A 144,179-nucleotide genomic window follows, 5' to 3' on the forward strand; every position below is an offset into this window, starting at 1 on the left:
ATTCTACTGCAATTTCTTTTTAATCTCGCATATTCCCCTACAGGTATTGACTTAATTGTGTGTTTAGGGTGGCTGCTCGTAGCAGGTAGGACCGTGTTCCCACTAACAGGTTTTTTATGCATTTTACTAATAATAGCAAGTCCCTGCTTACCCACCAATTCCAAATCCAAAAAAGATATCTGTTCACTATCGCACCTGCATGTGAATTGCAGGTTAAACATGTTGTCATTCATGTACCCAACAAAGTTCGGTATGGCAGATACATCTCCCCCCATATAATGAGCAGGTCATCGATGTATCTGCCATACCAAACTATATCACCCGAGTGAGGATTATTTTCAGAATATATAAACCTGCTTTCCCAAAATGCCATGGTAAGATTGGCTAAAGATGGGGAGTATCTCGCTCCCATAGGGACGCCCGTTTTTTGCAAAAATATGTCATTGTCAAAAGAAAAGACATTGTGGGCCAACAAAAAGAAAACCACTTGATACAAAAAATTCTTTAAATCTCCCGAATAATTACTATACTTTTCCACATGAAATTCCAACGTCTTCATGGCCAGTTCATGTGGAATACACGTGTATAAAGAGATGACATCACAGCAGAGCCATATATAATGACCTTGCCATATTTTTTTGGAAAAGGTTTTTAAAATTTCCCTTGAATCTTTAATGTATCCTGGAAGCCTCCGTACCAATGGCTGTAACAATTTATCGACCCATTCACACAGGTGCTCGTTCATAGATCCCATACCGGAGACTATAGGTCTCATAGGTGGAATGCCGCTACCTTTATGCACTTTAGGGAGCCCATACATAATGGGTAAAATTGGATGTGGTGTTATTAGGTAGTCAGCTTGTTTCTTGCTTATAACCCCCAAATTAAGACCCTCTTGAATGATTACATCAATGTCATTGTCAAAAGATTTAATGAAACTTCTCGTTATTTTCTCATACGTCTCGGTGTCTGATAATAGTTCACACATCTTCTGTCTATAATCCTCTGCATTAAGCACAACAATGGATCCTCCTTTGTCACTTTTTTTAATTATTATTTCATCATTCTTTTTTAAAGTTTGTAAGGCATCTCTCAGCTTCCTTCATAAATTATTTTTATTTTTATTTCTCCCTCTTTGTTTTTCTTTAAGATCTTTTAAGTCATTCTCAATAATTTCTTGAAATTTATCCATACTGTCGGTTCTACTTTGTATGGGATAGAAATATGGATTTTTAGTTGTAAACTGTTCTGCTTGTTGAATAACATCTCTTTCATCTTGACCGGACAATTCCTGCAAACAAATAAGCGCCAACTGTTCGTTATAATCCATATTTTCATATTCATTTAAAGTTGATTTATACTCTTTGTTCTCTTGATTACAATCATCTTTCCAAAAATGTTTTTTTATGGTTAGATTGCGAATAAATTTATTTATGTCCAATATAGTATCAAACAAATTAAATTCAACATCCGGCAAAAAATTCAAACCTAATGAGGGAACTTTTATTTCATCTTTTGTGAGTTCATATGCAGACAGGTTAATCACGTTTAATGTTTTAGTTTCTTTTTGTATCGAGTCGTCATCCCAGTATAATTTCTTGTGTTTTCTTCCTCCCCGCCTTTGGCGTTTTTTGAATGTCTGAAATTTATCTTCTTAGTATTATTTGAGTAGTTCAGAGATGTATCCGGTGCACTAAGAGTGACATCTGAAGAGGTGTCTGGGTCTGACGAAGTAAATCCCACCTGTGATTTGCGAGTGTTTCCTTTGTGAGACTGGCTCTGTTTCAATATAGATCTGGGAGTTTTGTGTATATTTTCCCACTGCCCCCATTCATACACTGTGTTTGTGGAGTAGTCTTTAAGGTCTTTTTCAAATTTACGTTTTTTTCTATTCATAATGTCTTCCTCCAACACAGCCACATTTTCCTTTATTTTAGCCAGGGAAGTTTCAAAATGTGATAAACTCTTATATTCATCCAATAGAACATTAGTTTCTTCTATATTCTTTCGTATCTCTGACAATTTATTCTCTTCATATTTTACTAAGAGTTTCATGAGATTTATAGAACAATTTGTTAATATAGAATTCCACTCTTTCGTGAATTCTTCAGTATATGCGTTGGTAGACAACTTTTTTATCCTCAGATCTCTAGGTATCATGTCCTTTGCTATGTAATTTTTCAGCGTAGTATAATTCCACCAAACTCTTGTTTCTAGTTTGGTTAATTTATCTAACTCCACTATATTATTTGTAAAGTCTATGGGGTCCACAGTGTCTCCCATAGTGCTTCCAAAGACATGGGCAGCTTTTTCCGATCTATTTCTTAAATTCATTGTGGCCATCATAGGAAAAAATGAAAAAAATCCACTGTCTATATCCACATATTCCTTATTCTCAACAGGACAAGAGAATATACGGAAGAACACGGCTAGTCAGATGCACAATATAAAGTAAATAAATAAGTAAGAGGCGATGCCTCAGCCAGCTCACCGTATAGTAAAAATGTGTGATAAATGCCCAATGAAATCAAATGGGGGCAGATTCGGTAATCATCACCAGGTGGGTGAATTAACCATGTAAGAATACAAGTAAGACCATATATATAAAGACTCACAGATGAAGGGGAGTCCAAGCTGTGAAAAAGATCATACTAGATCGAAACGCGTTGCTTTTTCTTCTGTATCCACTGTAACTATATCCACTTTGTACAAGGACTTTGCATTTTAAATGGAAAAATAAAGAATTGGAAATTTTAAAGGAGCTGGAGCTACAAACCTTTTTTCACATATTGGATTGAAGACACGTCGGGTCAGGACGGGTTCCGTGCACCTGTGAAGCGAAATGGTGAGCTGGCTGAGGCATCGCCTCTTACTTATTTATTTACCCCATATAATACTCCATACAAAATGAGCCATATATATTGCTCCATACAGAATTGGCCCCATTTAATGATCTATATCGAATGGGCCCCATATAATACTCCATGCATAAAAAAAAAATCAAATACTCACCTCTCCTTGCTGGCCACAGATCAAGACCCCCCTGCTCAGAGCAGAGGGCACTGTAGTGACATAATCGCACCCTCTGCCCCGACACGTCACAGAGTCAGAAAACACGGAAGACACTGGAGCTGCAAAGGAACAGGGAGAGGTAAATATTGCAAGTTTCAGGGCCCTGAGCAAGAGGGGGACCCACTTGCAGGCGCTGGCACCGAGTTCCCTGATCTCACAGGTTCCATAGCGCCCAGTGTCCCGAAGGCGTGTGGGCCGCACCCCACTTGCTCAAGGCCCCGTCACTTGCCCGAGTGACACTCTGTTTTAAGGCCTTAAGAATTAAAAGTTTGCAAATTGCATAATTTTCAAAAAATTTTGCCAAAATTCCAATATTTTCACAAATAAACGCATATATCGAATAAACGTCATATTGAAGAAATTTTACCACTATTATGAAGTACGATATGTTACGAAAAAATAGTCTCAAAATCAGTGGGATCTGTTGAAGCGTTCCCGAGTTATTACCTCTGACACTGGTCAGATTTAAAAAATATGGCCTGGCCATTAAGATCAAAATTGGTCCGGTCACTAAGGAGTTAAGTAATCAAAAATTTAGGCAACAAACACTTTAAAAAAAAAACAAAACAAACAAACCTGAAGATTTCAATACTTTTTTTTTTAGGGCTGCTCTTATTGAAAACTTCAGTCACATTGAAACCTCATTTTTTATTGCAGCTGTATCAATTGATGCCAATGAAAAAACAGTAGAGAAAGGTTATAGAAAATAAACAAATATGTGGTAAATTTAAGAATTTTTTTACTGTAAATTTGTTACAAACTTCAAACATTTTGCAGGAGATATGCAGTGTATATTATGAAAATCCATACCATAATGTGAAAACATGCAGCAGAAAAAGCCCAAAAATCAAATGTATTGTTCCGTACTTTGCTGCAGATTTTCCGTGCAGTGTCTGCTCTGAAATTCTACATCATATCGTCTACATCTGATGGTGTCTTAATTATTCATTCATGTTGAATATTTGTCTGCTGCACATTTTCTACAGTTTAGGGTGACATGTGATTCAAACAGGTTCTGGGGCTGAAGGACCGGGTGACATGATGTAGACTTCATCTCTTGTGAATTACACTAAGAGTAGAAAAAAGGAAAGTTGCTCATTCCACATTCAGGACATATGTTTTCCAGAACGCTCTGCAATGCTGTCAGTGTTCCAGCTGTCTAAGTGAATTTAGGGGAATATTGTAAATTCCTAATATAATGAAAAAGAAAGACACCATCTATTATTCTACTGGTTGAATAGTTCCAGAACATTCCCCAAATCCGACTCGATAACCTTCTCCTTGGCAGAAACCTGTGGTAGAGAAACAGGATGGTCGTGAGACTATTAATCCTGAGCAGTGAGGAACCGTAGGTCAACAAAAGTGAGCTTTACATAAGTAGTCGGTGATAAGAATTTTTCATTGCAGTAAAATTGTGATAATCCAGGTTCCCTGGACTGCCGGGATGAGGAATTATCAGATATTTTTAATAATTGGACACCTGTGCACTTTTTATGTTTAGTTTTACAAAACTCACCAGCTAGGCTGGATTCACACAACCGTCCGTGCTTAGACCACAATGCACAGATCGACTGCTGGTCTCCTGCCTGAACTAGACATCCCCATAGGCATGTCTCGTAAGCGACTATTGTGTAAGGCTACTTTCACACTAGCGTCGGGCCGAGGTTCCCGACGCTAGCGTTGTCTCCGCCGCACAACGGGGGCAACGGATGCATTTTTCCAGCGCATCCGCTGCCCCATTGTGAGGTGCGGGGAAGTGCGGGGAGGTGGGGGCGGAGTTCCGGCCGCGCATGCGCGGTCGGAAAAAGCGGACCGTCGTGAGCAAAAAACGTTACATGTAGCGTTTTTCAGTCCCGACGGTCCGCCACAACACGGCGCAACCGTCACACGACGGTTGCGACGTGTGTCAATCCGTCGCAATACGTCGCTTAATGTTAGTCTATGGGGAAAAAACGCATCCTGCAAGCACTTTTGCAGGATGCGTTTTTTCGGCAAAACGACGCATTGTGGCGGATTGCAGTTAACGCTAGTGTGAAAGTAGCCTAAGAGTCTGGAGACCCCCAGATGGCCTGTGCATCAGGATCTGTACTATTTTTTTATTGTGGGCCTAAAAACTAACAGGCAAGTAGATGCCACTTACCTGCCTGTTGTGCCCAGCGCTGATTTCTGCAGGCAAAGAGCGGACACAGGCCGCTCCTGCCAGAGATTCTGTGACTTCCACTGACTTGACATCAACAAAACAGCGGCCTCTTTCATGCTCTGAACTGTTGACAGAGCGTGACTACTGATATTATGCTCATTGACATTCAGCTCCCTGCTGCCTAACTGCGGGGAGCCAGCTGTCAATCAGTATGATGTTGAGGAAAAGCTGCTCTGTTGGAGGTTGATCACCTGATTTGCAGGCGGGAGCGGTCAACGACCGCACTGTGCTGGCGTCGGGTAGAACAAGAATGTAGTTATAAACTATCTGCCTGTTTTTTTTTAGTTTTGTTTTTACTATAGGCCTAAAAACTAAGTTTTGGATAAACCCTTTAAATTCTGTTCACGTCTCTTTTTCAGGCACTCTTGGAAGTATTCATCAGTATATATTTGTTACATAGGCTCAGGGGCGCAACTATAATAGATGCATGGACTGTAGCTTATGGGCCCAAAAGGTCTCAGTCTCCATATGAAAAGACTACTACTGTTTAGGACTTGTGATAGTTGGGAGCCCTGTTGGAGATTTTGCACTGGGGACAGAAGTTTCAAGTTACTCCACGGCATTGGTCCCTTTGCACTCCATGCAGTATACATTTATACAATAGGAGCCCATCTCTGAGATGGTGTAAGTCAGAGCTCTGGACTGGGAGAATATCTGGTGAATACCTCTAATGTGCCTGAAAAACAATATATGAGTGGAAGTCATATGCAATATCAGACAGTACCTCTTATAACTACAGTGTCTCCATCTCTCAAGAATGTTCGAGTGTGACCATTTCCAAGATCAATCGGTTTGGAGCCTCTCCAGGAAAGTTCCAACATAGATCCAAAACTTTCAGGATCCTGATAGAAAAAAATTAAAAAACATTATGAAGAGAGAACGTATGTGATGGACTGGTGAGTAGTGTTGGTTGTCCATTATAGGAATTGACAGAGGTTTGGTTTTTTTTAGAAGGGTCCCCTGACAATAATCTCTTGTGATCCAATTCATCATTGTATCGCCACCATTTTTTGGGGAGTGAATAACTTTTTTGATTTGCGACAAATTTATCAAGTGACTTGCACCTTTTTTTTTATTTCGTGGCTTAGTTAGTTTTCTGATTTTTACAGCAATGTGGCTTTTTTTCCAGATATTTTAGACACAATTCATGAAATTCGACTTTTTAAAATGTCACAAAATTTGGTGCAACTCTACTCTACTCCAGTCGCAATCTGGAATGATTTTATGTACATCAGTTACTTACCCTCTCCCACCCACCCCCACACACTCCAATACATGATGAATTGGTCCCTTGGTGCCCAACTACTGGAGCCCCCTGTGATCAATTGTAACCTATGTCATCCATTGGCAGGCCACCAAAGGGAAAATAAAACATTACACAAGTTACTGAAACAAACAGGTTGTTTAATTCATGGACAGGTTGGCGCCTCCAAAATGAGGGGCCACTTTCTTTGTAGCCACTCTCCACCTTGATTGATAGATAAGAACCTTGAACCCTACTAACATTCCTTATACATAAGTTTTCTAAACCAGGCAACCCCTTCAAGTAAAATTTTTTTTGTATTTTTGCGTTACTAAGTATCCTAGTTTCTCGATGTATGGGTGGGATATTTCTAAACTGTCTTTGTATTATGACTAGTGTTCAGTAGAGCAGTATTTATGGCGATGAAGCTGACCGTTTCAGCAAGTTTTGCTCATGTTATTAGCAGTGAATTTGTCATTTAACAATTAATATCTGTGCAGAGTAATTATATGGGCTCTAGATAAGAGTCCAGACTTACCGGTCCACTTATAGTTCCAGAGGCCAAAAGATCTCCAGGACGAACATTGCAGCCTGTCACGGTGTGATGAGCCAACTGCTGCTTCATCGTCCAGTACATGTACTGAAAAACAGGGAGTCCACCATGAGAAGAGACAGAAGAGACTGATAGTGGACAAGGGATTCAGGCATTGTCCCAGGTTTTACCCTCTGTTATAAGAAAAAAAACACTATTCCTAATGGGAGTTATTATATAGGTAATCCAGCCATAACATTGAATTGCTACTAAATAAAAATCCCTACTATTTTCATCCACATTCCCTAGTATGAAATGTACAGTCCTGCTCATCGTTACTGGCACCTATGAAGTTTAAGTACATAATGTGGAATATCTCCTGAAAAAAATGAATCAAGTGAAACAGTTTTTTTGTATGGAGAACTCATGTTAAATGCAAAAGTGCAAATGGTAAATAATAAATTTAAAACAAAAACCAATGGAAGGGAAAAATAGAAAAACCTAAAGCTTGATGGGACATGGTTATTGGCACCCTTTAGGTTAAGTTAGTATGGAAACACATTTTGACTCGCCTGTGGTAAATCACAATTGAGAATCAACTGTGATTAATTGTTGGTGCTCATGTGACATGAATTAGCCAATGAATGATGACTTCAGTATTTTAAAAAGCCACATGGTAGGCTATGTTCCTTTGTCGCAATGGCGAAGACAAAGGAGCTGTCTGAGGACATCAGAACTACTATTATTAGCAAACACAAGACTTCAAAAGGGTATAAGGCCATCTCCACAGACCTAGGTATCCCAGTTTCAACAGTGCACAATGTTCCTAAGAAGTTTGCCAAGTATGGAATCATCAAAAACCTCCTTGGTCAAGGTGGAAAGAGAAAAATTTACAAGATATGTCTTCGAAGGCTGGTGCGAATGGTGGAAAGACACCATGTCAAATATCCAAAGATGTGAAGGCCAACCTGGAACAGTCTTGGGTCATGGATTTAACAAGTACCATATGCCGCACACTAAACCAAGCAGAGCTTTATGGGCCAAGGAAGAAATCATTGCTGAAGAAAAGACATAAAAAGCATAGACTGATTTTTGCCAAAGTGTACCTTGAGAAACCAAAATTCTTCTGGGAAAATGTTCTGTGGACACATGAAACAAAAATATAGCTTTTGGCAATGCAAAGCAACAGTTTGTTTACAGACTGTGCAATGAAGCTTATAAGGAAAAGTACACCCTACCAACAGTTAAGCATGTTGGAGGATTAATAATGCTGTGGGGTTGCTTTGCTGCATCTGGTACTGGAGGTCTTGACTGTATCACAGGAATCATGAAATCAGAGAATTAACAAGGGATTTAAGAGTGAAATGTACTACCCAGTGTGAGAAAACTTGGTTTGACTCAAAGATCATGGGTCCTCCAGCAAGGTAATGACCCAAAGAACACAACCAAAAGTACAGAGAGATGGTTGAATACGAAAAATTGGACTTTTTTAAAATGGCCAACAATGAGTCCTGACCTCAATCCCATTGAAAATCTTTGGAATGAGCTGAAATCTGCCATTGAGAAAAAGAATCCTGCAAACATTCAAGAGCTTAAACAAACTGCAAAGGAAGACTGGGAGAAAATAGCAAGCTGAGAAATGCCAGAAGCTTATCGATGGCTACAAGAAATGTTTAGAGGCCGTCATCAATACCAAAGGGTGTGCAACCAAGTATTAATTAGGGGTGCCTCTATTGCTGCACATGCTGTTTATTCGGTTTCTTCTTTGAAATTGCAACATGTAAGTTGAAAAACAATGTTTTATTGTTGTATTACTTTGGACCACTAATTAAAAAATCCAGAGGATATCACTTTGGTACATTTACATTTATTTCTGCAGATATTGTACAGTCTATGAAAAAAATGAAGAAGTGCCAATAATGGTGAGCAGCACTGTAATATGTCAATATAGTTACAGGTGTACATCCAACTCTTCTACACAACACAATACCACAATATAAGTGATTCAAGTCTCCGTCTATGCAATCGTCAGAATTATAAAGCACGTACGTGGAGGTGTGCAAATGGAAGTTGATGTAGTATTAATCTATACTATCAGACATACACCTCTTAAGGGAAGAAAAAAGAATCAATGGTAGAAAATAGTTTGCTAAAGAGGATTATTATTATTTCCTAAAGAGCTCAATAGTGGGCTTTATTATTATTTTGCACACAAAGAAGATCACTATTACTCTGTGGGGCACAAAACATGACACTTTTACTGTGTTGTCCACAATGTAAGACAATGTTCAATATTATTTTGGGGGTACTTAGGTTTTTAGGTTCAGAGTCTGTTTTGCACAATATTTTGTGGGTAATCAGAACATTATAAGTACATGCAGTAAGAGAGGCCACTAGGACCGCAACATCTACAGAATTCACCTGAACTTGTGCAGATTGAGAATAGGTAAGGAAGGTGCCAGAAATGTGAGAATTTAAATCTGTCTCTGTTGCAAACTCTGCAGAAGTGTTGTGGCTGGAGGAAGTAGTCATGGTGGTCCGAGCCCGATCGAAAAAGTGTGAAAAGTGAACAAATAATAGAGAGAATGTCAGGTGTCACTATATATAACTACTGTCATCTCTGACATGACCTGTAGAACTGCTATCTACCACTACATGGTCACTGCATGGTGGTAATATTGGTCCTCAGTGTTTTTTATCACTAGCAGAATTGTTAGCTGCGGAGATGCGCACAATATCCCTATCCCTGACCAGCCTCCCTCCAATTTCTGTGGCCCATTCTAAAAATTCTAATGGTGGCCCTGGCCACATATTTGGAGAAGATATTTTAATTCAATATCATGGATATGGTGAAGACGTAATTTAATATTTATATACTGTATTTAGACCCTACAAACACGAGATTAACATGGGCCAAAACCACAGATATCAGTGTGTTCAAATGACATTAGTGTAATGTTCTTCCTGCACAGATAATGTCAAAGATGATAAGGATCCAGCATTTCTGATTTATTTTCTCAAAGAGAGATAAGCTGCCAGGAGAGATGTCTGGCAGGTGATCTGTCACAGAGAACACAGGAATGCTCGGCAGAATGAGCGCTCCAGTGTGTACGAGTTGGGTGAGATATTTGCTGGCCAAACCATTGAAGGTGAAGGTGCTGTGGTCAGATCATGTATACGGTGAAGGTGCTGTGGTCAGATCATGTATACGGTGAAGGTGCTGTGATCAGATCATGTATACGGTGAAGGTGCTGTGGTCAGATCATGTATACGGTGAAGGTGCTGTGATCAGATCATGTATACGGTGAAGGTGATGTACTCAGATCATGTATACGGTGAAGGTGCTGAGGTCAGATCATGTATACGGTGAAGGTGCTGTGATCAGATCATGTATACGGTGAAGGTGCTGTGGTCAGATCATGTATACGGTGAAGGTGCTGTGATCAGATCATGTATACGGTGAAGGTGATGTACTCAGATCATGTATACGGTGAAGGTGATGTACTCAGATCATGTATACGGTGAAGGTGCTGTGGTCAGATCATGTATACGGTGAAGGTGCTGTGATCAGATCATGTATACGGTGAAGGTGCTGTGGTCAGATCATGTATACGGTGAAGGTGCTGTGATCAGATCATGTATACGGTGAAGGTGATGTACTCAGATCATGTATACGGTGAAGGTGCTGAGGTCAGATCATGTATACGGTGAATGTGCTGTGATCAGATCATGTATACGGTGAAGGTGCTGTGGTCAGATCATGTATACGGTGAAGGTGCTGTGATCAGATCATGTATACGGTGAAGGTGATGTACTCAGATCATGTATACGGTGAAGGTGCTGAGGTCAGATCATGTATACGGTGAAGGTGCTGTGATCAGATCATGTATACGGTGAAGGTGCTGTGGTCAGATCATGTATACGGTGAAGGTGCTGTGGTCAGATCATGTATACGGTGAAGGTGCTGAGGTCAGATCATGTATACGGTGAAGGTGCTGTGATCAGATCATGTATACGGTGAAGGTGCTGTGGTCAGATCATGTATACAGTGAAGGTGCTGTGGTCAGATCATGTATACGGTGAAGGTGCTGAGGTCAGATCACGTATACGGTGAAGGTGCTGTGATCAGATCACGTATACGGTGAAGGTGCTGTGGTCAGATCATGTATACGGTGAAGGTGCTGTGGTCAGATCATGTATACGGTGAAGGTGCTGTGGTCAGATCATGTATACGGTGAAGGTGCTGAGGTCAGATCATGTATACGGTGAAGGTGCTGTGATCAGATCATGTATACGGTGAAGGTGCTGTGGTCAGATCATGTATACGGTGAAGGTGCTGTGGTCAGATCATGTATACGGTGAAGGTGCTGAGGTCAGATCATGTATACGGTGAAGGTGCTGTGATCAGATCACGTATACGGTGAGGGTGCTGTGGTCAGATCATGTATACGGTGAAGGTGCTGAGGTCAGATCATGTATACGGTGAAGGTGCTGTGGTCAGATCATGTATACGGTGAAGGTGCTGAGGTCAGATCATGTATACGGTGAAGGTGCTGTGGTCAGATCATGTATACGGTGAAGGTGCTGTGATCAGATCATGTATACGGTGAAAATACTGTGATTAGATCATGTATATGTGACACCCCAGGGTCCTGGTCATCACAGTGACATTACTTTCCTTACAGGGAGAGTGATGTTACGCTTGGAGACAAGGCGAGATAACTCTCACCAGATAAACACAAACATGCAACATGTTCACACTCCAGTCCACAAGGGGGAGCTTTTGATCCTATTCCTAGGTGACTCCCCTATATATATTGGAGGGAAAGTGAGTGAGATAGTGCCGGAGAGCAGAGTGGAGCAGTCTGAGGCAGGAAGAATGTATGAGGAGCCGTGCAGCCACGAGAAAGTGCTGCAGCTCCTGGACAGAGATAATACCGAAAGCAGAACAGATTGCAGCGAGCGTGTGGGAGAGCGAAGCACAGGAGAGTGATATCAGGGGAGACCAGCTGCGAATGGGCTGCCTCCCCCTAAGGCGCAGATAACGGTAGCCGGAACACCGAGGTTGTAAAGGACTCTATGGCTGCCGTCACACTAGCAGTATTTGGTCAGTATTTTACATCAGTATTTGTAAGCCAAAACCAGGAGTGGGTGATAAATGCACAAGTGGTGCCTATGTTTCTGTTATAATTTTCCTCTAATTGTTCCACTCCTGGTTTTGGCTTACAAATACTGATGTAAAATACTGACCAAATACTGCTAGTGTGATGGCAGCCTAAGACTTACAGCAGAGACCGGCAGGACAGCTGAACTGCAAGTTACCTGTCCGCCTCAATACCCAGGAGACACAGTGACACATAGAGCCCGGGTCATGATAGAGACCCTGTAAAAAGGCTCATGTCACCTGTCAATAGAGACCCTGTAAAAAGGCTCATGTCACCTGTCATACGGGTTTGTGTCCTATCCTATATGGGGGACAGAGAGAAGAACTGTGAGGACCTTATCAGAAGCCATAGGCAGTAAGAGACTACAACACCACCGCGCTAGAGGAAGGCTTTTAACTCCACCTGGATACGGGGACTCCCAACTTGCCTCCAAGCCAGCCGGATTCTGCCTGCCCTGTGATCTGGTACCCTGGACTGTGGCTGCCTGAAGTCTTCAGTAAACCAGGTAAAGAGACTGCAAACCTGTGTCCTTGTTCTTTACTGCGCTATTCACCATCTTCCATCTACACCGGGAGCCCTGGGGATATACTTCATCTGTGGGAAGTTATACCATCTAGCTGCCATAACATCACCCCAGAGGACCCCTTAAAGCAGCTTCGGTCCCCACTGACCGAATACCACAGGTGGCGTCACGAACATAAACTTTACTCAATTTTTACATGGGTGCCCAGGGCCATGGACCGTGCCGCCACTGTGACATCCCCTGTGAACAACGGACCCGGTACAGAGTACCCCACGGCCCAGGCGGGCGACTCATATACGGTGAAGGTATTGTGATCAGATCATATATACGGTGAAGGTGATGTACTCAGATCATGTATACGGTGAAGGTGCTGTGGTCAGATCATATATACGGTGAAGGTGCTGTGATCAGATCATGTATACGGTGAAGGTGCTGTGATCAGATCATATATACGGTGAAGGTGCTGTGATCAGATCATGTATACGGTGAAGGTGCTGTGATCAGATCATATATACGGTGAAGGTGCTGTGATCAGATCATATATACGGTGAAGGTGATGTACTCAGATCATGTATACGGTGAAGGTGCTGTGGTCAGATCATATATACGGTGAAGGTGCTGTGGTCAGATCATATATACGGTGAAGGTGATGTACTCAGATCATGTATACGGTGAAGGTGCTGTGATCAGATCATGTATACGGTGAAGGTGCTGTGATCAGATCATGTATACGGTGAAGGTGCTGTGATCAGATCATATATACGGTGAAGGTGCTGTGATCAGATCATATATACGGTGAAGGTGCTGTGATCAGATCATGTATACGGTGAAGGTGCTGTGATCAGATCATGTATACGGTGAAGGTGCTGTGGTCAGATCATATATACGGTGAAGGTGCTGTGATCAGATCATATATACGGTGAAGGTGATGTACTCAGATCATGTATACGGTGAAGGTGCTGTGGTCAGATCATATATACGGTGAAGATACTGTAATTAGATCATGTATACGGTGAAGGTGCTGTGGTCAGATCTTGTATACGGTGAAGGTGCTGTGATCAGATCATGTATACGGTGAAGGTGCTGTGATCAGATCATGTATACAGTGAAGGTGCTGTGATCAGATCATGTATACGGTGAACAGGGCCGGCGGCAGCACCCGGCCTACCAGGGCAAGTGCCGGGGCCCTGAAGAGACAGGGGGGCCCACTCACACAGTCATAGAGCCATCTGGCTGCTTTAACCCTTTCTACCCTTTCAATTTGCGCTGGCACAAGCATCTTCTCACTGTCAGTGCAGGGCCAGGCACACATAGGGGTTAATTAAGGACACAGCCAGCGTGACATTGTGGGCGGAGAGTTCTCCTGCTCTGAATCTCCTGACTGTGTGCACTCCTGAACTTATCGGAGGAGATGGAGCTCCTACCAGCACCTGAGTGAGTGCCATGCTATATCGCTGTATGTTCTGACAGTCTGGGACTGGGTGACCTGGGGCGGCCATGGGCTGGGCGGCTGCAGCTGATATATATATATATATATATACTACAGCAGCCGCCCAGCCCAGGCCCCCAGCACAGCCTGTATAGATACAGTGTATATAATATATATACAGGACAGGTGCTGGGGGCCTGGGCTGGGTGGCTGTTGAAGTATATACACTGCACAGTACCACTCCCCTGTATATATACACCGCACAGTACCTCTCCTCCTGTATATATACACTGCACAGTACCACTCCTGTATATATACACTGCACAGTACCTCTCCCCTCTATATATACACTGTACAGTACCGCTCCTCCTGTATATATACACTGCACAGTACCGCTCCTCCTGTATATATACACTGCACAGTACCTCTCCTCCTGTATATATACACTGCACAGTACCTCTCCTCCTGTATATATACACTGCACAGTACCACTCCTGTATATATACACTGCACAGTACCGCTCCTCCTGTATATATACACTGCACAGTACCTCTCCTCCTGTATATATACACTGCACAGTACCTCTCCTCCTGTATATATACACTGCACAGTACCACTCCTGTATATATACACTGCACAGTACCTCTCCTCCTGTATATATACACTGCACAGTACCTCTCCTCCTGTATATATACACTGCACAGTACCGCTCCTCCTGTATATATACACTGCACAGTACCTCTCCTCCTGTATATATACACTGCACAGTACCTCTCCTCCTGTATATATACACTGCACAGTACCACTCCTGTATATATACACTGCACAGTACCTCTCCCCTCTATATATACACTGTACAGTACCGCTCCTCCTGTATATATACACTGCACAGTACCGCTCCTCCTGTATATATACACTGCACAGTACCACTCCTGTATATATACACTGCACAGTACCTCTCCCCTCTATATATACACTGTACAGTACCGCTCCTCCTGTATATATACAGTGCACAGTACCACTCCTCCTGTCCTGTATATATACACTGCACAGTACCGCTCCTCCTGTATATATACACTGCACAGTACCACTCCTCCTGTCCTGTATATATACACTGTACAGTACCACTCCTCCTGTATATATACACTGCACAGTACCACTCCTCCTGTCCTATATATATACACTGCACAGTACCGCTCCTCCTGTATATATACACTGCACAGTACCACTCCTCCTGTATATATACACGGCACAGTACCACTCCTCCTGTCCTATATATATACACTGCACAGTACCTCTCCCCTCTATATATACACTGTACAGTACCGCTCCTCCTGTATATATACACTGCACAGTACCGCTCCTCCTGCCCTGTATATATACACTGCAGAATTTACAATAGCTATCACTCATGTAAGAAGTGAAATCTGGCATTGTACTATACCTATATTTATCTGCTGTATCTGGGCATCATGAATCGTGGTATGTGTTAAAGGGGGGGCCCACTGAGACTCTTTCGCCCGGGGCCCTCAAAAACCTGGAGCCGGCCCTGACGGTGAAGGTGATGTACTCAGATCATGTATACAGTGAAGGTACGGTGATTACACAGTATCAGCAGCAGTGGAAAATGCAACCGTAATGTAGCATAATATAAGCTACAACCACATGAATGACTTACTTTGAAATTAGATCTACACAGAGTGGCCGGCTCCTTCATTCCATCACCTGCAGAAAATATTGTCAATGTTTTATTAATAAATACGGTACATTTATAACACCAAAGTAAACAGAATGCAAACAATGGTGTCAATTATAATAGACAACTTTTTGCCTCCTCTTGTAAATGTATAAGATTATACAAAAAAAAAAAAAAAAGTCTATTTTTCCCAAAACAGTGCCACATTTACAATAAGACTAGTATTGCAGGTGATTTATATCCATTCATTTGCAATAGCAGACACCTTATAGACAAGCGTAGTGCCATTTCTGGAAACTCCTTTTAGGTCATGTTCACATTGAGCAATTTTCTGAGTATTTTTTCCTAAACAAAGGAAATCAGCCGAATTTCTATAGGAAAGAAACTATTTAGCTAGTTACTCTGTGAGTCAATATCTGACTTGTAACATGGCTAGAGATACTACAAGTCAGACATCCATCCGCAGATAGCTGTGTCGGGGGGCTTGCAGGATATGGCTTACTGAATGAGACTCCCTTGACCCAACTCAAGTGTAAATATTATTATATTTATCCACTATTTGGCTAAAATAAAAATGTGTTCTGTTCTTGAATTAAATTCCATTATTTAAAATTCTATCCAGGGAGAATAACAGAGAATGTCCCTCCCCAACCTATGTCTGCAAAACACAATCTACCCAAAGGGGTACATGCAAAGTGACACTCAAAACAACCCAATATATTAAGGAATTAATAATCCAGTGCGTACATATAATCCCTTTAAAACTTCACTTTGAATTAATTAATATAAAAACCCAGACCCAGTATAAAAGAGTTTGGTTAGATACCATAGATAAAGAAAAAGATATATTACCAATTTAAATGCCTACCAAGATCCTAAATAAACCTACTGCTCACATCTGCCTTGCTGTGGAGATTGGCACCCTAAGAAACGATTTTTTGGCGCCCCCACTCAACGCAGGCTATCCGTCTCTCCCCTACAATGTCCCTCTAGATACAGATGGGAAAACAATATAGCTAAGAGTAGTGGTGAAAACAATAGATATCCGACATAAATAAATAAATCAACACTTAGGCCTTGAAAGGTACCTCCAGATAATATAACAATACCAACACACTACTTATAATGCACATATGATACGCATATAATGGCAGCCAATAATCCAGTCCACAGCTGGCCATTCTTATTCCCGACCCACATTGGACAGGAGATCAATTATAAGGCAAATTCCATTCCAGATGAAACAAATGCCGAAGAAAAACCTTTTGGTAGATATCAAAAATAACTTAGCGTGTGTTGGTATCACCCCGATGCGTTTCCCCGTTCTCACGGTTCATCAGGAGGGAATAGTATGGATGTTCATGATGCCGGATGTCATGTAGATGTAAGCCAAAAATTTGTTTCTTAGGCTACTTTCACACTAGCGTTAACTGCATTCCGTCACAATGCGTCGTTTTGCCGAAAAAACGCATCCTGCAAAAGTGTTTGCAGGATGCGTTTTTTCACCATTGATTTACATTAAGCGACGCTTTGTGATGGATTGCCACACGTCGCACCCGTCGTGCGACAGATGCGTCGTGCAGTGGCGGACCGTCGGGAGCAAAAAACGCTACATGTAACGTTTTTTGCTCACGACGGTCCGCTTTTTCCGACCGTGCATGCGCGGCCGGAACTCCGCCCCCACCTCCCCGCACCTCACAATGGGGCAGCGGATGCGCTGGAAAAATGCATCTGCTGCCCCTGTTGTGTGGCGGAGACAACGCTAGCGTCGGGAACGTCGGCCCGACGCACAGCGACGGGCCGAGCCCGACGTTAGTGTGAAAGTAGCCTTAGGGTGCCAATCTCCACAGCAAGGCAGATGTGAGCAGTAGGTTTATTTAGGATCTTGGTAGGCATTTAAATTGGTGATATATCTTTTTCTTTATCTATGGTACATGCAAAGTGGCAGACATTATTACCACTGCAGTATTGTAGTGAATGATCTGTTATAAAATGCATTTTTAGGATAGGATGAGGTTTCCATATACACTCACCGGCCACTTTATTAGGTACACCATGCTAGTAACGGGTTGGACCCCCTTTTGCCTTCAGAACTGCCTCAATTCTTCGTGGCATAGATTCAACAAGGTGCTGGAAGCATTCCTCAGAGATTTTGGTCCATATTGACATGATGGCATCACACAGTTGCCGCAGATTTGTCGGCTGCACATCCCAAAGATGCTCCATACAAGGCAGGATGGATCCATGCTTTCATGTTGTTTACGCCAAATTCTGACCCTACCATCCGAATGTCGCAGCAGAAATCGAGACTCATCAGACCAAGCAACGTTTTTCCAATCTTCTACTGTCCAATTTCGATGAGCTTGTACAAATTGTAGCCTCAGTTTCCTGTTCTTAGCTGAAAGGAGTGGTACCCGGTGTGGTCTTCTGCTGCTGTAGCCCATCTGCCTCAAAGTTCGACGCACTGTGCGTTCAGAGATGCTCTTAGGCCTACCTTGGTTGTAACGGGTGGCGATTTGAGTCACTGTTGCCTTTCTATCAGCTCAAACCAGTCTGCCCATTCTCCTCTGACCTCTGGCATCAACAAGGCATTTCCGCCCACAGAACTGCCGCTCACTGGATTTTTTTTCTTTTTCGGACCATTCTCTGTAAACCCTAGAGATGGTTGTGCGTGAAAATCCCAGTAGATCAGCAGTTTCTGAAATACTCAGACCAGCCCTTCTGGCACCAACAACCATGCCACGTTCAAAGGCACTCAAATCACCTTTCTTCCCCATACTGATGCTCGGTTTGAACTGCAGGAGATTGTCTTGACCATGTCTACATGCCTAAATGCACTGAGTTGCCGCCATGTGATTGGCTGATTAGAAATTAAGTGTTAACAAGAAGTTGGACAGGTGTACCTAATAAAGTGGCCGGTGAGTGTATATTAACTGTCTACTGGGATTGTGCAAATTTGTATTAAAAATTCCAGTCAAATTCAAGGGGTTAAAAGCCTAAAACAGACGAGTCTTCTCTGTGATGGGATCTTCACTGGAGGGCATTACTGAAGCCTTCCTCAAAATGCCAAATCAACCGTGATAATTATTGGTTTCTGAAAACTTCAGAATGACCCATTTGTGATTGCTTTAACCTGGTTATTGATCCAGTCTATATAGATAGATAATAGGGTTAAGGTGCTTAGCAATACGTTCTATGGGAATAAAAATAATACCTGGACTGAATCATAATCTGGCCCAATAAGACCTATCATTCATGCTTACTTCTCTCTTACTACTGTTGCCATGCTCTGTAATAAGATCACTAGCACATATACGGGGAGTAAATCTTTCATGAGATGCACATATGAGGATTGACTCTAAATATATAGAGTCTTAGGTACTTGTCTCTTCATATATTGGAAGGGAGAGAATAATACATGTAAATGTAAACGTCCCAGAATAAACCCAGTAAATCCTTCTCTCAACACCCACATGGATCAATAGTGCAAAATCATTAGTAAAATGCAATTTACCTTGAAGGCAGACAGACAAGTTAATATTGAATGTGTAATTACTCTTATCCTGGAGGTATGGCAGTGGTGCTGGATCCTGCAGGCAGATGATACGACAAAAATCAATGGATGGTGAGCAATGGGAAGCGTATGAGATCTTGACTTATGGATGACTTGGAGACCATACTAGAAATTATCTTGTTTAAATAATTCATTACACATATTTCTATTACTTGAACAGAGCTGTAAATCATCCACAGTTACCCACCTGCACTGGGTTAGGTAGCACAAAAGGCATGAGGGCTTCCATAGGTACCACCCATGGAGATATAGTGGTTGCAAAGTTCTTGCTCAAGAAAGGACCAAGAGGAACATATTCCCATTTCTGGATGTCTCTGGCTAGTTATGGGAGGAGGGACAAAAAACAATTGTTATTCAGTGCAATAACTTGCAATTCAGACAAGGAAATTTTGTTAACACTTGAGGAATGAAAAATTCTATCTATACCATCCCATATATATATATATGTCAAAGGATTATAAACCAGTGATCTCCAGTGCAAACAAACAAGTGTTGAGTGGGAACCACTCATATAACTAGCAAGAGCCAACCACCAGAGACTAGGATCAATTACCAAAGGAATAGTGACACGGATATAGTTTATTAAAATTACTTTATTTGAGCTGGTAATAACATATTTCATGTGCACATGTTGGGAAAAATATAAAAACAATATAAGGTGACATAAATACACAATTAATCACCAATATATAAAAGCCTAGATAGGCAAATGGTGCACCCCAGGGGTGCGCATTGTTTGGAGGTTGGTGACGCTACATAAAGGTACAGGTACTCCCATATATATTTTTGGACTATTTCTTGCACTCAGCACTTTTGTTCCATTTTTGCTTTTTGCACATTGCACTCAGCACTGGTGCACTTGCTTTTAAACCCACACATTGCCTTGTAGGGTTTTCACATTTTTATATTTTTAATTCTCACATTATGGTTTTATAAACTTTTTTCACTTGTGAGACACTATTATAGTCCTATAGGGAGCCCTGAGATTAACCCTTCCTGATGTGGTGCACCATTTGCCTATCTAGGCTTTTATATATTGGTGATTAATTGTGTATTTATGTCACCTTATATTGTTTTTATATTTTTCCCAACATGTGCACATGAAATATGTTATTACCAGCTCAAATAAAGTAATTTTAATAAACTATATCCGTGTCACTATTCCTTTGGTAATTGATCCTAGTCTCTGGTGGTTGGCTCTTGCTAACTTGCAATTCAGGTCAGATTTAGAAACATACCTCCTCAACATTGAATTTACAAGACAAAAATGTAGTTGCGTTATGGTAATCACAGGATCGATAGAAATGATAGTGACTCAAATGATGAAAGTGGAAACAACGTTTTCAAAACATCTCAATTTATTCAGTATCAAGTATGAGCGCCACGTGCATAAATTTCCACACTTACACCATTTGGCTGCTATCAATGAGGTTATTAATGGTTGTCTGAGTAATGTTCTGCCATACTGAATGCACTTGGGCAAATAATATCTGCTGTCTTTGTAACGCCCAACCAATGATGTCCCAGATGTGCTTGATGGGAGACAAGTTTGGAGAAACTGCAGCCCATGGTAGGTCACACAGCCTGCTCACAACAGCACAAGCAACATGCGGCCCAGCGTTGTCATATTGAAAAACAGTCCTTGGGACACACTGAAGAAATGGCTGTGGTTGCATGATTGAACCACTGTGTACTAAAAGTGAAATTTTATGTCACATACAAAACCTAAGGCATCAAATAGTTGTCTAAAGAAACCATCAAAGGGCATTTACACGACGTTCGGCTATGAGCCAGATGACCAGTTACATTGACCTCACGCCACTGCTGTCAAAATCTATCATGGAAAAGAGCAAGACAGCAATGGAGGCCAGAATGGAGGTCTGTCCTATTCATTGACGAGTCACCTTTTTGTCTTGGATGCATTGATAGCTGGCGATTAGTCTGGCGACCACAACGGCGTCACCTTGAAGAGGCCTTTATAAGGAAACATCATACCTGTCTTACTCCTGGGTAGTCAGACCCCACTAGTCTTCATTCCAGGTACGATAACAGCTCAGCGTTACATTGATATGGTGGTAGAATCAGTGTCGCAGGAACGGTTTTTCAACACAACTCCAGGCTGCATGTTGCTCATGCTACTGTGAGCAGCCGGTGTTGCCTAAACATCCTACCATGGCCTGCAGCATCTTCAGACTTGTCTCTCATCAAGCACATCTGACTAGGATTGGGAAGTCATTGATTGGCAATTCGAAAGAGAGCTGCCAGCAGCGGATCATGATGATTTGTGGACCCAAGGGCATTCAGCATGGTAGAAAATTTTTCAGACAACCATTAATAACCACATTGATAACATGTCAAGGCAAAGCGTGTAAGTGAGAATTCTGGGCATGGTGCTCGTACACAATACTTAATAAACTGATAAAAAAAATTGAAACAAAAATTTCAATACTTATCATTTTCACATCATTAACATGTCTATCTGTTCTGTGATTTCCATTATTCCATGACTTTTCCTTCTTGGTGCCCACAATTACCTTTTCTCTGGCCACGGCGCAGAATCCCGGACTGTAGTGGTTGGGTCAACAGCTGCGTTTTGATGGCTGCCAGGCCTTTAATTTCTTCTGGCTCTGCAAGTGCACGCATATAGCGTTGACTAGTGAACACTGTGGCGCGTGCAGTGTGCGAACTTTGTGGGCAGACTTATCTCGTGTTACGCTCCTGGCCCACAAAAGAAGACAGCAGTGGAAGCCCCAGCGTCTCCTGTGCTGTCTGTACTGCAGCCCCAGGTTGAGCAATTCATACTTTATTGATGTACAGCAAATATGCAGAAAAACCAGGTGGTAATGGGAGGTGAGCGACATACAGGAGCATGTAAAATTTTGACCACCTCTGATCAAAATTACTGTTATTGTGAACCCCTTCACACAGCAGCCCATTTTCCTTTTTTTCGTTTCCGTTTTTTTCCTCCATCTTAATTTTTCTGTCCAAAGAGACATATGAGGGCTTGATTTTTTGCGGGACGTATTTGTTGTACTTTTGAATGACACCATTCATTTTACCACAGTGTACTCGAAAACGGAAAAAAAAACTCCCAAGTGCGGTGAAATTGTGAAAAAAAACCAAAACACAATTCTGACATTGTTTTTGGGAATTGTTTTTACTGCGTACAGTTCGTGGTGAAAATGACCATGCAGTAGGATTCTCCTCATCAACACAATTACAGCGATACCAAATATGTCCTTTATTATTTTAGTGGTGAACAAAAAAATTTGAAGTTTGCAGAAAACTAATTGGGGGAGTTGGGTCGCCTTTTTCCGAGACCCGAAACATTTTCTTTTTAGTCTGATAGAGTTGTGTGATGGCATATTTTTTGTGAGGTGAGACAAAGTTATTAGTACCATTTTGGAATAGATGTGGCTTTTTTTTTTTTTTTTATCACCGCTATTGTTAGCAACAGGTGCTGGCTGTAATGCATAGCCATTGCTTGCCGGGTATGGGGTGGGTTCATCCGCTTCCGACTGGTGCCATATATTATTGAGACCATGAGTAAGACTGATTGTCGAAACTAGTAGGTCCTGTTAACAGTATTTTATACTACGTTTTGGGAGTTTTTTTATACTTGAATAAACGGCAAGTTTTACTTTTTAACTCTATTTCCGCTGGATCGTTTCTCCCTTCATTTTTGACATGTGCAGCTGCTCTGACTGTGTGGCCTCTGACAACTCCACTTCTACTGCACTCAACTATTTGGTGAGCTGAACTACCATTTTTTTTCCTTCTGCAAAGTTAAAAGATGACATATTTCATTTGTATTTTAGGCAGAAAAAAATAAATATATATATATATATATATATATATATATATATATATATATATATATATATATATATATATATACACACACAACACCGTTAAAGAGTTTAGGATCACCCAGACAATTTTGTGCTTTCCATGAAAACTCATACTTTTATTAATCAAATGAATTAGGCTGGTTTCAGACTTGCACTCCTGTGCGCTGTGGATGGCAGCGTACTTCCTCCTTGCTTATTTCATGAAGCTCTGCCCTGGCTCCGCGTACTGCTGCCGGCATCCTGCGTTTCCCTGCGCACCCATCTTTAACATTGGGTACGCAGGGACATGCGTTGTATGCGGATGTGTCCACATGCAGCAATTTGAGGTGTGTGGCGCCGGCACAGAGATCCACGGAGGAAGCAAGGAGGAAGTACTCTGCCATCCGCAGCGCACAGGCGCGCAAGTCTGAAACCAGCCTTACCAAATGAATTGAAAATCTAGTCCAGACATTGACAAGGTTCGAAAAAAAAGATTTTTATTTGAAATAATAATTTTCTCCTTCAAACTTTGCTTTCGTCCAAGAATGCTCCCATTGCAGCAATTACAGCATTGCAGACCTTTGGCGTTCTAGCAGTTAATTTGCTGAGGTAATCTGGAGAAATTTCACCCCATGCTTCCAGAAGCCCCTCCCACAAGTTGGTTTGGCTTGATGGGCACTTTTTGCGTACCATAAGGTCAAGCTGCTCCCACAACAGCTCAATGGGGTTGAGATCTGGTGACAGCGCTGGCCGCTCCATTACAGATAGAATACCAGCTGCCTGCTTCTTCCCTAAATAGTTCTTGCATAATTTGGAGGTGTGCTTTGGGTTATTGTCCTGTTGTAGGATGTAATTGGCTCCAATCAAGCGCTATCCACAGGGTATGGCATGGCGTTGCAAAATGGAGTGATAGCCTTCCTTATTCAAAATCCCTTTTACCTTGTACAAATCTCCCAATTTACCAGCACCAAAGCAACCCCAGACCATCACATTACCTCCACCATGCTTGACAGATGGCGTCAGGCACTCTTCCAGCATCTTTTCAGTTGTTCTGCATCTCACAAATGTTTTTCTGTGTGATCCAAACACATCAAACTTAGATTCGTCTGTGCATAACACTTTTTTCCAATCTTCCTCTGTCCAATGTCTGTGTTCTTTTGCCCATATTAATCTTTTCCTTTTATTAGCCAGTCTCAGATATGGCTTTTTCATTGCCACTCTGCCCTGAAGGCCAGCATCCTGGAGTCGCCTCTTTACTGTAGATGTTGACACTGGCATTTTGCATGTATTATTTAATGAAGCTGCCAGTTGAGGACCTGTGAGGCGTCGATTTCATAAACTACAGATTCTAATGTTCTTGTCTTGTTGTTCAGTTGTGCAGCGGGGCCTCCCAATTCTCTTTCTACTCTGGTTAGAGCCTGTTTGTGCTCTCCTCTGAAGGGAGTAGTACACACCGTTGTAAGAAATCTTCAGTTTCTTGGCAATTTCTCACATGGAATAGCCTTCATTTCTAAGAACAAGAATAGACTGTCAAGTTTCACATGAAAGTTCTTTTTTTTCTGGCCATTTTGAGAATCTGAAGCATTACATTTGTTGGTACCATTAAACTCTCAACTACAGTAGCTCAAAGAAAGGTCAGGTTTATAGCTTCTCAAATCAGCCAAACTGTTTTCAGCTGTGCTAACATACTTGCACAAGGGTTTTCAAGGGTATTCTAACCTTCCATTAGCTTTCTTACATAGATAGCAAACACAAAATACCATAAGAACATGGGAGTGATGGTTGTTGGAAATGGGCCTCTATACACCTATGAAGATATTGCATCACAAACCAGACTTTTGCAGCTAGAATGGTCATTTACCACATTAACAATGTATAGGAGTGTATTTCTGAATCATTTAATGTTAGCTTTATTGGAAAAAAAACTGAGAAATTTTCTTTTATTTTTAAAGAAAAGCAAAGTGACCCTAAACTTTTGAACGATAGTGCATATATATATAAAAAATTTCAAAAAGCAAAATGGACAGATGCAAAAGTTTGGGCACTTTTGGAGACTTGTGTGCCCAGACCAAGGTTTCAGATCCTATTTATCCTGTTAATGTTAGGGCTTGTCACTATTATCTGTAGGAAAGGCCAGGTCATGCAAGTTTCCCAGCTTTATAAAAATCCAGCCTCCTCTAACCTTGTGCCAAAAAACAGCAGCCATGGGCTCTTCTAAGCATTTGTCTAGCACTCCATGGGTTTCCACCATTTTTATTTTTAAAGAAGAAAAAGACTATAAGAAGATAGCAAAGCGTTATCAAGTTGCCCTTTCTTCGGTTCGAAATGGAATTAAGACATTAACCATAATAGTGGAGGTCAAAATAAAGTCTGGAAGACCAAGCAAAATTTCAGTGAAAGCTGCTCGAAAGATTGCTTTAGAGGCAAATCAAAACCCCGTTTGACTGCAAAAGACCTTCAGAAAGATTTATCAGACTCTGGAGTTGTAGTACATTGTTCTGCTGTTCAGAGACACCTGCACAAATGTGGCCTTCATGGTAGAGTCATCAGAAGAAAACCTCTCCTGCATCCACACTAAAAAATTCAGCGTCAGAAGTATGCAAAAGAACATCTAAACAAGCCTGATGCATTTTGGAAACAAGTACTGTGGATAGATGACGTTAAAATAGAACTTTTTGGACACAATGATCAAGGTATGTGTGGAGGAAAAATGGCACATAGTTTCAGGAAAAGAACATCTCGCCAACCATTAAGAATGGGGTGGATCAATCATGCTTTGGGGTGTGTTGCAGCCAATGACACAAGAACATTTCACAGGTAGAGGGAAGAATGGATTCAATTACATTTCAGCAAATTCTTGATGCAAAGATAACACCATCTGTAAAAAAGCTGAAGTTAAGAGGATGGCTTCGACAAATGGATAATGATCAGAAACACACATCAAAATCCACAATAGACTACCTCAAATGGAGCAAGCTGAAGGTTTTACAATGGACTTCACAGTCCACTGATCAGAACATCATTAAAAATCTGTGTCTAGATCTCAAAATAGCAAGACGACCCAAAAATCTCACAGAACTGGAAACATTTTCGAAGGAAGAATGGAGGAAAACCCCTCAAACAAGAATTGAAAGACTCTTTGCTGACTACAAAAAGTGTTGTGACAAGCTGTGATATTCTTAAATGGGGTGCTTTTAAGTATTATCCGTACAGGGTGCACAAACTTCTGCTTTGGTCCATTTTACTTTTTGAGATTTTTAAAATGTAAAAAATTACTATATGTATATATTTTTTACTTAAAATACAAAGGAAATGTGTCATCTTTAATTTTACCTGTTTTAGAGATTATTTCTTCTTCAACTTGCTTAACGGTTCACAATAACAGTAATTTTGACCATAGGTACCCGAACTTCTACATGCAACTGTAGACATAAAATGTTTCGACCCTTTTTGGGTCTTTGTCACAATAGTTTCTTCAGAGGACAAGGTTATGCAGCGCTCTCGCGCCTGTATCAGTGGTATCTGGCCAGCTCACTTTCCAACACCACCTATGGTTTTTCTGTATGTTTGCTGTACATCAATAAAGTAATTTGCTTTCTTCACTCTCAAGAGTATGTGGTAAATTAATCACCCTATGATTCTGGGGTTTACACACTGTTCCACCAGCATCTCAAAACGCTTTGACCGAGTGAACACCAAGCTTGCTTCCGTATACTGCAGCTCCAGAATCTCCTATGGATGTGTATACTGAAGTTCTATGTGTCCTGTGATGTCTATATCGCAGCTCCATGTCTCCTGTGATGATTATACTGCACCGACATGTCTCCCGTGATGTCTATACTGTAGCCCCAGTGTGTCCTGTGACATATATAAGGCAGCCTCAGCATCTCCCATGACCTCTATACCACAGCCCCATGTCTCCTGTAATGTATATACAGTCGTCTTGGCATCTTCTAATTTATGTATACGGCAGCCTTTGTGTCTCATATGTGATGTATATACAGCAGTCTCAATGTCTACTACGTTATGTATACTGCAGATCTCCCACTGCAGAGTTCTGTAAATGTAACGTGAGCAGTGATGAATTTCCCACTGTGAGGAGACCTGCAGTGTAATGTACATCTATGTTCAGTAAGTTACTGCTGCAAGTTCAAAAAGAGTCGCCACGCTCCAGAAGGATGCAAATCTGGAAAATCATTTATGAGTTTCAACATCATCCATACCACCTAACATCACGACCAGCCATCCCATTAGGGGTCAGTTAATTAAATGTTTGACCCGAATGATCGTATAAAAATCCATATGACCCTTGGCTGAAAAAAATAAATAAAAAATTCCCCCACTCCTGCTTTTTATTGAACAGGATTTGCTAAAAATGGCCTGTTGGTCTCATGTCATTCCCACAAATTAAAGGGAACCTGTCAGTTTTGGCCAATAAGAGATACACCAAATCACCTTTCAAGGCTGATATATAGCATTCTATAATGCTGTATATCTGCCCCCAAGCCAACCTGTAAGAGAAGAAAAATAACTTTTTATACTCACCTGTGGGGCGTTCTGGTCTGATGGGCATCGCTGGTCTTGGTCCAGCGCCTCCCATCTTCTTACGATCCCTGTCCTCCTGTTTACTTCATGTGGATGATGCATCCCTTTGTCATCCACACAGTCTCCTCGGCACAGCGCTCCTGCGCAGGCGTACTTCTCTTCCTTGTCGAGGGCAGGGCAAAGTACTGCAGTGTGCATGCGCCGGGGCTCTTTGACCTTTCCTGGCAACTGCGCTCTGCAGTACTTTTCTCTGCCCTCAACAGGGAAGAGAAGTGCGCCTGCGCAGGAGCACAGTGCCAAGGAGACGTGTCACCCACATGAAGCAAGCAGGAGGGCGGTATCACAAGCAGATGAGAGGTGCCGGACCAAGACTGGCGACACCCATTGGACCTGACTGCCCCGCAGGTGAGTATAATAAAAGATATTTTTCTTCTCTTCCAGGTCAGGTTGGGGGCAGATACTGTATACAGCATTATAGAATGCTGTATATCAGCTCTGAAAGGTGATGGTCGTATCTCTTGTCGGCCAAACCTGGTGACAGGTTCCCTTTAAGTGACAGCAATGCTAGGAGAGCGCTGTACCACTTTCACACCTGATTATTCCAAACCATGTAGCCTCTGAAAGGTAACAGGAGATGAAGGTGCACGGCGATTTCCTGTTGCCACAGCTCCTAAGATCTACAGTACTTGAGGACCTGTTAGTTCTCCCGACATGTCTCTTTTAGTAAATACATTAATTTTTAAAGAAATAACAATTCTTTAGTATCTTTTCTTGTACCTCATTATCGTACAGTTCATCTGTAATTCCTCAAAGAACTTTTGAACAAATTGTCAATGGGTGACCTACACAATCTGGCATTGTCCAATCAGTGTTGCCAGTGTCAGAGTGGGTGGAGAATCAGTAAGGCTTGCCTCACAGGACTGTATTTTCTTGCAACTGAGAGAATCGGGTTGATTACGCTAAACACACTTTGATCATGCCCAGATCAGAGGGATCGCAGTGTGATCCAATTTTCTTCCCAGATGTGGAGAAGATGGGAAAAACATTTTCTCCATGTTCTCCATTGTGTCAGACTGTGAGAATCGCAATGTTTTCCATGGACCCATAAACTTGGATAGCCAAGTACGATACGATTTAAGGATGCAAATCACGCATGCTGCACCCAACTGTCAATATAGTCACAGATTTCTAAAAGGAATAATAGAAAACACTAGCGGTGACGTCAGTGAGGTGAACTGAGTTAATTGACTATGAACTCCACTCACCTTATTCATGTCACCGCGAGAAACTGATGCTGCACTATCACACACAGCTCAATGTCTCTGCTGGATGCCAGGCTAACCGTTTGCATCATGTCAATGTTCAGCATGGCATCTAGATGTAGCAGAGCTAGACTCATTGCAGGACAAATTAATTTTCTTCTCGTCGGACAGGTGAGGAATATAATGGTTCATTATTTTTAATTTTTCAATAATAAATGGGTAAAAGGGAGTGTTTATTTCAAGTAAAAGGACTTTATTCAGGCGGCTGTGTTGTTTTTTTTTTTTTTTACAATTTGACTATGGGGTTATTAATGGGGGCGTCTTATAGATCCCTCTCCATTACTAACCCCTGGGCTTGATGTCAACTGCCAATACAAAGGTGATATCAACCCCAATGCTATTACCCCACTTGCCACTGCACCAGTGTAAGTGGGAAGAATGGAGGCTAAGCTCCAGAATTGGTGCATCTTATGGATGTGCCATTTCTGGGGTGGCTGAGAGCTGATGTTTTAAGTCTGGGAGAGGGACAATATCCATGGCCCCTTCCTAGCCTATTAATATCAGTCCACAACTCTCTGCCTTGCCTTTGCTGGTTATAAATTAGAGGTTGGCCCTACAATTTTTTGGAGGTCCCTCATTTTAATAACCAGTAAAGGCTAAGTATACAGCTGTGAACTGATATTAAATAGCTTGGGAAGCTCCATGAGTATTACCCCCTCCCTAGGCTATACACATCAGCCCCCAGCTGTCTGCTCCCCCTCTGTTGGTTATTAAAATTAAAATTTGGGAGGACCACACACACCATGTTTTTCTTTAAGCTATTTATTTCTGACTTAAATACATGTACAGTAAGCTCTCTCACATATTTCTACCTATGTATTGAAGAATATTTTGTTAGAAAACTATCTTTAAATGACAGAGAATTGCCCTAGGTAAAAGCTAATGTTAACATCGCATTGCATACGGATTCCATATGCAAGTCATGCAAATGTTATACAGATGGAAGGTGAGAATAATCGCATTGTATTCGCATGACACACGTCCAACTTTTCAGGAACATCGGACCGATTTTATTAACGCTGTTGGGTATGAGCCCTTAATGTGAAAAACAGATCATTGCCTAAATGATGCAAATAAAAGCAGTGAGGCCTCATTCATTTTTATGAGATCCTTCTAATTCTAAATCTGGCTTTTAGAGCAAAAGCAAAATTCTGCTTGATGGGCTCTTTCCTCCATTCAATAAACTGACACAAACTCTGTTTCCAGAATGTTAAGATGCCATATAAGAACGCAGCCTAAGCAAATCACTACATTATTGCTTTTAATTACAGAGTATAGATTCTATTAACAGCAATATACTATAAAACATCTCATAATGCATTTTTCTAATATAATAAAAGTACCTCTTACGTTCAGCTTTAAAGATCAATAATTACAATGTTAGTGAAGTTGCACTGCGTTCTCCTCCCATCTGTACTTATTTGACACATTTAGCATTATACAGAGATCTCATAGCGCCACCTATTGGTTGTAAAGAAGTTAAGCCCATAATCAGGAAATATTTCCTTCATGTTTAGCAAAAAAAAACCTATTAAAATATAGATATATCGTCTGAATTACAGGAATAATCTCTGTATGAATGCTTCATGTTAAAAACCAATGCTCCGTACTGATACAATCTACATTTACGCCCAGTTACGTTCACACCCCTTGCGACCATAATCGTTATACCCCTGCCAGTAGTGTCACCAATCTAAGTTCCCTGCCCCTGAACTTCTACTTACTACCAGCTGCCGTCTTCATCCGTTATTGCCCCCACACCAGTCATCTTCTGCAAGTTGTGATCTACCGGATTGGTCCACTATTTGCTGGACGAGTTACAGGTCACTTCTCAATGTAAGTCCAGAATGAAGCCAGAAAGAGACTCTCTTTGACTTCCACTGAGAGATTGTGATCGTTACCTCTGACTTCCAGACAGTCAGAAGTTGCGGTCACAAGATGGAGGCGCCGGACCAGAGCGACGCCAAGAAGCGCTGAAGACGGCGGCTTGTAAGTATAAGATTAGGATCATGGAACTTAGGCTGGAGTCACACTTGGCGTAAGACAATACGCCACGTATTATACGTCCGTACTACGGCCGTAATACGGAGAAATGTTCCCAAAATATTGATCCGTAGTCAGGGTGTGTCAGCGTATTTTGCGCATGGCATCCTCCGTATGTAATCCGTATGGCATCCGTACTGTGAGATTTTCGCGCAGGCTTGCAAAACCGACATCTAATGGATTTATGTGCTCAAATGTTCATTAAAACATATATACAGTATATATATATATATATATATATGTCATTGAGACACATATATATATATTCTGTATTTAGATTTCATTCAGCGCGATATCTGTGAAAAGTCGGTAATTCAATTGCCGGCTTTTCATTTCTCCTGCACAAACCCGACAGGATATGAGACATGGTTTACTTACAGTAAACCATCTCATATCCCCTTTTTTTTTGCATATTCCACACTACTAATGTTAGTAGTGTGTATGTGCAAAATTTCAGCGCTGTAGCTGCTAAAATAAAGGGTTAAATGGCGGAAAAAATTGGCGTGGGCTCCCGCGCAATTTTCTCCGCCAGAGTGGTAAAGCCAGTGACTGAGGGCAGATATTAATAGCCTAGAGAGGGTCCATGGTTATTGGCCCCCCCCCCGTGGCTAAAAACATCTGCCCCCAGCCACCCCAGAAAAGGCACATCTGGAAGATGCTCCTATTCTGGCACTTGGCCACTCTCTTCCCACTCCCTGTAGCGGTGGGCTATGGGGTAATGAAGGGTTAATGCCACCTTGCTATTGTAAGGTGACATTAAGCCAGATTAATAATGGAGAGGCGTCAATGATGACACCTATCCATTATTAATCCAATTGTTGGAAAGGGTTAAAACACACACACACACACGATTTAAAAGTAGTTTAATGAAATAAACACAGCGGTTGTTGTAATAATTTATTGTTCTCTCAATCCATCAGGAACACCCTCGCTTGGAAAAATAATAAACGCACAAGATACATACCTTCTGGTGAACCGTCTCGTCCCACGAAGTAATCCATCTGAAGGGGTTAACTAATATTACAGGCAGGAGCCCTGCTAAATGCAGCTGTGCTCCGTGCCTGTAATCCCCGGCGAATGAATGAAATGTAGGTCATTGACCTACATTTCCTTCAGTCGCGGTGATGCGCCCCCTGGTGGATGTCCTCATATGACCTGGAGCGTGGGAAAAAGTTCCCAGGCTGCAGTTCATGAGAACATCCACCAGAGGGCGCCTCACCGCGACTCAATGTAAGTACAGATCCTGCTTTCCTTTCAGCACCCGGGGATTACAGGCACGAGCGCCAATTTTTTCCGCCATTTAACCCTTTATTTCAGCAGCTACAGCGCTGAAATTTTGCACATACACACTACTAACATTAGTAGTGTGGAATATGCAAAAAAAGGGGATATGAGATGGTTTACTGTATGTAAACCATGTCTCATATCCTGTCGGGTTTGTGCAGGAGAAATGAAAAGCCGGCAATTGAATTACCGACTTTTCACTAACAGCGCTGCGTATTTCTCGCAAGTCACACTGCAGGTCCGTGTGGAATCCGTATTTTTCTCGCCCCCATAGACTTTCATTGGCGTATTATTTGCGCAATACGCTGACAAACGCAGCATGCTGCGATTTTGTACGGCCGTATAATACTGAACCGTAATATACGGCTAATAGGAGCAGCCCCATTGAGAAGCATTGTGCCGTATGTAATGCGAGTTTTACATACGTAGTTTTTGCGCTCTTACGTACGTAAAACACGCATGTGTGACCCCGGCCTAACAGTAGTGGCACCACTATAGCACTGAAATAAAAACAATGCTGGAGCAGTGCTTTAACCTTGCCATGTCTGTCTATGATTTATTGCAACATTGCATAAATGCAGACAAATACAATGTTACTAGCCTTAGAAGTTGCCTTATTCCGTGATCATCAATATATGGACCCCCATATGTAGCCACTAAAAACAGACGTTGACAATGGAGAGCTCAGAACCCACAAGTGGTAAACACTAATGAATGTTCGGATGTTCCCATCATTTTTTTTTTAACTTATTGTCTATCTGATTAGAAGTTTCTGTAATTAACATGACTCCTGAAAGTCTTACCACTCCAATCATTCATCAGTACCATGCCAAAAATGTGCTCATCAGCTTTCTGAATGGGAATCGGTTTTCCTAAATCGTTTCCAGGGCCTACAAAGAAAGCCTGTGAAAAAGGACAGGAAAGTTGCTCCGGATTAATAGATTATTTCACAATTACAGACTGTACTTGTTTTCTGGAGCTGGGAACTGATTTTCAGACTGGGGTTTGTTTCTGTGTGAAATTTAAAAGGTTAAAACAAGGCCTCTACATAGATTCTACAATATACAGATCTGACAGATCAGCGCATTAGATGGACACAGCTTTTTAATACTCCCCATGTAATGCAAGATTTCTCATTAGGCTCCCCATGTAATGCAAGATTTCTCATTAGGCTCCCCATGTAATGCATGATTTCTCATTAGGCTCCCCATGTAATGCATGATTTCTCATTAGGCTCCCCATGTAATGCATGATTTCTCATTAGGCTCCCCATGTAATGCATGATTTCTCATTGGGCTCCCCATGTAATGCAAGATTTCTCATTAGGCTCGTCATGTAATGCAAGATTTCTCATTAGGCTCGTCATGTAATGCATGATTTCTCATTAGGCTCCATATGTAATGCATGATTTCTCATTAGGCTCCCCATGTAATGCAAGATTTCTCATTAGGCTCCACATGTAATGCATGATTTCTCATTAGGCTCCACATGTAATGCATGATTTCTCATTAGGCTCCTCATGTAATGCATGATTTCTCATTAGGCTCCCCATGTAATGCAAGATTTCTCATTAGGCTCCCCATGTAATGCATGATTTCTCATTAGGCTCCCCATGTAATGCATGATTTCTCATTAGGCTCCCCATGTAATGCATGATTTCTCATTAGGCTCCCCATGTAATGCAAGATTTCTCATTAGGCTCGTCATGTAATGCAAGATTTCTCATTAGGCTCCACATGTAATGCATGATTTCTCATTAGGCTCCCCATGTAATGCATGATTTCTCATTAGGCTCCCCATGTAATGCAAGATTTCTCATTAGGCTCCCCATGTAATGCATGATTTCTCATTAGGCTCCTCATGTAATGCATGATTTCTCATTAGGCTCCCCATGTAATGCAAGATTTCTCATTAGGCTCCCCATGTAATGCAAGATTTCTCATTAGGCTCCACATGTAATGCATGATTTCTCATTAGGCTCCACATGTAATGCATGATTTCTCATTAGGCTCCTCATGTAATGCATGATTTCTCATTAGGCTCCCCATGTAATGCAAGATTTCTCATTAGGCTCCCCATGTAATGCATGATTTCTCATTAGGCTCCCCATGTAATGCATGATTTCTCATTAGGCTCCCCATGTAATGCAAGATTTCTCATTAGGCTCCCCATGTAATGCAAGATTTCTCATTAGGCTCGTCATGTAATGCAAGATTTCTCATTAGGCTCCACATGTAATGCATGATTTCTCATTAGGCTCCTCATGTAATGTAAGCCCCCCCGCTCAGACAGCAGAAATATAGCGGGGGTCCCATGTCCACATAGGCCTGGCACTTGTTTCTATACTATGGGTATTAGGGGTCAAATTGAGGTCAGGGTTTTTTGCCGTTATCTATGTAAAAGCAGCCAGATTTGGGTTCTGACTGGCTTTTTGCCCGTGATTGATTGGTTGTCAATCAGTTGCCAGGCAGATTTAGTTATGTATTCATGTAAAAGCAGCCAGATCTGGTTCTGACTGGCTTTTTTGCCCGCCTAAAATTTTGATGATTCATTGGTTGTCAATCAGTTGCTGGGCAGATTTGGTTATTATATATACTGGTGCACCGGCGTTGGATACTCAGTTCGCCGGCGCTTGAAGAAAAGAAGAGACCTTACCAAGCCATGGAGAAGCTCGTTCAGGAACTTCTATCAAGAGCCAGCGGGGAGGACGGGGAAGATTGGCTGAGGAGCTGCCTAGCTTTAAAACCTCCATTTGCAGCCTCCGAAGCCGTCGCTCCTCCTCCGGTTCCGGATCCTGTGGTGCCAGCGGTGGGACAAGAAGTGGGAGCTCCGGCTGCTGTGAACCCTCCATCGAGGCCTAGAAGACAGAAGGCGACTTCTCCCCCTGCTCCGTCTCCTGCAGTGTCCAGGACCGGTATGTCGGAAGCAGCCAGGAAGTCGCGTCAGCGGTGCGCGTCAAGGTCTCGCAGCCCGTCGCGAGATTTCGGGAGCCATCAGCTGGGTGAGCCATCCACGTCATCAGGAGCGGCCGGAAGAGCCAAAAGGGGCACTGGCCGTAAAAGCGCTGCAGTGCCCCTCTCTTCTGGCGACCGGTCGGCTCCTGCAGCTGCTGCACGGAACTCGAGGGCTGCTCCGCTCCCCCTGTCATCTGATGAAGAGGATGATCGTGACCCAGGACCTGCCAGGCAGCTGCGCTCGCCCCAGTCTGCGGGCTGGAGCGCAGGCTGTGAAGGAGGAAGGCGACCGGACGATCGACCTGCGAGGGGTGAGACATTTATTACCACTTTATCTGCCCCTCAGAATCAGTTAAAAGACCTAATTAAATCCATAGTAGCCGAAGCGTTAAGCGAGGCTAGTATCTCATCTAGGGCAACAGCTTCCCCTGCTTCTTTATGCTGTGAAGCTCCTGCCCTGGGCACGCCTCCTTTGAATCCTTTCAAGGAGGCTTTAACTTGTGAACTTTCCCCATTAGGATTCCATTTAAGCCCTTCAGTTAAGGAGCTCATTTGGAATCATCAATTTGTTGATTTGTTTTCATTATTACCAAGTAGGGATCACCCCCCTAAATCAGAAAGGAAAGATGACAAATCTGACCATGATGACCCTAAGCGTAGTATTAGGTCCTTTAATAACTGGGTCCAGGCGTTTGCCATCTATGCTTCTGTCTTGGGAGAGAAATCACCTAACCTTTGTAGTAGTCTCTTCCAACACGTTGACATCATCTTAGAAGCCTATAGAAATTTTGGTGGCTCCGCATGGCTCAGTTATGATGAGGCATTTCGTCATAAGCTGTCAGTCCATCCCGAAGTAAAATGGGGCTCTAAAGATATTGGTTTGTGGATCAATCTCATGCTTCCTATGAGGAATGCTGTTTCTAGGCAGACTCCTGTTTCTGGCAGCAAGAAAGGTGTGTGTTTTGCTTACAATGATTCTTCATGTAAGTGGAATAATAACTGCCGTTTTCGACACGAATGTTCTTTCTGTGGGAATTCCCACCCTATGTCCAAATGCTTTACGAAGCAGGCTGCCCAGCAATCCTCTAAGGAATCAATTTCAAAGGGCTCTATCGCCAGTGAATCTGGAAAAAATGGTCCATTGGCTAAGCAAATACCCAGACAGGGAGATTAGTAGTTTATTATACAACGGTTTTTCTCTAGGTTTTCGTGTTCCCCAATTCAAAGGTTCTGGTTGCGTTTTAGTTAAAAATCTCCCCTCCATTGCCGAATTCCCTGATGTCGCTAGGGAAAAAATTTTAGCTGAAATTGAATTAGGCAGAGTCGCCGGCCCCTTTTTGTCCCCCCCATATTCAAATTTTCGCTTATCCCCACTGGGTATTGTCCCCAAGAAGGAGCCGGGTTCTTTCCGGATGATTCACCATTTGTCTTATCCAGTTGGCCAATCATTGAATGACGAGGTAGACAAAACAATGTGTTCTGTGACATACTCCTCCTTTGATGGCGCTCTGGATATGCTTAGAAAGTTCGGTCCTAATGCCCTTTTATCCAAATCTGACATTAAATCTGCATTCAGACTTCTCCCAGTCCATCCAGAGGGGTTTAATTCATTGGGTTTTCATTTTGATAACTGCTTTTTTTTTTACAAATGCCTTCCTATGGGTTTTTCCTTATCCTGTTTTTATTTTGAGAATTTTTCCTGTTTTTTACATTGGGTTTTGGAGTCTAGCGGTTGTGAAGCAGGTATTTTGCATTATTTAGATGACTTCCTTTTTATTGGCCCATTCCAATCTTCGTCTTGTAAAGATACTCTTTCTAGGTTTCTTGATTTGTGCGCATTTTTTGGAGTCCCAGTTGCCCACGAAAAAACTGTAGGCCCTTCTTGTCGCATTGAATTTTTGGGCATTTTGATCGATTCAACAAAAATGGAAACCGTCTTGCCCCAGGATAAAATTGATAAACGTCGTAGTTCTCTTGAAAACTTGCTAGCAAAAGACAAAATCACTCTTAAGGAGCTTCAATCCCTGCTTGGGCTATTGAATTTTTCTTTAAGGGTCATTCCAATGGGTAGGGTTTTTTCCAGGTCACTTTACGAAGCCACTAAAGGGCACTCTTCCCCCAAATCGCATGTCAGATTGTGTTCTGAAATGAAAGAGGACGCCAGGATCTGGCTAACATTTTTAGCGGATTTTAATGGCAGATCAATAATCCAATCCCCTTTTGTGTCTTCGGATTCTATCCCCCTTGTTTTTTCTGCAGACGCCTCTTTAGGAGTGGCCTGCTTGTTTCAATCTCACTGGGTATCCCTGAATTGGCCTGACAATTGGGTTGCTGGACAGTTAAACAAGAACCCTTTTATTACTGAGCTTTTTTCAATCCTTCTGTGTATTTGCTTATGGGGCCATGGTTTACAGAATTCCAGGGTTTTATTACATTCCAGGAATCAGGCAGTTATTTTTTCAATCAATACCCCATCATCCAAAAATACGACTGCAGCAAAAATTCTGAGAAAATTGGTGTTGGAATGTTTGAACTGCAATATTTGGTTAAAAGCAGTCTCGGGAGGTGGTAAGTTGAGTCATTTAACTGATCTTATATTGCATCGTCAGTGGTTTGATTTTTATCTACAGGTCCCATTGGCAGACAAAGAGGCGTACGATTCTCCCCTTTCAATTCAGGACATGATTACGATATAATTCCTTATTTTATTCGGAATTCTTTGTCAGACAGATCATGGGCTGATTACTCGGCCGCGTGGAAAAAATGGGTTGATTTTTCTGTCCTTTTCGGTTTTGACGCCTCTGCTCCTGACCCGGATTCAGCTTTGAAATTCGCTGAGTCTCTTGTCAAGCGGGGCTTATCTTACTCCGCAGTAGCAAAATGCTTTGCGGGAGTCTCTTTCTTTTTAAAAATGCATGGCGGTACTGCGTTAACGGAATTTTTCTCAGTGAAGCAATTTTTGAAAGGCCTGAAAAGGGAAAGGTTCTTTCCAGATTCAAGGTGTCCTATTTCTATTTCTTTGTTAATTGACATTTGTTCTGCCCTTGTGCACGTTTGTAAGAATTTTGAGGAAGCGCTTTTGTTTAATTCTATATTTTCTATCTCCTTCTTTGGGGCACTGAGGATTGGTGAAATAGTGTCAGCCAAGAAATCTGTTTCATCCGGGCTCATGCTTTCGGATGTCAGGATTTTTGAATCGTTTCTTCTCGTGCTTATAAGGAAGTCTAAAACGGATCAGCTGGGGAGAGGATCTGAGCTGGGATTGAATTCGTTCCCAGAATCTAAAATTTGTCCTGTGGCTACTCTGTCTAAATGGCTTCCGTTTAGGCCTTCAACTGAAGGCTCCCTATTTATTCATAGAGATTCTTCCCCGGTGACGGTTTTCCAATTTACTTTTATTTTAAAGAAGTGTTTGACATTTTTGGGTAAAAGTCATCTCAGGATTACTTCCCATTCTTTCAGAATAGGTGCGGCTACAGAAGCCTCAAAGGCTGGCCTATCTGATGATAAAATCAAAAGAATAGGAAGATGGGAATCGAAAAGATTCAAAATTTATGTTCGGCCTGATTTATACCCCAATTAATTTTAATTTTTCTTATACCCCGCAGTTATTTGGATCGTTGGGCATTCATTTGTCTTCTGGGCCCAGAAGAGGGCCAGCCTTCGATCATATTCTGAGAATCTATCGTTCCATTCATCTAAAGTTCAAGTTTTTTGGCACGGCATTCGCGGCTTAAACTGGCTTTCTTTGGTCTCTGAGGTAAAGAGCTGTCTGGAGAGGTTCCCTTACCCTGATTTAATTATAGTTCATCTCGCTGGGAATGATTTAGGAAGGATCAACACTTTGAATTTATTGGCCGTTATGCGGTCTGATCTTACTTATTTAAGACAGATTTTTCCGTTCTCTGGTGTTGTTTTTTCGGAAATCATTCCCAGGCGTGTTTGGCATTGTAATCAACTTTCATTTTTGGATAAGATCTGGAAGAGGGTTAATTTCTCTATGAAGAAGTTCTTACCTCTTATTTCTGGGTTTTCTTTTAGACATACAGACTTAGAAGGTTTCTTGCCGGGAATGTTCAGAAATGATTTGGTTCATTTGTCCGATATCGGACTTGATATATTTAATCTTAATATGGGCAATATAATCGAAAAATGGCTGTGTGGTTTGGGGGGGGCCTCGGCTCTTTGATCCTTGGCCTTTTGGGGTAAAAAATCACCCAACCTTGGGTGGATTTGGTTTATGGAAGTTGATGGAAATTTGGATTTATAAACTTATGGATATTATTTATTGTTTATTTAGTTAATTTTTATGGAATTTGTAACTCAAAATAAAACCTCACGGCCATTTATTCCAAATTTTAAAAAGTGTCTTGTGATTATTATATTATAGTTATAGGCCTTATGGGGACATGTAAGCCCCCCCGCTCAGACAGCAGAAATATAGCGGGGGTCCCATGTCCACATAGGCCTGGCACTTGTTTCTATACTATGGGTATTAGGGGTCAAATTGAGGTCAGGGTTTTTTGCCGTTATCTATGTAAAAGCAGCCAGATTTGGGTTCTGACTGGCTTTTTGCCCGTGATTGATTGGTTGTCAATCAGTTGCCGGGCAGATTTAGTTATGTATTCATGTAAAAGCAGCCAGATCTGGTTCTGACTGGCTTTTTTGCCCGCCTAAAATTTTGATGATTCATTGGTTGTCAATCAGTTGCTGGGCAGATTTGGTTATTATATATACTGGTGCACCGGCGTTGGATTGTTATGACCCCAATGGCGAGGGTCTCAGAGGAACGTGGAAGTCTGCAGAATACAAAAATCCAGCTCATAGGGCAGTGGTAGCTGGGTTGACCATATATCTACTCCTAACGCCAACACTAGAAGTAGCCGGGGATCATTCCTACGTTGATTCTAGATGACACGCTCCAGCCGGAGAATCTAGCTACCCCTAGTAGAGGAAAACAAAAGACCTTTCTTGCCTCCAGAGAAGGGGACCCCAAAGCTGGATAGAAGCCCCCCACAAATAATAACGGTGAGGTAAGAGGAAATGACAAACACAGAAATGAACCAGGTTTAGCACAGAGAGGCCCGCTTACTGATAGCAGAATAAAGAAAGGTAACTTATATGGTCAACAAAAACCCTATCAAAATCCACACTGGAAATTCAAGAACCCCCGAACCGTCTAACGGTCCGGGGGGAGAACACCAGCCCCCTAGAGCTTCCAGAAAAGGTCAGGATATATATTTGGAACAAGCTGGACAAAAATACAAAACCAAAACAAAATAGCAAAAAGCGGACTTAGCTGATATAACTGGAACCAGGATAAGTAGACAAGAGCACAGCAGACTAGCTCTGATAACTACGTTGCCAGGCATTGAACTGAAGGTCCAGGGAGCTTAAATAGCAACACCCTTAACTAACGACCCAGGTGCGGATAAAAGGAATGACAGAAAAACCAGAGTCAAAAAACTAGTAACCACTAGAGGGAGCAAAAAGTAAATTCACAACAGTACCCCCCCCTTAGTGAGGGGTCACCGAACCCTCACCACGACCACCAGGGCGATCAGGATGAGCGGCATGAAAGGCACGAACTAAATCGGCCGCATGAACATCAGAGGCGACCACCCAGGAATTATCCTCCTGACCATAGCCCTTCCACTTGACCAGGTACTGAAGCCTCCGCCTGGAGAGGCGAGAATCCAAGATCTTCTCCACCACGTACTCCAACTCGCCCTCAACCAACACCGGAGCAGGAGGCTCAGCAGAAGGAACTATAGGCACAATGTACCGCCGCAACAAGGACCTATGAAATACATTGTGAATAGCAAACGACACAGGAAGATCCAGACGAAAAGATACAGGATTAAGGATTTCCAATATCTTGTAAGGCCCAATAAAACGAGGTTTAAATTTGGGAGAGGAGACCTTCATAGGAACAAAGCGGGAAGAAAGCCATACCAAATCCCCAACGCGTAGTCGGGGACCCACACCGCGGCGGCGGTTGGCAAAGCGCTGAGCCCTCTCCTGTGACAACTTCAAGTTGTCCACCACATGATTCCAGATCCGCTGCAACCTATCCACCACAGAATCCACCCCAGGACAGTCAGAAGGCTCCACATGACCTGAAGAAAAGCGAGGATGGAAACCAGAGTTGCAGAAAAAAGGCGAAACCAAGGTGGCGGAACTAGCCCGATTATTAAGGGCAAACTCAGCCAACGGCAAGAATGTCACCCAATCGTCCTGATCAGCAGAGACAAAACACCTCAAATAAGCCTCCAAAGTCTGATTGGTTCGCTCCGTCTGTCCATTAGTCTGAGGATGGAAAGCAGACGAAAACGACAAATCAATGCCCATCCTACTACAAAAGGATCGCCAGAATCTGGAAACGAACTGGGATCCTCTGTCTGACACAATATTCTCAGGGATGCCGTGCAAACGAACCACGTTCTGGAAAAACACAGGAACCAGATCGGAAGAGGAAGGCAGCTTAGGCAAAGGAACCAAATGGACCATCTTTGAGAAGCGATCACATATCACCCAGATAACGGACATGCCCTGGGATAGCGGAAGATCAGAAATGAAATCCATGGAGATATGTGTCCAAGGTCTCTTCGGGACAGGCAAGGGCAAGAGCAAACCGCTGGCACGAGAACAGCAAGGCTTAGCTCGAGCACAAGTCCCACAGGACTGCACAAATGACCGCACATCCCTTGACAAGGAAGGCCACCAAAAGGACCTGGCCACCAGATCTCTGGTGCCAAAAATTCCCGGGTGACCTGCCAACACCGAGGAATGAACCTCGGAAATGACTCTGCTGGTCCACTTATCCGGGACAAACAGTCTGTCAGGTGGACAAGACTCAGGCCTATCAGCCTGAAATCTCTGCAACACACGTCGCAGATCCGGAGAAATAGCTGACAAGATAACTCCATCTTTAAGAATACCAACAGGATCAGCGACTCCAGGAGCATCAGGCACAAAGCTCCTAGAAAGAGCATCGGCCTTCACATTCTTTGAACCTGGTAAATACGAGACAACAAAATCAAAGCGGGAGAAAAACAATGACCAGCGGGCCTGTCTCGGATTAAGGCGTTTAGCAGACTCGAGATACATCAGATTTTTGTGATCAGTCAAGACCACCACACGATGCTTAGCACCCTCGAGCCAATGACGCCACTCCTCAAATGCCCATTTCATGGCCAACAACTCCCGATTGCCCACATCATAATTTCGCTCGGCAGGCGAAAACTTCCTAGAGAAAAAGGCACAAGGTTTCATAACAGAGCAACCAGGGCCTCTCTGCGACAAAACGGCCCCTGCTCCAATCTCTGAAGCATCCACCTCAACCTGAAAGGGAAGTGAGACATCGGGCTGGCACAAAACAGGCGCCGAAGTAAACCGGCGTTTCAACTCCTGGAAAGCCTCCACGGCAGCAGGAGCCCAGTTAGCTACATCGGAGCCCTTCTTGGTCATATCCGTCAAAGGTTTCACAATGCTAGAAAAATTAGCAATAAAACGACGGTAGAAGTTAGCGAAACCCAAGAACTTCTGTAGACTCTTAACTGACGAGGGCTGAGTCCAATCAAGAATAGCTCGGACCTTGACTGGGTCCATCTCCACAGCAGAAGGGGAAAAAATGAACCCCAAAAAGGGAACCTTCTGTACACCAAAGAGACACTTTGAGCCCTTGACAAACAAAGAATTTTCACGCAAAATTTTAAAGACCAACCTGACCTGCTCCACATGCGAATCCCAATTATCAGAAAAAACCAAAATATCATCCAGATAAACAATCAAAAATTTATCCAGATACTTCCGGAAAATGTCATGCATAAAGGACTGAAAAACTGAAGGCGCATTGGAGAGCCCAAAAGGCATCACCAAGTACTCAAAATGACCTTCGGGCGTATTGAATGCGGTTTTCCATTCATCACCTTGCTTAATGCGCACAAGGTTGTACGCACCACGAAGGTCTATCTTGGTGAACCACTTGGCACCTTTAATCCGGGCAAACAAGTCAGACAACAGCGGTAAAGGATACTGAAATTTGACAGTGATCTTATTTAAAAGCCGATAATCAATACAAGGTCTCAAAGATCCGTCCTTTTTTGCCACAAAAAAGAATCCCGCACCAAGAGGGGAAGAAGACGGACGAATATGTCCTTTCTCTAGAGACTCCTTGATATATGAACGCATAGCGGTATGTTCAGGTACCGACAGATTAAACAGTCTTCCCTTAGGAAATTTACTGCCTGGGATCAAATCTATAGCACAGTCACAGTCCCTATGAGGAGGCAGTGCACTGGACTCAGACTCACTGAAGACATCCTGATAATCAGACAAATACTCCAGAACTTCCGAAGGCGTAGAAGAAGCAATAGACACAGGCAGGGAATCCCCATGAATACCACGACAGCCCCAACTTGAGACTGACATAGCCTTCCAGTCCAGGACTGGATTATGGGTCTGTAACCATGGCAGCCCTAAAACAACCAAATCATGCATTTTATGTAAAACCAGGAAACGTATCACCTCGCGGTGTTCAGGAGTCATGCACATGGTAACCTGTGTCCAATACTGCGGTTTATTTGCTGCCAATGGCGTAGCATCAATACCCCTAAGAGGAATAGGATTTTCTAATGGTTCAAGAGTAAAACCACAGTGCTTAGCAAATGACAGATCCATAAGACTCAGGGCAGCACCTGAATCTACAAACGCCATGACAGGAAAAGACGACAGTGAGCAAATCAAAGTTACAGACAGAATAAATTTAGGTTGCAAATTACCAACGGTGACAGGACTAACAACCTTAGCTATACGTTTAGAGCATGCTGAGATAATATGTGTAGAATCACCACAGTAGTAGCACAAGCCATTCCGGCGTCTATGAATTTTCCGCTCATTTCTAGTCAGGATTCTATCACATTGCATTAAATCAGGTGTCTGTTCAGACAACACCATGAGGGAATTTGCGGTTTTGCGCTCCCGCAACCGCCGGTCAATTTGAATAGCCAGTGCCATAGTATCATTCAGACCTGTGGGAATGGGAAAACCCACCATAACATTCTTAATGGCTTCAGAAAGGCCATTTCTAAAATTAGCGGCCAGTGCACACTCGTTCCAATGTGTCAGCACGGACCATTTCCGAAATTTTTGGCAGTACACTTCAGCCTCGTCCTGCCCCTGAGACATAGCCAGCAAGGCCTTTTCTGCCTGAATCTCAAGATTGGGTTCCTCATAAAGTAAACCGAGCGCCAGAAAAAACGCATTAATATCAGCCAATGCCGGATCTCCTGGCGCCAGCGAAAAAGCCCAATCCTGAGGGTCGCCCCGTAAGAACGAAATAACAATTTTTACTTGCTGAGCAGAGTCTCCAGATGAACAGGGTCTCAGGGACAAAAACAATTTACAATTATTCACAAAATTCCTAAACTTAAACCTGTCTCCGGAAAACAGTTCAGGAATCGGTATTTTAGGTTCTGACCTAGGATTACTGATAACATAGTCTTGTATGCCCTGCACACGAGTAGCCAGCTGGTCCACACTTGTAATCAAGGTCTGGACATTCATGTCTGCAGCAAGCATAGCCACTCTGAGGTAAAGGGGAAGAAGAAAAAAAAAAAAAAAACTCAGAATCTTCTTTCTTATAATCCCTCTTCTGCAATGCATTAAACATTTAATACTGGCCTGGCAAACTGTTATGACCCCAATGGCGAGGGTCTCAGAGGAACGTGGAAGTCTGCAGAATACAAAAATCCAGCTCATAGGGCAGTGGTAGCTGGGTTGACCATATATCTACTCCTAACGCCAACACTAGAAGTAGCCGGGGATCATTCCTACGTTGATTCTAGATGACACGCTCCAGCCGGAGAATCTAGCTACCCCTAGTAGAGGAAAACAAAAGACCTTTCTTGCCTCCAGAGAAGGGGACCCCAAAGCTGGATAGAAGCCCCCCACAAATAATAACGGTGAGGTAAGAGGAAATGACAAACACAGAAATGAACCAGGTTTAGCACAGAGAGGCCCGCTTACTGATAGCAGAATAAAGAAAGGTAACTTATATGGTCAACAAAAACCCTATCAAAATCCACACTGGAAATTCAAGAACCCCCGAACCGTCTAACGGTCCGGGGGGAGAACACCAGCCCCCTAGAGCTTCCAGAAAAGGTCAGGATATATATTTGGAACAAGCTGGACAAAAATACAAAACCAAAACAAAATAGCAAAAAGCAAAAAGCGGACTTAGCTGATATAACTGGAACCAGGATAAGTAGACAAGAGCACAGCAGACTAGCTCTGATAACTACGTTGCCAGGCATTGAACTGAAGGTCCAGGGAGCTTAAATAGCAACACCCTTAACTAACGACCCAGGTGCGGATAAAAGGAATGACAGAAAAACCAGAGTCAAAAAACTAGTAACCACTAGAGGGAGCAAAAAGTAAATTCACAACATGGATACTCAGTTCGCCGGCGCTTGAAGAAAAGAAGAGCCCGCCCTCCCTCCCTTTATGTTGTCATTTCCTCCTGTCGTTTGGTTTTATTTGTGGGTAAAAAATCACCCAACCTTGGGTGGATTTGGTTTATGGAAGTTGATGGAAATTTGGATTTATAAACTTATGGATATTATTTATTGGTTATTTAGTTAATTTTTATGGAATTTGTAACTCAAAATAAAACCTCACGGCCATTTATTCCAAATTTTAAAAAGTGTCTTGTGATTATTATATTATAGTTATAGGCCTTATGGGGACATGCATGATTTCTCATTAGGCTCCCCATGTAATGCAAGATTTCTCATTAGGCTCCCCATGTAATGCATGATTTCTCATTAGGCTCCCCATGTAATGCATGATTTCTCATTAGGCTCCCCATGTAATGCATGATTTCTCATTAGGCTCCCCATGTAATGCAAGATTTCTCATTAGGCTCGTCATGTAATGCATGATATCTCATTAGGCTCCCCATGTAATGCAGGATTTCTCATTAGGCTCGTCATGTAATGCATGATTTCTCATTAGGCTCCTCATGTAATGCATGATTTCTCATTAGGCTCCTCATGTAATGCACGATTTCTCATTAGGCTCGTCATGTAATGCATGATTTCTCATTAGGCTCGTCATGTAATGCAAGATTTCTCATTAGGCTCCCCATGTAATGCAAGATTTCTCATTAGGCTCGTCATGTAATGCATGATTTCTCATTAGGCTCCCCATGTAATGCATGATTTCTCATTAGGCTCCTCATGTAATGCACGATTTCTCATTAGGCTCGTCATGTAATGCACGATTTCTCATTAGGCTCGTCATGTAATGCATGATTTCTCATTAGGCTCGTCATGTAATGCATGATTTCTCATTAGGCTCCTCATGTAATGCACGATTTCTCATTAGGCTCGTCATGTAATGCAAGATTTCTCATTAGGCTCGTCATGTAATGCATGATTTCTCATTAGGCTCCCCATGTAATGCATGATTTCTCATTAGGCTCGTCATGTAATGCATGATTTCTCATTAGGCTCGTCATGTAATGCATGATTTCTCATTAGGCTCCCCATGTAATGCATGATTTCTCATTAGGCTCCCCATGTAATGCATGATTTCTCATTAGGCTCCCCATGTAATGCATGATTTCTCATTAGGCTCGTCATGTAATGCATGATTTCTCATTAGGCTCCCCATGTAATGCAAGATTTCTCATTAGGCTCCCCATGTAATGCACGATTTCTCATTAGGCTCCCCATGTAATGCATGATTTCTCATTAGGCTCGTCATGTAATGCATGATTTCTCATTAGGCTCCCCATGTAATGCATGATTTCTCATTAGGCTCGTCATGTAATGCATGATTTCTCATTAGGCTCCCCATGTAATGCATGATTTCTCATTAGGCTCCCCATGTAATGCATGATTTCTCATTAGGCTCGTCATGTAATGCATGATTTCTCATTAGGCTCCTCATGTAATGCATGATTTCTCACTAGGCTTTTTTCAAGTTGATATTGTGTATGACATGGTTTATCAGACAGTGATAATCTCACAGAAAACATAAATGACGGCATAAGGCATATCAGGGGCGGACATAGCATTGGTGCAGCTTCACTAGGGGCCCACAATCAAAAAGGAGTTTCTTACTATCAATTAGAGTGCACATAAAAAGAACCTGTTGGCAGGATTTAGCACTATGAAGTAAAGGTATGCCCATAACGGCGCTATTACACTGATTAAATTGATACCTTTGTTGAAAGAATCCAATCAGTGGTTCTTTTTTAATCATGGTTTTAAAGATTTATTCTGATGGCTTCTTCATCTTCTGCTCTGGCCCCTTGCCTGCCTCCTGTGTTTCAATAGGTCGCAGAGTATTCAGTGACCTGCTTACGTTTTTAAATTTCATGCGGCCGGCGCCATAATTGGGTTGGCGGTGCGCGCGCAGTGTGAGATTCCACATTTGGTCTTCTGGCCTCTAATAAAAAGGCGCTCAGATCTAAGCAGAGATCTCAATCTGCGCATGCACAGACTTCTGCCCCATTTTGTTGAAAACCCAAAGACCAGATGTGGAACCTCACACTGCGCAAGTTCTGCCCAGTCAATGATGGCAGTGCGAAATTTCAAAATGGAGGCAGGTACTGAATAATCAGCGACCTGTAGAAATAGAGGAGACGGGCGAGGAGCTGGAGCAAAAGAAGTCCCAACCCACCTGAAAAAGTCATAAGAAGAAAACTTAAAACCATGATTAAAAAAAGAACCACGCATCAGATTCTTTCAACAAAGGCGTCGATTTAACCCCTTAACGACCAGAGGTATTTTTGGTTTTGTATTTTTATTTTTTGCTACCCTTCTTCCCAGAGCCATAAATTTTTTATTTTTTGGTCAAAATGGCCAAGTGAGGGCTTGTTTTTTGCAGGACAAGTTGTTCTTTTGAATGACACCATTGGTTTTACCATGTCATGTACTAGAAAAAAAGAAAGAAAAATTCCAAGTGCAGTGAAATTGCAAAAAAAAAAAAAAAAAAGTTCAATCCCACACTTGTTTTTTGTTTGGCTTTTTTACTAAGTTCAGATAATGCTAAAACTAACCTGCCATTATGATTCTCCAGGTCATTATGAGTTCATAGACACCAAACATGTCTTAGGTTTTTTTTTTATCTAAGTGGTAAAAAAAAAATCCAAGCTATGTTAAAAAAACATTTGCGCCATTTTCCAATAACCGTAGCGTGTCCATTTTTCGTTATCTCGGGTTGGGTGAGGGCTTATTTTTTGCGTGCTGAGCTCCCATTTTTAATGATACCATGCAGTTATGATCTGTTGGTCACCCGTTATTGCATTTTAATGCAATGTCACGGCAACCAAAAAAAGTAATTCTGTCGTTTTGACTTTTTTCTCACTGCGCCGTTTAGCAATCTTTTTTTTTTATTGATAGATCGGGCGATTCTGAATGCGGAGATACCAAATGTGTATTTTTGATTTTTTTTATTGTTTTATTTTGAATGGGGCGAAAGGGGGGTGATTTGTACTTTTATTTATTTTTTTTATTATTTTACTTTTGGCATGCTTCAATAGTCTTCATGGGAGACTAAAAGCTGCCATAACTCAATCGGCTCTGCTACATATAGGCGATGATCAGATAGCCTACATGTAGCTGAATTGCTCAATTGCAATGAGCGCTGACCACTGAGCGGCAGTGACAACCATAGAGGTCTCCAGGAGACCTCTGATTGTCATGCCAATGAACCGGTGACCCGCGCCGGTGGGTAGATTTCCAGCTCGATGGACGGAAGCGCTTGTTAAAAGCCGCTGTCAGCGTTTGACAGTGGTATTTAAAGGATTAATAGCCGAGGGTGAAACGTGATTCCACTAGCAGCTGTTCCGGGCACATGTTAGCTGTTCAAAACAGTTGACATGTGCCAGGAAAGACGTGGGCTCCCCGCCGGAGCCTACATCAAAGAGAGGAAGTCCTATGTCGGCATACTAATATGCCCGATGTCGGAAAGGGGTTGATCAGTGTAATAGTGCCAATATAGCAATACTTTATAGTGATAAATCCTGCTGACAGGTTCTCTTTAAGGGCATGAGCGAATAAACTTCAGAGCTCACAATTACTAATGGACTAGGAGAAAGAAAAAAAATAGGTTTATTAAGATAAGAGGGGCTCACATACTGTTCTTTCACAGAGGTTTCTAATGTCTGTCTGCCCGTGACATACATACAGTATTGCTTGAAATATGAAGAAAGCAGCTCACCATTTCTAGCTCAATGTCCAAAAGTTTGCTGGCATCAAAAATTGGTGGTTTGTCTAGAGAAATAATTGAAAAAGAGTAGTTTTATTTATTTTTTACGTCACTGGACCCCGTATCAAGTCGGTTAGATTCCCTTGCTTAAGGAGGATCTTTCACCAAATTTTTCATGTTGAAATGGATACAGGATGTAATAGTTGCTGGAAAGTTACGCAGTTACGTAGGTTGAAAAAACTACCTAGGTCCATCAAGTTCAACCTTTTGCCACTAAGTTAACTAAAACCTACAATGTTATATGTATCAAGGAAATCGTCCAGCTCTTTTTTGAAAGCTGTTATAGAGTCTGCCATTATTATCTCTTGTGGTCGGCATTCCACAGTCTAACTGTAAAGAACCCTTTCCTGTTTATCTGCTGGAATCACCTTTCTTCCACCCGTAATAAGTGATCCCTAGTAGTGATGAGTGACTATACTTGTTGCTCGGGTTTTCCCTGAGCATGGCACGCTCCGGTGGTCTCCGAGTGTTTGTGACAAAAGTAATCCAAGGCCATTGGTCTGGTGCCTGAGAACCACCTCCTATCTCCCAGCAATCTCTGTTGATTGTCTAGCTTGGCGCAACTTCATTGTTGAAGTTTGACATGTGATGTCGAGGTAAGCCTGTTTAACCAAAAAAAAACAAAAAAACGCATTGGATTCCGGGAGCTAGGAGGCGATTTTTTAGGGCTCTTGTCTGATCACCACAGACTACTGACCTGGCCAATGGAATTAGTCCAGCAATTCAATTCGCACCAATTTTTATTGGTCAATTTTTCTAGTGGGATGGATGCTCTTTATAGCCATGCTTGCTACTAGGAAGGAGACACAAGAAGACCAGAAGGCTGCATCTATTAATGTTAGAGAGATTGTATGGTCTATAATGAAAAGTCTGCAGTCACTCTGAGTGACTGCAGACTTGTGAATCCTCCCAGCACATATGAGTCGCCCGCCAGGGCCGTGGGGTACCCAGTACCGGGTCTGGTGATCACAGGGGGATGTCACTGTGGTGACCTGGTCCGTTGCCCTGGGCGCCCATGTAAAAGGGGAATTGATATTATGTTCGTGATGCCACCTGTGGTATTCTGTCAGTGGGGACCGTCGCTGCTTTAAGGGGTCCTCTGGGGTGATGTTATGGCAGCTAGATGGTATACCTTCCCACAGGTGAAGTATATCCCCAGGGCTTCCCAGTATGTAGATGGTAGTATGGTGAGAGGTGCAGTGAAGAACGAGGAGACAGTTTTGCAGTCTCTTTACCTGGTTTACTGAAGACTTCAGGTACCCACAGTCCAGGGTACCAGATCACAGAATAGGCAGAGTCCGGCCAGCTTGGAGGCAAGTTGGGAGTCCGCTTCTGCAGGTGGAGTTAAAAGCCTTCCTCTAGCGCAGTGGTGTTGTAGTCCCTTACTGCCTATGGCTTCTAGTAAGGTCCTCACAGTTCTTCTCTCTGTCCCCCATATAGGATAGGACACAAACACGTATGATAGGTGACTCGAGCCTTTTTACAGGGTCTCTATCACGACCCGGGCTCTATGTGTCACTGTGCCTCCTGGGTATTGAGGCGGACAGGTAACTTGCAGTTCAGCTGTCCTGCCGGTCTCTACTGTAAGTCTTAGAGTCCCTTACAACCTCGGTGTTCCAGCTACCAGTTATCTGTGCTTCAGAGGGAGATCGCTCATTCTCAGCTGTCCTCCCCTGATGTCACTCTCCTGTGATTCGCTCCCTACACGCTCGCTACAATCTGTTCTGCTCTCAGTATTATCTCTGTCCAGGAGCTGCAGCACTTTCTCGTGGCTGTACGACCCCTCTCCTTCCTTCCCCTCTGTCTCTCTGACAGGAACTGCCTCACTTTCCCTCCAAACCACAATTTATATAGGGGAGTCACCTAGGAATAAGATCAAAAGCTCCCCCTTGTGGCCTTGGGTGTGAACATGTTGCATGTTTGTGTTTACCTAGTGAAAGTTATTCAGCCTTCCCTACAAGCGTAACATCACTCTCCCCGTGAGGAAAGCAATGTCACTGTGACGAACATTCACAAGCTTGGAACACAGAGTGACTTTAGACTTTTCCTTTTAGACCAGACAAACCCTTTAAGTGACAGAAGATCTGTATTTTACATAATGTGTAAGAATTTTTAAACTCATTTTTTGCACACACTATCTACCCACCTCATAGATAGTGTAAAATAAAAACGCTCTCCAAAATGGCAGGTGTTCTTTCATGCTTTCGTAATAAAAGGAAACACAAAAGAGACCTAGCATTTTTTAAGATCTTCTTGGTTCAAAAGTCACACAACAAAAGATATACTATTAGATTGCAAAAAATGCTGCAAACTTATTCCAAGTTGACTTTACTATTACACTAACCTATGACATATTAGCCAGAGAAAATAGAGTAATTGATTCACATTTAATCTATTATGTATTCTGACCTTTATAGAAAATAAGGGTGAAATGCTTCTTGACTTTTTGCCTTTATTATGTTAAGTTTTGAATGACAGTATGCATAATTTTAGCTAGGAAATGTCATCAGTTCTGAAGTCCAGCCATTTTGGGGGGTAAAAAAACAAACAAACAATGAGGCCACATGTTTCTTTAAAGCCTACTTCAAAATCTAAATTAATTCTTTTTCAATTTTGAGATTTTTTTGGTTAACTTTTAAATTTGCATTGTAGTGGTGACTTACCATTATGGTAATGTGTAGGTAAATAATAAGAGATATATTTTTGGAAAGAAAGGATTTGAAAAAGATAGGGAAAAACGTAACCTCCTAACACTTCCCTTTGTTTCAATAAAAAAAACCTGAGCAATTAAAAAAAAAAAATTGTGCGTGTTAAAAAAAAAAAAAAACAAACAGATATACTTGCCTTAAATGCATCAGTTTGCGTATGTTTCACAACATAGAGTTTTTTTGCTTATAATATCAAATTGTGAGGTTGTCAGAAATTTTTAAAAGATGGTATAAAGAGGGCCTAAGAAAGGTCTCGTAATAGTAAAAAAGAATACATTATGGCCTCCAGGTTGGGGTGTGTGAACCTGGTGGCAAGTTCTCATTTTTCAATGCAGCGCAACCATAGGGGAAATAAGGCATTACACAGCGCTTATGCAAATCAATGGGTGGTCCGTATAATGTAGGACAGGAGAGGTCCTACAGAGGCAGAGAGGGGCTCTCTTTTTTTCCCTACAGATGAGGATCCTAAAGAGAGGACACCCCATAAACCAGGCATGCACACTAAACTTTATCTCAGCTTAGCTAAAGAAAAAAGGGTTTATAAAATTACTCCTGCTCATAATTAGGATGGCCTCTATAAAAATACTAATGTATACCATTTCTGGGATAATAATATTTAGCCAACAGATTGCCTTGTCACTGGCACGTAAGGAATGGAAAAAAAGAAAGCAAGAAATAAAAAACAGCGGCCGTCCTCCAGCCCCATAGCAGCGAGGACTTAGTTGCCTTTGCAATGGCAATACATCATGATTGACCTACCATCACTTGGTCTTGTTTGTCCTTTTGGTCTTTTAATAGGAGAACCAGAAACAACAACAGAAGATGCTCGTCCATGATACCCAACTGGAAGATGCAACCTATGGAAACGGAATAAAGAGCAATATTGGTGGAAGGCTACATGCCGATCTGATAACCACCAGTCAGATGAGGAGAAATAGACTTTCCATTTAGTTTTTTTTTTTCTGCTAGAAAAGAGAAGACAGTTCTGTAGAGAACATTAGAAATAGAATTATAAAAAACATTTTGGTGAAGTTGGGGCTTGGTGATCTGGGTAATCATTCCACGCACTAGGCAATAGAGAGATCTACTGTGTTTGTGTCATCCAGAGCCTAAATACAAGATGTACTGACAGCAGGTTAGATTTGAGAATTGTTCACAGTGACTCAATATGATGAACATGATCATTTTATTCTCCTCCGTGATCATCATCAATGCTTCCCTCTCAGCTCAAATTCACCTCCAAGGTTCTCTGGTCTACCTGCCAGGTCCTGATCAAGACTTCATTATCATTCTCCTAGCCACCTCATATATAGCGTACATACAGACACACACACTAACATATAGTGTAGATACTGTCATGATATGTACTTTTTTTCCCTGTCCTGTATTTTGTATAATATGTCATGATGTGGTGCGACTTCTCTTTGGTTGTATTTACTGTACACTTTGCAATGTCATGGGATGTATGTAACTTAAGGCCCCGTCTCACACAGCGACGCTGCAGCGATACAGACAACGATGCTGATCGCTGCAGCGTCGCTGTGTGGTCGCTGTGTGGTCGCTGGGGAGCTGTCACACAGACAGCTCTCTCCAGCGACCAACGATCAGGGGAACGACTTCGGCATCGTTGAAACTGTCTTCAACGATGCCGAAGTCCCCCTGCAGCACCCGGGTAACCAGGGTAAACATCGGGGTACTAAGCGCAGGGCCGCGCTTAGTAACCCGATGTTTACCCTGGTTACCAGCGTAAATGTAAAAAAAAACAAACAGTACATACTCACTTTTGTCTAATTTTATCATGTGTTATGCATTTTTAGAATAATATTCTGAATAAATTTATTGATTTTTAGTAGCTCTTCTCTCACTTCTTTTTTTCTCGTGGCACCCACCACTGGAAAATGTGTTTATGTGTTAACTGGTTCATGCAGCTTTACATGAACACCCGAGCCTTACACTATGGCTGGTCCAAATAACTAAAGCAATTGTTACCATCCACCTCTCGTGTCTCCCCTTTTCCCCATAGGATGTAAGTTTGCGAGCAGGGCCCTCATTCCTCCTGGTATCTGTTTTCAACTGTGATTTCTGTTATGCTGTAATGTCTATTGTCTGTACAAGTCCCCTCTATAAGTTGTAAAGCGCTGCGGAATATGTTGGCGCTATATAAATAAAAATTATTATTATTATTATAAGGAATAGCCATTCTTCCTCACAGCAGGTGGCTAGTCAAATGCACAGACTAGATAGACTAAGCGGAGCAGACCAGTCTAGAATCTTCTGGTGGACCCAACCATTGAATAGAAGGTGTGACCCCTACCCCCTTCATGGGCTGATCCCAGGAGCTCAGACAATCCATTCTTATTTTTGAGATCAGATGTGAGTTGACCCTTGAAGGAGAAGGAGTAGGGATTCTTAGCCGAGGCAAGACCCCAAGTTTTATGATCCGGTGACCTTGGAGCTGCATGAGAGACTTTCTCAGGAGTAGGTGGTACCTGTACTGACCGCAAACCCTAAACTAACACCGCAACTAGAAGTAGCCGTGGGATGTACCTAACACGTCCTAGACACCTCGACACAGCCGGAGGACTAAATACCCCTATAGATGGAAATGGGAATTCTATCTTGCCTCAGAGCAGAACCCCAAAGGATAGGCAGCCCCCCACAAATATTGACTGTGAGTATAAGAGGAAAGACACACGCAGGCAGAAAAACAGGATTTAGCAAAAGAGGCACTTCTAGCTAAATAGAAAAGGATAGGACAGACAGACTTCTAAGTGGTCAGTATTAAAATCCTAAAAATATCCACAGCAGATAATACAAATATTCTACATCTAACTAAAGACATAAAAAGTATATCTGCATCTCCTGAGAATCCAGCATGACTGAAAAATCCAAACAAAGTCTAAGCTGGACAAAAACACAATGAATTGCACTGAATTGCAAAGCACACAGCATGTGTGCACAGAGACAAAAAAAACAGACACTTATCTTAGCTGAATTGGCAGCAGGGCATGAGGAACCAGAGAGAGATGCAATCCCTCCAAGAACAATGGACAACTGGCAAGGACTCATGGATCCTGCACACCTAAATACCTAATAGAGCTGCAATCAGCAGAAACACCTGCCCAGGATTACAACCCCAAGACAACTGCACTACCACCAACAACCACCGGAGGGAGCCCAAGAGCAGAATTCACAACAGTACCGCCCCCCTTGAAGAGGGGTCACCGAACCCTCACCAGAGCCCCCAGGCCGATCAGGACGAGCCAGATGAAAGGCACAGACCAAATCAGCAGCATGGACATCAGAGGCAAAAACCCAAGAATTATCCTCCTGGCCATAACCCTTCCATTTGACAAGGTACTGAAGCCTCCGCCTCGAAAAGCGAGAATCCAAAATCTTCTCAACCACATACTCCAACTCCCCATCAACCAACACAGGAGCAGGAGGATCAACAGAGGGAACAACGGGCACCACGTATTTCCGCAATAAAGATCTATGGAAAACATTATGGATGGCAAAAGAGGCCGGAAGGGCCAAACGAAAAGACACCGGATTGATAATCTCAGAAATCCTATAAGGACCAATAAACCGAGGCTTAAACTTAGGGGAAGAAACCTTCATAGGAACATGACGGGAAGACAACCAGACCAAATCCCCAACCCGAAGCCGGGAACCAACACACCGACGACGGTTAGCAAAACGCTGAGCCTCCTCCTGAGACAACACCAAATTGTCCACCACACGAGCCCAAATCTGCTGCAACCTGTCAACCACAGAATCCACACCAGGACAATCAGAAGGTTCAACTTGCCCCAAAGAAAAACGAGGATGAAAACCAAAATTACAAAAGGGCGAAACCAAGGTAGCCGAACTAGCCCGATTATTAAGGGCAAACTCGGCCAATGGCAAGAAAGCCACCCAATCATCCTGATCAGCAGACACAAAGCATCTCAAATAAGTTTCCAAAGTCTGATTAGTTCGCTCGGTCTGGCCATTTGTCTGAGGATGAAATGCGGAAGAAAAAGACAAATCAATGCCCAGCCTAGCACAAAAGGCCCGCCAAAACCTAGAAACAAACTGGGAACCTCTGTCGGTCACAATATTCTCCGGAATACCATGCAAACGAACCACATGCTGAAAAAACAACGGAACCAAATCAGAAAAGGAAGGCAATTTAGGCAAAGGCACCAAATGAACCATCTTAGAAAACTGGTCACAAACCACCCAGATAACCGACATCCTCTGGGAAACTGGAAGATCTGAAATAAAATCCATAGAAATATGCGTCCAGGACCTCTCAGGGACCGGCATAGGCAAAAGCAACCCATTAGCACGGGAACAACAAGGCTTGGCCCGCGCACAAGTCCCACAGGACTGCACAAAAGAACGCACATCACGCGACAAAGAAGGCCACCAAAAGGACCTACCAACCAAATCTCTGGTACCAAAAATACCAGGATGGCCAGCCAACAGAGAACAATGAACCTCAGAAATCACTCTACTAGTCCATCTATCAGGAACAAACAGTTTCCCCACTGGACAGCGGTCAGGTTTGTCAGCCTGAAATTCCTGCAGAACCCGTCGCAAATCAGGGGAAATGGCAGAAAGGACCACCCCTTCCTTCAGAATGCCGACCGGCTCAAATACCTCAGGAGAATCAGGCAAAAAACTCCTAGAGAGGGCATCAGCCTTAACATTCTTAGAACCCGGAAGATACGAGACCACGAAATCAAAATGGGAGAAAAACAGGGACCATCGAGCCTGTCTAGGATTCAGCCGTTTGGCAGATTCGAGGTAAATCAGATTTTTATGATCGGTCAAGACCACAATACGGTGCTTGGCTCCCTCAAGCCAATGTCGCCATTCCTCAAACGCCCACTTCATAGCCAACAACTCCCGATTGCCGACATCATAATTGCGTTCAGCAGGCGAAAACTTACGGGAAAAGAAGGCACACGGCTTCATCAAGGAACCATCAGAATTCCTCTGAGACAAAACGGCCCCTGCCCCAATCTCAGAAGCGTCAACCTCAACCTGAAACGGAAGAGAAACATCTGGCTGACGCAACACCGGGGCAGAAGTAAATCGGCGTTTAAGCTCCTGAAAGGCAGAGACAGCCACAGGGGACCAATTCGTTACATCAGCGCCTTTCTTCGTCAAATCGGTCAGGGGTTTAACCACACTGGAGAAGTTAGCAATGAAACGGCGATAAAAATTAGCAAAGCCCAAAAATTTCTGAAGGCTCTTCACGGATGTGGGCTGAATCCAATCATGAATGGCCTGAACATTAACCGGATCCATCTCTATAGATGAGGGAGAAAAAATGAAGCCCAAAAAAGAAACCTTCTGCACTCCAAAGAGACACTTAGACCCCTTCACAAACAAAGCATTATCACGAAGGATCTGAAATACCATCCTGACCTGTTTCACATGAGACTCCCAATCATCGGAAAAAATTAAGATGTCATCCAAATATACAATCATGAATTTATCAAGATAATTCCGGAAGATATCATGCATGAAGGACTGAAAAACAGATGGAGCATTAGAGAGCCCGAATGGCATCACAAGGTATTCAAAATGGCCTTCGGGCGTATTAAACGCAGTTTTCCATTCGTCACCCTGCTTAATACGAACAAGATTATATGCCCCCCGAAGGTCAATTTTAGTAAACCAACTAGCCCCCTTAATCCTGGCAAACAAATCGGAAAGCAAAGGTAAAGGGTATTGAAACTTGACCGTGATCTTATTCAAGAGGCGATAATCAATACAGGGTCTCAAGGAGCCATCCTTCTTAGCAACAAAAAAAATCCTGCTCCCAACGGTGAAGATGGCCGAATATGCCCTTTCTCCAAAGACTCCTTAACATAACTCCGCATAGCGGTATGTTCTGGCACAGACAGGTTGAAAAGTCAGCCCTTAGGAAACTTACAGCCTGGAATCAAGTCAATAGCACAATCACAGTCCCTATGCGGTGGAAGGGAACTGGACTTGGGCTCATCGAATACATCCTGAAAATCAGACAAAAACTCTGGACCTTCAGAAGAGGAGGAAGAGGAGATTGACATCACAGGAACGTCATTATGAACCCCCTGACAACCCCAACTAGTCACAGACATAGACTTCCAATCCAACACAGGATTATGTATCTGCAACCATGGAAAACCCAGCACAATAGCATCATGCAAATTATGCAACACCAGAAAACGACAATCTTCCTGATGGGCTGGCGCCATGCACATGGTCACCTGTGTCCAAAACTGGGGTTTATTTTTAGCCAAAGGTGTAGCATCAATGCCCCTTAAAGGAATAGGGTTCTGCAAAGACTGCAAGGGGAAACCACAACGCCTGGCAAATTCAAAGTCCATTAAGTTCAAAGCGGCGCCTGAATCCACAAACGCCATGACAGAAAATGACGACAATGAGCAGATCAAGGTCACAGATAACAGAAATTTAGGTTGTACAGTTCCGATGGTAACTGAACTAGCGATTCTCTTTGTACGCTTTGGGCAGACTGAAATGACATGAGAAGCATCGCCACAATAAAAACACAACCTATTCTGACGTCTGAATCCTTGTTTTTCTGTTCTAGACAGAATCCTATCACACTGCATAGGCTCAGCCATCTGCTCTGAGGACAACGCCACAGCGCGCACAGTTCTGCGCTCCCGCAAGCGCCGATCAATCTGAATGGCAAGAGACATAGAATCACTCAGACCAACAGGCGTGGGAAACCCCACCATAACATCTTTAACAGATTCAGAAAGACCCTTTCTGAAAATTGCCGCCAAAGCATCCTCATTCCATTTAGTCAGAACAGACCATTTTCTAAATTTCTGACAATACAATTCTGCCACTTCTTGACCCTGAGACAGGGCCAACAAGGTCTTCTCCGCTTGATCCACAGAATTTGGTTCATCATATAATAATCCTAGAGCCTGAAAAAAGGCATCTACATTAAACAAGGCCGGATTCCCAAATTCCAGGGAAAATGCCCAATCCTGAGGGTCGCCACGCAGCAGGGAGATGACAATTTTAACCTGCTGAATGGGATCACCAGAGGAACGAGGCTTCAGAGCAAAAAACAGTTTACAATTGTTTTTAAAACTCAAAAATTTGGACCTGTCCCCAAAAAAGACCTTGGAATCGCATGAGAGACTTTCTAAGCGGTCAGTATTAAAATCCTAAAAATATCCACAGCAGATAATACATATTCTACATCTAACTAAAGACATGGAAAGTATATCTGCATCTCCTGAGAATCCAGCATGACTGAAAAATCCAAACAAAGTCTAAGCTGGACAAAAACACAATGAATTGCACTGAATTGCAAAGCACATAGCATGTGTGCACAAAGACAAAAAAACCAGACACTTATCTTAGCTGAATTGGCAGCAAGGCATGAGGAACCAGAGAGAGATGCAATCCCTCCAAGAACAATGGACAACTGGCAAGGACTCATGGATCCTGCACACCTAAATACCTAATAGAGCTGCAATCAGCAGAAACACCTGCCCAGGATTACAACCCCAAGACAACTGCACTACCACCAACAACCACCGGAGGGAGCCCAAGAGCAGAATTCACAACACCCACGTCCATCTGTGACTGCGGAAGCGAACGGGGCGAGACTTGAGCTGAGGACATATCTCGTCGTTCATGGGATTGTTTTGGGATCCCTTGGACTCGTGTGGACTATTGCTTTGTTAGCTGGCACAAGGATTATCGGGAGGTGCCCCGAACCTGTTCCGTTGGACTAATTGTTGACTCTGTAGACCTACCTGCATGTGTTGTTCCAGCGTTCTTGATAATAAATCTGTTGAATCATCCCTTGGCCTGTTGTCCCTTCTTGCTCTGCCATACACCCCGTCACAGATACAAACACACACTCACATATAGCGTAGATACAGACACACCAACTCATGTATAATGTAGATACATACACACTTCCATATAGCGCAGATACAGACACATACTCACTCACATATAGTGTACATACAGACACACTCACTCATGTATAGTGTAGATACCGACACACACACTCAGTGTAGATACAGATACACACTCACTCATGTATAGTGTAGATACAGACATAATCACTCATGTACAGTGTACATACAGACATACTCACTCATGTACAGTGTAGATAGATACAGACACACACTAACTCTTGTATAGTGTAGATACAGACACACACTCAGTGTAGATACACACTCACATATAGTATACATACAGACACACTCACTCATGAATAGTGTACATACAGATGCACACTCACATCTAGTGTACATGCAAACACACTCACTCATGTATATGTGGCACCCCAGGAGTTCAGGTACCACAGTGGTATTGCCTTCCTCTCGCGCTTTTAGGCAAGGGTGATGCCATGCCTGGAAACGAGGAGGATCCCTTTGACAGGTAACCTGTACATGCAACATTTTCTTACTCCAGGCCATAAGGGGGAGCTCTAAACCCGGTTTCACACCAGAAGCCCTAGGGACCCAGCTTCACCTGTGGGAAGCCATACCATCCCTGCTGCCATAACACCACCCCAGATGGCCCCCTTAAGCAGTATCAGTCACCCCTGACCGAGTACTACAAGTGGCGTCACGAACATTTCCTATTTTTACAAACTTTATTCAAATCCATTTAAAGACCGTCCCTTTTATTTGGCACCCAGGGCCACGGACCGTGTCACTGCCGCCGTGACACATCCCTTTAAGTACTGGACCCGGTACAGAGTACCCACGGCCCTGGCGGGCGTTCCATATAGTGTACATACAGACACACACTCACTGACATGTAGTGTAGATACAGACACACACTCTCACATATAGCGTAGATACAGACACACTCAATGTACATACACACTCATATATACATGTTGTACACAGTCATAATCTCTCATACTGTATGTCTAATGTTTAAAGTCTAATCTACGCTCTATTGTGAATAAAATATGGTTATAAGAAATTTGGAAGTCATTGCCTTCTTTACATTTTACACGGAGTCCCAGTTTGGTATTCGGGTCGTAGTAAGGAAAAAAAAAAATATAAGAGTACAAAAAAAACGCACCCTAAAGAGCTGCACCAATCACATAGCCTTATGGCTGATGAATATACCCTTGAAGGACTAATGGATTCTGATTTATGCCTTGTCACTTCCAGTCCAGTATATATCCGTATGGTACTGGCTCGGAGACTTTCACCACACATTGATTCTCAGTCCATAATAAAACAATGGACTATACACACAGGGTTAACGTCTACTCACCAGTTTGGCATCAGAGCATTTTCCTTCCCTCTGAACATAATCCCCACATTTGTAGCATGATCCCTGGAGGAATAGAAGTCAGTGTAATCCCCTGTAAGGCAAACACCAAACCTGTGTTACCGCTGCTCTTCAGTCATTTCTGTCTCTGGGGTAGAACAGTGAAGAAGTAGTAAACTGCAGACAAATCAGTTCCCTGAAACTGTAAGCTGAATTATTTAACCAAGTGAATATTCCTGATAAATATGGTTACTAGGTAAAAGGAATAATGGCAGAAAATAAGAATATTTTATCCTGTCTGTAGAGGGGTGGCACTGGACGTGTGCGGGGCTTGCCCCCATATATGTGGTCGCCATTCCTGTGCTACTTGATGATGGTTCTCCTGGTGATCTGTCAGGACAAGGATTTGTTGGCCGGGTGGTCTTTCACCTCGATGCTCTGTGCTTGTCAGTGGACATTGCACTGCAGCATCTATAGGTGGGCCTGGGGTGTGCCCAAACTTTAAAGCTTGGCTCTTCTCCTCAGTGTGTGCTCGCAGGGAGACCTGTTGTAAGGCTCCACAGAGATCTGGGACTAGTGGACCACCAAGGCGTAGAGTGAAGCCTGAGGGAGTGTAGACGAGTTATCACCATGTGAGGTCCCAAAGAGTGAAATGGGACCTGGAAGCCCAAAGAGGTGTCATCATAGATACAAGGCCCTGATTCGTCATTTGCATTTTTTTTTTAAGTCACCCTTCTTTTTTTTGTCTTATTGTATTCGTTTATATTCTTTGTGCCAAATTCTTCAATATGACGCATGTGGTTTTACGAATTTTTGTGCAAAAATCAGAAGTGCTCTTTTATATGACTTTGTAGCGGGAAAAGTCGATTGTTCTGCTAAAATGTCACAAAGTTTGCACACAGAGTACTCCAGGGTGGAACTTGAGTACATTTAGTGCCAAAATTTTGCGACTCTAAAAACTGAAACCCAAAATCCTGCTCTCAATGATGAACATGAAAAAGAACAAAACCAGAGAACACATAAATATCTTTGTAAAAAAGGCGCAAATTAAAAACAGTCAGAAAACACCAAAAACTAGACAAAAAAAAAAAAGCACAAATGTAATAAAATCAGGTCCAGAGAGTTGTAGATGCGGGTGAGATACAAATGCATATGTGCTGAGTGTTCCCGGAGCATTGCAGGTCTTCTATGAACTGCATCTCAAACAGACTATATGTATGAATAATGATGTAGATGGTGATCCTAAGAAGATCTCAATGATCACAATGAATATGACATGCATCGCAAGGCACATGTCCTGGGAAGCAACTATAGTGCGTGCAAGGGTTGCGGTAGCAGTGGGCCCTGGAACTTGGGGGTCCCAAAGATCTTTATGGCCCATACAATACTATTAAAGAACTATGAGAGTTGGTTTTTTTTTTATTGCAATAAGCTTCGTTACACCAATGGACATGCTGTCAATCAGAAAGTAGAGCAGCCTCAAAGTTTTATATATCTCAGCTTAGAAGATACATACCAATATTTGCTGGCAGATGAAGCTTTGCCAATGACTGCGGAACAAATGCTCTGCAAAAAAGTGCACAGAGATTAGTTTGGCGATTCCGCACACATAGGGATGCATTGATCAGCTTACTTCCCGCATGGGGCTATGCCCACCATGCACAAAGTAATTTGTTTCGGAGTTGGTTCAACTCCTTCCTCGGGTATAATGATATGAAGGAGGAAATCTACTTGAGGAAGGAATTGAACCAAGTCCAAAATACATTGCATTTATCAAAAGTGCAGCAAGCAGCCTAGTAAGTGATACATCCCTGGAATCAGGATCTCTGCCCATACATCATGCTGATCTCAGGTGGGGTAGCAAAATCCTTGCGACACATTCCTTTTAAGACACTGATTTACACCTATTGTATTATGAAAGTAGATATCTGACACATTGTGAAAATTTAGAAAAAACTCTGAAAGCTGATGGGAACAAAAACCTTTGCAATCCAGATGCCAGTAAACATTTTGCTGAGTTTATGTGGGGCTGGTGCTGGAAATTTGAGAAGTCATATATGTCTCTGGAGATGGAGAAAAAGTCATCATGTTGGTCCGGTGCATGATGAAAAAGACGGGAAAAAGTGGACGACCCCAATCAGAAAGGACGTCAGCTGTAATCACAATCTACAACTGTACTGTCATCTCTAAAAAAATGTTCTGGTTTTGGATTTCTTCACTCACCGGCTGCAGGTTTTTGATGGTGTATATAACTGTCCTTTACTCAACCTTCTCGGGTTCAGAGTCTCCACCGCTGCCCCCAATGTCTGTGATTGTCCCCATCTCTGTCCTGTAGATGACGCTGCAGCCAATAACGGAGCTCTGTGGCTCTATTATAGCTGATGGAGCCGCTGAACTCACTGCACTGATTGTCTGCAGTGCTGTTGATGTGATGTCAACGCTGCAGACAATAACAGACATTGGGAGCAGCGGTGGAAACAGGGTGATTAAATCACAATATGTTTTATAAAACAAACTGGAGCTAGGGAACTGGGGTTTTCTGAAACTGGAAAACAGCTTTATTATGTTCTGCAGGACTGGTATCTACCACTATATGGTCACCATATGGCAGTCTTGGTCTTTGTATAGTGACTTGGTTTTCTGCTGCTGAGGTTCATCTTTACCCACAATGATTAGGATGCGCCACCGTAATTCTAAGGCTACGTGCACACGTTGCGGAAAGTCCTGCGGATTTTTCCGGACTGATTTTGGTAAATCCGCAGGTAAACCGCACTGCAGATTACCTGCGGAATTACCGCGATTTGTTTGCAGATTCCACCTGCGGTTTTACATCTGTGGATTCCTATTATGGAGCAGGTGTAAACCGCTGTGGAATCCACACAAAGAATGGACATGCTGCGGAATAAACAATGCAGCGTTAGCGCACTTTTGTTTGTGCACTGCGGATTTTGTTTTCCATAGGTTTACATGGTATTGTAAACTCATGGAAAACCGCTGCGGATCCGCAGCAAAATCCGCAACGTGTGCACATACCCTTAACATGGTTAACTTAGGAGCTCTCTTAGATGTGTGATTAAAAAAAAAAAACTACTACTTTGCATACAAAAACAAAACTAGTCTCATACAGCTGAATCTTTACATAATAAAAAAAAAAATGAAAGAAATGCGACTATGAAAAAAAAAAAGGAAAAAAGCGTCACAAAAGCCAAAATGAGCCACTTTCTGAAAGAGATAAACTGTTTTAAATAATAATAATTAATAATATTGAATGAAAAGTCCTTGACGATGTGAAATTTACTGCAATATGTAGTATAACACTATATAGAGAGCTGGTGGAGAGACACTCCTGTTTCTGTATACCGAGCCTGCAGGTTTCACTTTGGGACATACTGAGCGGTGATCTATGGTTGAACAAAGGACATGCAGTAAATAAATGGCCTAAATCTTCTAAGGGCTTGATCCCACATGGTATTTTTGACACGTTTTTCAGCATTTTTTCCTTGCAGAATTGAACCATCAAAACATTTTTTTTCCATAAGTGAAACCGCACGCAAAAATGAGCAAATTTTCTCATTCTGTCAATTTGGGTTTTGGTGCAGACAAGACCAGTACAAACATGCTTCGTGTGAATATACCCTTAAAATGTGTTCACACTGAGTTTTGGAGCAAAAACTCCACATTTTTGAGAAGTTTTGAGATTTGGAGTAGGATTTTGGACAGATTCCGCTCCAAAAACTCAGCAAAAAGACTCGGTGTGAACACAACCTTAGTCTAAGTTCTGACAATAAGTATTTTCCACTGCGTATGTGGCGCATTTTGGAAATCCACAACATGTCAATTTTTCTGATGATAAGTATGCCTTTTATTTGTGGATTTTCCCCAAAGATTGGAATGAGATGAGGAAAATCTGGAGGTATAAAAAAAAAAAATGTCTGCAGCGGAATGACAGGAAAAAAAAAACATATGTAATCCTCACACGATGATTGTATAAATAAAAAAAATTTTAAAACGGAAAAATACTATGAAGTATCAAAAACAAAATGACATACTAAAAAGACACCGCAGCCAGAAAAAAACGCCTGTAAAAAACACACACTGAAAAGCGCAATGAAAAAAATGCAACTTTAGCTAATTGGTTGGGGGAAATGTCAAAAACGCCGCATAGTCTTAGGGTATGTTCATACTTTTTTTTTTAAAGGAGCATTTTGAAGAAGATGTAAAATCCACATCAAAAACAGCAGCTTCAAATACTCACTGAATGGGAATTTTGGAGCCGTTTACACTTCAAAAATGATCATAAAATGTTCACATGGAGCATTGTAGAGGCAAAAAAATCCATCATCAAGTTTTTCAAAGGAAATTCACTTCAGAAAACGCGGCGCTATTTTGTTTTGCTATTTTTTTTTTGCCTAAAGCAGTTTTTGGAGCATTGACAGTATTTTGACTCGTCAGGGTCAAGTTTGGGAAGGATTCCTCAGGGAATTTACCCCATAGAAGTAGTGACATGTCATTTTTTTTTAATTTACTGTGGCAAGATTTTCAAAAGAAGGAGGAAAGAAACGCACTCAGAAAACCTGTCGTATGAGCAGCAAAGTGCTCCATTTCAAAAGACTGTGAACTTACCTTTAGGACTCGTGCATATGGTCCAGCTGTCATTTGTATGGTGGTACCCAGGGTCCTGAGGGCTTTGTACAGAGGAACGGCAGGTACAATGTGCCATTCTAGGTTATCGAGAGGTAGGGGGCATAGCTTTACAGAGAAAGGCTTGATTATAAAGCACTTGAAAAAGCCATAAATATTTTCTGCCAGATTTCATATGAAAAAAACCTCTAGACTTACAGTTGTGCTCAAAAGTTTACATACCCTGGCAGAATCCTTGCTTTCTTGGCCTTTTTTCAGAGAATATGAGTTATAGTTATAACACCAAAACTTTTTCTCCACTCATGGTTAGTGGTTGGGTGAAGCCATTTATTGTCAAACTACTGTGTTTTCTCTTTTTAAATCATAATGACAACCCAAAACATCCAAATGGCCCTGATCAAAAGTTTACAAATCCCATTTTTTAATATCGTGTATTGCCCCCTCTAACATCAATGACAGCTTGAAGTCTTTTGTGGTAGTTGTGGATGAGGTTCTTTATTTTATCAGATGGTATAACTGCCCGCTTTTCTTGGCAAAAAGCCTCCAGTTCCTGTAAATTCCTGGGCTGTCTAGCATGAACTGCACGCTTGAGATCTCCCCAGAGTGGCTCAATGATATTGAGGTCAGGAGACTGAGATGGCCACTCCAGAACCTTCAGTTTGTTCTGCTGCAGCCAATGACAGGTCGACTTGGCCTTGTGTTTTGGATCATTGTCATGTTGGAACGTCCAAGTAAGTCCCATGCGCAGCTTCCCGGTTGATGATTGCAAATTTGCCTCCAGTATTTGCAGATAACGAGCTGCATTCATCTTTCCTTCAACTGTGACCAAGTTTCCTGTGCCTTTGTAGCTCACACATCCCAAAACATCAGCGATCCACCTCCATTCTTTACAGTAGGAATGGTGTTCCTTTCATCATAGGCCTTGTTGACCTCTCTCCAAATGTAACGTTTATGGTTGTGGCCAAAAAGTTACATTTTGGTCTCATCACTTAAAATTACCTTGCTCCAGAAGTTTTGAGGCTTGTCTCTGTGCTGTTTTGCGTATTGTAGGTGAGATACTTTGTGGCATTTGCAAAGTAATGGCTTTCTTCTAGCAACTCGAACGTGCAGTCCATTTTTCTTCAAGTGCCTCCTTATTGTGCATCTTGAAACAGCCACACCGCTAGTTTTCAGAGTCCAGTATTTCAGCTGATGTTATTTGTGAGTTTTTCTTTGCATCCCGAACAATTTTCCTGGCAGTTGTGGGCGATATTTTTGTTGGTCTACCTGACTGTGGTTTTGTTTTTACAGAGCCTCTGATTTTCCATTTGTTAATCACAGTTTGACCGCTGCTGACTGGCATTATCAATTCCTTGGATATCTTTTTGTAGCTCTTTCCTCTTATACAGTTCAACTACCTTTTCCCATAGATCCGTTGACAATTCATTTGCTTTCTCCATGATTCACAATCAAGAAATGTCAGTGGCTGGATGAAAGATGCAAGAGTCTGTCTGGATCCCAGAAACTCACTCAGCTTTTATGCACACACTGATTACAAGCAAACAGGTCACAGGTGAGGATGTTACCTTTAGTAGCCATTCAAACCCATTTGTGTCAACTTCTGTGCATGTTATCAGGCCGAAATCACCAGGGTATGTAAACTTTTGATCAGGGTCATTTGGATTTTTGGGTTGTAATTATGATTTAAAAAGAGAAAACACAGTAGTTTAACAATAAATGGCTTCACTCAACCACCAATCATGAGTGGAGAAAAAGTTTTGGTGTTCTAACTCATTCTCTGAAAAAAGGCCAAGAAAGCAAAAATTCTGCCGGGGTATGTAAACATTTGAGTACATGTGTATATGGGGGCATATTATGGCTCTATATAGCTTCTAAAGGGTCATTATACACATGTGTGCATGAAGCCTTACAGTTATTTGGGAACCATGGGGCACCAGACAGTTAAATTAACAAAACTCTGTCACATCGGTAAAGCAATTTACAATGGCAGATTAAAACTATGACTGCTAGAAGCCATATTGGCAGCAGCCCGGCTGAGAGATGGAAGGCAGAGCTGTCACAGATATAATTGAGGTAAGTGACCCTGAACATTGGGTAAACCGCGCTCTCGGTGATTGATAGAAGAGTCATACGGATGCAGAGCACAAGCACACAGAATAGGCACGGCTCCACTCACCTGGCACGCAGCTCCTTGCTGTCTCTGAGTGTCGGCTCCGTTGCTGATAGAAGCTGGTGAATGGTTTGTCGGGCCTCTCTCCATGCATTGCGCCCAAGGGCCATGAAACTATTGAGGGTTGCCTACGATAAGACATCGGACATTTAGGATATATTATATTAATACTGCTGCTGTGTTCATATCACTTAGAATTACTAATCCCCAATTACCCATCTTATAGAATTATTACCAAGAATAGGATATATAAGCCCATTTCAATATGAATCAAAATAAACTAAAATCTTGAGGCTACCCAAGATATAATTATTATTATTATTATTTATATAAACACAATTATTACCACCAAGTGAACAATAAACGGTATGTACCCCACATTTATATCAAATTTTAATTCAATCTTTATTAAATCAATAAACAGACATATACAACAACAGAAAATCCCATAAAAAACAGAACAGGGCAGTGTGGTTACAAATTGATAGGCCACATAAATAATCTATACATTACACAGTAATAATATGATCAATCATAACACATGATTATAAGGTAGAAGCCAAATTTATAAACCGTCCTCCATACAATGCAGTAAAAAACACGATTCGTGGCATATGAATGGTGCCTCTGTGGTAGATACTGTTCATTGTACTTGTGATACTTTTCTTATAAGCAGGTGACCACTTACCTGTTAAGTCCTGGCCATGATTTCACACAATGTCCTGTATAGCCAAATTATTATCACATCTGCCGGTTACGATTAATGGTACATTGTAGGCCTGCATTAGTGACCATAATATCATCAGAGGGACAGTTTTCTCTGTTTTAGCAGCAAGAAATAAGATTTAGCTATGCGGTAGCCGTTTACTGTACTGCAGCTATCTATTGTACTATAGCCGTGTACTGTACTGTAGCCATGTACTGTAGCATAGCCATGTACTGTATCCATCTATTGTACTGTAGTCATGCATTATACTGTAGTCATGCATTGTAGCCAAGTAATATAGCTTAGCCATGTACTGTAGCCTAGCCAAGTACTGTAGCATACCTATGCATTTTAGTGTAGCCATGTACTGTAGTCATCTATTGTACAATAGCCATGTACTGTACTATAGACATTTATGGTACTGTAGCTATGTACTGTATTATAGCCATGTACTATAGTGTAGCCATGTACTGTGGCCTTGGCCTAGTTACTACAATATGTGTTTCCACACCATGTATTTGTGCTTCCCCATTCTCTCATAGCATCAAGAGACAAATCAATTTACACATATTTGTACTGAAATCAACATTCAAGTCTAGATCCTGAGAAATAATATCTATGGTAATATTTGCATCACTATAAAAATGGATGACTAGATAGTTAACATATAATGTATCAGATGGATAGCAAATTATATAAAGTATACAAACAATACGGCCGGGGTCATAATTGCGAGTTCAATGCGAGATACTCGCGCATCAAGTCCCGGCACTGCGGCCGGCACCCGGGACCGGAGCGTTCAGCAGCATAGAAATACATGCAGCCACACACTTTGGTCCTGAGTGCCGGCGGCAGTGCCGGGACTTGATGTGCGAGTATCTCGCATTGAACTGGCAAGTGTGACCCCGGCCTACTAGAAAGATGGATGGATGGATAGCTTATACATACAATACCTCAAAAAATACATTTTGATGTCCCGACAAGAAAGGGCCATTAAAGAGGTGCTTGATGACACTCAGATCCAGGATTTGGTCCCCAATAGCCACTCCTATCCTATGTCTCGGCTGCCAAGAAAAAGAAAAGGTGTGATTAATTCTCTCTTTAGATTAGTGTCTATTACCTTGACCATTATTTGAAAAAGGTTATTCCCATCTTAATAAATGGGTACTGACAGCTAGAGCTTGTAATTTCCCAATTTCCTGCTTACTAAAATTTTCAGACGTTCATGAAATATTACTTTTCTTTTCAGCTTGTTGCCTTGGAGACCGACCACCACTGCTGAACAGCAGAATATGTGCAGCGCTCAAAGCTCTTTTCTATTGAGCTTGTAGACTGCTTTGAAGCTTTCCAGGATGGCTGGAGCTCGCTGTTACCTACCAGCCAGATTCTACGCTGTGCTCACAATCTAGACAAGAGCTAGTCTGTCTCCTAGGCAATGAGTTAAAAAAAAAAGACGGAAAGGAAAGTGTTAATATCTATAGAACGAAGTAAATGTTTATAAGTAGCAATTGGCAAAAGTGCTATCATAATCCATCTATGAAGATGGGAAGAACCCCTTAAACAATACTAAAATAATTCACAAATATATGAAGCTTTACGGGAGACTTTCTGCGAGATTTGTTGTGGAACGGACACCAACCTCACACAATGGACCCCATGGACTTATATGGGGTCTGTCAGCGTTTTATTTAGGGTCTGTTATTTTGATAGTAGGAACACTGCTGTATTCTAAACTATTCCTCCCATCAATTTTGCAAACTGAACCCTTCAAGCAAATGTTAAGAAAGTCCCCTGTGCAAGCTCCATCGCCGATTAATTTCTATGGCGGTGACGGACATAGCCCTGCTGTATAAAAGAATGGAGCAGTGGTCAAACCATTGCTTAAAGATGACCTGTCACCATAAATATGCAATTACTTTTCAAAATCCTACATTCCCCTGTTTCTGGTATTTTTTATTCCTCTCCCTTCCTGAAATATGGCCCTTTCTTTCCTATGTGTAAATCCAGCATTGATAGGCAAGTGGGTGTGGCCGTCTTCTTGATGATCATTCCCAGTTGACTATCAAGACTAGATCTACATACAGGAACAGAGACACGAAGGAACAAAAGGAAAAGAAACGCCAGATCAAGGAGGAGAACATTGTAATTGTCACCAGGCTAAAAAAAGGAAATATTTATGGCCTCTTTACGTCACTTCAGAGACTTGGGGACCCATGGATTGGTGAGGGTCCAAAATATAGTAGTCCTGAAGAGGCGATCAATGTATTTCTTGGAAATAGCCTCTGAATTGCCAGTTTATGACCGGTGTGGATTTTACAGCATTATATCCACTGTGGGAGGCTGGGTCCACACATATCCACGGCTTCAGGTTCACTTCTTTCTAGTCTGATGCAACACAAAGGATCTGACCTGATGGCATCAGATGCTTTTTTTTCATTAGTTTTACCATCAGGCTGTTTCTTCATCAAGCACAATATTACATGATCAGCCACCACAGCGTTGTCTGCACCCCTGGCAAAAAAGCGGACGTGCTGGAAAGGTGGGAAAAATCCAGTTGTAAACAATGGAATCTGTTCCTCCATCAATTTCCATTCCGAGTTTTGTTAAATGCCTGATGGAAATGACAATAATGTGGCGACCATATGTGAATCCAGCCGAAGAGTGAAATGCAAGTCACTGAGTTGCTTTATAGCAAGTTATCCATTTCTCTTGTGGACTGTATCCCACCACTAATCATAATGTAATATACTGTGTGTGTGTGATCAACACACATTAGATTCATTCACGTGTTGCAAATGTGCCATATATTCGGTGTTGTTGACCAGCACATTGCATGTAATCTGCAGATAAATGCCTTCAGATGATATTATAGGTATTAGAGTGCGCTCTAGTGGTCATAAATTGAAAAAGGAACAATTATAAAACAAGCAAATTTCTACGTTGCTTACTGCTAATAAAACATAAAATAAATCGTGATAAGAAAAAGACATTTTCTTTTATTGTGAGGTTGATTTACATAGATTTCTTGTATCAATGAAATATCCAAAACGACAATAAAAAGTTTTTTTTATCTCTTTACAAAACTACTGTAAGTAAAACCTAATTTAAAGAAGCACTCATTACAGGGTCGTCAACTGTTCGAAAATCCCAGGACAGTCCGTAAAAATATGGCACTTTTCAGACCTCTTTGTAAAAAATATTTAAGGCGTCCGTGAGATTTGTAAAGCTAGAAAACTTATACAGATAATTTTGACTGTAATTATCATCATTTTAGAGTTAATGCAGCTTATGTCTCCATATCAGAATTATAGGCTGTAGACTAGGGATGAGCGGGCACTAAAATGCTCTGATGCTCTTTACTCAAAGCGAGCAACTCCTAATAGTCGCATTCTCCTTTCGAGTAACAAGTATAATGGGAGTCAATGGGAAATCTGAACAATTTTTCAGCAAGCCTTAGGCCGGGGTCACACTAGGCGTATGAAAATATGGTCCATCTTTTACGGCCGTAATACACAGTAATTCTCCCAAAACACTGTTCCGTATTCAATGCAAGGATGCGACTTTTACACACAAATTTATCCGTGTGTCATCCGAATGGCATCCGTATGGCTTCCGTACATCGATTTTGTCTCGCAGGCTTGCAAAATGGACATATCATGGATCCATCGGCTCAAATATTCTTAAAAACATATATACAGTCTATATAGCATGGGAAAATATTCTGAAAAGTTCCCACACTCAAGTTCATATGAGTTCATCCAGCAGAGGGCGCATCACCGCGACTCGAGGTAATTACAGTACATTCCCCTGCATTCCATTCATTCACCAAGGTTTACAGCCAGGAGCACAGCTGCATTAGCAGAGCTCTTGGGTGTAAAATGATTCACATTTTTCTGGGGTGGCTGGGGCAGATGTTTTTAGCCGGGGGGGGGGGGGGGGGCGCAATAACCATGGTCCCTCTCTAGGCTATTAATATCTGCCCTCAGTCACTGGCTTTCCCACTCTGGCGGAGAAAATTGCGTGGGAGCCCACGCCAATTTTTTCTGGGATTTAACCCTTTAATTTAATAGCTTGAGCCCCAAAATTTTGCACAAAGACACTTCTTACATTAGTAAAGAGGAATATGTAATAAAAGAAGGGATATGAGATGGTTTGCTGTATGTAAATCATGTCTCATATCCTGTCAGGTTTGTGAAGGAGACAGGAAAAGCCGGCAATTGAATTACCGGCTTTTCTGCTATCTAGCGCTGAATTAAATAAATATATATATATATATATATATATATATATATATATATATATATATATATATATATATATATATATATATATATATATATATATATATACACATATACACACACACATTCTATGTGTACACATTTATTCTACCTATTCTTTTCTGTCAGTGTGATTTTACTGTACACTGCACTGAATTACCGGCTTTTCTATAGAATACCGATGCGGATTTCTCGCAAGTCACACGCATGGTCCGTGTGTAATCCATAATTTTCTCGCCACCATAGACTTTCATTGGCGTATTTTTTGGGCAATACGCTGACAAACGCAGCATGCTGCGATTTTCTACGCCTGTAACATACTGTATATTACCGTGTGTGCATAACATACAGCAGATAGGAGCTGCCCCATAGAGAATCATTGGGCCGTGTGCAATGCGTATTTTCTGGACGTATTTTCTGCGCTCATACGTCCGTAAAACTCGCTAGTCTGACACCGGCCTTAGAAGGAGGTCTGTGGGTCAGTGGAATTGAAGAAAAAAGAAGTTCTGAATGGAAGGACAACATGGGGAAGACCCCTGTAAGCATCTGACTCCCAGCTTGCTGCTCAGAACAATGGTATCCCACTTTTACTACTCCATTTTAAAGGAGGGACAATAAAACATTCAAAATCGAAGAGAAATTGGAATTTACAGGAAAAACAATGTTAAGAAACATTCTTTCCTGTATAATAAATTGTATATAAGACAACAAGTAAAAAGGATTTAAAAAATAATAATTTAAGTAAGCCAAAACTGAATTTAATTAAAAAAAAAAAAATAAAATATATATATATATATATATATATATGTATATATATATATATATATATATATATATATATATATATATATATATATATAGAAATTTCAGTGTAAAATTTGAAGGAAGCAAGGGCTGCCAAAAATTAGATGGAAGAGGGACTCAGATACACCCTGTATTAGACATAATAGAGGGCCTCATACACAATCTGTTCAAATTGTCATGCAGTGGTACTCCTAGACACATAAAGGCTCTGCACAGAGTACAAGGCCAAAAAAATTAATTATGAGGAGGGTCATCCATGCACACTTGAAGGCACCAAATAGAGTGCCTCAGTCAAATATTGTGAACAAAGTGTGGTTGTGTACTTCTACACTCAAAGGCAGGAAACAAAATTATAAGGACGGTCATCCATACACCCTTGAAGGCAACAACTGAAGGGTCTCATTCAAATATTGAACATTAAAAACACTATGTGCTGCTGCCATCTGGTGGTGTGGAAAAATGGGGGCTAATCCAGGCTTTGTTCATTTTTATCAGACTGAGCCTACCCGTGCTGAGCAGTATCTCCCTGCCTTATGTCTTCCTCTATCTCCACCTGGTCCGCATGTATAGATTCATGTTTAATTGTGAGCAGTGACTGTTTAAGCACAGAAGCGGGATTGTTGTGCTGATTATGGCATCATCACCACTCACCATATTTGTGCAGTCCTCAAAGTCTTGGAGAACTGCACAAATGTCAGACAGCCGTGCCCACTCTTCAATCATTATGTGCTGAGGCTGACCAAAATACTGACAGGCGTGTTGGAGATAGAATTTGACAACCGGCCTCTGCTGCTCACAAAGCCTTGCCAGCATGTGCAGTGTGGAGTTCAAGCACATGTTAACATCACACATCAGTCGGTGAACTGGCATTTGCACGAGTTGCTACGCAGTGATCCCCAAACTTTCTGACCTTGAGAGTCAAATCCACTTCTGACAGAGGATCGAGAGCCACATTCACCTCTGACAGAGGGTCGCGAGCCACATCCAGCTCCCACTCTCCCTCAGATTAGTGGCAACCAAAGCCCTTATTATGGGTATAATGTCAGCCAAAGCTTTTCCACAGAAGCAGTATACCATCATCCAAGGGTTCCCACAATCTCCACCTTCAGTATTATCCCATCAAGCACTCCCACCACACTGTCATATCCAGCTTTAAGCACCTCTTCTGACCGGTAGTATCATCCTGCCTCCAGCACACCATCCTCAAATTATCTCTAAACCACTAAGACCAGTATATGTGCATCCAGATCTGCTCTTCTGTGCCAAACTACTCACAAAATTCACCATTTTGAGATGTGCTCTTCATAGCTCTTTCCTAGACCTGGAGCTAATGCACCAAGCTAGCAGACAGCGCAAGCTACAGGATACAGCATTGCCAGAGCGGTGGAAGCTGTAGCCAACTTGCACTAATGGGCGCTGACGCAACATACCTGGAACAGAAGCTCTGGCAAATCTAGGTATGCATTCAGAAACCACTTAACTACAAAGTTGAGCACATGTGCCAAGCATGATGATTTGTGTATGAGCTTACCAAGCTTCACAGCCGCCACCACGTTATGCTCATCACACACGACCATGCCTGGCTGGAGGTCCAGCGGCAAAAGCCACAAGTATGTTATTCCTTTTAATAACTCTGCTGCGGTGTGCGGTTTGTTTCCCAGGCAAATTAGCTTCAGCAGAGCCTGTTGACGCTTTGCTGAGGTAGTGCTGCAGAGCTTCCAGCTTCTGACTGACGTAAACGATGTGCTTAAATATAAAATATCAGAGATGGCGGATGAGGAGGAGCAGGAGGGGGTGCAGGAATTGATGTATGAGGTGGAGGAAACCCTGGTAGAAGTAGGGCCAATAATCCTCAGTGTCAGGAGCACGTTCCGTGCTAGGCTGGGACTTTGCTCCAGTCTCCACAATGTTCACCCAGTGTGTCGTCAGGGAAATGTAGCACCTCTGGCCACAAGAACTTGTCATTCGGTAAGTGTACAATCCCAGTAAGTGCGTTGGTAAGGGCACGGTGTTGTGAATTTGGATTCTGGGCTCCCCCGGTGGCCGCTTGTGGAATTGGACTTGTCATCCTCTTTCCTGTTTCACCTGATTCCATCAGTAGTGGGTGTCGCTATTTAAGCTCATTTCTCTGGTGGTTTCTTGCCGGTCATCAATGTTATCTGATGCCTCTCAGTGCTTGTTCCTGCTTCTAGACTACTACTAGATAAGTTGGACTTTTGTCCATGTTTTGTTTTGCCTATTTGTTCCAGTTCACAGCTGAAGTTTTGTTACTGTGTCTGGAAAGCTCTCGTTGATCAGGGATTGCTACTCTGGCGTTATGAGTTAATGCCAGAGTTTAAGGTAATCTCTGGATGGTGTTTTGTTAGTGTTTTTCTGCTGACCATGAAAGTATACTATCTGTCTTCTGCTATCTAGTAAGCGGACCTCAAATTTGCTAAGACTATTTTCCTGCTGCGTTTGTTGTTTCATCTGAACTCACCGTCATTATATGTGGGGGGCTACTGTCTTCTTTGGAATATTTCTCTAGAGGTGAGCCAGGTCTTATATTTCCCTCTGCTAGCTATTTAGGTCTTAGGCCAGAGCTGGGCATCTAGCGATAAATAGGAAATGCTACCTGGCTATTTCTAGTTGCGCGGCAGGCTTAGTTCATGGTCAGTATAGTTCCATCTTCCGAGAGCTTGTCCCTCTATAGGCTTGCTATGATCTCTGCCTGCAGAGATCATGACAGTTTGACCGGACTTTCCTGGTAATTCTGAACCCACAGGTATCCTTAGGGAGGGAGTAATTTTGTCGGCCGTTTCTCCTGATCTGCGGCGGTCCTTGCAAGAGTTTCAGGCGGATAGACCGGATCGTTGTCCGCCTGATAGACTGTTTGTTCCGGATGATTGGACCAGCAGAGTCATCTCTGAGGTACATTCTTCTGCATTGGCAGGTCATCCCGGAATTTTTGGTACCAGGGATTTGGTGGCAAGATCCTTCTGGTGGCCTTCTCTGTCACAAGATGTGCGAGTCTTTGTGCAGTCATGTGACGTTTGTGCTCGGGCCAAGTCTTGTAGTTCTCGGGCTAGCGGACTGCTGTTGCCCTTGCCTATTCCTAAGAGGCCTTGGACACACATCTCGATGGATTTTATTTCAGATCTGCCTGTTTCCCAGAAGATGTCTGTCATCTGGGTGGTCTGTGACCGTTTCTCTAAAATGGTCCATTTGGTTCCTCTGCCCAAGTTGCCTTCTTCTTCTGAGTTGGTTCCTCTGTTTTTTCAGAATGTTGTCCGATTGCACGGTATTCCTGAGAATATTGTTTCTGACAGAGGTACCCAATTTGTGTCTAGATTTTGGCGGGCATTCTGTGCTAGGATGGGCATAGATTTGTCTTTTTCGTCTGCTTTTCACCCTCAGACTAATGGCCAGACCGAGCGGACTAATCAGACCCTTGAGACATATCTGAGGTGTTTTGTCTCTGCTGACCAGGATGATTGGGTTGCTTTTTTGCCATTGGCAGAGTTCGCCCTCAATAATCGGGCCAGTTCTTCCACCTTGGTGTCCCCGTTTTTCTGTAATTCGGGGTTTCACCCTCGATTTTCCTCCGGTCAGGTGGAATCCTCGGATTGTCCTGGAGTGGATGCGGTGGTAGAGAGATTGCATCACATTTGGGGGCAGGTTATGGACAATTTGAAGTTGTCCCAGGAGAAGACTCAGCGTTTTGCCAACCGTCATCGTCGTGTTGGTTCTCGGCTTTGTGTTGGAGATTTAGTGTGGTTGTCTTCTCGTTTTGTCCCTATGAGGGTCTCTTCTCCTAAGTTTAAACCTCGGTTCATCGGCCCTTATAGAATATTGGAGATTCTTAATCCTGTTTCTTTCCGTTTGGACCTCCCTGCGTCCTTTTCCATTCATAACGTTTTTCATCGGTCGTTATTGCGCAGGTATGAGGTACCTGTTGTACCTTCAGTTGAGCCTCCTGCTCCGGTGTTGGTTGAGGGTGAGTTGGAGTACGTTGTGGAGAAAATTTTGGACTCTCGTGTTTCCAGACGGAAACTCCAGTATCTGGTCAACTGGAAGGGTTACGGCCAGGAGGATAATTCTTGGGTCAATGCATCTGATGTTCATGCTTCTGATCTTGTTCGTGCCTTCCATAGGGCTCATCCTGGTCGCCCTGGTGGATCTGGTGAGGGTTCGGTGCCCCCTCCTTGAGGGGGGGGTACTGTTGTGAATTTGGATTCTGGGCTCCCCCGGTGGCCGCTTGTGGAATTGGACTTGTCATCCTCTTTCCTGTTTCACCTGATTCCATCAGTAGTGGGTGTCGCTATTTAAGCTCATTTCTCTGGTGGTTTCTTGCCGGTCATCAATGTTATCTGATGCCTCTCAGTGCTTGTTCCTGCTTCTAGACTACTACTAGATAAGTTGGACTTTTGTCCATGTTTTGTTTTGCCTATTTGTTCCAGTTCACAGCTGAAGTTTTGTTACTGTGTCTGGAAAGCTCTCGTTGATCAGGGATTGCTACTCTGGCGTTATGAGTTAATGCCAGAGTTTAAGGTAATCTCTGGATGGTGTTTTGTTAGTGTTTTTCTGCTGACCATGAAAGTATACTATCTGTCTTCTGCTATCTAGTAAGCGGACCTCAAATTTGCTAAGACTATTTTCCTGCTGCGTTTGTTGTTTCATCTGAACTCACCGTCATTATATGTGGGGGGCTACTGTCTTCTTTGGAATATTTCTCTAGAGGTGAGCCAGGTCTTATATTTCCCTCTGCTAGCTATTTAGGTCTTAGGCCAGAGCTGGGCATCTAGCGATAAATAGGAAATGCTACCTGGCTATTTCTAGTTGCGCGGCAGGCTTAGTTCATGGTCAGTATAGTTCCATCTTCCGAGAGCTTGTCCCTCTATAGGCTTGCTATGATCTCTGCCTGCAGAGATCATGACAGCACGGGTGATGTTCCTGAACACAAGCTGGTACAAGGCAGGGATGCCACACCAGGAGAAAAAGTGGTGGCTGGGGACACAAAGGGACGAATGCAGTCTGGAAATGTGCCCATTTAGGCCTGTGGGTGGGTGCTTGGCTGGAAACTTTCTCTTTTGTTCTAAGGCCTGGGGTAGGGACAGCTGAACGCTGTGTTGGGACAATGATTTGGAAGTGCCTGATAATGGTGCGTCAGAATGTGCAAAGACAGGGTGCAGGGTGGGAGGCATCTGTGCCAGTGTCATGGAGAGTGGATTGGGAAGCACCTAACACAGGGGAAGAGGCAGTGGTGTCAACCAATGGCACCAATCGTGGACCCAGGTGTTCGGCCTATCAATTCAGGTGCTTAGATGACATGTGCCTAATCATTCTGGTGGTGGTTAGATTCTTAGTGGTCAGGCCCCTGCTGATCTTTGCATGGCTGCTAAACGCTCACCCTCAGCGCTGTTGGCCTCACTCAACATGCCAGATTCCCAGGTTGGGTCGGTGACTTCATCATCCACCACCCCATCTTTCACTGCTGCACCCTGCTCCTCCTGACTTAATAACTAACTTAATCCTTAGACAAAATATGCAATTCCCCACTGTCATCTTCTTCTGGCCAAGGCTCTAAGTTTTGTGCATCACTAAACAGTATGTTCTCCTGTCCCTCTTGGACCATGCAAGATGAGAGGTCACAAACAAAAAAATTATGTTGTAAAGAGCTCCTCGGAGTGTCCTAGTGTGGCATCACAAGTGTCCTTGGACTCACTATGGTGGGAGGAAGGCATATAATGTTGAGGATTAAGTGATCCACACTGTTGACTGGTGATTCTGGACCATGTGGAAGACTGGGTGGTGCTGCCGAGTTTGCTAGAAGCATTATCTGGTGTGACTTCAGAAGTGGTGTACTGTGCTTCTCTGGAAAGTGGGACAGGAACCTCTGTGTCGTGGATGGGCGTTTCTTGTGCTCCAGCAACAGTCATAGTCACATCTGCCCCACGTCCTTCGCGTCTAAGTGCACCATCATCAGCACTTTAACGTTCCTTACCATACCCATTTTCTAATTGCTAGATCTCTTGAAACCAAGTTTATTTTTAATTTAAAAAAAATAAAATGGGTCACCTGCAGCAGTCAAATAAGTGTTTTCTAAATTTAATACCACCATTTTGTAACACAAAGAAAATAAAAGTGTATGGATGACAAATTCAATTTAGAAAAAAATTTTAACGCTTTTTTGAAGTGTTATACGCCACTGAAATTTAACAGAAAGCACGTAATACTCCATCAATGACAAAATAATCAATTTTTTCACCACCACCCCCCCCAAAAAAAAGTGGTCACGTGCAGCAGCTACATATTTAGCAACGGACTGCAATGCCCTAAGCTCTGTATTCTGCCACTCTCCCGGCTCCTGCAACTGTCCCTATGCCTAAATTCAGAATGTATTGAATACAAACAGCAAAGCACAAGAGTAGCTCTTAGGGCTCATACTCACCTGCGAGAAACTCGGATGTGTCTCGCACGTCAATACCCAGCGCTGCTGCCGGCACTCAGAAGCAGAGCGTGTGGCCGCACGCTCCCATCTGAGTGCCGGGTATTGACGTGCGAGACTCATCCGAGTTTCTCGTAGGTGAGCATGATGGTTCAGCATCAGCACCAGTATCAGCACTAGGACTCTGATTCCCTATACTGTGCACGCACAGGCCTGAATAACAGCTTTTTCCCTCAAATCAGAACTGTGCCTGAGCTATGAAATGGCGTCAGTGAGCCAAGAGTGGTGGCAGCAGCTTTTTTTTTTTTTTTTTATAACCTCTGATGAGGTCATGCTGCCACCCAATCACAATAATGCCACTACCAAGATGGCTACAGCATTACAGTGACTGTGAGGCAATCCCTGCATGCTTATTGGCTGCGTAAAAGGCACCAAACATGCGGGGTGGGGATTCGAGCTTCAAATCCAAGCACCGCCCAATGTTCGACAAGTACCGAGCATATCCGTGCATCCAGATACTCGAGTGATAGAGTGTCACCGACAACGATTGCTCATCCCTACTGTAGACATGGATCACTTATAATCAGTTACATAGGTTGTAAAAAGAGCCAGGTCCATAAAGTTCAACTCTTCTCCACCAATTATACATTTTTTTGTCACTAAATTATCTAAAATCCACAATGTTGTGCACTGAGGAAATCATCCAGCCCTTTTTAAAAGCTGTTATAGTGTTTGCCATTACTACCTCTTGTGGTCGGGCATTCCACAGTCTGACTGCTCTAACCGTAAAGAACCCTTTCCTGTTTAGATGCCGGAATAGTCTTTCTTCCACCCGTAATGAGTGCCCCCTGGTCCTTAGTAAGGAATATTATTTAGTATATATTAATGCTATTTTAATTGAAGCTGGCCAAACAAATAGGACCAAGATGGACTCAAATGTGGCCGATTAGTTGTCCCTCAGATCATTCATGAGACCCATTAGGCTTTTTTTCCACATGCATTTTTTTCTGCAGCCAAAACCTGCTCTTTTTCTGTGAAAAAAAAAGTTGTGTTGTAAATGCAGGTCTTGCTGCAATTTTGCTGCTTTCTTTGGCAAGTTTTTGATGCGTATTACATGTGTGATTGATCTACAGCAGAGGGCCGCCAACAGGTCAAGTTTTCAGGATTTCCTTGTATTGCACAGGTGATAATTTAATCACCTGCACAGAATGATTCCAGCACCTTGTGGAATGCTAAGGAAATCCTGAAAACATGACCTGTTGGTTGCCCTCGAGGAATGCAGTTTGACACCTCTGATCCACAGTACACGCTTTATAAAGTCAGTTTTATTCACAAAAATTGCTGTAAAAAAGCTGAAAGAATTGACATGCTACAGATTAGCGTTTTGAACCTACCCAGCGTCGATACTTACCGCCCTGCTGTCGGGAGGAAATTAACTTTATTCCACCCAACAGCGTTCAGACACGGGGGCAGCGGCGAAGTTTCAGTCACTGCTCTGTGTATAGTGAGCGGCACTGACAGCCAGCACAGCATTAGGGCTGGGGAATTACCCCCGTGACTGAATGCCACAGTGTCGGGGAAACAAAGCTTATTTCCTCCCAACAGCGGGGCTGTAAGTGCGGGCGCCGAGCAGGTTCAGAATGCTGTTGACCTGCAGATTAACCCCATGCCTGCAGGATAGTACCGTTTTTGTTTTTTTTCACGTGACAGGTTCCTTTGAAAAAAAAAAAAAAAAAAAAAAAAACAACCACACACAGCACAGTGGGCTTTGTCCTAAGTGGAAAATAACCTGACAAATTCTGGCAATTGTGCCAAACACTGATATTTTCAGCCAACACCAGCTGAAAAACACAACCTGACAGACCACATCTGTCTTCATGTAAGAGTTCCACACAACGGTCGCCTTATTGATCATAATTGTCCATTTCAGCTGACAACATCTTACATGTGCAAGTTTAATGACAAAGTGCTCCCTGCAGCAACCTACCCGCGTCCAGTCAGCAGTGTATGACCTGCCATTCAGGCATACTATAACCTATATTCAAAATGCTGCACTTCACAGCGCCAGTAAAACAGTAAAATAAGTGAGATTTCTGAACTCTCATGCACATGCTGCTTAATTTTTCCTTGTGGATTTTAACAATAAAAGTACTTTTTCCCAAAATCTGCAGCATGTTAATTCTTTCAGCGTTTTTCATCCATTCAATTGAAAGTAAAAACACAGCCGAAAAGCACGTAAAATGGCAGCGGTTTTCCTGCGAACACCTTGGCTTTTGTTGCAGAAAATTCTGCTGAAAATACTCAAAGTAAGCACATAGCCCAACAGGCACTATGGCCAGTCTAAGGCCGCGTTCACACGTTGAGTATTTTACCTCAGTATTTATAAGCCAAAACCAGGAGAGGAACAATGAGAGGAAAAGTATAATAGAAACACGTCACCACTTCTGTATTTATCACCCACTCCTGGTTTGGGCTTACACATACTGAGGTAAAATACTGACCAAATACTGAGCGTGGCCTTTGGTAATGTCACTCCCGGAAGGCTAGCTTTTGCCATCATTGGTTCTCTTGGGTTAGGCTGGGTTCACATTACGTTATAGGTGTCCGTTAGACGGACTACGTTACACCACGGTGTAACGTAGTCCATTAACGCAGCCATTAAGTCCTATGTCGGGCGTGCGCTAGCGATGTGCCGTCATTGAGTGATGGACCCTGGGACGCGGGCTGCAGCGTTTCCGGGTCCGTCACTGCTAGTGCGATGACATATCGGCACTTGCATTAACAGCAGCCCGTTAACACATGTGTTGAACGGGCTGCTGTTAATGCAATGTGAACCTAGCCTTAATGAAGTCGCATAACAAGAAGAACAATTTCCTGAAGAACTGTACTAATCCAAACACATTCTCCAGTTTCATGTATGATAGCGGGGAACTTCTGAAAGTCTGAAAATAGTTATAGAGAATAAACCTCATCATTGTACAACAACAGTACCAACCTCATCTTCTGTAGAGAAAATCCCATACGGCAAATTCTGGATAGGAAAATCGGAGTCTGGGTCTACAGGGATGAAGGACATTGTGAGCAGAGACAGGAGAATGGCCCCAGATTGTGTGTGATCCTCAGCTCCAGATGTGTCAGGAGAGGGAGGCTCAGGACTTGTATACTTCCTCCTCCTCACTAACCAATCCTGCATAGAGGAACTACTACACCCTCTGGGATGTCACTAATGAAAACCAGGGTCAGGATGACTCAGCCCATTCCTGAGAGCAAAGTTCAAAGACTTTTCCCAAATTTGACAGCAGCTTTCTCTCCATTGCAGTCTGGTCAGATGCAAGGCACAGACATCACCCTGGGCACAGTTATATCCACGTTCAATGAAAGCTCAAAGCTGAGGATTTACATGTAACGAAGGACAGAAATGGCATTATATCAGATCCAAAATCTGTTCTCAAAAAAAGGTTTCTGTTTCTGGCTTAAAAGTAGGTTTTATACGTGATGATCAGATTTTACAATCATATTAGATCACACTGTAATATCACAAGTTATCACTAATAAGTATAAGAGGAATCGGTCACTGGAACCATGCCAACCTCCTATCCTACAGTGTGAAGTTCATTGAAGGGGTATTTTCAAGTCTGGAAAGTATTCCTTATCCATGGGATAGAGAAAAGCTTCCTGATCTCTGGGAGTCCAACTGCCGGGACCCCAACTGCCGGGACCCCCACCAATCCTGAGAACCAGGGCTCGTTCTTGTGTGAATGGAGCTGTGGTCAATCAGGATCACTGCTGTTCCATTCATTCTAAGCCAGGTTCACATTGCGTTAAAGCAGCCCGTTCAACGCATAGCGTTGACGGGTTACATTAACGCTATAGCCTACACGCCATCGCATTATGCTATACCGCTAGCACAGATGATTCATCTGTGCTAGCGGTGACGGAGCCACAGAAGCTGCAGCCCGCGTCCGAGGCTCCGTCACTGAATGACGGCACATTGCTAGCGCATGCCGAGTATGGCATGCGTTGGCGATGCGACCGATAATAGGGGTTAATGGCAGCATTAAGACTGCATTAACGCAATGTGAACCCAGCCTTAGGCTATGTGCAGATTGGCCGCTACGGATTCACAGCAGTTTTCCATGAGTTTACAGTACCATGTAAATCTATGAAAAACAAAAACCGCAGTGCACATGCTGCGGAAAAACCGCACGGAAACGCTGCGTTGTTTATTCCGCAGCATGTCAATTCTTTGTGCGGATTCCGCACAAAAAACGCGGTAATTCCGCAGTGCGGATTTACCAAAATCAGTGCGGAAAAATCTGCACACCATTCCGCAACAAGTGCACATACCCTTAGGGCGGTTTCACACATCCTGATATTTCCTGTACCAGGAAAAAAAGTCCAGGAGATGACAGTGTCCGTGTGTGTAATACTTGCGGCACGAGTGGCATCCGTGTGCCCCATCACTACCACATGGATGGGCGCCAGGGAAGAAGTGGTACAGTTAGCACTGTTCCCTGGCGCCAGGTGCTGAAGACGGCTCTCATCATTCTCCCCTGCTCTGCCAGCGATCAGCGTGAGAATGATGAGAGTTGTATTCAAGTGAGAACAATGACAACAGGCAGCGGCTGATGGGACTATTATTCCCATCAGCTTACACCTGCTGCCACTAATAAGTGACAGCAGGAGTGGCTGAAGGAGGTATTCATCACCCGCCGCCTGCACTATAAATTAATTAAAATGCCGAGGTGGGTTCCCCTGTATTTTCTTTGAGGCTATGTGCACACGTTGCAGATTTTGCTGTGGATTCGCAGCAGTTTTCCATGAGTTTACAGTACCATGTAAACCTATGGAAAACAAAATCCGCAGTGCACATGCTGCGGGAAAAAACGTGCAGAAATGCTGCATTGTTTATTCCACAGCATGTCAATTCTTTGTGCGGATTCCGCAGCGGTTTACACCTGCTCCATAATAGGAATCCGCACAAAAAACGCGGTAATTCTGCAGTAAATCCGCAGTGTGGATATCCTAAAATCCGCACATCTTTCCGTAACGTGTGCACATACCCTAACCAGCCAGGCAAAACTCACAGCTGTCACTGTAATTCGTGGCAGCAGGTGTAGGCTGATGGAAGTAATAGTCTCATATGTCGCCACCTGCGGTCATTATTCTTACTTGAATACAGCTTTCATCATTCTCCCCTGCTCGCGCAGATTGCCGGCAGAGCAGGGGAGAATGATGAGAGCCATATTCAGCCCCCAGCGCCAGAGAACAGCGCTTACTGTAACGCTTCTTCACTGGGGCCGGTGTGTGTCATATGGATGACATCCCAGTGTGTCATCGGAGTGCACGTGTGCGGGACGTTTTGTGGCCAGTGCCGAAGGTAAAAAAAAACTGACATGTCAGTGTGTTTTGCCCACGGACACACGGTCTGTGGTAACACACTGACATGTGCTGACCCATTCATTTGGGTTTGTGTCAGTGTCTCTGGTATGTGTGAAAACTGTCACCACACGTACCAGAGACATGGATGTGTCAAAGAGGCCTTACTGGGAGTCCTGAAGGCCAGTCAAGAGCATCATTCGGCCCTCTCCAGCAGTCTCATTAACACTGAATGGTAGTTCACACGGTAGAGGTCAGACCCCCAGGAATCGGCAAGTTATCCAGTATCCCGTGAATGGGAGATAGCTTCCAAACCTGAGCATAGTCTTTTAAATACCCCTCAGCGCTTGTGGGATTGTTCCTCGCCTCCTTCCAATATTCATCAATTACGTAATGTCCCCTAAAAGTTGCAAACATCTATTATTATATATATGTATGTATACACACACGTACTCAGACCAGCATTACAATGCTGTGGCAAATCGGTGACTTTGGCACCACAGGTCGTGCAGCCACAGATCGCACTGTGCAGCTGCTACATCACCGAATAATGCACATGAATGGGGTTGCATATGACCCCTTTAGCTACTGTGACAAGCAAGTCGTAAAAAATCAAACTGATTTTCAACTTTTAACAACTTGCTTGTTGTGGTCAAATTAAGGGTCGCAAAGACCCCTAGAATGATTCCTTTCACCTGCATTATGCAGCGATATAGCAGCTGAACATTGATGATTGGTGCCAAGACCTCCGCCTTAGGGCTGTCCCACACGTCCAGATAATTCCGGTACCGGAATAAATCGGTACCGGAGTTATCCGTGTCCGTGTGCCTGGGAACTCACGGAGGCCATACGTGCGGCACACGTGTGCCGCCCGTATGGCGAGTGGGTACCACACGGAGCGTGTGGTACCCACTCTGCATGGTGCTGAAGCTGCGATTCATATCTTCCCTGCAGCAGCGTTTGCTGCAGAGAAAATATGAAGAATAGTGTTAAAAATAAAGATCCATGTGTCCGCCGCCCCCCCCACCCCCTGTGCGCCCCCCCGCTGGTCAGAAAATACTTACCCGCCTCCCTCGCTGCTTCCTGGTCTGGCCGCGGCTTCTCCTGCATGCGGTCACGTGGGGCCGATCGTTTACAGTCATGAATATGTGGCTCCACCTCCCATAGGGGCGGAGCCGACTATTCATGATTGTAAATGATAGGCCCCACGTGACCGCATACAGTAGGAGGCGCAGGGCAGAGAGGAAGGAGTGACAGCCAACGTGGGAGCGGGTGAGTATTTTCTGACCAGCGGGGGGGGGCGCACAGGGGGTGGGGGGGGCGGCGGACACCTAAATCTTTATTTTTAACACTATTCTTCATATTTTCTCTACAGCAAACGCTGCTGCAGGGAAGATATGAATACCGGCTTCAGCACCATGTGGGGGGGACAGCGCTTACTGTAGCGCTGTCTCCTGCACGCACACGGACCCCAGACGGAGAATGTCCGTGTGCGGTCCGTGTTTTACACGGACCCATTGACTCTATTGGGTCCGTGTAAAACGTGCGCTCCCACGAACACTGACATGTCTCCGTGTTTGGCACACGGAGACACGGTCCGCAAAAAATCAATGACATCTGAACAGATGCATTGATTTTTATGGGTCTACGTGTGTCAGTGTCTCCGGTACGTGAGGAAACTGTCACCTCAGGTACCGGAGCCACTGACGTGTGAAACCGGCCTTAAAGGGTTATTGCCATCTCAGACATTTATGGTAAGTCCACAAGATTTGGCTGGGGCATCAGAGAAGTAAAAAGATCATGCTCGCTGCCAGTCAGTGCCGGGGTCCTGGGCTCAAATCCCCCCAAGGACATCTGCAAGGAGTTTGTATGTTCTCCCCGTGTTTGTGTGGGTTTCCTCCGGGTTCTCCAGTTTCCACATTCCAAAAACATACTGATAGGGAATCTAGACTGTGAGCCCTGATGGAGACAGTGATGATAAGGGCTGTAAAGCACAGTAAATGGAATTAATGGTGCTATATAAGTAAAATAAATAAATCTGCGCCCTGCTATGGTCTTATAGGGAGGGGCACGGATGTGCAAATAAGAGATCCACCTTCAAATGGGACCACTGTATTGCTACAGCGATCACTGGCATCTAAGTGGTAAACAGCAGCAGCCATTGCTTTCTTCAGTCGCTTGCTAGCATTAGGTGCTTGTGACCGCTCCGACATTTGTTTTATTACATACAGTAGTTGAAAGAAGATGTATGTGGCTTTCTTTTCCTTCTGCATAAACGTTTGCCTTGAAACCAGCTTCAACTAACGTCCAAGTTCTTACATTTAGACCCTTTTTTTGGGGGGCTTTTGCCACACCTAAAACGTCAATACAAATTAATATGAAGGGGCCACAATTCATCCAATCCAGAGAGTAAAGAGGCCACAGCGCTGGTGGAGTACTGCATCCTCCCCAAAATGTATCTGGGACTTTCCTGTAGAGGCCACCTGAAACCGGTACATGTGTCCCAACGTCACAACACTGCCGCAGCCCCATTCTTTCTCAAGACTATGGTGGTCCCTGAGCCCAGTGGATGGACCCCCTCCAACAGTATGTATGTATGTATGTATGTATGTAGATATACATATATATATTTTCTTTCATTTCCGTGATCACATTGATGGACTTTTTTCTTTTTTTAAAGTAGACATCCAAAATCACATTAAAAGACAGGAGGTAAGACCTTAAAGGGGTTTGCCCCACAAAAAAAAGTTGATTTTAATCAATAGATCTTAGAATAATAATAATTTCCACAATTGGATGTGTATAAATAAAATGTCCCTGTGCTGAGATAACCTTATAAATATGTCCCTACTGAGTAATGTCTGTGTCTGACTGTACAGGAACATGGTCTGATCATATCACATCTCCTGGGTAGGAGTGAGGGTGGGGAGTATACAGACATTACAGCACGTGAGCACAAATGCTTTTTTTACTTTGAAGTAAAACATTGATTAAAAACAGGAAAGGAAATGTTTTACCTCAATAAAAGAATCAGCTAAGGCTACTTTCACACTAGCGTCGGGAACAACCCGTCGCTGTGCGTCGGGCCGCCGTTCCCAACGCTAGCGTGGTCTCCGCCGCACAACGGGGGCAGCGGATGCATTTTTCCCACGCATCCGCTGCCCCATTGTGAGGTGTGGGGAAGTGCGGGGAGGTGGGGGCAGAGTTCCGGCCGCGCATGCGCGGTCGGAAAAAGCGGTCTGTCGGGAGCAAAAAAACGTTACATGTAACGTTTTTTTCTCCCGACGGTCCGCTACCACACGCCCAAGCGTCGCAAAACGGACGCGACGTTTTGCAATGCGTCGCTAATGTTAGTCTATGACGAAAAAACGTATCCAGCAAGAACTTTTGCTGGATGCGTATTTTCGGCAAAACGACGCATTTGCGACGTATTGCAGTTAACGCTAGTGTGAAACTAGCCTAAGACACAATGCTGTCCTGTCTGTAGACTCCTTTTCTCACCCCTGTCCCAGGAGTTTTGCTGTGATCAGACCATGTTCATGCACGGACAGTACATTTATAACATTATCTCAGCACAGGTTTTCTTCACCCTACATCTGGCCGATATGCACGTTCTTACAGTATATTTAAAGGGTTAGTTCAGTTCCGCTCACTTTCTAATGAGTTGAGCAGGGCAGATGACATCATGTCTACGGCTACCGACCAGGACATAGAATCCCAGAATGTTATAGTTGGAAGGGACCTCCAGGGTCATAGTGTCCAACCCCCTGCTTAATGCAGGATTCAATACACCACCCGAGACCAATATCGGTCCGGCCTGTGGTTAAAGGCTTCCATTGAACAGAGGCTGATCATGATCAGCAGATCTTCTGTCCGTAGATGTGACATCTGTGGAAAAGCAGAAGTGAGTGGAGCAAGGCGGCCTTCTAACAGTATAGCAGACTACAGAAGACTGTGCATTGATTTATAATAGGTCACTGCAAAAAAAAAAAAAAAAAAAAAAAAATGTTTTTTGGAAGAAGTTCCTACTGAGGGCATTGACTGTGGCCATTGCTGGATGTATATATCTCAGTGGTCACAGAAACTGTGTGCACTCAAGACTAATAAGGGTACCGTCACACAGTGCCATTTTCATCGCTACGACGGCACGATTCGTGACGTTGCAGCGTCGTATGATTATCTCTCCAGCGTCGTAGACTGATGTCACACGTTGCAATACACGGCGCTGGAGCGATAATTTCATGACGTATTTGCGATGTAGAAGCCGTTGGTTACTGTGCGCACATCGTATACAACCTGTGTCACACGATGCAATCATGCCGCCACAGTGGGACACTAGACGACGAAAGAAAGTTTCAAACGATCTGCTACGACGTACGATTCTCAGCGGGGATCCGGATCGCAGTAGCGTGTCAGACACAACAATATCGTAACGATATCGCTAGAATGTCACGAATCGTGCCGTCGTAGCGATGAAAATGGCACTGTGTGACGGTACCCTAAGGCATAAGCAGAAAAGCCAACAAACATACATTTACATAATAAGATGTAGTAAAAGTTAAAAACTGAAGGCTTATTTCCCCCCCCTCAGTCTACTATCCTGTACGCAGCAGGGACTGCGGTGTGCGTGCGCTAACACAAGACACAAGCTTTTATATTTTATTTAAATCAAACGGACATGAACATAAAACCTTTGGTGAGAGGCCGGTATGTGGCTGGCGCTCTCACGTTTGATTATATCTACTATAAAAATGAAACAAAAAGATTTTAAATTTATAATGTTTAACGGCCAGAAGCAAACGGAAGGCCTTTGAAATAATCGCTCGGTCTGGTGGCACCAGCCCCTCTCCATCCACCACCAGTGCCGCCTCCTACAGATATACCATTCTCGGAAGCCCCTTCTAAAGGCTGGGCTTTGACCAAACACATGCAGAACCCACTGGGGAGAGGAGGTAAAGAAAAAAAAAAAGTTTCCAACACTAAAATGGATACACGTTTTCTTCTAGAATTAAAGATTTTCTTTCTTAAATCACCCACTCAATCACACAATATGATGCAGAAGAAATAAAAATGCTCCTCTGTTGGAAAAAAAAACAAATAACAAACAAACGAACAAACTAACAAATGAACAAATGAAAAAAAAAAGGTCAGAGCTCAAGCACACGATTCAACGCGTCCAATAAAATGTTGATCCGTTTAGTTCTGGGAGAAATTCAACAGGATAAAGAGTCAGGAGTCTGATCATGGAGATGTAACGAGAAGCCACATCCACAGAGTACTTTTCACTCCATCACATCCTCTCTCTCATTAACAGTTGTGCACAGTAGGGAAAAACCTGGAGACAGTTTAGACAGTTTTTAAAGTTTTTTTTTTTTTCTGTGTGTGGTTTTATCCTTGGTTCAATTGTAAGGATTCAGGAAAAAGCTGTAATAAGAAAACGGGGGGGAAAAAAAAAGTAGTAATGATGATACAGAAGGAACTGGATCCCTGGATGTAGAGTCAAGATGATATAGGTGGGTTGTCATATCCCACAACAGTCCACACCACAATGCTGGTGACATCCAGGACACAGGGTGAAGATCGCACTCAAATTTTCTGGATCTTCTCCCCGACCACAACAGGGTTTTCTTTCCTGATCTTTTCAGCTGCGTCAGCTTTATAGTCATAGGAGCAACTGTGCACGTCAGAGTAACGATGTGTCCCACAGAATATATTTCCACATCGACAATCAAAGCCTGAAAAACAAGAATCACATATGACATTGAGATATACATTTATTTCTTCCCAGGAAAATAAAACAATATGGCAACCATCATCTTGTGAAAAACAATGAAGGGCCTAGATACATCATGTATGCTGTACGTTATATCTATATACTGTTCACTGAAGAGTAGTGATGAGCACAAGTGCTGGTTACCGAGGGTATGGACCGAGTAGTGGGGGTGCTCGAGTGACATGTCCTGAGTCCCCGCAGCGGCTAGGGTATTGCCTGTATTTGAACTACCAAACAGAAAACCCTTACCCCTTAAAACCATCAATCTTTATTAATATTCATGTATAATACCAAAAAGTCCAAAAAACTAGATAAAACACATCCTATAAGGACTACATATACTAGGGATCAGGGATCCAACCATAGGAAAGACGTCTTGTGCAGACGGTATTTCAATGATACCAAAACCAACATAAGTGTAGAAAAACTAAAAAAAAATCCACAAAATAACCAGAAAAACTCATCAAAAATGAAAAAATATTTGAAAAAAAGAAAAATATTGTTGGATATAGTATACCTCTGCTGGCCCTAATAGGCCCTGAAGTCTGAGGTCCTTCCTACCAGCGGAGGTTGGCACCCTAAATATGCGATGAGGCGCCCCTGCTCCTCGACGGCTGTCCCTTATATCCCTAGGTAGTCCCTACCAAACTAATGATCACAGACAAGACATACCCACAAATGGATCAGATTAGATCCATAATACATACATAAAGCACTATTGTGTATATGCTAACCTCTAGCTGTCACTAATCCTATCAGATTATAGGCTTTAATGCCACTATAGTGATGCTATGTAATGTAACAGGGCTCAAACAAGCCGAAATAAACCCAGGCTGTCCTATATGGATTAACCAAGGAGGTTATTGCAACAGCTTAAATATACATTTGTATCCCTGATCCCTGGTATATGTAGTCCTTATAGGATGTGTTTTATCTAGTTTTTTGGACTTTTTGGTATTATACATGAATATTAATAAAGATTGATGGTTTTAAGGGGTAAGGGTTTTCTGTTTGGTAGTTCTGTTATTTACTCCCCTATAGTTTATTGTTAGGACAGTTGTACTATTGCCTGTATTTGACAGGTAATCCCCTCATGTTCTGTGAACATCTTACACGAGCACCCATGATACTCTGTGCATACCCCAGCACCCTCGAGTAACCAGCACTTGCGGTTATCAGTACTGTGGTGTCATCGACAATGTTCTCCTACACATATAGCCTAGGATAACAGGCCTCCTTCACAGAGTCAGGTATGTCCTAGTAAGGCGCTATCAATGTCTGTCCTATGTGCAATCACGCGGTTGTTTTCACCATGAGTAAAATTGTAAAAACAAGCAACTTTGCAATGTATCTCTTTATATTCTTAAGAATGGTGAGGATTTTATTTAATAGCTTACTGCTCATTGTCCAAGTTACCAGCCCCTTCTGCAGTCTATAACCAGTCTCCTAGGAAAGGAGCGCAGCACTTACAAACTCGGCTATACAACCTGCAAGAGCTGCTCTGACACTGTCAGGATCCAACCACCATCAGTCAACCTGTGCCCATCCGATGCTACAGAGGCAAAGCAGTCTCCGCTTGGTGCAAGGCAGACTGCACACTATGAACCAGCGCTGAGACCAGAATAGTGGTCCAAACTGTCAATTTTCTGGAGCACACCACCCCACTATTGTGGGAGTGAAAGGAAAAGGCAGAAACGCTCTCTTCCACCCTGAAATTGCTGCTTGCCGTTGAAGTTGTAGAATAAAACACGATACCGATTGTAACATAACGTGAGTGTAGGGATCCCAGTTACCACCCTAGCCATCATAGTATACACCAGAGGTGTCAGACTGCATTCCTCGAGGGCCGCCAACAGGTCATGTTTTCAGGATTTCCTTAGCATTCCACAAGGTGCTGGAATCATTCTGTGCAGGTGATTAAATTATCACCTGTGCAATACAAGGAAATCCTGAAAACATGACCTGTTGGCGGCCCTCGAGGAATGCAGTTTGACACCTCTGGTATACACTATGGCTCTCCCAAGCACTATTTTCCTTCAGGTTTATTGCAGGACATTAACCTTCTTTATAAGCAATTTCTACTCAACCACAATAATGGGACTACTGGACTATGTTCACATGGAGGTTTTTGAAGCCAATCTGCTGCAAACACACTTGGAAAAGCCTTCCTATTCATTACTGTGGGAAATCCATTATTCTGTTCACATGAGGAGTTTTTATAAAGGGTTTTTTTTTTTCTATCTTGTGGAAAAATGTGTGTGAATTAAGTGAATCCGCCACAACTTGACAACAATGGCAAATTAAAAGGCTGCAAAAAAAAAAAAAGCTTCCAAGACATCTGATGAAAAAGCTTCAGGAAAAGAAAAACTGCCCAAAAAATGAGCATTCACTGAAGGGGTTTCCACTTGAAAAAATTGTGGCTTTTGAATGTCTAGAAAGAAGTCAATGTGAACATAGGTTAGGAAACCAAGGAGTGGGGGTAACAATTAATAGGCCAGGTATGTGAATATTACAGCTTTTTTTTTTTTTTTTTTTAATAGGACTGGATATCTGTACCCCGTCCAATTATACTGTTAATGTAACTGAATAACGATGTAATCTGCGTGAAGTCTTGAGGATTTTCACAGCAATTGATAATACAATGTGAACATTCACACCTCTGACAAAGCATCAGCTTTCAACTCTACCATTTCGGGCCATACAGAAAATTATGGAAGTCACATACAGACCTGTAAGTCCAACTTTTTTGCGGCACATGTGGCAACGGTTTGTCTTCTTGACTTTGGCCTTTTGCGGAGATCTTTCTTGTTCTTCAGAAGAATTCTGTCCGCTATCTGAAGCCGCAGCTACAGAAAATACAAAATTGTAATTACGCAAATTGTCTCCCAACATACCTATGCCCTGTACAAGGATAAAATCCCACCAAAGCAAATGATCACTTACCATCATCACTGTCTAACGTCTGTTCTGTTTCATTATGTTTTCTCTTCCCCTTTCTTGAGCCTTCTCGCCACACACTGCGCTGAACTCCCCCCTTTTCTATGCTGGAATAACTGAAACCCTTCTCTGAGAGTCTGCAATCTGGAATATCCAATAGCAACACCTTCCATAGCTAGTTTTAAGTAAGTCGCCCAGTTTTCTAGCAAATACTACACCCAGTTTTCATAGAGTTCACACTTCTGAAAGCCATCTCGTATCCACGAGGGATACTGTTCCCTATGCTCGAGGTCATTTATCCAAGTGTCATAAGACCTCTGCCCTCTCTCCTATGGTTGGAGGCGCCCACTGCTCCTGTGCTTGGGTTACACATCACCACTGAACACATCATATACATATCAGAATTACTGTATGTGCATTATCAGTCAGACATTGCAGGTTTAGCTGGAACAAGTCATGGCCGAAAGTGTTGCAACCTTGAAATTGTTCCAAAAAAATAAGTATTTCTCCCAAAAAATTACAGCAATTATACATGTTTGGTTAGACACATACTCCAATACACACAATGGAAATAAATCCACACGAAAAAGGAGTAAAAAGTCAAAATGGACATCATTTCACACTTAAACCCAAAATGGACAGGACAAAATTGTTGACACCTTTCCGAAATTATGCATAAACAACTTTGTATCAACTATGTGATGCGTCCTCAAACTCACTTGTGGCAAGTAACAGGTGTGCGCAATATGAAAATCACACCTGAAATCAGATAAAAAGGGGAGAAGCTGACTCAAGCTTTGCATTGTGTGTGTGTCTGCCACGCTAAGCGCGGAGGAAAAAAAAAAAGAGGAGAAGAGAACTGTTTGAGGACCGGAGAACCAAATTGTTGATATTTCTCAACAATTTTCAAGGTTACTACTCCATCTCCAGAGATCTTGATGTTCCTTGTCCACAATACACAACATAAATCAAGACGTTTACAACCCATGGCACTGTATCTAATCTCCCTCAACGTGCAGGCTCAAGGTGCATCAGTGTCAGCGCAAACTATCCATTGACATTTGAATGAAATTAAACGCTATGGCAGGAGACCCTGCAGTACCGCACTGCTGACAGATATAAAAAAACGAGACTGCAGTAGGCCAAAATATGTGAATAAACCAAAATCCTTCTTGGAAAGCATGCTGTGGACAGATGAGACCAAGATAAAACATTATACCATTTACTGAAAATGGAATGAGGCCTACAAAGAAAATAACCCAGTACCTACATTAAACATGGTGGAAGTACAAAGATGCTTTGGGAATGTTTTGCTGCCTCTGTCACTGGGTGCCTTGACTGTGAGCAAAGCATCATGCAAGCTAAAGATTACCAGAAAATTTGGGGCCGCAATGTAGTGCCCAGTGTCAGAAAGCTGGGTTTGTGTTCTACGTCATGGGTATTCCAGCAGAACAATGACATCAAACATACTTCAAGAAGCCATCAGAAATGGATGGGAACAAAGCACTGGAGAGTTTTTAAGTGGCCAGGAATGAGTCCGCTTCTAAATCCCACTGATCATCTGTGGAGAGATCTTAAAATTTCTGTTAGGAGAAGACGCACTTTGAATATGAGACACCTGGAGCAGTTTGTAAAAGAAGAGTGGCCCAAAATTCCAGATAAGAGGTGCAAGAAGCTTGTTGATGGTTATAGGAAGAGACTGGTTGCAGTTATTTATTACAAATGGTGTGCAACCAAATATTAATTTGAGGGTGCCAACAATTTGTCCAGCCCATTTTTGGAGTTTTGTGTGAAATTTTGCCCAGTTTGCATTTTTCTCTGATTTTTTTGTGTTGTTCCAACACACACACACAAAGGAAATAAGCATGTGTATAACAAAACAAGTGTAATTGCAAAAAATTTTCAGGGAAAACTACTTCATTTTTCTGGAACAATTTCAAGGGTGCCAACACTTCTGGCCATAACTTTGGCCAAGACAGCAATTTGGGGCAATGTTAACTCATTTCTCATCAAAGCACTTTCCTTACACAATCTAATAGGCTGCCTGCCAGTATGAGGCCAGGTTCACATGAGCGCATAAAGAAATAGTCATAATTTCATCCACAAAACATAGATGACCTACGTTGCTCCCTGGCATCGCGCTCCAGCGTTGGCGCACTTATCTTTCCTGTTGAGGGCAGAGCAAAGTACTGCAGTGCGCAGGCTCCGGGCCTCTCTGACCTTTCCCAGCGCCTGCGCACTGCAGTACTTTACTCTGCGCTCAACAGGGCAGATAAGTACGCCTGCGCAGGAGCGATAAAGAAACAAGAGGGCGGCATCGCAAGAAGATGGGAGGCGCCGGACCTGCGACACCCATCGGACCGGACCGTCCCCCGGGTGAGTATAATATAACTTAATTTTTCTTATCTTGTAGGTCAGATCGGGGGCTTATCTATAACATTATGGAATACAGTAGATAAGCCCTGAAAGGCAGTGGCCACATCTTATATCGGTTCCCTTTAAAGATAGATTTATGTAAATCTGCGTGTACCCCAAAAAAGGGACCAATGAAATCTAGTCTTGTCGCACAAAGAACAAGCCCTCATATGGCGCTGCTGACAGAAAAATATTTGTTTTTTGTATCACATAAGTAAAAAATTAAATTATTTTTCTTTAAACAAAGTATTTCTAGGGAATCTGTCACCATTTTGAGGTTTTGGAGTTAATAATACGGGCTGGCAGGTGAAATTAGTCATACCTGTAGGCCTCCTGGATGTGGCCTTGTTAAGTAAAAATCATCCATGAGACCTTGCATCTTCCAGGCTATGGGGTGTGCTCTGCCAGGAAGATAAGCCTGCCTCCGGGTCTTCATTATACAGGTTTTCTCCTTCCCTACATGTCACATGCATGGCTGGAAAACCGGCCCCTGCGCATTCTGCCTGCTGTCACTCCTCCGCTCTGTTGAGCCCTTCTGTAGGCAATATCTTCAATTTTGATGTTCGCAGGCACCGGACAGTCGCTGAAAGTTCCGATCCCAGTGATCTCTGGCGACCAGTAGGTGAATTTCCCACGGTGTAGAGGAGCGACGGCAGGCAGAATGCGCAGGCGTGGGATTTCCGGCCACACATGACATGAAAGGGCAGAGCACACACCGTAGTGTGAAGAGCGAAGGTATAAAACATGATTTTTACTTAACAAGGCCAAATCCAGGAGGCATACAGCTATGACTAATATCACCAGTATACAATCTGTACACCCATATTAACACCAAAACCTCAAAGGCCGGAGTCACACTACAGCAAGATACGGCCGAGTCTCGCAGGTTAAAAACAAGCTCTGGCACCGGTACTCTGGAGCGGAGCGTGCGGCTCCATGTATTGTAGTGCGGCCGCACGCTCCGCTCCAGAGTGCCGATGCCAGAGCTTGGTTTTAGCCTGCGGGACTCTGCCGTATCTCGGTGTGTGTAAACCCGGCCAAAAGGGTGACATATTCAGTTTAATAAAAATTAAAAACTTATGGCTGATGGAATGCAACAATGAAAAAAACAAAGGAAAAAAATACAAGTTTGTGGAAAGAGACTATTGTAGGGGCAGAGGCCCCATGGTCAGCGATGTGTCACTGACAGGGAAGATTGCTGTTATTTTGATAAAAATCACTTTGATCTGCTGATGATCTAACCGTTCTCTGAATGCAGAGCTCTGTATAACCCCATCCACACCACTAATTGTTAGCGTTTGTGTCCACTGCATAGGCAGAAAGCTGCCAATCAGTGGTAGGGGCGGAGTTATACAGAACTCATGAAAATGGAGGACGAAATGGCAGCAAGTTTACTAGTCCTATAGTGATAATCTTTTGCTGATAAAACAGTGATTTTACAAAAATTATAGAAATCATCCTAGTAAGTGACATATCACTGGAATTAGATTATTGGTCCTAAAATTATGCTGCCCTCAGACTAGATGGCAAAAACCTGGTGACAGATTCCCTTTCAGGCAAAATTAGGTCTGGGGAATGGGGATTGAGAGTTTAAACAAGTAGTTGTTGAACATCATGTACTGACATATACAAGAACCCCAGCACATGTGTAAATGGATACAGGACTGACCTTGTGCCTCTGTCAGTTCTGCAGTTCGGTCATCTGAGCTTTCATCTTGCAAAGAAGAGGCCGTCTCCGGTTGTGGAAGAGAACTGGCAGACAAAGAAAAGCACATTAAGAATAAAGGACCGGAAAAAACACCTGCCCAACTGGCCATCTACAGAAATCAGAGATACCATATATCAAAAGATCTGTACTATAAAGCCATCAATGGAGGCATCAAATTCAGCCTGACCAGCGTGCACGGATCTGTCTGGTCTCCAGTTCTGCCCTATCACTACAGTAGAGGACAGAGGCAAATCTGTGGCTATATCCTATTACAAGTGCCTAATGAATCACAGGATATTTCCCAGAGCTCCACATCTACCCATCTATCCTACACAGCAATCACATAGCGTAGCAGTGGAGACCTCACAAAGTATCGACACAAGGTCCGTAAAGGGGTTGTCTCGCCTCAAGAATGGAGACTTTGTAAACTCCAGATTTACTGCTTGTTGGCGTGATTACTACAACACCACCACTGCAGACTATCAGAGGCAGCCGTCACCTAGGCAAAGGAGTGCTGGGTCAGGCCAGCTTCAGTGTCATTTTCCTCCTCTTGATGGTCTGAACTGTCAACCTAAAAGAGAACCTCCCCCCATCCCCCTTCCCCTTGGTAACAAGGGGAGCCACGAAGGAGGAGAGTGATGAAAAGGAGAACTTCCCTTTAAAGAATGTATCAAGGACTTTAGACCTTTTTTAACACTATGGACCTAAAAACTAACAGGCAGGAGGTTGCTAACTACCTGCCTGTTGTACCCTGCACCGACAAATAAGTCACTGACCGCTCCTGCTAGCGATTCACCTTCACAATGTCAATAGAGCAGCAGCAATTCCTCTTCCAGTCTGATCTCTCAACATCATGCAGATTTCCAGCCAGCTCCCCACAGTTAGGTAGTTGGCAGCCAGCTGTCAGTCAGCTGTCAGTCAGCATGACATCGGCAGTCATGCCCCATCAACAGAGCGGAGAAGCCGCTGACCTGTCGATGTGACGTCTGCGGAAGCTGACCCACCAATCGGCAGGATGTGTAACGTCCTACAAAGTACACAAATAACTCCACCCTAAAGAGCTCCATACATGCATATCTATCTTTAAGAGCAGAAGTACATAATATATATATATATATATATATATATATATATATATATATATATATATATATATATATATATATATATATATATATATATATATAGTGTATACACTGCAAAAATAAAGGGAACACTAAAATCCCACACCCTAGATATCACTGAATGAAATATTTCAGTTGGAAATCTTTATTCATTAGATAGTGGAATGTGTTGAGAACAATAGAACCTAAAAATAATCAACGTAAATCACAACTAATATCCCATGAAGGTCTGGAGTTGGAATGAGGCTCATTTTCCACTTTGATTTTGAAGTTACAGGCGGATCCAACTTCAGTGGAAATGCCTCAAGACAAGGAACTGATGCTCAGTAGTGTGTGGCCTCCACGTGCCAGTATGATTACCTGACAACGGCTGGGCATGCTCCTGATGAGGCGGCGAATGGTCTCCTGAGGGACCTCCTCCGAGACCTGGACTAAAGCATCCGCCAACTCCTGGACAGTCTGTGGGGCAACGTGACGTTGGTGGATGGAGCGAGACATGATGTCCCAGATGTGTTCAATCGGATTCAGGTCTGGGGAACGGGCGGGCCAGTCCATCGCTTCAATGCCTTCATCTTGCAGGAACTGCTGACACACTCCAGCCACATGAGGTCTGCACCAGCATATGGTCTCACAAGGGGTCTGAGGATCTCATCTTGGTACCTAATGGCAGTCAGGCTACATCTGATGAGCACATGGAGGGCTGTGCGGCCCTCCAAAGAAATGCCACGACACACCATTACTGACTCACTGCCAAACCGGTCATGCTGAAGGATGCTGCAAGCAGCAGATCGCTCTCCACGGCGTCTCCAGACTGTCACGTTTGTCACATGTGCTCAGTGTGAACCTGCTGTCATCTGTGAAGAGCACAGGTCACTAGTGGCGAATTTGCCATTCCTGATGTTCTGTGGCAAATGCCAAGCATCCTGCACGGTGTTGGGCTGTGAGCACAACCCATCTGTGGATGTCGAGCACTCAGACCATCCTCATGGAGTCGATTTCTAACCGTTTGTGCAGACACATGCACATTTGTGGCCTGCTGGAGGTCATTTTGCAGGGCTCTGGCAGTGCTCCTCCTGTTCCTCCTTGCACAAAGGCAGAGGTAGCAGTCCTGCTGCTGGGTTGTTGCCCTCCTACGGCCCCCGCCATGTCTCCTGGTGTACTGGCCTGTCTCCTGGTAGCGCCTCCGTCCTCTGGACACTATGCTGACAGACACAGCAAACCTCCTTGCCACAGCTCGCATTGATGGGCCATCCTGGATGAGCTGCACTACCTGAGCCACTTGTGTGGGTTGTAGAATCTGTCTCATGCTACGAGTTTGAAAGCACAACCAACATTCAAAAGTGACCAAAACATCAGCCAGAAAGCATTGGTACTGAGATGTGGTCTGTGGTCCCCACCTGCAGAACCACTCCTTTATTGAGGATGTCTTGATAATTGCCTATAATTTCCATCTGTTGTCTATTCCATTTGCACAACAGCATGTGAAATTGATTGTCAAACAGTGCTGCTTCCTAAGTGGACAGTTTGATTTACGGTACCGTCACACTAAGCGACTTTGCAGCGAGAACGACAACGATCCGTGACGTTGCAGCGTCCTGGATAGCGATATCGTTGTGTTTGACACGCAGCAGCGATCTGGATCCCGCTGTGATATCGCTGGTCGTTGCTGAAAGTTCAGAACTTTATTTGGTCGTCAGATTGGCGTGTATCGTCGTGTTTGACAGCAAAAGCAACGATGCCAGCATGTTAAACATGGAGCTAACGACCTGTGAGAACGATAAGTGCGTCACCGTTACGTCACAGGATCGCTCCTGCGTCGTTGTGGAGCTGCTGTGTTTGACATCTCTACAGCGACCTAAACAGCGACGCTGCAGCGATCAGATCGTTGTCGTTCTCGCTGCAAAGTCGCTTAGTGTGACGGTACCTTTACTTGGAGTTATATTCTGTTGTTTAAGTGCTCCCAATTATTTTTTTGAGCAGTGTGTATATATATTATTTCTGAAGACACTATATGAACGCAAAGCTTTACCTTTTAACAATATTCAGCCGAAATGAAAATCAGCTCATTAACTTTGCAGGCTCTTCTGCTGCTTTTGCACTTGTATTGATGAAGTTACTTCATGTAGCGTTCACTATCCACATACAAAGTTAGCTTTTTTTTTAGATCTGAAGTAATCTCACTATATTGTTCCGTTGTCAGACTTAAAGCGCACCCATCGCTTTATTTTGTTGTATAAATAAATTATTTGGGAAAAAAACCTTATATGAGGAAAGTGGCATCTTTCTCACCTTCCAGCAGTCTGCAGTTTGTCTTTCCCTGCCTTCAGGCTCTCTGCAAATGTTCAGAAACCTCCTCAGTCACCAAAAAAATCCATCTAAAGTAATAGAGTAAATAGAAGACTGGGAGAAGGGGACGCAGCTGCAGAACCTCTTCCACTGTGTGTGGGGAACTGCAAGCTTTGGCTCAGAGAAAACACCATGGCTGTAACATTGCACTGGGAAGGGCTCGTAGAGGTGCAATGCAGACAAGACAATATGCATTTACAAGAACCAGCAGACAGAAGGAAATATGCAGATTATATACAACATTTCTGACTGCACTAATCAAAACACACATCTACCGCTGCCTAAGGAAGAGGTGAGGATTATAATATAACGATAGGTGCGCTTTAATTCATGGGTGTAGATGCCATCCTTTCTATTGTTCTCTTGCAGTGCTCTTCTCTTTCGATGCCACCACCTGCACCAGTTAATCACCACCTTTACATACAGCCTCTTGTGAGCAGGAGGAAACCCAGGGGAGTGCAGTCCCCTCACCAAAGTACAGGAATTTCACCAACATAGTATGTGGGGGATAGGACCATGTGCTTAACTTTGACCTGGTCACAAGGTAGAATCATACATTTCTTGTAAATTCTCATACCTGTCTTGTGTCTGCGGATCCACAGATTCTGTAGGTTCTTCCGCCTTTGAATTGACTACATGCTGTGAAGTGGAAGCCTCCACCCCACTTCCGACTGATACCACTGAATACAAAACAAACAAAAACAGATCTATATCATGGATAGTCTCATACTATACAGGCAGACATACAAGGAGGTCAGACATTGCTACCTGGAGGACTAGTTCTCCCATTGCTGCTGCTGCTGTTCTGTCTCTGTAGATATTCTTTGTAGCAGACGGAGCAAAGTCCATTGGTTCGTGGATTACCGTAGAAGCCACAACCATTAGAACAAAGTAGAGGAGCCTGGTTATGGTTGGTCTCTTGCGCCATGTTCATCCACCATACAGCTGAAAGCAAAGAGAACAGAAGCCACTATTAGTCCATTAGACTTTGCATATAAGCGAATATACCAGTGGAGCAGGATATGAGTGGCATGCGGGGGGCTCGTGCATATACTGAAACTCCCATTAGTTTATATTCATTTCATTTAAAATGGGTGTTCAGTGGGATAAAATTATCACTATATTTGCAGGTAAATTGTGAAAATCAGGAGGTAAAAAGACTTTAAATCATATCTGTCTCACTGAGTGGCCACAGGGAGAAAATGAGCTTATGTTCTCCCTGCAGCCGCTCACTCCCAGTCACTGGGGCAGTGCAGGGAGCTGTAGCTGTCAATCGTCACACAGTGAGCACTGTGATCACTTCCCAGAAAATGATTGTGTGCAGAGCGGGCTGTAAATGGATGTGACAGGAGTCATCATGGAGCATTCAGTGTGTACGGACTGCTACAGCTGCCTGAATACAAGTCCATTTCTCCCTCTTACCGCTGCGGCTTCATTAAGTCTGAAAAACATTATGGATGTTCGGTTCTGCCGCGTCCACAGATTCCAGTGGTATATGCTTCTGCACCAATCGAGCTGCAGGATTTGCGGCTGATAGCCTGAATACATGTGGGGGTGGCCTGTTTGTTAGGGAATCCCCACATGTATTCAGGTTGTCTAACACCCGCAAATCATGCAGCTGCGGCGACAAAAACGAAATCTCCGAGCGCTCACAAATGCTCGGAGACCACCCGAGCATGTTCGGGGAAACCAGAGTAACGAGTATACTCGCTCATCACTAGTCACAAGGTCACAAAAAACAAAAACAAACAGGATGATATATATTTATAAACACAGAAAGCAGGTACTGTGCAAACATTAGTCAGGGGTGGAAAAAGAATGCTGCAGTGTTAAGGTACCTTCACACTAAACGATATCGCTAGCGATCCGTGACGTTGCAGCGTCCTGGATAGCGATATTGTTGTGTTTGACAGGCAGCAGCGATCAGGATCCTGCTGTAACATCGTTGGTCGGTGAAGAAAGGCCAGAACTTTATTTTGTCGCTGGATCTCCCGCTGACATCGCTGAATCGGTGTGTGTGACACCGATCCAGCGATCTCTTCACTGGTAACCAGGGTAAACATCGGGTTACTAAGCGCAGGGCCGCGCTTAGTAACCCGATGTTTACCCTGGTTACCAGCGTAAATGTAAAAAAAAACAAACACATACTCACATTCCGGTGCCCGGCGTCCGCTTCCCTGCACTCCTCCTGCATCCTGGGTAAGTGCCGGCCGTAAAGCAGAGCGGTGACGTTACCGCTGTGCTCTGTGGGAGATGCCGGAGATGTTCGGCGCTGACACAGGATGCAGGAGGAGTGCAGGGCAGCGGACGCCGGGCACCGGAATGTGAGTATGTAGTGTTTTTTTTTTTTACATTTACGCTGGTAACCAGGGTAAACATCGGGTTAGGCTACGTTCACACTAGCGTTGTGCGCCGTTGCCGCAACGCACAACGCACACAAAAACGCGTCAAAACGCACGCAAAAACGCTGCGTTTTGCGACGCATGCGTCGGTTTTTGCCGAAAATCGGACGCAAGAAAAATGCAACTTGTTGCGTTTTCTTGGTCCGACGCTTGCGGCAAAAAAGACGCATTTGTCGCACAACGCAACAAAAAAAAACGCATGCGTCCCCCATGTTAAGTATAGGGGCGCATGACGCATGCGTCGCCGACGCAAACCCGACGCACATTAGCTTAACGCTAATGTGAACGTAGCCTTACTAAGCGCGGCCCTGCGCTTAGTAACCCGATGTTTACCCTGGTTACCAGGGGACTTCGGCATCGTTGGTCGCTGGAGAGCTGTCTGTGACAGCTCTCCAGCGACCACACAACGACTAAACAGCGACGCTGCAGCGATCCGCATCGTTGTCTGTATCGCTGCAGCGTCGCTTAGTGTGAAGGTACCTTAAGAATGGATTTCCAAAACAGAAGAGTTAATAGTTTATTCTTATCAATTAACCAAAGAGAAATCTCAAGAAAAATCAATATTTGAACTGACCAACATTTGTCTTCAAGGAAACAGTCTTATTTTTGCAGCATTTTTCCAACAGTCCTGTGTACATATTACATACACACATCTATAGAACAATGCACATTTGTCACAAGGTCAGCACTTGGGAGGCCGCTCAGAGGACACAGACCGACTATTCTATTGCCATGTTACACCGACCTTAATAAGGCCATGTGCACACGTTGCAGTTTTTGCTGCGGATCCGCAGCGTTTTTGCAGCAGTTTTCCATGCGGTGTACAGTACAACGTTAACCTATGAAAAACAAAAACCGCTGTGCACATGCTGCGGGAAAAAACGCGCAGAAACGTTGCGGTTTTTTTCCCGCAGCATGTCAATTCTTTGTGCGGAATCCACAGCGGTTTGATACCTGCTCCATATTAAAAAGACGCAGGTGTAAAACCACAGTAGAATCCGCACAAAAACCGCGGTAAATCCGCAGGAAAAACGCAGTGTTTTTGCCCTGCGGATTTATCAAAATCAGTGCGGAAAAATCCACAGACCAGTCCGCAGCGTGTGCACATACCCTTAGAGGGAAGACGTTCGCTGATTCATGCTGGTCTAACCACGCGCAGCGTGAAGCACAGAACGGCTCTCTTACTGCACACATGCAAGTTTTACCCGGAAATGCTGCACGCTGATAGAAAAAGCACTGTAAAATGCTATCCAGGAATGAGGGGACACTGGGATGATAAGTCATAAAGGGTCTACACCCCATCCCCCACCCAGACTGACAGAAAGAGCAGCCATCTGAGGCACATGCATATGTTTAGGGTTAAATAATTTAAGATAAAAAATACCTTAAATATGGAAGAAAAAAAAAGTGAATAGGGCAAATACTTTTACATGGCACTGCATCTATGTACACTTACCTACGCCACCACTATCCCCACAATATTTCTATTGACCCAGTACTAAAACCCTGCGCCTTATCTGTTACATTATTATACGGGTGCCTGCCTCTGTGTAGATATATACAAACACACAGTGGGGGAAATACCAGTTTGATACACTGACAATTTTGCAAGTTTTCCCACCTACAAAGAATGAAGAGGGCTGTAATTGTTATCGTAGGTAGAATCTAAATCAGAAAATTACATTGTCTGATTTTTACATAATTAATTTGCATTTTATTGCATGAAATAAGTATTTGATCACAAATACAGGACAAAAAAAAAAGGGGCAGCACTGCTTACCTGCCGAGGTCTCTGAACAAATGCACTACAGGGTGCAGCCAGCCCATAAAGCAAAGATGTTGCAAAACACAGGTGCAAAATACTAAATAGAGAGCAACTCACCACTTAGCCATTCATGGAGGGGGTGACTGCTTAGTGTACATTTGCACAATAGAGGACTGTACAGGGTGCTGTTCACATGCAGGTAATGCACAGTGTCTGGTTCTCAGCCTATTAGTCACACCCATACTATTCGATTAGGCGGGCTGGCCAGCGCTCTCTATATGCATCCCACAAGAACACCGCTGAACACAAGACCCAATGTGCTGGGCTTGGCTGCACCCTGAAAAATAAAGTGCACAAAATACATATAAATATGTGAGGTATTGGTCAATATTTTGGCCAAGATACACAAGCTCACAACCCAAAGGCAAGGGTCCCCATGCTTGCGAGTCCTAACACTAAACTAATAGCAAAGCCACAAAAGAGGACTGAAAATCCTCCAAAAATTCTAAAATACAGCAGAAAGAAAGGCAGCATCGTATAGGGTGCTGTTCACATGCAGGTACTGTATAGTGTCTGGGGACCCATGTCGTGGGGTTGTGAGCTTGCATATCTTGGCCAAAATATCGAACAATACCTCACATATTTATATGTATTTTGTGCACTTTATTTTTCAGGGTGCAGCAAAGCCCAGCACATTGGGTCTTGTGTACAGGGGTGTTCATGTGGGATGCATTGATAAGACTGCTGGGCAGCCCGCCTAATCGAATAGTATGGGTGTGACTAATAGGCTGAGAACCCGACACTGTGCATTACCTACATGTGAACAGAGCCCTATGCAGGCCTTTATTGTGCAAATGTACACTAAGCAGCCACCCCCTCCACGAATGGCTAGGTTGTGAGTGGCTTTGCTATATGGGCTGGCTGCACCCTGTAGTGCATTTGTTCAGAAACCTGGGCAGGTAAGCAGTGCTGCCCTTTTTTTTCTGCTGTATTTTTTGAGTTTTTGGAGGAATTTTTAGTCCTCTTTTGTGGCTTTGCTATTAGTTAAGTATTTGATCACCTACCAACTAAGAATTCTGGCTCTCACAGACCTTAAAGGGAACCTGTCACCCCGGTTTTTCACTCGGAGATAAAAATACCGCTACATAGGGCAGAGCTGTGCTTTACAAAAGTGTTTTTTTTCTACCCTGATTCCCCACCTAAGCTGCCGAAATTACTTACCAAAGTCGCCGTTTTCGCTTGTCAATCATGCTGGTCTGGTCTGATGGGCGTGGTGACAAAGCTGTTTCTTCCCCCAGATCTTGCTTAGGTTTCCGTTGGTGGCGTAGTGGTTTGCGACTGCGCAGGTGACGAAAAACAGCGCGTTCTGCGCTATATCCCTGGTGATCGGTGGGGGCGGCCATCTTCCTGTGGCCGCGTGAGCGCAGTTGGAGCGCTCTGCTGCCCGGGACTTCAGGAAAATGGCCGCGGGCTGCCGCGCGTGCGCAGATGGAGATCGCGGCGGCCATTTTTCTGAAGCCGAGATGCGAACTCTGCTTCAGGAAAATGGCCACCGCGATCTCCATCTGCGCACGCGCGGCAGGCCGTGGCCATTTTCCTATTTAATAGAATGCAAACCGCATTTTTTGTGCACATGCTGCGTTGTTTTCCTGAGCGGAATCGCATTCCAGAAAAAACCACAGCATGTTCATTAAATTTGCGGAATTGCGGGGATTCCGCACACCTAGGAATGCAATGATCTGCTTACTTCCCGCATGGGGCTATCCTCCACGGACTGGGCAACATATAATTGTTAAAAAAAAAAAAAAATTAAAATAAAAAATAGTGATATACTCACCTTCTGATGGCCCCGGAGTCTTCCGCCTCTCAGCGGTGCACGCGGCCGCTTCCGTTCCCATGGATGCTTTGTGTGAAGGACCTGCGATGACGTTGTGGTCACGTGACCGCGATGACGTCACGGTCAAGTGACCGTGACATCATAGCAGGTCCTGCACACAAAGCATTTATAGGAACGGAAGCCGCTGAGGAGATCGGCTGCCTTCGGAAGGTGAGAACATACATTTTTTTATTATTATTTTTAACTTGATAATTGATGCTGCATAGGCTGCATCAATAGTAAAAAGTTGGTCACACTTGTCAAACACTAAGTTTGACAAGTGTGACCAACCTGTCAGTTTTCCAAGCGATGCTACAGATCGTTTGGAAAACGCTAGCATTCTGCAAGCTAATTATGCTTGCAAAACTCTAGTTTTTAGCAGGAATATGCATGCCAATTCTGCATGCGATATAACCGCGGTAGGAGTTGCAGAACTGCTGCGGAATTTTCCGCGCTAATTCTACGACGTGTGCACTTAGCCTAAATCATGCAGTTGCGTCAACAAAAACTAAATCTCAGAACACTAATACTCGGAGACCCCCCGAGCAACGAGTACACTTGCTCATCACTACTCATTATCAGTATTAATTACACCTGTTTGAACTCATTACCTGTATAAAAGACACCTGTCCACACACAATCACACTCCAACCTCTCCACCATGCCCAAGACCAAAAAGCTGTCAAAGAACACCAGAGATAAAATTGCAGACCTGCTCAAGGCTAGGATGGGCTACAGGACTATAGGCAAGCAGCTTGGTGAGAAAGTAACAACTATTGGCGCAATTATTAGAAACCTTGTTGGGCAAGGATGACTGAGAAAGGTCAGAAATCAGCCCAGAACTACACATGAGGACTTGGTCAATGACCTGAAGAGAACTGAGACCACAGTCTCAAACATTACCGTTAGTAACACACTATGCGGTCATGGATGAAAACCCTGCAGGGCATGCAAGGTCCACCTGCTCACGCCAGCACATGTCCAGGCCTGTTTGAAGTTCACCAATTACTATCCAGATGATAAAGAGGGGGCATGGGAGAAGATCATATTGTCAGAAAAGACCAAAATAGAACTTTTTGGTATCAACAAGAACACCCTCACAACCATGAAGCATGGTGAGGGAAACATCATACTTTGGGGTGCTTTTCTGCAAACAAGACAGGACAACTGCACCATACTGAAGGGAGGATGAATGAGGTCATGTATATTGAGATTTTAGCAAACAACCTCCTTCCCTCAGTAAGCGCCTGAAGATGGGTCAGGGCTGGGTCTTCCAGCATGACAATGACCCAAAATATGCAACCAGGGCAGCTAAGAAGTGGCTCCGCAGGAAGCATTTCAAGGTCCTGGAGTGGCCTAGCCAGTCTCCAGACCTGAACCCAATAGAAAATCTTTGGAGGGCTCTGAAACTCAATGCTGCCCAGCGACAGCCCTGAAACCTGAAAGATCTGGAGAAGATCTGTATGGCGGAGTGGGCCAAAACCCTGGTGCGTGCAAACCTGGTCAAGAACTACAGGAAACATCTGACCTCTAATTGCAAAGGTTTCTGTAACAAATATTAAAGGTAACCTGTCACCAGAAATAACGCTATTATCCTGCAAATATGTGGTTCATCTGCAGGCTAACAGCCTTATGATGCTGTTCGGCGACTACACACAGCCAAATAGAATGGGGAGAAAATGATCTTTATTCTCCACTCCAGCATTCGGTATTCCGTCTTAGGGGCATGGCCAGTTCAGTCACTGCTCTAGCAGTTGCTGTAGCCATGCCTCCGACTGACTGACAGCCGGTCGCGATATAGACTGAGTCTCAGTCGGTCGAGGGCACAGTTACAGCGGCTGCTCTGTATACTCTGAGCGGTGACTGAACAGGCGTTTCCCTGCCCCTATGACTGAATACCGAATGCTGGCGGGGAGAATAAAGATCATTTATTCACTCCTGCGTTCGGCTTTTTTTTTTTTAAGATTCTTTTCACAGTTGAAGTGTATCTATGATAAAAATTACAGACCTCTCCATTCTTTGTAGGTGGGAAAACTTGCAAACTCAGCAGTGTATCAAACACTTATTTTCCCCACTGTACATAAACACACACACACACGCAGACACACGCAGACACACGCAGACACACGCAGACACACAAACACAGAATTTGCTAATAACACAAAATGTTAAGGACGAGGTAGACATCAATTTATTAAGCATTTTGGGCACCATTGTAGTATTGCTCTTCCAGGGTGACATAGCAGTGTGCGTCCCTCAGCAGGGCAGATCTTTGTGGGAAGGCTAGTACAGGTACATGCCTTCACCAGAGCTGGGCAATCCACCAATGAGGGGAGAAGCCCTGACAACTGGGAACAATTGCCAGCTCTGTGCGCGCTTCCGAACAGCTGTCAACTGTATAAAGCAGCACATTGTGTGCCGGGAGCCAGCTTTACGTGTAAGGCCGAGGTATCGCAGGCAGCTGCTGTGCTGCGTGATCACAGAGCTGACTATATGTGCCACAGCTTTCTCATGAGATGCTGACGTCCCAGGAGCCAAGGGGCAGCCTAAACTTCTAGGGTTCATTTTTATCATGGTTACTACTATACAATCTTGACAAATCCGAAACTTCCAGATCATCCTCCTTTACAAAATATGCTGTGGAGTAAATACCAGCAGATAGTCACTCCTTGTATATTAGTCATTACCTTTATTTAGTTTAAAACACTCCCAAAATATTTAAGTCATGAAGTGTTATAGTAATTACACATGACACCTACATTATTAAAATGTTTTCATTGATTGCTATGGCCAGTCAGTGTCCTCACCCCAGGGTCAGCCACATGACGGCTTGTAGTAATTCTGCATCATTTAATTCTTATAGGAGAAAACATCACCTAATGGCCAAGACTGGGGGCAACCTTGGCATGTCAGAGACAACACATATGCGTCTGAGCCATATTATGAGAATGACATTTCTCAAACCTCTACTTAATATATCCTCAAGACTGGCGGCAATGTATGCTGGCTCAGACCCCACTGATCGCAATGTATCCCATCTCCTTTGTTTGGAGGGTCAAACCACACACCAGATCTTCCATCATTGTCCACACGACTGACCAACAGCTGAGCATTGCATACAAGGCATTGTGTGCATGTGAGACCACCGATCTGTTCCTGTGAATGAAGGGATCCCCACTACCAGACAAGTCACTAAACCTGAGGATGGGCAATACTGGCCATAGGCCAACCAGAAGGAAAGCCACGTACAGCAGCCATAGAAGCTTCTGGACCTACACTGTACTTTCGTGTGACTTTACCTTCTCACAGAGGCACAAAGTTCTATCTATAGAATATAGTCAGCACTGATTGTAGGGGAGAATACAGCTCTATATGGCAAACAATACCCTAAACGAGGACTATGGCCCAATAAATCGCAGAAAAACACCTTCTTATAACTGTTGCAACATCTAAGCTGTCACTTTTCCCTTAGGTCTTAATCCACACAAAGCAAATGTAAGAGGACGCAGGCGACATGTAAGCTGTGAGCCACACATCCTGCAATAATGACAGTTTCCATGGACACCGCAGCATCATAGGGATTACAATGATAAACAATGGGAACTGAACAAGACACATGGGAAGCAACTTTGTGCGAAGGGGTCTCACACAAAACGTATGTATACAAGAAAAACAGGTCCTGAAACACTATGCACATCTTATCTATATGTGCACTTAACAGAACCAGACAAATCCATCATAATCACATGTACGGCCTGCACTGGACAACACAGAACCCCCCCCCCCCCCTGTTCCGATAGTCACCACCGCTCCTACTCCAAACGGTGAGCCAAATCATCAGATGTCCCAGAAACGAGCTGATACAGCATTACCTTCAGATGTTTCCAAGACCAAGCAATGACCAAACTCCCCAAGTCTTGCACACTTCCTACTAATACCTAGTTTACTTGAAATATGTAACCCCTTCTATCCCAGCCACTTTTCATCCATATCTTCCAAAAGCCAGAACTTTCAGCCATATGACAGCTTGCTTCTTTTGTTATGCCATCAATTCAAGAGGGGCAATGGATTTTTTTAGTTTCATTTTTACACAATTATGGTGATGCCAAAGTGATTTAATAAAAAAAAAACAGTGATTCTTCTACTTTTTTGTTACAGTATTAACAATGCTGGACGAATAATGTAATAATAAATACTTCACATTGCAGGGGCCTAAGGAGGTGACAAGGGGAGTCTCCAATCATCCTTACACGAAGATGCCAGGGTTGCTGTTATGGTGGGGTTAAAGGGCGTTCCCAGGCCTGGCAGTGACCAAATCATGATGGAACAAGACAAGATGTCGGCTCCAAAGACAAGTGACATCGGCTCCAAATGGCAAGCAGTGCCGAATCCGAACACTGCCCAATACACACTATTGGGATTCGGCATGATACAGTCTAACAAAATAGACTGGAAAAGCCTGTAAATGGTCAGGATAGGCCTCTGAGCATATCTGCACCCTGAGGGAGTTTGTAATTTCTTAGCAAAAACTGAACATTAGCTACAAAAACTGCAAATAAAAAAGACAGTGTGCACATACCCCAATACTGGGAGCAAAATAAAAACAAAAAAGTGTATTGCTGATTCGTATAGTCAAAGGAAACAAATGTAGGATCACTGCGAGAAATAAATCACAACAAATGGGGAGCGCGTGGGGGGACGGGGTCGATGGGGGCCAGGGGTGGCGGGGGCGCGGGGGCCAGGGGCGGCGCGGGGGCCAGGGGTGGCGGGGGCGCGGGGGCCAGGGGCGGCGCGGGGGCCAGGGGCGGCGCGGGGGCCAGGGGCGGCGCGGGGGCCAGGGGTGGCGGGGGCGCGGGGGCCAGCTCCGGCACCTGATAAAGCTGTTTTTCTCCCTCTTTACACCACACACCCATAAAGGATAAGTCTGCGCTAACGTTCCGCGCCCCTGCCCAGAGCTGTGGGAGACACTGACGACTAACTAAACTGACCCATCACTGTCCCATCTCCGCTGACTTTCCAGGAACCCTGGGGGATTCTCCTAGAGATAAGAGCGCCGTCCCTCCCGGTTCCACGTGCTATTAATAGCAGCAGCCCCGTCCTGGTGACGTCACGCCCTGGCCGCTCATCACCAGACACAGTGTCCCGGCGCATATTGCACCAGCCCGGGCACAAGGAGTGACTGGTACTGAGACTAACCCCCTGTAACCGGTGAGAAGAGCCTCCCTGACACCTATCACTGCTCACCGTGGCTGGAGACGGTGGAGCCTCTGTGGGAGCAGAACACCGGAGGCCGCCGGGCTCTTGTGTGACTTGTAGTCCCCGTCACAATGGTGCTGCCGGGGGGGCATGCACTCACCTCACACGCAGGCCGGGGTCCGAGTATGGGAGGGGGGACCCCTGGGCAGACAGTCCCGGTGAGCGCTCGATCAACGTGACCGGAGGAGAAGCCGCTGGAGGCCTACAGCGATAGGTCGCGTCCCTGGACTCCCGCCCGTGTGTCTCCAGCCGCCGGCGCCGGGTGTTTGCCGCCTGTTGGACTCCCGTTACGTAAGGCGGACAGGACTGGGTTACGGGGAGAAGCGCTACCGGTGTCAGTCACTTCCTTCTTTCACACTTCCGGTTTTCCTTGCACTTCCGGCGCGGTAGCTGTCCTCTCCGCCTCCAACTGGGTGTTTCCCAATAGTGATTGGCCGATAGTGTGTGACGTTCTGTGACTGCATGACGTCATGGAGATAGAACGTGTGTTGTGCGGCAGTGGTCCGTGGGGGGTTCTATCAGCTGCTCCTGATGCTGCCGCTCCCAGCATGCCTTGCCAGACGATGGCATGCCGGGAAGTGTAGTTTCACGACAGCTGGAGGTTACAGACTCTGTTTTGTACCGCGTCAGCGCCCTCTCGGCCGTGGGAGGAGCCGGGTAACCAGGGCTGAAACGTAGTGTTTTTCTCTTTTTTATCTCCCCATTCATGCCAAGATGGCGTCGATACAAGCCGCTAAGCGGGCGCTCAGGGCTCAGTTGAAGCAAAAGCTAGCAGCCCTAAGCGAGCTAGAGAAGCTTGAGCAGTCTCAGGCGGTGACTCGGAAGGTGTGTGACCACAGCACAACACTGTGCAGTCTGGGGGTAACACGTCTCTTGTGCAGCCAATAAGAGGGGGAAAGTGTTTATCAATAAAGTTTATTGAAGAAAAAAAGTTGCTCATAGCAACCAATCAGATTACAGCTCATATTTTTCATGCTGTTTTAGAGAATGTGAAAAGTAACCTGATTGGTTGCTATGGGCAACTTCTCTGCTATTACTGTTAGCAGGCTCGGCTAAGGCTTAGGCCCCGTGTGAAGGTGCACGTAGCCAGTACAGGTGTGGGGGCTGGAAGGCGACATTTTGTGAGGGTACTGAAGCCCAATGCATTAGGGTGCTTCCACTTTGTGTTTAGGTTCTGTTAGGTGGTCCCGTCGGGGGTTACGGGATTCGGACGTGTGTGCCAACGGGGCCATAGACTATAATAGTGCCAGCAGAGTGAACGTCGTGTCTACTGGAGGCGGACACTCAGTCTACTACAGCTGGGTGCAAAAGGTCCAAAAAATAATTTTTGCAATTGACTTTGCTTAAAACTTTTGCCTGTTTTGCTTTTGTCTCCCTTCACCTTTGATGAGTTCTGAGGTCCTAAATCAGCTGGAAGGAGGAGCTCAGAAGAAGACAGATAAAGGCGTTACAAGCTCTGCCATCAGAACTAGGCCACTGATGGATTTTCTGTTAAAGTTAAAGTTTCAAGTTTGGGATAGCTTCCACTGCAGGTCCAACCAGTCCCAAGAGCCTCTGCAGACCCCTATGTGAGTGGAGCGGTGGTCGATCATGCACACTACCGCTCCATCTACTCTTATAAGAGTGCAGGAGTATCAGGATGGGGACTGAGGCTGCGGCGATGACCGCAGCCTCTACCCCCTGTTGACGACTCGTTCGAGTATCCCAGCATGCACTGGAGGTTCTCAAACGAATCGGCATCAAAGAGGAAGATGGTAAAAAAAAACAACGTAATGAAGGGATGATAGGTGCTCTTTAATTAAAGGGGTTTTCCCATCAGCAAGATCCTATCCCAATATGTAGTAGGTCTAATAATATTAGCAAATACCTCCAATTAGAAATGTAGTATAGTTTTTGTGATTCGCTATGTCATTCCTCATGTGCAGGCATTGCAGGACCTCAGGCATCCATGGTTATGACCACTGATATACTGACAGCTTTTTGGAACAATGGACACCTAAGGTCCTGCAATGCCTGCACATGAGGAAATAGACATAGCGAATCAGAAAAACTATACTACATTTCTAATTGGAGGTATTTGCTAATATTATTATTATTACACCCACTACATATTGGGATAGGGTCTTGGACATGGGAAAAGCCCTTTAAAGTAAATTAGAAAAGATTAGATTATGACATTAAATAGACATTTAGGATTAAAATACATTTTAGTTTCGGACCACCCCTCTAATGTCAGGTCAATCTGTTTATAAAATGAGTTCCACTTGCTGCAGCTAGAAAGTCGATCTTCATCAGTGCGTGACTGTCCAACATTTTAAAGCGGGTGTCCATCTTCGCAGCCATTTATTTTCTTGTAAAACAAAGCAACTTTTTGTTTTGTACCTATGTCTGATAACCGGGTTTATGTTTCCATGGTAAAGGCTTGCAACCATAACTTGGGTAGTCCGATCCTGCAGTTTTATTGCCACCCATGCTTTACATTTTATTAATGTACTTCTGCTAGGTAAGTATGAAGTGAGGGACAGACAGATGGCATCGAGACTGTTCTGTATTAAAAAAAAAAGCTGAAACATTATTGTATGTTGAATAATATTATCATTGAGCTTACTAATATACTCTATTGTAAAAATACACCATGATGTTCATGTTTCTGCTCCTCCTCCTGGTTCCTACATTTCCTAGTTATATACAATCACTGAGATGAGGATATGATATGGAGATTGAAATACAGTCATAGTTCTTATACTCTACATTTTGTAAGGTGCAAGATTTCTCATAATGAAATATTCTTGCAGCTTCTCTCTCACCACCGTTACCAGACAGCTCAGCGCATTGCTGTATTTCTGAATATGGCCGATGAGGTTCAGACTGGAGACATCATACGAGATATATTCCATCAAGGCAAACTGTGTTTCATTCCACGCTACCAGCCTCGCAGCACACACATGGATATGGTGAGGCTCAGCTCAATGGAGGAAATCAACCTGTTGCCAGTAACCACATGGAATATACGGCAGCCCGGACAGGAAGACTACAGAGAGGAGGCATTGACCACTGGTGAGAAAACCTCTGTAAAGTTTTATTTTGTCATTCTGCCAAAATCACATTTAATTTAAAGGAATCCACTATTTCATAACTTAATCAAAACAGGATTGAGACCCCAATGGAGAAATGTTTTTCAAAATTTCTATTCTAATAGCTGATATGTGCGACCTTTATGAAGAAAATGGGGAAATGGATGCATTTAAATGGGAGTTCCCATCTCATCCACAGAGATGATGGTGAAAGCTCCCAATCATAGGCATGAGAAGCCTGGCCGCAGCAACAGATGCCTACTAGTGATGAGCGAATATACTCGTTACTCGAGATTTCCTGAGCACGCTCGGGTGTCCTCAGAGTATTTTTTAGTGCTCGGAGATTTAGTTTTTGTCTTCGCCGCAGCTGAATGATTTACATCTGTTAGCCAGCATAAGTACATTTGGGGGTTGCCTGGTTGCTAGGGAATCCCCACATGTACTTATGCTCTGAGTTGTAGTTTCACAACCGCTGGAATGTCACTAGTGTGTGTGTGAAATATTATTACATTATTACAATGCATCTAAAAGACTGGACATTTTTTACATGGGAAAATTTAATTTTTACATAGGTTTGTCCATTGCATCCTTCATTATTTCATTAATTTTTAGACCCCCCCCCCTAATCTGCAGTTTGCAGCCCAATCCAAATTTTTAATGTTTCCCTTGTGTGAGTGTCTCTCCCGGTAATATAGGCTGGATGCGAGATCCGTGTGTATCCAGGCTGTAGCTCATATCACAGCTTCTATCCTGTAGTTTCCATTTCATGTGCTTTCCTACTTTTCTATAGACTGCTTCCTTTCCCCCGTCCATGCAGCATAGATCTGTGTATAAACCAGTCCTCTCCCTGCCTGCTATCTCTAACACTCCAGCACAGCCAAGTTCACCCTTAGCAAGCTGTCTCATTCCACTCAGCTTATAGGGAGAGACTAATGGCAAGAAACACTTGATAACAACCAAAGTTACAGTGCTAAATAATGTAAAAAGTGCAGCAACTGTTTACATGCAATCAAATTATTACAGGCGGATTGGATCTTGTGCTTGTGCCAGGACTCGGATTTGACTCGGAAGGTCACCGCCTGGGGAGGGGTAAAGGATATTATGACACTTTCTTAGAGCGCTACAGCCGTCACCTTTCGGACAAACCACATACGATCGCTCTGGCATTTCAAGAACAGATTTGCGACTCCATCCCGGTAACAGAATATGATTTTGCAATAGATGAAGTTCTCTCTGCTGGAGACCTGGAGATGCTCAAGAAATGACTGGCCAAAGTTCTCTGCCGTAAGTTGAGAATGTTCCCATCATGACAGCGTCTTATACTTAAATATTTCTTCATCTTTGTGTGAAGATTGTTCCATTTCATTTACTAAGAGAATAAAGCGATGTTTCATATTCTCAAAATCCTTCTTGGTCTCCTCTTTTCTAGTATGGGGATAAGGTTGTGAATACTTTATTCCTGCATGAGTGGCTCAAAATGTGATGTTATTTGCATAGGTGGTTGTCCAGGACTAAAGTATTGATGACATTTCCAAGGAATATATGCAAATTGCCTCTTCAGGGAAAAAGAGGACTTGAAGTCTATAGCGCCACCTGTTGGAAGTAGCGATCCTACAAGTCACAATCAACCCTTTAACGAGACGTGCAATATGACTTAGGATAAAAGCCAAATCAGTATCTCAATTCGCAGACACGGTGTTTCGGGCTGTTGGCCCTCGTCAGTGCGAAGCATGAGAACTGATTGGGCTAGGTGAGAGGCTCTGGACTGGGGTCTAAGGGGTAACGTTTCTCCTTATGGAGAGTGACATACCATCTCTGGCTTGTCAAGGTAAGGAGGCTTATTCGCCGTGCAATGCTCCTCTGGGAAATATAATATGCAAATTGCCTCTTCAGAGAAAAAGAGGACTTAAACTCTATAGCGCCAAGGAATACATCATCAATAGGTTGATGGGGGTCCAAAACCTCGCACCCCAGCGATAAGCTGTTATCTGCTCTCGCAGTGAATGAATGTAAATTATGTACATAGCCGAAACAGCACAGTCCTATACATGATTCAGTGGATGCTGCAGGTGAGCTCCTATCCAAGTGGGAGCAGATCTGTAGTACCTAGCAGCAGCCAGGAGATGTGCTGTTCCTATAGAACTGAATGGGGGCTGATCTGCAGTACCCAGGAATGACCACTACATCGTGTATGGCGCTGTGCTGTACAGCTCTGCCCTGTATGCATCCCCTCGCTGCTGGAGCCGGCATAGCTAATTGATGGCAGTGACAGATATTGGCCCCCCTTTGATCTAAAATTGATGGATATGTCATCAATAATATAGTTTTGGATAACCTCTTTAACTGGCGATGAAAATTGCACATGTGGTTTTGCAGTCTTTTGCGGCTTTTAACCCCTTCATGTCCTTGCGATTTTGCGCTTTCCTTTTTTCTTCCCCTTATGCCACGAGCCATAACTTTTTTATTTTTCCATCCACATATCTGTATGAGGGCTTGTTTTTCTGCGGGATGACTTGTACTTTTGAATGACACCATTCATTTTATACTCTGATGCACTGGAAAGCGGGGATAAAAAAAAAAAATCCAAGTATGCTGAAAAAGTGCAACTCCACAATTGTTTTTTAGATTTTTCACTGTATGGTAAAACATATATACATATATAAGATACCAAACATATATTGTTTATTTTTTTATTTAAGTGGTTAAATAAAAAATAAAAAAATTGTAAGAAGAAAAAAAATGTAGCTTTTGTCGCTATTTTCTGAGACTTATAGCATTTTCATTTTTCAGGACATGCAGCTGTGTGACAGCTTATTTTTTGTGACCTGAGCTGATGTTTTTATTGATATCATTTTGGGGTAGACATGATGTTTTGATCGCCTCTTATTGCAAAGTTGTGGTGATAAAAAAAAAAACGTAATTCTGGCGTTTTGATTTTTTTTCATTACGCTGTTTACCGATCAGATTATTTTATATTTTGTTAGATCGGAGTTTTGCGAAGTCACTTATTCCAAATATGCATTATTTTTTGTTTTATTTTTAATAGAGCAAAAGGGGATGATTTTATCATTTGTGGGGTTTTTTACTTTTTTTCTCTCACTTTTTACTGTATTTAATAGTCAACTTAGGAGACTTGAAGCTGTGGTTGTCCGATTGCTTGTGCTACACATAGGGCTTCAGCTCTACTATGTATAGCAAAAATCACAATCTTCTATGAATGCCGGCCACAAGCCATCGTTCACAGGAGTCTCGTAATGATAGGCAGGGGGTCATCAGCAGACCATTGGCTGTCATGACAACTCAGCGGCGCCCAGCGATCATGTGACGGGCTCCGTTGGGCAGAAAGAATGACGTGTTTCTGGCCGGCGCATTGTAAATGACGCTGTCAGTGGTTGAAAGTGGGATTTAACTGGTTAATAGCCAGAAAAAATAACTATTTTTGCATCGTTATATTCTGCGAGCTATACATTTTTTATTTATCCCATGACTAAGCTGTATTGCTGCTTGTTTTGCTGGACAAGAAGAATTTTTCAGGAATACCATTTATATTTGCGGTACTTTAGACTTTTCGATCGCATTTTATTCCATTTCTTGTTCATGATGAAAAAGCATTGTTTTTTGCCATTTTTTTTTTTTTTACAGCATTCTCTGAAGGGTTTAAAAAGTGTGAAAGGTGAGACACAGCGATTCCAATTGTGTGTATTTTTTTAAATTTTTTACAGAACTGTACCTATGTTAATGGTTAACATTTTATAAATATTTTTCCTATTTTTACGTTTTGTTTTTTTTGTTGTTTTTTACTTTTTTTTACTTATTCCTTTTATGGGACTTTAACTTTTATTAGTCTTACCTCTGGTATAATGTATTGCAATGCACCAGTATTGCAGTGCATTATATCTGTCAGTGCTGCACTGACAGAATCCTCTTAGACCATGCTCTAAGCAATAGTAAAAAGTATAGCTAAATTGATGTTACTGTTTAATCTACAGTATAAACAAATAGAATCAAAGAAGAAGGAAGTACAAAGAACCCAATAAAATTGTACATTTTTACTGATATAAATATGAAGTTAAAATAGCAAAAATATTCCATAAAATTCAAAAAAGGGTTCACATGGCAGAGTGACAGCTGAGCAAATAAGTTTTATACATACACCATAGTGGTGACAGGTAGAGCAAATTTATACGATCAATATGGTAAAAAATTAGAATATTACCATGTCCATATTAAACAGTGGGATAAGCCGGATTACTTACCGGTAATGCTCTTTTAATGAGTCCATGACAGCACCCACATGAGAGAGGGGATCCGCCTATAGGAACAGGAAACCTACAGTATAAAAAGAGGCGGTCCCCCTCTTCCTCCTCAGTTTAGTTTTCAGAGTACAAGAGGAACCGCAAGGTTTTAGTTCAATTCATATCAGCAAATATTAATGTGTTAAAACACTCTATACAGCCATTATTTGTAAGCTTAAAAGGAAGAAACTGTGTATGATTAGGGAGGGTAGTGAATGGGTGCAGTCGTGGACTCATTAAAAGAGCATTACCGGTAAGTAATCCGGCTTTTTACCCTTCGCCACAACAGCACCCACATGAGAGACTTTCAGAGAACCATCACCTGGGTAGGATTACTGTGCTAAGGACAGCTCTACCAAAAGCCAAGTCAGAAGATGTAGATAGATCAATGGTTGTGGAAGGTGTTGACCAAGTTGCGGCCTTATATATTAAATCAATTGGCACGTCTGCTTTCTCCACCCAGGAGGATGCCATGGCTCGCGCAGTATGTGCTTTTACGCCCTCCGGAGGATTTTCGCCTTTTGACAAATAAGCCAAGCAGATAGCCTCTCTGATCCACTGGGATAAGGTAGCTTTTGTGACTCCACGTCCCTTCCTGTGGCCCTGAAAGGACACAAACAGCCCTACTCTGCCTCCAGGCCAGAGATCTTTCTATATAGGTCAAGATGGCTCTTTTAGCATCTAAGGTATGGAACTTTTGTTCCTCTGGAGTTATTGGAGTATCAAAGAAGAAAGGAAGATATATTTCTTGTGACCTATGATAGCTAGACGCTACATTAGGAAGGTATGAGGGGTCTGGTTTAAGGATTACCCGATCTTGGAATACTAACAGGAAGGGTGGGTCTATGGAGAGAGCCTGGATGTCACTGACCCTTCTAGCCGATGTTAAAGCTACTAACAGAGCTACCTTATATGTCAAGATATTTAATGGAATAGAATCTAGCGGTTCAAATGGAGAATTAGTTAAAGCATCGAGGACTAGGTTTAAATCCCAAGGTGGAAAACGTGGCATGTGGACCGGATTACTACGCTCACATGCCCTGATGAATCTTGCGACCCATCTATCTCCCGCTATATTGCACCCATACTGGGCCCCCAAGGCTGAAACCTGTACTTTTAAGGTGTTTACTGATAACCCCAGTTCTCGACCTTTCTGTAAAAATTCTGGGATGGCCAAGATGGGAGCTTGTCTAGTGAAAGGTTCCATATGAAAATTTAAGAATTTCTTCCACACTCTGCTGTATATTACCGTAGTAGATTTTTTTCTACTTAATAGTAGAGTGTTAACAAGGTTGTCAGAGAAGCCCTTTGAAGTCAATAGCTGCCTCTCAAATTCCACGCCGTCAAGTGTAGCCCTTTCACTTGAGGGTGGAAGAATGGCCCATGAGATAGCAGCTTCGGGTCTGATGGTAGAATCCAAGGGTCACATAGTGACATGGCTCGGAGACAGAACCACAGTCTCTTCGGCCAGAAGGGTGCGATAAGGATCACTCTTGCTTTTTCCCTCCTGATCTTCCTGAGCACTAGCGGAATTAGAGTCATCGGAGGAAAAGCATACGCTAGATCGAACTTCCAGGGATACTGGAGTGAGTCCAACATGTCCGGATGGTCTATTTTGTTCAGGGAGGCAAACATTTGAACTTGTCTGTTCTCTCTGGTGGCGAACAAGTCTATTTGTGGAGTACCCCATAATTTTACTATTTTTTTGAATATATGATTGTTGAGAGTCCACTCTCTTGTCGTAGCATGTTCAATTGAGAAAGTCTGCCTTTGTGTTTTCTATTCCTTTGATATGAAGGGCTGTTAGGGATGAAAGATGGGCTTCTGATAATTGAAAAATATCTGTTGCTACTGACAGTAGATCTTCCGACCGTGTACCCCCTTGAAGGTTCACGTATGCCACTGTGGTGGAATTGTCCGACAAGATTCTTACATGTGTTCCCTGAATCTTTGGAAGAAAACGATTTAAAGCATGATCAACCGCTTTTAACTCTTTCCAATTGGAAGAACAGTGTGACTCTGCAGGATTCCAGAGATCTTGCGATAAATAATCCCCCATATGGGCACCCCTTCCCGAGGGACTAGCGTCAGTGGTGATTGTTCTGGAAGGCTGTATTAATCCAAGGTACTCCTCTGGATAGGTGGCCTATATCTAACCACCAGGCTAGGGATTCTATTACATTTTGGGAAAGAGTTAATTTTCTTTCTAGATGACCCTCCCGAGATCTCTTGAACATATAAGATTTCATGTTGTAGGGGTCTAATATGAAACTGGGCCTATGGAACTGCTGGAATACACGAGGATAAGGGATCCAAGTAAAGACATAGCCTCTCTTAGTGACATCTTAGGATTTTTTCTTGCTAGTGTCACCTTCGATAATATAGTCAATTTTTTTGACTCTGGAAGGAAACACCTCTGACTTACGGAGTCTAGATGCAGTCCTAGGAAGGATTGGAAGGTTTCTGAAACCAATCTGGATTTTGTGAAATTGACGATCCATCCTAACTCCTGCAGGGATGAAATTGTATTAGATAGACGGTTCTCACACTGAGAGACAGATCTTCCTACTACTAGAAAATCATCTAGGTAGGGTATAATTAGAGTATCCTGTTGGCGCAGGTAAGCCATCACCTCTAGCATTACTTTCGTGAATACACGAAGAGCCATCGAAAGACCAAAAGGCATTGCTGCATATTGGAAGTGAAGAATCTGTCCTGCCAGGTTGACTGCCACTCTCAGGTATCGTTGATGCTTGGTGTGAATGGGGAGATGGTAATAGGCGTCTTTTAAGTCTATTCCCGCCATCACACATCTAGGAAAAAAAAGTTTGATAGTGGAACCAATGGATTCCATTTTAAAGGTACGGTTATATAAAAAATAATTTAATTTTTTTAGATTAATAATGGTTCGGAATGAACCATCAGGTTTGGTGATCAGAAATAAAGGGGAATAAAACCCCCTTCTTTTCTGATCTTTGGGAACCTCTATTAGAACTTTTTTAGATAGTAAGGACAGGATTTCTAATTCAAGAGCCTTTTGTTGTTCTGGCCTCCTAAGAGATGTTACTATAAATGAATCTGGAGGACTTCGTTCAAATTCTAATTTTAATCCGGATTCAATGATGTCAAGAATCCACTAGCTTGATGTTATAAGTTTCCCTCTTTGGAAAAAAATTTTTAGCCTACCACCAACTTGAGGACTAGCGGTACTTGTTACGCCTTGCCCCAAAGGATCCAGTAAACAATGCACCTTTTTGTTTTGTGTCCTTTGACTCCCAACGATCTCTTTGGGTTTCGAATGTTTTATTCCTGAAAAAGGGTCGTCTTCTAAAGGTTCTCCTGTAGGAAGGAAGAGATTCAACCAACGTCTTGCCAAAAAGGAACTCACCCTGGCACGGGATTGCACAAAGTTTTGCTTTTGCCTTTGCGTTTCCCTTCCAGCTTTTTAACCAAAGTGCTCGCCGGGCTGTGTTCACCAAACCGGCTGATCTGGCTGCTAAACGTAGGGAGTCTGCTGATGCGTCCACTAGAAATGCAACGGCTTTCTTAATTAGAGGGATTGCCGGCAGAATTTTTTCTCTGGGGATTTTACCTCTAATTTGCTCCTCCAACTGATCCACCCAAACTAGTAATGATCTGGCGGTACATGTACTAGAAATGGCGGGTTTGAATGCCCCCATGTTGGCCTCCCATGATCTTTTTAACATGCTTTCTGCCTTACGATCTAGAGGGTCCGGTAAAACCCCTGAATCTTCCACTGGCAGTACAGACTGTTTTGATGTAGATGCTACTGCAGCATCCACCTTAGGGATTTTAGACCATGAATTTAGTTCGTCATCACTAAAAGGATAGCATCTCTTAGAGGATGATGGTAAAAAGCCTCGTAGGTTCTGCTTATCCCATTCCTTTTTAATCAACTCTTTTATAGTTGGGATTACCGGAAAGGTTCTACGTTTTTTCTGGGCCAACCCGGCAAACATTATGTCTTGTGCAGACTTACATCCTTTTGTATCAGGGCATCCCATCGTCTTTCTGACAGATTTTATTAAATTATCTATGCTACCATCAGGGAGGCAAAGACAACCCTCATTTCCAGATGAACTTGATTGGGATCCTGGAGTGTCAGAGGATTTTTCCTGCGCATCATCTGAATCAGAGCTGGTCACTGGTGAAAGGGATCTATTTGGAAGGCATGTACTTGAACCACTGGTCTGCCCCAAGGGCTGCATTTCTTCCCGAATTATGGCTCTTACGTCCAAAGGTGTCATTACCCTTTCTTCCAGTAAGGTTAGACTAATGCAGTTGGGGCATAATCTCTTAGTTTATGAATCCGGGAGAAGCTGCGTGCATAGGGCACATTCTTTATGTTTGGACTTGTGCGTCCGTTTCTTAGTCTAAAAGAAGAGGGTAACATAGGATTAGATCAGCATATAGGAAGAGGATTTTTACACTCACCCAGTGAAGCTGAAAGGTACTGGTTCTGGAGGTGAAGACACCCGGGTCTTAGGTAGTTCATCCTTTCTACTCTGCTGCCTGCTTGTGGATCGCTGATCTTTAGGGCGACCACTGCTCTTTGCGCTGCCACTTCTAGCGCTTCCCTCCTTGCTGGGAGGACGCTGTGCTGCCGCTTGTAGGTGCGCTTCATCAGCCGGTGAAGCCATGATACACACACCGGCATTGTCGGGCGCCGCCATTTTTAAATTTGGTGCCACGTCTCCTGCCTCCCCGGACCCACCCGGAAGTACTCCGGCTACTTCCGGGTCAAACGCGCCGCTCTACTTACCGCGTGGCCACCGCTGCAAGATTTGAAAGGCTGGGGCAGCCGCAGCAGCGTGTGCTCGTCCTCATGGAACCGGAATGCCCACCCCGGACCATAGATTGACCGACAGACGAGGGGGGAGGCTGCAAGCAGGGGCTCCCCCATCACTGCATCTGGCGCCGCAGCCCCTGCTGCTCCCTCAGAGACCACACAGGCGGATGCTTTTGGCCCAGGAATCCTGTTCTTACTGCAGGTATTGTGGGATTCCTATAGGAACAGGAAACCTAAACTGAGGAGGAGAGGGGGACCACCTCCTTTTATTCTGTAGGTTTCCTGTTCCTATGGGCGGATCCCCTCTCTCATGTGGGTGCTGTCGTGGCGAAGGTAAAAAGGTGCTATTGCATATGTGCAGAAAAAATATATAATAACCATATGGCTACAAAAATGAAGTGGCGTGTGTGTTTAGTCACTCATAATAGCAAAAAAGTTCATAAGGTGACAACTATTGCGTTTACAAAGAAAATGATAATACAAAATTTATAGCTGTAATATTGTTAAATACCTAAGTGGCAAAGGATCTGTAAGCATTGTAGGAATGTAAATGAACAGGGTACTGCACCTGAACAGATGTGAGGACATTCAGGTACTGTGTAATTGTGATGCAATGTGCATAAAAGGAGGACTGAATGGTTAGCCTTCAATAGGCAGACAAAAAAAATGCAGGTAGGAAAAGACTAAAGAGTGTCAGCATGTAAATCCTGTACCTGATGGTGGACTGCTCAGACAGGAAACACATCCAGTGTAAGCAAATAATAAGCATTGTTAAAAATCATTGGCATTTAAGTTCAGAAGGATTCACAATTAGCCTGAAAGCCCCCTCTATTGTGTATGCAAAAGCACCTAATCTGAAGACATGTCTCTCAATGATGGTTTTAGCACCAGGAGCTTATCATTGCTGAAGCACACAAGGTCTGGTAGTCCAACTCCGCCCCTTCTGTGATAAGCAGCTCACTGTCTATAGCTGTGTACACAGAGCCTGGTGTAGGCGGGATTAGCTTTCTCAGCTCTGTCGCATTGCTAAATCTAAAAACTGATTGTTTCACAACTGCTGCTCCAAGTGAACTATAGTGCGTACGGAAAGTATTCAGACCCCTTTAAATTTTTCACTCTTTGTTTTATTGCAGCCATTTGATAAATTCTAAAAAGTTATTTTTTTTCTCATTAACCCCTTCCCGACCTGTGACCCCACGAAGGCGTCATGAAAGTCGGTGCCTATCCGACCTGTGACGCCTATGTGGCGTCATGGAGGGATCGCGTCCCTGCAGATTGGGTGAAAGGGTTAACTCCAATTTCACCCGATCTGCAGGGACAGGGGGAGTGGTACTTTAGCCCAGGGAGGTGGCTTTGCCCCCACGTGGCTACGATCGCTCTGATTGGCTGTGGCACTTTAAACAGCCAATCAGTGCAATTTGTAATATTTCACCTATGAAATTTGGTGAAATATTACATTCCAGCCATGGCCGATGCTGCAATATCATCGGCCATGGCTGGAGACCGCGATCTGACACCCCCCCCCCCCCCACCGACTGACAGCGGCGATCTGCCGCCGCTGTCAGTCTTTCCTCCCCTCCGTTCTGTGCTCCGCTGCCCTCCGCTGCTTTCCTCTCCCCTCCGGTGCCCCCCCCACTGTCCGACCCACCCCCCGTACCGCTGGCGACCCTCCCGGTGTCCATCCGGCATCTTCGATGGGTGCCGCCATCTTCCAAAATGGCGGGCGCATGTGCAGTGCACCCGCCGAATCTGCCGGCCGGCAGATTCGTTACAGGTACATTTTGATCACTGTGATAGGTTATATCACAGTGATCAAAATAAAAAAAATAGTAAATAAAGCCCCCCTTATCACCCCCATAGGTAGGAAAAATAATGAAATAAATAAAATATATATATTTTTATTTTTCTGCTAGGGTTAGAGCTAGGGTTAGGGCTAGGGTTAGGGTTAGTGCTAAGGTTAGGGTTAGAGCTAGGGTTAGGGTTGCAGTTAGGGTTAGAATTAGGCTATGTGCACACGGTGCGGATTTGGCCGCTGTGGATTCGTGGCTGTTTTCCATCACGTTTACAGTACCATGTAAACCTATGGAAAACCAAATCCGCTGTGCCCATGGTGCGGAAAATACCGTGCGGAAACGCTGCGTTGTATTTTCCGCAACATGTCAATTCTTTGTGCGGATTCCGCAACGTTTTACACCTGTTCCTCAATAGGGATCCGCAGGTGAAATCCGCACAAAAAACACTGGAAATCTGCAGTAAATCCGCAAGTAAAACGCAGTGCGTTTTACCTGTGGATTTTTCAAAAACGGTGCGGAAAAATCCACACACGAATCCGCAACGTAGGCACATGGCCTTAGGGTTAGGGCTGGAAATAGAGTTAGGGTTGGAATTAGGGTTAGGCTTGAAATTAGGGTTAAGATTAGGGTTAGGGGTGTGTTGAGGTTAGGGTTAGGCTTGTGGTTATGGTTAGGGTTGGGATTAGGGTTGGTTGTGTGTTGGGATTAGGGTTAGGGTTGGGGTTAGGGTTGTGGTTAGGGAGGTGTTGGGGTTAGGGTTGTGATTACGGTTATGGTTAGAGTTGGGATTAGAGTTAGGGGTGTGTTGGGGTTAGTGTTGGAGTTAGAATTGAGGGGTTTCCACTGTTTAGGCACATCAGGGGGTCTCCAATCACAACATGGTGCCACCATTGATTCCAGCCAATCTTGCATTCAAAAAGTCAAATGGTGCTCCCTCCCTTCCGAGCCCCGATGTGTGCCCAAACAGTGGTTTACCCAAACATAAGGGGCATAAGCGTACTCAGGAAAAATTGTACAACAATTTTGGGGGTCTAATTTCTCCTGTTACCCTTGGAAAAATAAAAAAATGGGGGCTAAAAAATGATTTTTGAGGAAAAAAATGATTTTTTATTTTCATGGCTCTGCGTTATAAACTTTTGTGAAGCACTTGGGGGTTCAAAGTGCTCACCACACATCTAGATAAGTTTCTTGAGGGGTCTAGTTTCCAAAATGGGGTCACTTGTGGGGGGTTTCTACTGTTTAGGTACATCAGGGGCTCTGCAAATGCAAAGTGACGCCCGCAGACCATTCCATCAAAGTCTGCATTTCAAAAAGTCACTACTTCCCTTCCTAGCTCTGCCATGCACCCAAACAGTGGTTTACCCCCACATATTGGGCATCAGCGTACTCAGGACAAACTGAACAACAACTTTTGGGGTCCAATTTCTCCTGTTACCATTGTGAAAATAAAAAATTGTGGGCCAAAAAATAATTTTTGAGGAAAGAAAAATGATTTTTTATTTTCATGGCTCTGCGTTATAAACTTCTGTGAAGCACTTGGCACTTGGGGGTTCAAAGTGCTCATCACACATCTAGATGAGTTCCTTGGGGGGTATAGTTTCCAAAATGGTGTCACTTGTGGGGGAGTTCAAATGTTTAGGCACACAAGGGCTCTCCAAACGCGACATGGTAACCGCTAACGATTGGAGCTAATTTTTCATTCAAAAAGTCAAATGACGCTCCTTCCCTTCCGAGCCTTGCCGTGTGCCCAAACAGTGGTTTACCCCCACATGTCAGGTATCGGTGTACTCAGGAGAAATTGCCCAACACATTTTAAGATCCATTTTAATCTGTAGCCCATGAGAAAATAAAAAAATTGAGGCTAAAGGAATTTTTTGTGAAAAAAAAGTACTTTTTCATTTTTACGGATCAATTTGTGAAGCAACTGGGGGTTGAAAGTGCTCACTATGCATCTAGATAAGTTCCTTGGGGGGTCTAGTTTCCAAAATGGGGTCACTTGTGGGGGAGCTCCAATGTTTAGGCACACAGGGGCTCTCCAAACACGACATGGTGTCCGCTAACAATTGGAGCTAATTTTTAATTCAAAAAGTCAAATGGCGCTCCTTCCCTTCCGAGCCTTGCCGTGTGCCCAAACAGTGGTTTATCCCCACATATGAGGTATCGGTGTACTCAGAAGAAATTGCTCAACAAATTTTAGGATCCATTTTATCCTGTTACCCATGTGAAAACAAAAAAATTGAGGCTAAAAGAATTTTTTTGTGAAAAAAAGTACTTTTTCATTTTTACGGATCAATTTGTGAAGCACCTGGGGGTTGAAAGTGCTCACTATGCATCTAGATAAGTTCCTTGGAGGGTCTAGTTTCCAAAATGGGGTCACTTGTGGGGGAGCTCCAATGTTTAGGCACACAGGGGCTCTCCAAACGCAACATGGTGTCCGCTAAAGATTGGAGCCAATTTTTCATTCAAAAAGTAAAATGGCACTCCTTCCCTTCCGAGCCCTGTTGTGCGCCCAAACAGTGTTCCCCCCCCCCCCCCACATATGGGGTATCGGCGTACTCAGGACAAATTGTACAACAACCTTCGGGGTCCAGTTTATCCTTTTACCCTTGGGAAAATAAAAAAAATTGTTGCTAAAAGTTCATTTTTGTGACTAAAAATTTAAATGTTCATTTTTTCCTTCCATGTTGATTCTGCTGCTGTGAAGCACCTGAAGGGTTAATAAACTTCTTGAATGTGGTTTTGAGCACCTTGATGGGTGCAGTTTTTAGAATGGTGTCACTTTTGGGTATTTTCAGCCATATAGACCCCTCAAAGTGACTTCAAATGTGAGGTGGTCCCTAAAAAAATGGTTTTGTAAATGTTGTTGTAAAAATGAGAAATCGCTGGTCAAATTTTAACCCTTATAACTTCCTAGCAAAAAAAACTGTTGTTTCCAAAATTATGCTGATGTAAAGTAGACATGTGGGAAATGTTATTTATTAACTATTTTGTGTCACATAACTCTCTGGTTTAACAGAATAAAAATTCAAAATTTGAAAATTGCAAAATTTTCAAAATTTTTGCCAAATTTCCATTTTTTTTCACAAATAAACGCAAAAATTATCGACCTAAATTTATCACTAACATGAAGCTCAATATGTCACGAAAAAACAACTCATAATCGCTAGGATCCGTTGAAGCGTTCTTGAGTTATTACCTCATAAAGGGACACTGGTCAGAATTGCAAAAAATGGCCAGGTCATTAAGGTCAAAATAGGCTGGGTCATGAAGGGGTTAATGTATACTCTGCACCTCATCTTGACTGAAAAAAACAAAAGTAATAATTTTTGCAAATTTATTGAAAAAGAAAAACTGAACTATCAAATGGTCATAAGTATTCAGACCCTTTGCTCAGTATTGAGTAGAAGCACCTTTTGAGCTAGTACAGCCATGAGTCTTCTTGGGAATGATGCAACAAGTCTTTCACACCTGGATTTGGGGATCCTCTGCCATTCTTCCTTGCAGATCCTCTCCAGTTCTGTCATGTTGGATGGTGAACGTTGGTGGACAGCCATTTTCAGGTCTCTCCAGAGATGCTCAATTGGGGTCAGGGCTCTGGCTGGGCCAGTCAACAATGGTCACAGAGTTGTTCTGAAGCCACTCCTTTGTTATCTTTGTTAGTTTAGCTGTGTGCTTAGGATCATTGTAAGGTGAACCTTTGGCCAAATCTGAGGTCCAGAGCACTCTGGAAGAGGTTTTCATCCAGGATATCTCTGTAGTTGGCCGCATTCATGTCTCCTTCAATGACAACCAGTCGTCCTGTCCCTGCAGCTGAAAAATGCCACCACCATGTTTCACTGTCGGGATTGTATTGGGCAGGTGATGAGCAGTGCCTGGTTTTCTCCACACATACCGCTTAGAATTATCACCAAAAAGGTCTATCTTCATCTCATCAGACCAGAGTATCTTATTTCTCATAGTCTGGGAGTTCTTATTGTGTTTTTTAGCAAACTCTATGCGGGTTTTCATATGTCTTGCACTGAGGAGAGGCTTCTGTCTGGCCACTCTGCGTAAAGGCCTGACCGGTGGAAGGCTGCAGTGATAGTTGACTTTGTGGAACTTTCTCCCATCTCCCTACTGCATCTTTGGAGCTCAGCCACAGTGATCTTGGGGTTGTTCTTTACCTCTCTCACCAAGGCTCTTCTCCCACGATTGCTCAGTTTGGCTGGACGGCCAGGTCTAGGAAGACTTCTGGTGATCCCAAACTTCTTCCATTTAAGGATTATAGAGGCCAATGTGCTCTTTGGAACCTTGAGTACTGCAGAAATTTTGTTGTAACCTTGGCCAGATCTGTGCCTTGCCACAATTCTATCTCTGAGCTCCTTGGCCAGTACCTCAGTTGACCTCATGATTCTCATTTGGTCTGACATGCACTGTGAGGTCTTATATAGACAGGTGTGTGCCTTTCCAAATCACGTCCTATCAGTTTAATTAAACACAGCTGGACTCCCATGAAGGAGTAGAACCATCTCAAGGAGGATCACAAGGAAATGGACAGCATGTGACTTAAATATGAATGTCTGAGCGATGGGTCTGAATACTTATGACAATGTGATATTTGAGTTTTCTGGTTCTTTTCAGTCAAGATGAGGTGCAGAGTGTACATTATTGTAAAGAAAAATGAACTTTTTGAATTTACCAAATGGCTGCAATGTTGCTACTCACTTGGCATAAAAGGTGAATCTAAATACTGCAACTGACCCTACAGATTCCTGTACAGACTAGAGATCCTGACCTCGCAGTCACTAGTGGTTCCTGTATGAGCAGAGATCACACTAACCGCAAGCTAGAAGATGGCAACTTGGACTTATGCTACCTAAAACATCATGGAGCACATCACGTCCCTCCTAAAGAAGGGAAAGTGAGAGCAGAGTGTGAATTGCCTACAAAAGGGAAAGTGTGCTGAAAAAAGGAAGTGTGTAAAATAAACCAAAGTGACCAGAGTGAGTAAAATAAACCAAAAACTACAAAATAAAGTACTTACTGTTAGAAAATATGCCACTTCCTAAAAAGAAACAAGGTAGGTGCAGAATAAAGAACAGAAACAGCAAGGAGAAAAACCCTAGCTGGAATTTCACTGACTGGCTGTAAGCTACTGCAAAATGGCTAAACATTCACAAGAAACTATCACCAGTAGGAAATGCCAACAGGGGGACAGAATATAAGGCTGCACTCGAAAGGTGACAAGGAGGACAAATGAAAACACCTGTGTGTTATGCTAAACAGACTGCAGCCATAATAACCGTACCTAAACACCCCGAGAAAAGGTGTATCTACTATATCTCAGCTGACCACAAAACACAGGCTTAAGGGCTTGAATCCAGGAGCATGACAGTGATGCATCATTGGATTCAGGGTCTTTTTCTCTACATCAGGCTGCTCTCAGATAAGGTAGCAAAAAACTACTGATAGATTCCTTTTAAAGATTGCACCTACTGTCAAGCAAATAAGCTATAAAAACAACATACATGATTGGTTGTCAATAAGAGTTTTCATAGATGTTGGTATTTGTTCCAATTGCAAAATACCATATATACTCGAGTATAAGCCGACCCCCCTAATTTTGCCACAAAAAACTGGGAAAACTTAATGACTCCGAGAATAAGCCTAGGGTGGGAAATGCAGCAGCTACCGGTAAATGTCAAAAGTAAAAATAGATCCCAATAAAAGTAAAATTAATTGAGACATCAGTAGGTTAAGTGTTTTTGAATATCCATATTGAATCAGGAGCCCCATATAATGCTCCATAAAGTTTATGATGGCCCCATAAGATGCTCCATATTAAAATATGCCCAATATAATTCTGCATAAAGGTTAATAATGGCCCCATAAGATGCTCCATAGACACATTTGCCCAATATAATGCTGCACAAATGTTGAATATGGCCCCATAAGATGCTCCATAAAGATATTTGCCCCGTATAATGCTCCACAAACCTCGATTATGGCCCCATAAGATGCTCCATACAGACACTTGCCCCATATAATGCTCCACAAACGTTAATTATGGCCCCATGAGATGCTCCATAAAGATATTTGCCCCATATAGTGCTGCACAAACATTGATTATGGCCCCATAAGATGCTCCATACAGACACTTGCCCCATATAGTGCTGCCCAAACGTTATGGCCCCATAAGATGCGCCATAAAGATATTTGCCCCGTATAATGCTCCACAAACCTTGATTATGGCCCCATAAGATGCTCCATACAGACACTTGCCCCATATAATGCTCCACAAACGTTAATTATGGCCCCATAAGATGCTCCATAAAGATATTTGCCCCATATAGTGCTGCAGAAACCTTGATTATGGCCCCATAAGATGCTCCATACAGACACTTGCCCCATATAATGCTCCACAAACGTTAATAATGGCCCCATAAGATGCTCCATAAAGATATTTGCCCCATATAGTGCTGCACAAACGTTATTGCCCCATAAGATAAGATGCCCCATACAGACACTTGCCCCATTTGCTGTTGCTGCGATAAAAAAAAAAATCACATACTCACCTCTCCGTTGCTCAGGCCCCCGGCACTTTCAATATTCACCTGCTCCTCGTTCTGGGCGCCGCTCCATCTTCAGCACTGACGTTCAGGCAGAGAGCGCACACTAACTACGTCACCGCGCCCTCTGACCTGAGCGTCACTGCAGAAAACGCTGAAGACAGAGCGCCCCCCGGAACGAGGAGCAGGTGAATATCGCGCAGCGCAGCGCTCCCCTCCCCGTTATTCTCACGTGCTCCTGGTGCTGTGCAGCCCTGGCGCCGCAGCTTCTTCCTGTACTGAACGGTCACCGTTACCGCTCATTACAGAATGAATATGCGTCTCCACCCCTATGGGAGGTGGAGCCGCATATTCATTACTGTAATGAGCGGTACCATGTGACCGCTCAGTACAGGAAGAAGCTGGGGAGCCAGAGACCTGCAGGGACCGCGCCAGGAGCAGGTGAGTATAATTAGACAGCCCCCGCTCCCCCTCCCCTGCCGACCCCTGGTTATGACTCGAGTATAAGCCGAGAGGGGGACTTTCAGCCCCAAAAAATGGGCTGAAAATCTCAGCTTATACTCGAGTATATACAGTAATACAGTTTCCGAAAGAAAAATCAGTATTAGAACTGGTTTACACAAACATTCTTTATCCAAACACTGATATTTATGCCATTCCTATCGTTTAAGAAAAACTGTAGGGGGGACATTATTGATCAGATATCAAGAGCTGAATCTAAAAAGATCTACGAGTTTAACACGTTAGTATCAAATGGTCTCAATGCAGACATGGTGCGGTTCGCTTTTCTGGGGGAGTAAGGTCTGGGGTTGGGAGAGGGTCCCTCCCACATCTAGTGCGGTGTCAGGCTGTAGTTAGTGTTTTGACTCTGGAGAGATCTCTCCACAACTCTCTCTTTCCATTTATTGTTTTTTCACTATCATATTTCTAGATTTTTATTGATTTAGTATTTTGTGTCATTATTTTATACATTTTTTTAATAGTCATGGTTACATAGTCTGGTTTATTTTCAATTCATTTCATTTAGTAGTATGTTTTGTTCAGTTTATTAGTGTCTATGTAATGTATTTTATCAATTTTCTTTTTATTTGGTGCAAAAATCTAATTAGTATGCATAAAATGCAATTTTATTTTCAGTTGTACACAGATTTATTTATTTGATATATTTTTATGGTTTATGTTAACCCCTTCCCGACATGCGCCGTATATATACTGTGCCGTGGGAGCTGCGTTCCCGCAAACCGCCGTATAGATACGGTGTCGATGGTCTCCATGGTATATAGCAAAAACTCAGCACTTTTTACGTAATACAGGTGATTTAATGGTGTCCACAAAATAACAGAAACGTTTCTGTCCTACATCCGGACTTTCATCAGTCACTACCGGGTCAAAAAGTAAAATAACAAATAATATAACAAATAAAGTTCATATGTGCATGAAATAACAAAAGTATATACAATGGAAAACAATGGTCAAATGAAATAACCTAAAGTATAACAGAAAATAGCTGACTATGACAATAATTCTAGACCACAGCATAAATAAGGAAAGTATGGAGCCTAGGAAAGTGGCAATGGGCGTACCAGTTGATAAATGTGAGGGAGCGAGTGGACCTACAGAATTGCTGATTGTGGAATGAGATCTGTCGGTAAAAATAGAGAAATGGAGCAATAGTGGCGGTGGCGGTGGAGGTAGTGGAGAAAAAAAAAAAGGGGGGGAAGGGAAAAAATGGGGGCATGAGAAGTTGAAACCTACCACACTTGTGTGTGAGCGCTACCTGTATGTGGGCAGTATAGCCCCAAATGAAGCGATATACCTGGTGACAAATACAGGTGATTACTAAAAATGAAGTGGCAGTGGAGTGCCGGAGTAGAAAAGAGGAGCGCATATAACTAACCTAAATATCAGGACATAAGTGCCTGTGTAGGACGCCGAATCCACCGCTAGTCCATGCAGTCACGCAGTATGATGGACAGGGCTAGAAATAAGGAAGGGGCCGGAATGGGAACGGCTGAGAGCCAATAAGTGGCAGGGGTGTGTAACTGTAAGTGATCTAGCCGGAAGAGGATGGCCGTTGGTGTCCGCATAGGATAGTGCGTTCCAGGAGAAAATATGTGCGTTCTACTGTGTCTAGTGAATCGGCTATAAGTGGTATAGCGTGTCTCCAGGTAAACGGAGGGTGCAGTGGTAGCGGCAAGGTGTCCAACAGAGTGGATGAAGTGCTTCCAAAATTAATGTAAGCGACTCTGGAAGAAAAAGAGAACACAGTTACCGTCATAATAAAACGTTATTACATACATGGATGTGTTTGGTAAAAATTGCTAGTTACAATTCCATTAAGTACCACAGTTTAAATTGGCAAAAGCAAAACAGTCACTGGGATAGCAAAGGGATCAAATGTATGATGATTAAGGCTACTTTCACACAAGCGTCGTTTGCAATACGTTGCAATGCGTCGTTCAGGAGAAAAAACGCATCTTGCAAAGCTATCTGCAGGATGCGTTTTTTCCCCATAGACTAACATTACCGACGCATTGCGACGTATTGCCACACGTCGCAACCTTCGTGCGACAGTTGCGTCGTGTTTTGGGCACCGACGCCACAAAAAAAGTTACATGTAACTTTTTTGTGCGTCGAGACCGCCATTTTTGACCGCGCATGCGCGGCCGACACTCCACCCCCTCCTCCCCAGACCTTGCAATGGGGCAGCGGAAGCGTCGTAAGACTGCTTCCGCTGCCCACGTCGGGCATTTTTTTCACAGTATGCGTCGGTACGTCGGGCTGACGCAGCACGACGGCCCCGTACCGACGCTAGTGTGAAAGCAGCCTATGATGCAAATGCATAAGCATGAGGCCACAAATAAGTGTCACATAAAAGATAGGAGATCATAGTCCTGATTCAGACCCTTAGGCGATAGGGTGGCCGAGGTGTGAATCCAGAAAGCCTCACGCCGCTTTAATTGTCGTATGCGGTCGCCACCCCTCCTAGGCTGTGGTACCTGTTCCAAGATCTGGAACTTGAGTTGGGCTATGGTATGTCCGGTGGTGATAAAGTGGTGGGGGATGGGAAGCAGTATATTCTTACACCAAATTGTAGACTTGTGTTTAGAAAAATGATCCTTTACACATTGGGTTGTTTCCCCCACATACAATAGACCGCACGGGCACTTAATGACATAAACTGCAAAAGAGGTGTCACATGTGAAGTATCCCCTAATTTTATAAGTCTTACCCATGTGGGGATGATGGATTACATCCCCTTTCTGTACATTGCTGCATTGTGTGCGGTTTAGACAGGGGAATGTGCCAACCTTGGGCCGTTTTAAGAATCATTGTGAGCTGGTAGGTTTAGTGGTACCCAGATCAGCCCTGATCAGGGAGTCCCTGAAATTGGGTGCACGTCTATATATTACGGTGCGGGAACCTACTCTGGCACCTCTTTACGGCCGTGCACAGGTCTACTTTTTCATATTGATCGTCTCCATGGTGACCCCAGGCCCCAAGATGGCCGCTGGGTCACCCAGGGACGGTGGCCTGTCAGTTCATGCTGAGAGCACAAGCTGACACGCCTCCTCCCTGCATGTCAGACGCATTGCAGAGTATTAGATCATATTAGATCAGCAATCTGTCATTATACAGTTGATGTCACATCCTGGGACAATATAAAGAAGTAGAAAAAAAAAGTTAATACAAATTGTGAAAGTATTTAAAAAAAAAACTAAATAAAGAACAAAAAAAAATTAATCCAATAAAAACATTAATTTTTGTAAAAGAAAAAAAGTACACATATCTGGTATGGCCACGTCCGAAATGACCCAATCTTTAAAACTGTCCCACTAGTTAACCCCTTCAGTGAACACCATAGAAAAAAAAATGAGGCAAAAAACTATGCTTTATTATCATCCCGATGTACAAAAATTAGAACAAAACGCGATCAAAAAGACCAATCTACATAAAAATAGAACCGCTGAAAACGTCATCTTGCCCCTCAAAAAACAAGCCACTATACAGCTCCATCAGTGGAAAAGTAAAAAAATTATAGCTCTCAGAATAAAGGGATGCAAAAATAATTATTTTTTCTATAAAATAGTTTTTATTGTATAAAAGTGCCAAAATATAAAAAAAATATAAATGAGGTATCACTATAATTATACTGACCCACCTAATAAAGCTGCCTTATCAATTTTACTACACGTGGAACGGCATAAAAATAAAATAAAAAAAATCCTAATTGCTTTTTTTGTTCGTTCTGCCTTCCAAAAATTGGAATAGAAAGCAATCAAAATATGTCATGTGCCCAAAAATGGTACCAATAAAAACGTCAACTCGTCCTGCAAAAAACAAGCCCTCACATGAATATGTCAGCAAAAATATAGAAAAATTATAGCTCTCAAAATATGACGATTGGCAATAAAAAGCATCTTTTAGTTTATGACAGCAGCCAAACATAAAAAAAATATAAATTTGGTATCGCTGTAATCGTACCAACCCAACGAATAAAGTCGGCTAAATACTTATACTGCATGAGGAATGGCATAAAAAATAAATAAAACAAATTCTTCACATGCTGTTGATTTCTTCTTTCTGTCTCCCAAGGATCACATTAAGGCTTGACGCACATTTATCCTGCGCTCTACACTGAGTGCTTACACCGGGATTTCCGTGTAAATGTTAGATAAACATGATTCAGACGGAGCCCCTGGTGGAAGATTCTCTATAATGAGGCACTGTGGAAGCCATATGGCTGCCTATGATCTGGTGGTGTGCATAAAAGCACAGTCGACCACAGTTTTGTGCACCTCTGAAAAGAAGGACATCACTGAACAGAGGCCGTATGGAGTCCAGAGTAATTCTGCTGCCGCATTATAGTCAGTGGATCCAAGGACGTCTCATCTGAATCACATCACTCTGAGATTTAGATGTAAACCCCGATGTAAGTGCTCAGCGTAGGGGGTCTGGTATTCAAAACGGTGTCACTTGTGGGAGTTTCCACTGTTTAGTCACATCAGGGGCTCTCCAAATGCGCATCCGCTAATTATTCCAGCAAATTTTACATTCAAAAAGTCAAATGACACTGCTCCTCCTTCGAGCCCTGCCATGCACCCAAACAGTGGTTTTCCCCCACATATGGGGTATCAGCATGATCAGGAGAAATTTCACAACAAATTTTGGGGTCCATTTTTTCCTGTTGCCCTTGCAAAAATAAAATAATTGGGTCTAAAGTAAAAATGTGTGTGAAAAAAAGTTAAATGTTTATGGTTTCCCTCCACATTCCATAAATTCTTGCGAAGCACCTGAAGGGTTAATAAACTTCTTGAATGTCGTTTTGAGCACCTTGAAGGGTGCTGTTTTTAGAATGGTGTCACTTTTGGCTATTTTCTGTTGTATAGGCCCCTCAAAGTCACTTCAAATGTGATGCAGTCCCTAAAAAAATGGTTTTGTAAATTTTATTGGGAAAAATTAGAAATCGCTGGTCACCTTTTAACCCTTATAACTTCCTAACAAAAAAATGTTAAAAAAATTGTGCTGATGAAAAGTAGAAATGTGGGAAATGTTATCTATTAACTATTTAGTGTGACATACCGTATTTTTCGGATTATAAGATGCACTTTTGTTCCCCCAAATTTTTGGGGAAAGTGGGGGGTGCGTCTTATAATCCAAATCTGTGTGATGTGCTGTGCTGTAGAGGAGGGGGGGCGGCTCTGAAGTGGTGTCAGGGAGCTGGAGTGGGCTGCAGGCTGCAGAGACAGCAGGAGGTCCTGTGCTCCCGCTCATTAGCCTCATTTAATATTCACTGCACCTGCTGTCCATCACATCGGTGCTGAAGCTGCACTGAGTTGGTTGACAGGGGAGCAGTGCATATTACATGTGCCTGCACTCCCCCTCCTCCCATCATGAATATGCCCCCCCAGTCACTACATGCCCCCCTGCAGGCACACACATGGCCCCCCCCAGTCACTACATGCCCCCCTGCAGGCACACACATGCCCCCCCCAGTCACTACATGCCCCCCCTGCAGGCACACACACGTCTAAAAACATCTCTCAGCCGTCCAAAGTAACTGACAGTCCTTCAGAAGAGAAAATGCCCAAGCTTCAGGATCACCCTGAAGGAGTGAAATTACAATCCTCACCCTTTGCTCCTCAGTTCCAGAAGAGTGAAGACGTAACTTAAAGTACAGCTTACAGGGCTCCCTGAACACAACAATCTTGTCTCGACCAGAAGAGAACCTGTCAGGCAAAGCGATCTTGGGCTTCACCTGGGGCTGCCTGGGAGTAGTCGTCCCCAGACCAGCCATGCTTGAGTGTTGTGTAACAACACAGCGAAGATCTGCAACCTCCATGCTAAGCTGATGCAGTTGCCCAGCTAGAGCTCCCCAGATTACTTCAGATGGTGAAGATGCCTGGGCCACATACTTTGCTGAACTTCTGAATCATCCCTATATCTGCCCCCCTCCCCCACCCAGGGAAGTGGGGAGTGATAGTGTCTGTATATACACAAATCATGCTAACAAGGGAGGATGTACAAGGATAAATTAAAATACCAAACATACAAATATGCACTCAAAGACAACAGAGAGGAACACTGGGCGAAAAGGGAGGAAATTGAATAGGAGAGGATTAGGATTTGCACACAACTGAAACACCAAGCAACAGTTACAGATCAACATTCCAACCACCTCTACCAACAACCGACACCTGCACTCCACACCAGGCAGTATAAAACTAACACTGGAAATCCAGATTGCCAGAGGCAAGTACATATAGTAGAACGGAGTGGCCAATACTGAACCACTGAGACAATCAAAGCAGGAAAGCTTCAGAGACTCTAAGCTGAACAGTTTAACCCCTGCATTACTAACAGAAACCTGCACTGTTTAATATGAAGGAGAAGTGCTTCTGATCAGTGCAGGAGTACAGGAAATCAGACTTGGTGGTTTTCTGGACCCTCTTTGTCATGGTAAACCTGTAACATAATCATACATTAGTGATATACCTATACTCCATTTCCTTTTACAGTGGGAAAAGGGCTGTAGCCTATCCCAGCTTTGTGCAGGTCTACAATGTTATCTCTGATGTCCTTAAACAGCTCTTTGGTCTTGGCCATGGTGGAGAGGATGGAGTATGATTGATTGTGTAAACATGTGTCTTTCATACAGGTAATGAGTTCAAACAGGTGCAATTAATACAGATAATGAGTGCAGAGTAGGGATTCTCAAAGAAAAACTATCAGGTCTGTGAGACCCAGAATTCGTACTGGTTGGTAGGTGATCAAATACTTATTTCATGCAATAAAATGCAAATTAATTATGTGAAAATCATACCATGTGATTTTCTGGTTTTTATCTTTAGATTCTGTCTCACAATTGAAGTGTACGTACGATTAAAATTACAGACCTCTCCATTCTTTGTACGGAGGAAAACCTGTAAAATCGGCAGAGTATCAAATACTTATTTTCCCCACTGTGTGCTCTCCATTGGTTGCACTTGATGGTAATGTGTCTTTTTTAAAGCATACTAGCTGTGTAACTGCAAAGGAATGTGCAATTTGGTGTCATTTCCAATATTGGGATTTTGCTGGAAATGGTGCTCTGTGGTCTTTTGTGCAACAGCCTATTACAACAGGTGCAAGGTTTTGGTATGAGCTCATTTCTGAACAGACAGGCACATGGTGTAGTGATACCTAATTCATCATTGAAAACATTGGAGGAGATTTATTTCTTTTGTTAAATTTAAGCAGCATAAAACTAGACCAGCCAAGCAGAAGAAGTGCCATATGTTACAGTGGTGCCTGCCGTTATAGATTTGCCACATCTTCTTAGATACAGTATGTTACACCTTTTTTATATATCTGACCAATATTTTGCATCCATTTTGGCACATCTTGTGTGAAATGAACTGTATTTTTTATACCACCAATTGGATTGTTTAATAGTCACCAGATTTTAAGCACATATTGTGATCTATGCCATTATACAGAATCTGTCACCTGTTTTTTTCTATCCCATCTGACAACAGCATGATACAGGGGTAGAGACCCTGATTCCAGTGATGTGTCACTAATAACTGGACTCCTTGAGGCAGTTATGACAAAATCACTGTTTTATCTGCTGCAGATGTAGCAAACCTCTGAATGCCGAGCTGTGTATTACTCCACCCACACCACTGATTGGCTGCTTTATGTATACACCATGCATAGGCAGAAAGCTGCCAATCAGTGGTGGGGGCGGGGTTATACAGCGCTCATGCATATGGCGGACTATATGGCAACTGGTTCACTAGTCCTTTTGATAAACAGTGATTTTATCAAAACTTCATCAAATATACCAGTGAGTGATAAGAAGCTGGAATAAGTGTCTATATCTCTACATTATGCTGCTCTCACATTAGGTAGCAAAATCCCAGTGACAGAGTCCCTTTATCAATTTTGGTACCTTTTAGCCCTCCGCTTTGACCCATCCCCATCTCAAGATTCTTAAAACTGTCCAGCGAAGAATAAAAACCAAATAAAACCTATATGGGCAGAACGGTGGCTCAGTGGTCCTGAGTTCAAATCCCACCAAGCACAACATCTGTAAGGAGTTTGTATGTTCTCCCCGTGTTTGCGTGGGTTTCCTCCGGGTTCTCCGGTTTCCTCCCACATTCCAAAGACATACTGATAGGGAATGTAGATTGTGAGCCCCATTGGGGACAGCGATGATAATGTCTGTAAAACGCTGGGGAATTAATGGCGCTATATAAGTGAGTAACATAAATAAATACATCTGATAATGTCTGATATGAGTTTGGAGTTCTAAGGTCATCACACCTTGATCACCATTAACCTTTGAAGGTTCAGGTTACATATTGTTGCACCATCCACATTGCACAAGTTACAATCAGATCCTTACCAGCTGAATGAACGGAATCATTTGCCAGAAAGCACAGTACAGTCATTGCAATGCAGATGTATTCATTAATAGAGAATTATATGGAGGAGGTTTCTGGTCCAATTTCTTGCACTCTGCGTCTATTATTTATGCATCTGGGGCATTTCCGTTTGTGTTTTGCTTTGAATTTTTCTTAACTTCATTTTAAAGTCCCTCGTGAATTGCCCCGAATATGCACTCGCCCAACAATCTGTTTTTATTGCAGAGATAAAAGAAATCCTATTTATTATTTCAGTATGTTGAGAATTCTTGTTTTGAACAGAAAACATATTAATTACTAAAGTGACTCCAAGCCATTTGTACCATTCTTGTAGTATCCTCCTCTAATGCCTTCAGTCCTTGGCAAAAAATTATGGAACACTGGAATTAGAAGATTCTCACTCACTTTTTTTTTAACTTCTCAACAAATACATAAATCGCAGGTCTGACAGAAATCAATGTTTGGTGTTGGTGGCATATGTATATAACTATATAGTATACTGAATTTAGTTTTTTCTTTCAGTCCCTTCGCCATGTATCCTGCCCTTGTAAACAATTGTGAAAAAATAAAGAGCTCACTGAATTCGACCATGGTCCTATAGTAGAATGCCGCCATTGCAACAGGTCAGTTCATTATATTTCTATCCTCCTAAATATTCTGTGATCAACTATAAAGGGCAATAATAAACAGTGGAACAGGTGGTCCATATTCCCACATGATATAAATGATGCGTTTTTTTGTGCAGAAAATCTGCAGCGTTTAACACTGCTTTAATTCACACTCATGCCTACTGTGTTTTTTAACACATGGTTACACTGTGCATTTTTACTGTTTTTATTCCCTATTGGCTCCTATGGGAAGCCTGAAGAAATGCATGTAATTACAAACTTGCATTTTAAGTGTAAAATCCCGGCAATTTAGTTCTAAATAAATACTATTAGAAAATACTGTATCAAAACTGCATGCAAAAGGGGAAAACACAGCAAATAATCCGATTAGATTGCTTTTGCAAATTTTGGGGCAGACACCTGCAGGAAAGCGTTTTCGCATGTAGGAACGCGGCCTTAAGCA

The 144,179-nt window shown here is 43.2% G+C and overlaps 3 protein-coding genes across 12 annotated transcripts; 1 reads left to right on the plus strand and 2 right to left on the minus strand.

The window, feature by feature from the left end:
* Positions 1 to 3,705: 3,705 nt before the first annotated feature.
* On the minus strand, positions 3,706 to 83,852 carry FAH (fumarylacetoacetate hydrolase). The gene is made up of 14 exons (XM_077263153.1): positions 83,694 to 83,852; positions 70,141 to 70,251; positions 68,488 to 68,609; positions 63,187 to 63,236; positions 61,674 to 61,764; positions 53,160 to 53,257; positions 49,645 to 49,697; positions 33,262 to 33,361; positions 19,622 to 19,752; positions 19,375 to 19,450; positions 15,843 to 15,889; positions 7,054 to 7,155; positions 5,997 to 6,114; positions 3,706 to 4,364 (listed from the first exon to the last, which is right to left on the minus strand). The coding sequence occupies exons 1-14, from the start codon at positions 83,772 to 83,774 to the stop codon at positions 4,294 to 4,296; spliced, it is 1,251 nt and encodes a 416-aa protein (XP_077119268.1). The 5' UTR covers positions 83,775 to 83,852; the 3' UTR covers positions 3,706 to 4,293.
* A 6,870-nt stretch (positions 83,853 to 90,722) lies between these two features.
* Positions 90,723 to 114,134, minus strand: ZFAND6 (zinc finger AN1-type containing 6). Of its 5 annotated transcripts, none has more exons than XM_077263155.1 (7): positions 114,010 to 114,134; positions 103,149 to 103,325; positions 102,958 to 103,060; positions 98,872 to 98,954; positions 94,794 to 94,931; positions 94,580 to 94,696; positions 90,723 to 91,812 (listed from the first exon to the last, which is right to left on the minus strand). In XM_077263155.1, the coding sequence occupies exons 2-7, from the start codon at positions 103,312 to 103,314 to the stop codon at positions 91,664 to 91,666; spliced, it is 756 nt and encodes a 251-aa protein (XP_077119270.1). In that variant the 5' UTR covers positions 103,315 to 103,325; positions 114,010 to 114,134; the 3' UTR covers positions 90,723 to 91,663. The 5 variants fall into 5 exon arrangements, with proteins under 5 accessions (XP_077119270.1, XP_077119271.1, XP_077119269.1 ...); XM_077263156.1 differs by lacking the exon at positions 114,010 to 114,134 and adding an exon at positions 113,780 to 113,917; XM_077263154.1 differs by lacking the exon at positions 114,010 to 114,134 and adding an exon at positions 113,668 to 113,797.
* On the plus strand, positions 113,545 to 118,157 carry MTHFS (methenyltetrahydrofolate synthetase). 6 transcript variants are annotated; one of them, XM_077263162.1, is made up of 3 exons: positions 113,545 to 113,631; positions 116,475 to 116,736; positions 117,777 to 118,157. In XM_077263162.1, exons 2-3 carry the CDS (start codon positions 116,529 to 116,531, stop codon positions 118,016 to 118,018), a joined length of 450 nt encoding a protein of 149 aa, XP_077119277.1. In that variant the 5' UTR covers positions 113,545 to 113,631; positions 116,475 to 116,528; the 3' UTR covers positions 118,019 to 118,157. The 6 variants fall into 6 exon arrangements, with proteins under 6 accessions (XP_077119277.1, XP_077119275.1, XP_077119274.1 ...); XM_077263160.1 differs by lacking the exon at positions 113,545 to 113,631 and adding an exon at positions 113,836 to 113,970; XM_077263159.1 differs by lacking the exon at positions 113,545 to 113,631 and adding an exon at positions 114,139 to 114,504.
* Positions 118,158 to 144,179: the final 26,022 nt, after the last annotated feature.

Source organism: Ranitomeya variabilis, chromosome 5, assembly GCF_051348905.1.
Source record: "Ranitomeya variabilis isolate aRanVar5 chromosome 5, aRanVar5.hap1, whole genome shotgun sequence".
Taxonomy (NCBI): domain Eukaryota; kingdom Metazoa; phylum Chordata; class Amphibia; order Anura; family Dendrobatidae; genus Ranitomeya; species Ranitomeya variabilis.

Coding starts and splice junctions, on each gene's coding strand:
- FAH (XM_077263153.1), bottom strand. CDS start 83,774: ATGTCCTTCATCCCTGTAGACCCAGACTCCGATTTTCCTATCCAGAAT. Junction 7,156..15,842: donor TGTGTAGATCTAATTTCAAA/GTAAGTCATTCA, acceptor CCTGTTTTTCAG/TACATGTACTGGACGATGAA. Junction 6,115..7,053: donor CTGGAACTATAAGTGGACCG/GTAAGTCTGGAC, acceptor TTTTTCTATCAG/GATCCTGAAAGTTTTGGATC.
- ZFAND6 (XM_077263155.1), bottom strand. CDS start 103,314: ATGAACATGGCGCAAGAGACCAACCATAACCAGGCTCCTCTACTTTGT. Junction 98,955..102,957: donor GATCCGCAGACACAAGACAG/GTATGAGAATTT, acceptor TTTGTCTGCCAG/TTCTCTTCCACAACCGGAGA. Junction 94,932..98,871: donor AGAACTGACAGAGGCACAAG/GTCAGTCCTGTA, acceptor TGGATATTCCAG/ATTGCAGACTCTCAGAGAAG.
- MTHFS (XM_077263159.1), top strand. CDS start 114,394: ATGGCGTCGATACAAGCCGCTAAGCGGGCGCTCAGGGCTCAGTTGAAG. Junction 114,505..116,474: donor CTCAGGCGGTGACTCGGAAG/GTGTGTGACCAC, acceptor ATATTCTTGCAG/CTTCTCTCTCACCACCGTTA. Junction 116,737..117,776: donor AGAGGAGGCATTGACCACTG/GTGAGAAAACCT, acceptor AAATTATTACAG/GCGGATTGGATCTTGTGCTT.